At 44.0% G+C, this 142995-nt stretch overlaps 6 protein-coding genes, 1 long non-coding RNA gene and 1 pseudogene across 22 annotated transcripts in view; 5 read left to right on the top strand and 3 right to left on the bottom strand.

Moving 5' to 3' along the window:
• The window catches only part of LOC121550911 (zinc finger CCCH domain-containing protein 7B), a 14793-nt gene extending 61 nt beyond the window's left edge, over window positions 1-14732 (bottom strand). The window contains exons 1-23 of one of the 3 annotated variants that reach the window (XM_041863358.2): window positions 14613-14732; window positions 14230-14297; window positions 14035-14071; window positions 13543-13740; window positions 12928-13086; window positions 10486-10566; window positions 10194-10250; window positions 8022-8064; window positions 7646-7872; window positions 7134-7554; window positions 6935-6996; window positions 6636-6744; window positions 5830-5988; window positions 5458-5666; window positions 5065-5165; window positions 4798-4979; window positions 4413-4489; window positions 4112-4293; window positions 3686-3791; window positions 3337-3445; window positions 3053-3186; window positions 2663-2832; window positions 1-2462 (exon numbers count right to left, since the gene is read on the bottom strand). The exon at window positions 1-2462 is cut by the window's left edge and continues 61 nt beyond it. In XM_041863358.2, coding sequence (XP_041719292.1) covers window positions 2282-2462; window positions 2663-2832; window positions 3053-3186; window positions 3337-3445; window positions 3686-3791; window positions 4112-4293; window positions 4413-4489; window positions 4798-4979; window positions 5065-5165; window positions 5458-5666; window positions 5830-5988; window positions 6636-6744; window positions 6935-6996; window positions 7134-7554; window positions 7646-7872; window positions 8022-8064; window positions 10194-10250; window positions 10486-10566; window positions 12928-13086; window positions 13543-13740; window positions 14035-14071; window positions 14230-14297; window positions 14613-14633 — 3093 coding nt within the window. In that variant the 5' untranslated portion in view covers window positions 14634-14732 and the 3' untranslated portion in view covers window positions 1-2281. Of the gene's footprint in view, window positions 2463-2662; window positions 2833-3052; window positions 3187-3336; window positions 3446-3685; window positions 3792-4111; window positions 4294-4412; window positions 4490-4797; window positions 4980-5064; window positions 5166-5457; window positions 5667-5829; window positions 5989-6635; window positions 6745-6934; window positions 6997-7133; window positions 7555-7645; window positions 7873-8021; window positions 8065-10193; window positions 10251-10485; window positions 10567-12927; window positions 13087-13542; window positions 13741-14034; window positions 14072-14229; window positions 14298-14542 lie in introns of all 3 variants that reach the window. The other 2 variants (XM_041863359.2, XM_041863360.2) reach the window with 2 other exon arrangements.
• Window positions 14733-40581: 25849 nt separating this feature from the next.
• LOC121550908 (ran GTPase-activating protein 1-like) lies at window positions 40582-48001 on the top strand. Of its 3 annotated transcripts, none has more exons than XM_041863347.2 (15): window positions 40582-40698; window positions 41347-41466; window positions 41631-41758; window positions 42046-42105; window positions 42202-42381; window positions 42674-42808; window positions 43213-43371; window positions 43622-43735; window positions 43883-43982; window positions 44115-44199; window positions 44312-44531; window positions 44635-44740; window positions 44884-44972; window positions 45083-45204; window positions 47481-48001. In XM_041863347.2, the coding sequence occupies exons 2-15, from the start codon at window positions 41355-41357 to the stop codon at window positions 47560-47562; spliced, it is 1692 nt and encodes a 563-aa protein (XP_041719281.1). In that variant the 5' UTR covers window positions 40582-40698; window positions 41347-41354; the 3' UTR covers window positions 47563-48001. The 3 variants fall into 3 exon arrangements, with proteins under 3 accessions (XP_041719281.1, XP_041719283.1, XP_041719282.1); XM_041863349.1 differs by having other exon boundaries at window positions 40583-40698; window positions 45083-45242; window positions 47481-47564; XM_041863348.2 differs by lacking the exon at window positions 40582-40698 and adding an exon at window positions 40775-40854.
• A 9370-nt stretch (window positions 48002-57371) lies between these two features.
• LOC121550972 (RING-box protein 1) lies at window positions 57372-63671 on the top strand. The gene is made up of 5 exons (XM_041863445.2): window positions 57372-57511; window positions 58213-58291; window positions 58376-58446; window positions 63140-63225; window positions 63471-63671. The coding sequence occupies exons 1-5, from the start codon at window positions 57434-57436 to the stop codon at window positions 63481-63483; spliced, it is 327 nt and encodes a 108-aa protein (XP_041719379.1). The 5' UTR covers window positions 57372-57433; the 3' UTR covers window positions 63484-63671.
• A 4103-nt stretch (window positions 63672-67774) lies between these two features.
• Window positions 67775-74471, bottom strand: LOC121550904 (hsc70-interacting protein). The gene is made up of 13 exons (XM_041863343.2): window positions 74366-74471; window positions 73893-74027; window positions 73212-73260; window positions 73036-73120; window positions 72620-72693; window positions 72365-72431; window positions 72163-72247; window positions 71953-72063; window positions 69496-69598; window positions 69277-69393; window positions 69137-69188; window positions 68754-68920; window positions 67775-68661 (listed from the first exon to the last, which is right to left on the bottom strand). Exons 2-13 carry the CDS (start codon window positions 74000-74002, stop codon window positions 68530-68532), a joined length of 1152 nt encoding a protein of 383 aa, XP_041719277.1. The 5' UTR covers window positions 74003-74027; window positions 74366-74471; the 3' UTR covers window positions 67775-68529.
• A 151-nt stretch (window positions 74472-74622) lies between these two features.
• Window positions 74623-76245, top strand: LOC121550906. Its single transcript, XR_005997000.1, has 4 exons — window positions 74623-74747; window positions 74836-74956; window positions 75642-75758; window positions 75968-76245. It is a non-coding gene; the product is annotated as an uncharacterized LOC121550906 (long non-coding RNA).
• A 564-nt stretch (window positions 76246-76809) lies between these two features.
• Window positions 76810-87612, top strand: LOC121550905 (annotated as a pseudogene).
• Window positions 87613-89167: 1555 nt separating this feature from the next.
• On the top strand, window positions 89168-120187 carry LOC121550901 (histone acetyltransferase p300). 11 transcript variants are annotated; one of them, XM_041863332.2, is made up of 29 exons: window positions 89168-91414; window positions 94996-95573; window positions 96894-97070; window positions 97608-97905; window positions 98212-98325; window positions 98499-98723; window positions 98924-99026; window positions 99205-99339; window positions 99555-99672; window positions 99826-100009; window positions 102476-102553; window positions 102684-102769; window positions 102942-103094; window positions 103201-103695; window positions 103990-104214; window positions 104378-104570; window positions 104910-105061; window positions 108805-109044; window positions 109253-109341; window positions 110921-111031; window positions 111583-111639; window positions 111945-112022; window positions 112331-112407; window positions 113968-114118; window positions 114355-114615; window positions 114834-114999; window positions 115115-115288; window positions 115546-115710; window positions 115799-120187. In XM_041863332.2, exons 1-29 carry the CDS (start codon window positions 91321-91323, stop codon window positions 118988-118990), a joined length of 8169 nt encoding a protein of 2722 aa, XP_041719266.2. In that variant the 5' UTR covers window positions 89168-91320; the 3' UTR covers window positions 118991-120187. The 11 variants fall into 11 exon arrangements, with proteins under 11 accessions (XP_041719266.2, XP_041719264.2, XP_041719265.2 ...); XM_041863330.2 differs by having other exon boundaries at window positions 99546-99672; XM_041863331.2 differs by having other exon boundaries at window positions 98212-98334.
• A 281-nt stretch (window positions 120188-120468) lies between these two features.
• On the bottom strand, window positions 120469-131283 carry LOC121550902 (E3 SUMO-protein ligase CBX4). 2 transcript variants are annotated; one of them, XM_041863339.2, is made up of 6 exons: window positions 130967-131283; window positions 129823-129866; window positions 127370-127435; window positions 127211-127277; window positions 122513-122825; window positions 120469-122368 (listed from the first exon to the last, which is right to left on the bottom strand). In XM_041863339.2, the coding sequence occupies exons 1-6, from the start codon at window positions 131033-131035 to the stop codon at window positions 121647-121649; spliced, it is 1281 nt and encodes a 426-aa protein (XP_041719273.2). In that variant the 5' UTR covers window positions 131036-131283; the 3' UTR covers window positions 120469-121646. The 2 variants fall into 2 exon arrangements, with proteins under 2 accessions (XP_041719273.2, XP_041719274.2); XM_041863340.2 differs by having other exon boundaries at window positions 122513-122807.
• Window positions 131284-142995: the final 11712 nt, after the last annotated feature.

Raw genomic sequence — 142995 nt, 5'->3', positions numbered from 1 at the left:
AACAGTCGTTTTTGTTTTCTCAGGTCTAGTATACAACTCATTCTTACCATAAACCCATGATGTTGGAAATTAAATGCACAAACACTGCTGTCTCTAACCATCTGGTCAATCAGTATGGCAGTTACAGTAAAATAGTGTGGTCACTAGAGCAGTGTGAATACTGTTTGCCAAGGGTGCACTTTTATAAAGGGTCATTTTGATGGCTTTTAGAGGGGGCCCTTCAGTTTCAAGAACTGTTTCCAGCCAGCTAGGATTAAACTGCCTGTCCTTGTCAAACAACATAGGCTGATATATTGTGGTGCAGTCTGTTAAATTACATAGATGGATGTGATGAAGGTCAATGTGATTCACTCAACTATAATAATTTAATCCAGGACAAAACCTATGGCAGGGTTTCCCAAACTTGGTCCTCGGTACCCCAGGGGGTGCACATTTTGTTTTTTGCCCTAGCACTACACAGCTGATTCAAATAATCAACTAATCATCCAACTTTGATAATTTGAATCAGCTGTGTAGTGTCAGGGCAAAACCCAAAACGTTCACTGAGTTTGGAAAATGCTGACCTATGGCATATCACCAGGATCCAGCCCACTGACTTTGTTTGCATAGTAGGAAACATACCACTTCCATTGATTATTTTTGTACATAGAACATGTACAGAGAATGTTGTAAATCAAAATAGTTATAGCCATAATAATTGTCATTGAAATAATAGTAGTGTTTAGTAACAAACTTAAACCTTCAATTTGGTTCATTCCGAGAGTACCCATTACCTCTCTATACTGGCTAAAGCTGGTATTCAACACACTTCCATTGTGCAAAGCTTATGAACTAACATAATTACCAGTGATGTATACATAACTTTTCACTATGTCAAGAGAATTCCCCCCAAAAAAGTGATCCTGTTATTTAGAATTACAGTCTTAGCTTTTAGGCCACCGCCCTTGCAAAACAGGAATGACCCACCCAGAAGCATACTCTGAATCTAAGGTATAGAAATCAATAAAGTTATTTTACTAGGTTTAACTACCATGTCATTACTTATTGTTTGCCAATAGTGATATAATGTATTAAATGTGCAGGAGTACATATGTGGAGATACATTTATTCACATCTTCAAATTTACTGGGCAAATAATAATGTCGTCTTCAGCATACCGTGAGTGATCCATACGCTAGATAGGAAGTACTACTACAGGCACATGAGGAACTTCCAACCTCCCTTGTATTGGATATTAATTATGGGTCAACTATATCCCCACAGGTAAGGCCTTAGTTAGCATCCTCAATCTATTTAACCAGTAGTACTGGTAGGTGTGGTAGAGTCCGACCGCAAATTGTAGAGCTCCTCCTCTTGGCCGCAGAGACAAAATGTATTTTCTTTTGCCATGTGGCGGGGAGAAAATTGTACTGTTTTAAAGCTAGTTTCCTGCAATTCCACACATTTTATCATGGGGCTGAGAGAAAATGATCAGTTTAAGTCATTTATTTTTTACTTTTGAAGGAGTGTGGCAGTCCCATTCCTTTAGTAATTTTTTGCTTTATTGAAGAGATAGTACAATGTGAAAGATGGGGAAGATAGGGGGAGGGTGAGTCAAAGGGCAGTGGGCCGGTTTCAAACCCATGCCGACTCTGGAATATACGTGTGCCGCTGGACCACACAGAAAATGTGCAGAATTCTACATATTTTGCCATGGCTTTATGTTATTGGAGTGACTCAAAATCTAAAATTGGTGGCTCCATGCCATGACATTTTTGAATTTTCCCTGACTATCTAGTTTTTATTTTTGTGGTTGTTCTTAAATGATCTTATAAAAAAAATATATATATATAGCTCCATTATATATTTTCTACATACTTTATCTGGTTTTAGTTGTTTATGTTTACACCGAAAACGTTTTACCTCCCCGAAAATGTTGAATCATATTTTTTGGCGTGGCTGCAACGATTTCAGAACCAAGCCCTTTTGAAAATGAAATAACAGGTTTGGCTAAAGGTCAAAGTAGTTAATCCCTTATGAGTTGTGACAAGTTGTGAGTGAGTTAAAAGTTCAGTCTGTCTTTGAATTAGTGGGTCTAGGAGTAACTTCTTTAATTACTGCTTTTTATGGCAAGTGAACAAATAAGGCACTTGCAGTCCTAACCAGCTCAAACAGGTATAAACTGTATTAACCGTTAACTAATACAGAACTAATGAAGAAAATACCCCCCCAGGATTTTCAACAAAACAGAGGACTGCTGTCTGTTTACAGGTGCAAGTGTCTCACATAGGGGACAGGGGCTTCAGTCCTGCAGGAGAAAGTTGTACTTCCCAAAGTCAAACTCGTCTGGCATGATGAGCATGTCTTCACGGGCCTTGGCCAGCTTCCGCCGCAGGAATTCCCGCCTCTCCTGCCATTCCACCAGCTCCTCATCACTGTGGGCGTAGTCACAACTCACCCCCTCGGGACAGCCACTCTCCAGCCTGTCAATCACATTGATCTATATTTTACATACGTCAATCACTGTGCACCGATAAAATTTGATAGGAACAAATAGGATAAGGATGTGGTAAGTGAACCTTGCCAAATCCCAGTTGTTTTCTGTGTGCATATACAGAGCATCTCATGACGGGTAATGAGAAAGGCACTACACTATTGAGACCCTCCCCTGGGTGAGTGTTACCTGGGGCAAAGGGCGAGACGGAGTCCAGGGAAGCGGTATGTCCAGGTCAGGCTCTCGTCCTCTCCCTCGCAGCTGAATACACGGTCCTTGTGTTTCTCTGCGGAGATGTGCTGCTGCCACTGGCGCTTGCTGTTACTATGCTTCCCACACAGACGACAGTGGAAGCCGCTCTAGAACACACACGCACAGTGAAACTTATCTCATGGTACGTTAAGCATTCATAAACACTGACATACGCACACATTGCATTGCACGAACATGCATGCACACACTATCAAAATGTAGTCCATCTTGATAGTGTTAGATAGCTTTTACAAATGAGAAAGGGGAATGTATTGTTTGCGTTCTACATCCAACAAACAGGTTTTGTGAGTAAGTGCCTTTACTCACCATTGGCTCGGCATAGTCGGTTGGCATGGCGATTTGCTTCTCCTCTATGGGTTGGGTGATCAGGGGGTCATCCGGCTGACGGTTTTGATTCGTCATTGTAAGCCACATGTCGTACATCTGCTGCATATCCTTCACTTTAGGAACAGGTTCAAAGAGGAATGTAAAGTAACAATAGTAATGTGTACAGGTGGGGATAATAAGCATCTGAACCAATCCTGCTCATAGATCAAAGTAAACGTGGAGCAAAAGGTTGAATGGATAACGAAAATATAGCATAAACGTACAGCCATTGTTCTTCATATAGGTCCACACTTGCTTCTCCTCTTCACTGTGGGCGAAGGCACAGTTCCCAATGTAGTGGCACTTCTTCTGCTTCACCACGTGGGCACATATCTGAGGGGGACACGTTATGCCGTTACACACAGACTACAAGGATGTTTGTGGAAACAAGTTTGCACAGTGCCAATTATTAAGTATTACATTCAACTGACCAATATATACCGTTACCCATGAGCACACACTAACATAATAGTTAATTATAAGTTAAATAGAAACATTGATAATATGCTTGGTTGAGTCTATCAAAAATAATTTCTAGCAAGTAGTGTTTGAGTAGCAGGGGGCAGCACACACATCATACTGCTGGGGGTAGGTCTTGGCAAAAGGCAACGTCCGCACCATCACCCACTTCTTTCCTTCAAAGGACTTCACCAACAGCACCCGACGCTCCTTCGTCCAACTACAGGGAGAGAGAGAAAGAGAGATGTGAACGTTATGGTGGACTTGGCAGAAAGATACTATCCTAAATGACATAGGGCTTCGCTGTAAATGTTCCATACACTTTGGTTTTTGTCCCCAAGATGAACATTCTCTATTGATATTCAAAACACCAACACAGATATCTCAGACTACACATCTAACATACATTGGCCATTTGATACACAATAGTGAATAACAGTGGTCAGTCACATGGAACTGTTGCATACTACAGTGGAGCACTACCTCACCCATTTTCTGGCCTCCATCTGGCTAGGGATGCTAGGTAGGGTGCAGCCTCACCTGTGCCTGGCCTTGGCTGTACAGTACTTAAGCGCTTTGTCCGGCTCGCTGACCAGCCCGTCCCTCCAGCACTGACCACATACAAACTTCCTCTTCAGGTTCAAGCTATAGCCTCCTCCCCCACCTCTACAGGTGTCCCCACCACCACTTGGGGATGAAGATGGTGGTGGCATGTACACAGGCTTATAGTCAACGAGTCACAGGGACAAAAACAGAGAGGCAAAGGTAGAGAATCAGACAAACTACACAGGAGCTGTTGCCTCACCATATTATGAGATGTAGCATAGCAGGGATTTTATACCTTGGGTTTGTGTGTGTTCTGCTCCTGTTTATGCCAGTGTCGCTTGGATTCCTGCACAATTTCTTCATGAGTGATGCCTATAGAACAGGCACATACACAGAAAGTGATGCCTAGTCGAGCCTTGGCATCACTTTTTACAGACAGTGTTTATCAACTGTGACAAGTTGAACCGCAGTGTCTACTGACACCTACTGGACTTTGTTGAAATTTTCCTGACTTTTAGTATAGAAACTAACATTTAAAAATAAATATGTTTTATTGTAGATTGGCCTCTACATTTAAAAATGTTTTCACATTTATTAGACAGGAATAAGTATGTGTCTCTCTGTGTCTGAGACCAAGTACATTAATGTGCATGAGTGTGTGTGCTTCAATCTGACTGTACCGGAGACTTGCTGCAGCATCCAGCACTTGAGCTCTATGACAGAGTGGGCAAAGGAGCAGCTGTCCTCTCGCTGGCAGCCGTAGCGCCGGGCATGGCGGCACACGTCCAACTGGCACTGGGTGTACAGTGGGCGGATCTTAGTGTAGTGCACGCTGCTAGACCTCACCGCATGCACCAGGCACCTGCAGGGCACAGAGGGGGGAATAGTGAGGTGTGTGCGAGTGTGTGTGTGTGTGTGTGTGAGGGAGGGAGGCAAACGTGACTCACTTCTTTTTGTCGAATGGGTGTCGGGCCGAGAGGTTGGAGCAGATGGACGGCACCTCCTTACTGCGCTTACTGATGATCCTGGGCTTACTGTCATAGCACTCCTGAGTAGAGAGAGAGAGAGAGGGAGGGAGAGAATGAGAGGGGGAATGTGGAGGTAAACAGAGACAAGAAGTAGGGGGGAGCATGAGTAAGGTTGAACGGCATGTTTTAGAGGTCTGCAGGGACTGATTTCTTATATATTCATCCCAAAGTCGTCTGTCTGACCACCCGCAGCATGAAAAATGACGACCGCGCCGCAATGATCTCTGTTGGGACCCGCAGCCCTCTACCATGTTTCACTGGTCAAGCTTGGACATATGGAGATGTGTATGCAACTGTGTGTGTGTCCCCTACCTCACAGAGGTACATGAAAATGCCGTTGTGGAGCTGCAGCAGGCATGTGATGCCGAGTGTGGGCCTGTCATTGTTGGGACTCTGCGGGTCAAACAGCAGCTCTCTGTTCAGGGCTCCCTTCCTCTCCAGGGTCCACACATCTACCTCCTCCTGGCAGTAGGCAAACGTACATCCCTCCCCGTACTTACACTTCTGAGTCTCCAGCACCTCTGCACAGAGGGAAGGAACTTAGATTACAACATATACAAACGCCTTTAGGACCCTTTTTCCAGATTAAAACTACTAGGTAATTTGACCTATGACACACACACACATTATCTTAATCTAAACAGAACCTCTTTCCCACACCAGTGACTCTGTTGTTTTCCGTACCCTTGCAGAGCATAAACGACCCAGTAAAGTTGTTGGTGGGGCGGGGTCGCACCCTGTTCCAGACAGGGTGCTCTGAAGCCCTGATCCTGCACAGAAGAATGTCCCGCTTACAACGGTGGGCCAATTCTGCCTGGTGCAGGTAGTCCAGGACCCCTGGACCTGAGAGACAGAGAAAGGGAAGGAGGAGAGAGGGGGATACGGGTAAAGAGGGGGAGAGAGACAGAGAGAGAAAGGGGCATTAAGGGGGACATAGAATTAGATAAATAAAAGAGAGGTGAACCTCGGTGCTATGGTGGCCTTGAAAATGTCAGTCTAATTAGTTGGAAGTAGGGGGCCTCCCGAGTGGCGCAGCGGTCTAAAGCGTCACTACAGACCCGGGTTCGATCCCAGGCTGCGACCGGGAGACCCATAAGGCGGCGCACAATTGGTCCAGCGTCATCTGGGTTATGAGAGGGTTTAGCCGGCCGGGATGTCCTTGTCCCATTGTGCTCTAGCGACTCCTTGTGGCGGGCCGGGGACATGCACGCTGACTTCGGTCACCAGCTGTACGGCGTTTCCTCCGACACATTGGTGCAGCTGGCTTCCGGGTTAAGCGAGCAGTGTCAAGAAGCAGGGGTCGTGTTTCGGAGGACGCATGACTCTCGACCTTCGCCTCTCCCGAGTCCGTACGGGAGTTGCAGTGATGGGACAAGACTGTAACTACCAATTGGATATCACAAAAAAATTGGTAAAAAGCACACAAAAAAAAAACAACAAAGAAATTAACATAAACTGTGAGAGAGAGTTTTTCATGTCCACTACTGTACCTATCCAGCTGTAGCACGTGGCACAGGCCTGCTTGAAGTCATGGGTGGCTGCTACGGGGTTCTTGGTCAGCAGAGAGAGCTTGAAGGAGACCTGGCCATTCTTTACCACCTACATCGCCATGGTAATATAAATTAATTTAGGTTAATATGTCAAGGCAAAACTAGCATGATGCTGTAAAAGTGAACTCTACTGATAAAGTTCTATGTGACCGAAACATTGCATAATAAATGTTTAATAAAAAAATGTACACAGTGTGCGGGAGTCAAACAAATTCTGCTGACAGAAATAAATGGCTTACTGTGTGGTTGGACTTCTTGGGCGAACGTGTGGCAGAGAGAAAATTGTGTGAGATTCTTGCACCTTAAGATAGTGCGAGAACAAAAAAGAGAGAACAATCTATTATAACACCTACATTAGGTTCACAACCTTAAAAGTAAAATGAACCATGTATACATTGCTATAAGCTAACAAGACACTACAACCCTCAATCCACTCACCAGGCAGGTTGAACTCAGAGAGGGAGTCCAGCCCCACTCCCCCCACCACCACTGGTTTGGCTGCTATTGCGCCCCCAAGTGGGGAGAAACTGTCCAGGGCATCTAAGGCATCAAGTGAATCGAGTGCTGTTGTGGGAGCCGGGGCATCTCCACCACCAAGGCCTGAAAGGGTGTCCAGGTTGTTTAAGGCATCTAGGGAGTCTAGTGCATCCAGGCCATCTAAAGAGTCCAGCGCACCCAGGGCATCCCGCCCACCAATGCCTGGGAAGGTGTCCAGAGAGTTGAGCTGGCTGATGGCTGAGTTGAAGAAGGCAGGAGGGAGCCGGGGTGAGGGGGCAGGCAGGCCTGAGGGAAACGGGAGCTGGATGGGGACACAGGCTGAGCTGGGGAGGAAGGTGGGAAAGGCACGTTGAGGGGGAATCTGAATGAGAAGGGAAAGAATGAAAAGTTGCATTGACAGATTCAGGGAAGCTATATCAGAATACTATATCGACCAGTAGACACAAACTCACATCACTAACCTCTGGTTCGTCATCGAGACAGTCCAGCAGGCTGTCTAGATCATCTCCCATCAGCTCACTGTCACCCAGGTGCTCTGACTCAGGCACCGAGAAGGGCAACCCCCGGGGTCCTTGGACAGGTCTACCCAGAAGTTTGGAGTAGACCAGAGGACCAGAGGGAGAGGATTCATCTGGGATAACTGGGATAGCGGTGGATACAGGCTTGCAGGAGAAGCCAACTGAAAGACAGGGAGAGGAGAGGGAACAGGTGGGTTTTATTTTCTATAAGTTATTCAATTGTTATTGCTACATCTGACATCTTCTTTGATAGTCTTTACATTACAATTTGATAGGTAATTCAAAATTTCTGGGTCAGGAGAATTACTACCTGATGAGATGTCACTTAAGGAATCCAGACCACTGCCATACATCTTGACATGAAAAGAGAAAAAGAAAACAGCTTCTGTTTAATTGACAATAAATCAACAGGTAAACCAAAGTACATTCCAAATCTCAACCAGTTTAAGTGGCAATATGTAACTTTTTGGGTGGCCCGACTAAATTCACATAGAAATTTGGTAATAGATCAATCATTCTACTTGAAAGGAAGTCTAAGAAGCAATAGGTCTGTTCTAAACTCAGCAAAAAAAGAAACGTCCTCTCACTGTCAACTGCGTTTATTTTCAGCAAACTTAACATGTGTAAATATTTGTATGAACATAAGATTAAACAACTGAGACATAAACTGAACAACTTCCACACATGTGTCTAACAGAAATTGAATAAAGTGTCCCTGAACAAAGGGGGGGGGGTCAAAATAAAAAGTAACAGTCAGTATATGGTGTGGCCACCAGCTGCATTAAGTACTGCAGTGCATCTTCTCCTCATGGACTGCACCAGATTTGCCAGTTCTTGCTGTGAGATGTTACCCCACTCTTCCACCAAGGCACCTGCAAGTTCCCGGACATTTCTGGGAGGAATGGCCCTAGCCCTCACTCTCCGATCCAACAGGTCCCAGACGTGCTCAATGGGATTGAGATCCGGGGTCTTCGCTGGCCATGGCAGAACACTGACATTCCTGTCTTGCAGGAAATCACGCACAGAACGAGCAGTATGGCTGGTGGCATTGTAAAGCTGGAGGGTCATGTCAGGATGAGCCTGCAGGAAGGGTACCACATGAGGGAGGAGGATGTCTTCCCTGTAACGCACAGCATTGAGATTGCAGGCAATGACAACAAGCTCAGTCCGATGATGCTGTGACACACCGCCCCAGACCATGATGGACCCTCCACCTCCAAATCAATCCCGCTCCAGAGTACAGGCCTCGGTGTAACCCTCATTCCTTCGACGATAAACGTGATTCCGACCGTCACCCCTGGTGAGACAAAACTGCGACTCGTCAGTGAAGAGCACTTTTTGCCAGTCCTGTCTGGTCCAGCGACGGTGGGTTTGTGCCCATAGGCGACGTTGTTGCCGGTGATGTCTGGTGAGGACCTGCCTTACAACAGGCCTACAAGCCCTCAGTCCAGCCTCTCAGCCTTTTGCGGACAGTCTGAGCACTGATGGAGGGATTGTGCGTTCCTGGTGTTACTCGGGCAGTTGTTGTTGCCATTATGTACCTGTCCCGCAGGTGAGATGTTCGGATGTACCGATCCTGTGCAGGTGTTGTTACACGTGGTCTGCCACTGCGAGGACGATCAGCTGTCCGTCCTGTCTCCCTGTAGCGCTGTCTTAGGTGTCTCACAGTATGGACATTGCAATGTATTGCCCTCCTTGCAGCATGCCTAAGGCACGTTCACGCAGATGATCAGGGGACCCTGGGCATCTTTCTTTTGGTGTTTTTCAGAGTCAATAGAAAGGCCTCTTTAGTGTCCTAAGTTTTCACAACTGTGACCTTAATTGCCTACCTTCTGTAAGCTGTTAGTGTCTTAACACTAACAGCGGCAGGTAGCTTAGTGGTTAAGAGCGTTGTGCCAGTAACGAAAGGTCGCTGGTTCTAATCCCCGAGCCGACTAGGTGAAAAATCTGTCGATGTGCCCTTGAGCAAGGCACTTAACCCTAATTACTCCTGTAAGTCGCTCTGGATAAGAGCGTCTGCTAAATGACTAAAATGTAAATGTAAATGTTAACGACCGTTCCACAGGTGCATGTTCATTAATTGTTTATGGTTCATTGAACAAGCATGGGAAACAGTGTTTAAACCATTTACAATGAAGATCTGTGAAGTTATTTTTACGAATTATCTTTGAAAGACAGGGTCCCGAAAAAGGGACGTTTCTTTTTTTGCTGAGTTTATGTGCGCTATTTTTATGCTTCCTTTTCTTAAGTTTTGTTTTTGCGTCTTTTACTTTTGGTTTTGTACACCAGCTTCAAACAGCTGAAACAACAATATTTTGGGTTATGGAAAATATGTTTCAGAGCAGTTTAGATGGTACAATGACTCTCTACACTATACTAGCTTATAATTAGGCAAACTATTCGTTTTAGCAACCAGAAAATGGCGGAGCGATTTCTGCATAGTGCAACTTTAATGGGTAATGGTGAAAGTTGTTGTACTTGCCTCTCCTGCAAAAGGAACGGTGTTCCCATTACTTTGCTCAGATGGGGCCGACTCCTTCTGCAAAGGAAGCAAATATTAACTCCATAAAGTGGCAACCTAAAGAAAATGTCAAACTTAATGACTTCAATTGTTATGACCTCAAATTGAGATTTAAACCCAGGCATAAACAGCTCATGGCAGATTTGATCAGAGAATGGCAGATTGAGAACAATTGAATCCAAGCCACTTATCCTGGAACGTAATTTCCATGCTATTTGAATCTAGACCTTCCGCTTTGGAAACGGATTCTCACTTGGGTGCTAATGTAGGCTTTGCGTATCTTCAGGCCCAGTTTGTTAGCTAACTCCTGTGCCAACTCGTACACATGTTTGTCCTATGAAGAGTACAACGGAAGAAAAAAATATACATTAATTATTTTCAACACAAGCTTTTTATTAAAATCATTTCAAAAACTCTTATTCTAAGCTACATGATACAGCAAAAGTATGGTGTGAGGTCTCTCCCCCCTCCTCGCATTTTTTCTCACCTCCTTTTGAAAAACATCAAAAGTAATCGAAGAGCGGAGGAGGAAATGGGGAAACAAATACGCTTGTATGAAATGAGACTCTCCTTCTCCACTAGCGCATCATCATGCAAAGGATGTTTACAGATGAGGAATCCCAAAATACATAAAGTTGAAGTCAGAAGTTTACATACACTTAGGTTGGAGTCATTAAAACTAGTTTTGGCAAGTCGGTGCATGACAAGTAATTTTTCCAACAATTGTTTACAGACAGATTATTTCACTGTATCACAATTCCAGTGGGTCAGAAGTTTACATACACTAAGTTGACTGTGCCTTTAAACAACTTGGAAAATTCCAGAAAATGATGTTATGGCTTTAGAAGCTTCTGATAGGCTAATTGACATCATTTGAGTCAATTGGAGGTGTACCTGTGGATGTATTTCAAGGCCTACCTTCAAACTCAGTGCCACTTTGCTTGACATCATGGGAAAATCAAAAGAAATCAGCCAAGACCTCAGAAAAAAAATGGTAGACCTCCACAAGTCTGGTTCATCCTTGGGAGCAATTTCCAAATGCCTGAAGGTACCACGTTCATCTGTACAAACAATAGTACGCAAGTATAAACACCATGGGACCACGCAGCCTTCATACCGCTCAGGAAGGAGACGCGTTCTGTCTCCTAGAGATCAACATACTTTGGTGTGAAAAGTGCAAATCAATCCCAGAACAACAGCAAAGGACCTTGTGAAGATGCTGGAGGAAACAGGTACAAAAGTATCAATATCCACAGTAAAACAAGTCCTATATCTACATAACCTGAAAGGCTGCTCAGCAAGGAAGAAGCCACTGCTCCAAAACCGCCATAAAAAAGCCAGACTACGGTTTGCAACTGCACATGGGGACAAAGATCGTACTTTTTGGAGAAATGTCCTCTGGTCTGATGAAACAAAAATAGAACTGTTTGGCCATAATGACCATCGTTATGTTTGGAGGAAAAGGGGGGATGCTTGCAAGCCGAAGAACATCATCCCAACCGTGAAGCACGAGGGTGGCAGCATCATGCTGTGGGGGTGCTTTGCTGCAGGAGGGACTGGTGCACTTCACAAAATAGATGGCATCATGAGGAAGGAAAATTATGTGGATATATTGAAGCAACATCTCAAGACATCAGTCAGGAAGTTAAAGCTTGGTCGCAAATGGGTCTTCCAAATGGACAATGACCCCAAGCATACTTCCAAAGTTGTGGCAAAATGGATTAAGGACAACAAAGTCAAGGTATTGGAGTGGCCATCACAAAGCCCTGACCTCAATCATATAGAAGATTTGTGGGCAGAACTGAAAAAGCGTGTGCGAGCAAGGAGGCCTATAAACCTGACTCAGTTACACCAGCTCTGTCAGGAGGAATGGGCCAAAATTCACCCAACTTATTGTGGGAAGCTTGTGGAAGGCTACCCGAAACGTTTGACCCAAGTTAAACAATTTAAAGGCAATGCTACCAAATACTAATTGAGTGTATGTAAACTTCTGACCCACTGGGAATGTGATGAAAGAAAAAAGCTGAAATAAATAATTCTCTACTATTATTCTGACATTTCACATTCTTAAAATAAAGTGGTGATCCTAACTGACCTAAGACAGGGAATTTTTACTAGGATTAAATGTCAGGAATTGTGAAAAACTGAGTTTAAATGTATTTGGCTAAGGTGTATGTAAACTTCCGACTTCAACTGTATGTCAAGTGGTAAAAATAAATGTTGCTAGTTGTGCTAGACATTTTATAGATAAAATGTTCGGGAGGCGACGGTCAAGTCATGCGTCCTCCGAAACCTGACCCCGCCAAACCGCGCTTCTTAACACCCGCTCGCTTAACCCGGAAGCCAGCCGCACCAATGTGTCGGAGGAAACACTGTTCAACTGATGACCAAGGTCAGCCACAATGAGTCACTAGAGCGCGATGAGCCAAGTAAAGCCCCCCCAGCCAAACCCTCCCCTAACCCGGATGATGCTGGGCCAATTGTGCGCCGCACTATGGGACTCCCGGTCACGGCCGGTTGTGATATAGCCTGGGATCAAACCTGGGTCTGTAGTGACGACTCTAGCACTACGATGCAGTGCCTTAGACCACTGCGTCACTCGGGAGGCCAAGCATATTGTTTTTAAATGTGTGCATGCTTTTCTACTCCAAGAAAACAACCGCTGATTTGAAGGGTAATTCGTAACGTTGCTCACGTTCGGTGTAGTGAGCAGGCAGCCCGTGCTGCAGTTGTAGGCCTCTCTGAAACGGCCCAGCTCCCTCAGGCAGAGCGCCTTCCTGTGGAGTGCCCTGCAACTGTCTTTGCACAGCGCCAGCGCACCGTCACAGTCCTGCACACCCTGCTCATACTCCCCCTGAGAGAGAGATGGAGAGAAAGAGATGACAGGTAAGGTGTGGGTTCTGCCACAGAGTGAGAGACTAAGGCCATACAGTGGTTAATACAGGCTAATGAGAATGGGGGTAATGATAGGTGAACTGTATCTTCAAGGGGATGCTGAGGAAGTGTCTGACATCACTTTTGGCATGATGGCAACAGTTCAATGATGAAGCTGAAACACATTGCACATGATGGAATAGAACAATGTGATGCAACAACACGAAATACTGAAGTAGAGAGAGTGCAATGGGTGTTCACCATTGGTTCAATATTTGCCCACTACAGCACATTTGCCTACAACACAATTGCTCTTAAATATTAGATTTAAGAGATGACTTCATACCTTTTGTATACAGAATTGTGAACCTCATTCAATCATCCATATTGTGGATCAAAGATGCATAATCCTGTTGACACACCACTCTTGACTCACCATGCTGTGGTAGGCTGCAGCCCTGTTGACATACAGACTCTCCATCAGGGCTGAGGGGATTTCCAGAGACTCAGCCTGGGCATAGTGGGCCACGTTAACACCCTCACTGAAGTCCTTTATGGCCTGCTGACACTCACCCTCCCTGAACATTGCATTCCCCTCATCCAGCAGGTTACACACCAACTGGGTCAGAAACACCTGGAGGGAAGAGGAGGAGAGGAATATGGCATGGGAATGAGATAAAGACAGTACACAGGAAAAGCCATAAAGGACCTGGACGTGTCTAATCAGTATTATGGCTGGTTTTGGTACTTTTTTCCAATGGCAATAATGGATCAAATGTGAAATTGAGAAAATCTCTGCAAAGGGCAAGCTGCATGACTGTGAGCACACAACATGTTCCTTCCCTGAAATTCTTTGGAACATTATAGGGTGTGTGTAGACATGCCTAGACTAAGGTCAAGAGAGAAGACAGTCATCATTAATCCCTACCTTATAGCCTTCAGGCTCTGGATAAGGCAAGGAAGACCTAGGACAGAGAGGGAAAATATATCAACTTATCAATACAAGTGAACTAGTGCTGTATGGTCGTTTGTGGGTGTAGGATGAATGTCAAGTAAGAGAGAGCAACTAGCTACAATTTAGTTGAGAACTTGTGGGAATTGCAGGGAAATGTTTATTTCTCACCGTATGAATCCCAGGGCGTTCTGTATGCCCTCCCGGCACTTCTGACGGTGCAAATCCATCTCGGCACACTGTAAAAAAAAAGAAAGGCCCATCTCAACATCATTTTGATGTCTACTATCGAACTACCTAGCTAGAAGAAATAAACTAGGTTCAAGAGCTCGTGCGAAGTACACAGCAACGACAAAATAGAACTTAGCCAGTTTAGCCAAATATTTGTTTTGTTTAGCTAGCGAGATAGATAGTTAATAATGCCTCAAGTTTTCAAGCTAGTTAGCTAACTAGCTGGGCATGATTCGACGAAGTTACAACCCACCTGGTGATAAAAACCATAAGTCGACGTTTACTGCTGTGGGCAGAGCTAAATCTTGACACAGAGAACTTACAGCTGTATAGCTACCATCCATCCAGTGCAATTATTTGCAAGGGTATTTTTTGCATGGACAGTTTACATGTAAGTTTCACTTCCAATTCCTCAGCTGCACAGTGAACACCCACTCCCTCCCTTGCTTGCTTGTTTTTGAGTTGCTTGGCTGCAACAAGGTCCTAGTGAGAGTCCTTTCTAGGGTAGGGTGAGGTGTGCTGTGAATAAAATGTTTCCTGTTTAGACATGTCATAAGGTAGCAATCAATTATGTGCGAAATTAAAAAGTTTGCATTTGTATTTTTATTTGAGAAATTAATCTACCTAGGATAGCTTTCACTTTTTTGTTGGTTGTCTCTGGAGTTCAGAGATACGTCTTAAAGCGAGACATTTTCATTATTTCCAACACAATACCAGTGTCTACCTACATATGTGAAAACGGCGCATTTCTACGTTTTATAGAAGACAAAAAATTGTTTAAAAGTTATACCCGATGACATCATCAAAAGTTTAAAACATTTACATTTTCAAACACTATAGCTATGTTTCCATCCAATTGGCGACACATTTTCATGCGAATATTTTAAAATATGCATAAAGAAAATATGCGCATTTTCCCACAGGTGGTGTTTCCACCAAACTGACTTTTTGCGGATAAAAAAAAAAAATCACTTAAGTTTTCATGTACGAAATAAAAATCTAAAGTTCAATGTGTTTCTATCGCATTCTCAACTCCACCAATAGTTTTATCGATAAATAGCAAATGTGTCTCCACACATGCGCTTTAAACAACAGCTCACAGATACAGTGTGGGTAGGCTCGTTTACATGATCAGACTTGTATGGATAAGCACACAAATATTTGTATTTGTCAATTGGCAGTCAAGCATCGATCATCATGTCACCAGAAATAAGACCCTCGATATTTCTTGAAAAGTAGCATCAAGCTCATTACATTTACATTTTTGTCATTTAGCAGACGCTCTTACCCAGAGCGACTTACAGTTAGTGAATACAGATATATATATATATTATTTTTATTTTTTTATACTGGCCCCCGTGGGAAACGAACCCACAACCCTGGCGTTGCAAACGCCATGCTCTATCAACTGAGCTACATCCCCTGCCGGCCATTCCCTCCCCTACCCTGGACGACGCTGGGCCAATTGTGCGCCGCCCATGAGTCTCCCGGTCGCGGCCAGCTGCGACAGAGCCTGGATTCGAACCAGGATCTCTAGTGGCACAGTTAGCACTGCGATGCAGTGCCTTAGACCACTGCGCCACTCAGGAGTACATCACCGTGCACGTTCCCCTCCCTGTGAAGTAAATAATTTATCTGTAGCCTATCAAACTGCATGGTCGTATTCTGGTCGTAGTGGGAGGATCACACCATATAATCGCGTGACTCCAAATGTACTTGGATATGATGATGATGGTTATTATATTGTTGTGGTTTGATATCTTCACTGAGTGTTAGCTAACGTTAGCTAATGCTCAATCACCTCAGTAGCTAACCTTAACCTGGCTAGCACTGTGAATCTAGCTAACTAATAACTCACTGTACAGCTGATGTGGAGGACGTGGGTAGAAGGACCACAACAAACCTTCTTTACGTGATGTTTATTGTACATAAACAACAAACACTTTTAAGGACAACTACTGACTAGCTCCAGCACAGAACAATCTTGGTTCTATGCCGGGGCCATGCGTCAAGTCAACGGCCCCAAACTGACAGTTGCCTGGATCTTGAATGGGGTGCTGACTGGTGATTGGCTAACAATATTGCCAATCACTCCACACGGTAGGTGGGACATGAAAGGGGTATACAAACATTCACAACGCTACCTCCCTCCAACAGTGCAGAGTCCACCTATACTAAAGGCAGTAGGCAGGAACAATCAAACGTTTTCTAAAAACACTTTGCAGAGTAAACAGTTACATCACATAACAGGTTAGTAATTGTAAAACAGATAACTTGTACCGTACTCAACTTAACAACAATGCAACAGTCCTAATTTCTTCTAAACAGACTGTCTCAGCCTGGCTGAGCTGAAAAGAACATAACATGAACTTGGTGGGTGGGGTGTGTAGTGGAAGTCTTTGTTAGAAGGTAGCTTGTTGCTGTTGGTCTGCGCTTTTCTGCCAAAATGGACTGGGGCAGCACCACTGTAGTACCCGAGATGTCCAGACACACAGAATGTTCAGTGGGGGCACACTGATCTTCACCCTGGGGCCCCAGGGTTACTCCATGGGCTGGCTGAAGTACAGGTCTGGTGATGCCTGTATTAACACCGTCGGTAGAGGCAGAGGGGTGGCTCTGCCTGGTGTTGAGGTGGAGACCTTGGTGCCAGCAGCGAGGTGGGGGCCTTGCCCGGTGTCGAGGGCAGTGACCTCAGAGCGGGCCGCAGGGTGGGGGCCAGGCCTGGAATTTTGTGATTTTATGGGCAAGGCCATTAGGCCTTCAAGAGGTGCCCAATCTGCCAGGGCACCAAGGCCATCAGATCCAAGATGGCGAAGTAGTGCAGTTCTGTTTTTGTCGTGTGTGTGTGTAAATAGCCTGTAAATACCCAGTTTTTTTGTATTTTTCGTACATATTTCCCTATCAGACTTTTCATCCTACTTTCCTGCAACCCGCCTCACTCAATGTGGAACGGATTCTATTATTGACTTACCTTTTATATAGAATCTCCAGTTGAAACTAGCTAGCCAGCTAACTAGCTACTTGCTATTAGCCACAGTTAGCGGTATTACACCCAGAACATTGGATTTTTTTTTCTGCGGGATTAATTTAATCACTGGATATTAATCACCGGATATTCGGCCAGTCTGCACAGCGCGTTATCGACCCAGAACATATCAGTTTTTCTGCCGGAATCACTGAATCACTGGACCTTTAACTCCGGATTCATCGCTACCAGCTAGCTTCAACTAAATGGACGCTGTGGTCTGGCTAATCATCCTGAGCTAGGCCCATCTCCCGGCTATCTACCTCTCTGTCAACCGGACGGGACCACCTAGTGTTGACACGGAGGCCCGCCGATCCTACACGACTGGTCTGCCGACGAAATCGTCTGATGTGGTTACGGACGACGTCGACCACGAAGATTCCATCTGCTAGCCCCGGCCCGCTAGCACACGCTAGCCGTGGCCTCTTACCTGCTAGTGCTTTAGCAGCCTCCGAACTATCCTATTGCTGTTCACCGGACCTTATGATAACTCAGCTATACAGCTGATGTCTGCTGGACTGTTTCTTTTTTACGGTACTACATCCTGTTTATGTTTAGCCTCAGCCCAAACATGGTTAGCTTATTGTTGTTTCGGTTATTTCTAATTGTACTATTTCACTGTAGATCCCCCAGCCCAGCTAAACCTGCCTTAGATAGCTCCTTTGTCCCACCCCCCATACACGCAGAGACCGACTCAATTGATGCCTCTAGTGATACTATCTCTTTCATTGTTACCCAACGCTTAGGTTTACCCCCACTTTACTCATATCCTTCCATATCCTTGTCTGTACATCAATCAATTTCAATCAATTTTATTTTATATAGCCCTTCTTACATCAGCTAATATCTCGAAGTGCTGTACAGAAACCCAGCCTAAAACCTCAAATATAATGCCCTGAATCTTTTCTACAACACCCGGAAATCTGCCCCCTTTATTCTATGTACCCAACGCACTAGAAGACCAGTTCTTAAAGCCTTTAGCCGTATCCTTATTCTAGTCCTCCTCTGTTCCTCTGGTGATGTAGAGGCTAACCCAGGCCCTGCAGCCCTCAGTATCACTCCTACTCCCCAGGCGCTATCATTTGCTGACTTCTGTAATCGCAAAAGTCTTGGTTTCTTGCACGTAAACATCAGAAGTCTACTTCCTAAGTTTGAGTTATTCACTGCGTTAACACACTCCGCCAACCCTGATGTTCTAGCAGTGTCTGAATCCTGGCTCAGGAAGGCCACCAAAAATTCTGAAATTTCCATCCCCAACTATAACATTTTCCGTCTAGATAGAACTGCCAAAGGGGGTGGAGTTGCAATCTACTGTAGAGATAGCCTGCAGAGCTCTATCATACTATCCAGGTCTGTGCCCAAACAGTTTGAGCTTCTACTTCTAAAAATCCACCTTTCCAGAAATAAGTCTCTCACTGTTGCCGCTTGCTACAGCCCCCCTCAGCCCCCAGATGTGCCCTGGACACCATATGTGAATTGATTGCCCCCATTTATCCTCAGAGTTCGTACTGCTTGGTGACCTAAATTGGGATATGCTTAATACCCCGGCCATCCTACAATCCAAACTAGATGCCCTCAACCTCACGCAAATTATCAACGAACCTACCAGGTACAACCCTAAATCCGTAAACATGGGTACCCTCATAGATATCATCCTGACTAACATACCCTCTAAATACACCTCAGCTGTCTTCAACCAGGATCTCAGCGATCACTGCCTTATTGCCTGCGTCCGTAACGGGTCCGCGGTCAAACGACCACCCCTCATCACTGTCAAACGCTCCCTAAAACACTTTAGCGAGCAGGCCTTCCTAATTGACCTGGCCCAGGTATCCTGGATGGATATAGATCTCATTCCGTCAGTAGAGGATGCCTGGTTGTTCCTTAAAAGTAATTTCCTCTCAATCTTAAATAAACATGCCCCATTCAAAAAAATACAGAACTAAGAACCGATATAGCCCCTGGTTCTCCTCAGACTTGACTGCCCTTGACCAGCACAAAAACATCCTGTGGCGTACTGCATTAGCATCAAATAGCCCCCGCGATATGCAACTTTTCAGGGAAGTTAGGAACCAATATACACAAGCAGTCAGGAAAGCAAAGGCAAACTTTTACAAACAGAAATTTGCATCCTGTAGCACTAACTCCAAAAAGTTTTGGGACACTGTAAAGTCCATGGAGAATAAGAGCACTTCCTCCCAGTTGCCCACTGCACTGAGGCTAGGAAACACTATCACCACTGATAAATCTACAATAATCGAGAATTTCAACAAGCATTTTGCTACAGCTGGCCATGCTTTCCATCTGGCTACCACTACCCCGGCCACCAACTCTGCACCCTCCGCTGAAACTTGCCCATGCCCCCCCGCTTCTCCTTCACACAAATTCAGACAGCTGACGTTTTGAAAGAGCTGCAAAATCTGGACCCCTACAAATCAGCTGGGCTACACAATCTGGACCCTTTCTTTCTAAAACTAGCCGCCAAATTGTCGCAACCCCTATTACTAGTCTGTTCAACCTCTCTTTCATAACGTCTGAGATCCCCAGAGATTGGAAAGCTGCCGCGGTCATCCCCTTCTTCAAAGGGGGTGACACTCTAGATCCAAACTGCTACAGACCTATATCCATCCTGCCCTGCCTTTCGAAAGTATTTGAAAGCCAAGTTAACAAACAGATCACCGACCATTTCGAATACCACCGTACCTTCTCCGCTATGCAATCCGGTTTCCGAGATGGTCATGGGTGCACTTCAGCCACGCTCAAGGTCCTAAACGATATTATAACCGCGATTGATAATAGACAGTACTGTGCAGCCGTCTTCATCGACCTGGCCAAGGCTTTCGACTCTGTCAACCACCGCATTCTTATTGGCAGACTAAATAGCCTTGGTTTTTCAAATGACTGCCTCGCCTGGTTCACCAACTACTTCTCAGATAGAGTTCAGTGTGTCAAATCGGAGGGCCTGTTGTCTGGACCTATGGCAGTCTCTATGGGGGTGCCACAGGGTTCAATTCTTGGGCCGACACTTTTCTCCGTGTATATCAATGATGTCGCTCTTGCTGCTGGTGACTCTCAGATCCACCTCTACGCAGACGACACCATTTTGTATACATCTGGCCCTTCATTGGACACTGTGTTAACAAACCTCCAAACGAGCTTCAATGCCATACAACACTCCTTCAGTAGCCTCCAACTGCTCTTAAACACTAGTAAAACTAAATGCATGCTTTTCAATCGAACGCTGCTGGCACCCGCCCACCCGACTAGAATCACCACTCTTGACGGGTCTGACCTAGAGTATGTGGACAACTACAAATACCTAGGTGTCTGGTTAGACTGTAAACTCTCCTTCCAGACTCACATAAAGAATCTCCAATCCAAAGTTAAATCTAGAATCGGCTTCCTATTTCGCAACAAAGCCTCCTTCACTCATGCTGCCAAACATGCCCTCGTAAAACTGACTATCCTACCGATCCTTGACTTCGGCGATGTCATTTACAAAATAGCCTCCAACACTCTACTCAGCAAATTGGATGTAGTCTATCACAGTGCCATCCGTTTTGTCTCCAAAGCCCCATACGCTACCCACCACTGTGACCTGTACGCTCTTGTTGGCTGGTCCTCACTACATGTTCGTCGTCAAACCCACTGGCTCCAGGCCATCTATAAATCACTGCTAGGCAAATCCCCGCCTTATCTTAGCTCATTGGTCACCATAGCAGCACCCACCCGTAGTCTGCGCTCCAGCAGGTACAGTGGGGAAAAAAATTATTTAGTCAGCCACCAATTGTGCAAGTTATCCCACTTAAAAAGATGAGAGAGGCCTGTAATTTTCATCATAGGTACACGTCAACTATGACAAACAAAATGAGAAAAAAAAATCCAGAAAATCACATTGTAGGATTTTTAATGAATTTATTTGCAAATTATGGTGGAAAATAAGTATTTGGTCACCTACAAACAAGCAAGATTTCTGGCTCTCACAGACCTGTAACTTCTTCTTTAAGAGGCTCCTCTGTCCTCCACTCGTTACCTGTATTAATGGCACCTATTTGAACTTGTTATCAGTATAAAAGACACCTGTCCACAACCTCAAACAGTCACACTCCAAACTCCACTATGGCCAAGACCAAAGAGCTGTCAAAGGACACCAGAAACAAAATTGTAGACCTGCACCAGGCTGGGAAGACTGAATCTGCAATAGGTAAGCAGCTTGGTTTGAAGAAATCAACTGTGGGAGCAATTATTAGGAAATGGAAGACATACAAGACCACTGATAATCTCCCTCGATCTGGGGCTCCACGCAAGATCTCACCCTGTGGGGTCAAAATGATCACAAGAACGGTGAGCAAAAATCCCAGAACCACACGGGGGGACCTAGTGAATGACCTGCAGAGAGCTGGGACCAAAGTAACAAAGCCTACCATCAGTAACACACTACGCTGCCAGGGACTCAAATCCTGCAGTACAAGACGTGTCCCCCTGCTTAAGCCAGTACATGTCCAGGCCCGTCTGAAGTTTGCTAGAGTGCATTTGGATGATCCAGAAGAGGATTGGGAGAATGTCAGATGAAACCAAAATAGAACTTTTGGTAAAAACTCACCTCGTCGTGTTTGGAGGACAAAGAATGCTGAGTTGCATCCAAAGAACACCATACCTACTGTGAAGCATGGGGGTGGAAACATCATGCTTTGGGGCTGTTTTTCTGCAAAGGGACCAGGACGACTGATCCGTAAAGGAAAGAATGAATGGGGCCATGTATCATGAGATTTTGAGTGAAAACCTCCTTCCATCAGCAATGGCATTGAAGATGAAACGTGGCTGGGTCTTTCAGCATGACAATGATCCCAAACACACCACCCGGGCAACGAAGGAGTGGCTTCGTAAGAAGCATTTCAAGGTCCTGGAGTGGCCTAGCCAGTCTCCAGATCTCAACCCCATAGAAAATCTTTGGCGGGAGTTGAAAGTCCGTATTGCCCAGCGACAGCCCCAAAACATCACTGCTCTAGAGGAGATCTGCATGGAGGAATAGGCCAAAATACCAGCAACAGTGTGTGAAAACCTTGTGAAGACTTACAGAAAACGTTTGACCTGTGTCATTACCAACAAAGGGTATATAACAAAGTATTGAGAAACTTTTGTTATTGACCAAATACTTATTTTCCACCATAATTTGTAAATAAATTCATTAAAAAATCCTACAATGTGATTCTCTGGATTTTTTTCCTCATTTTCTCTGTCATAGTTGACGTGTACCTATGATGAAAATTACAGGCCTCTCTCATATTTTTAAGTGGGAGAACTTGCACAATTGGTGGCTGACTAAATACTTTTTTCCCCCACTGTATATCTCACTGGTCATTCCCAAAGCCAACACCTCCTTTGGCCGCCATTCCTTCCAGTTCTCTGCTGCCAATGACTGGAACGAATTGCAAAAATCTCTGAAGCTGGAGACTCTTATCTCCCTCACTAACTTTAAGCATCAGTTGTCAGAGCACCTTACCGATCACTGCACCTGTACACAGCCCATCTGAAATTAGCCCACCCAACTACCTCATCCCCATATTGTTATTTATTTTGCTCTTTTGCACCCCAGTATCTCTATTTGCACATAATCTCTTGCACATCTAGCATTCCAGTGTTAATACTATTGTAATTATTTTGCACTATAGCCTATTTATTGCCTTACCTCCATAACTTGCTACATTTGCACACACTGTATATATATTTTCTGTTGTATTTTTGACTTTATGTTTTTTACCACATATGTAACTCTGTGTTGTTTTTATCGCACTGCTTTGCTTTATCTTGGCCAGGTCGCAGTTGTAAATAAGAACTTGTTCTCAACTGGCTTACCTGGTTAAATAAAGGTGAAAAAAAAAATCTGCTAGGGCACCAAGGCCATTAACCAATTTAACCAATTAAATTGATTTGAAAACCGAAAAAAACTAGCTATTCTATTAAGAAAAACACAAGTGTATATAAATGTACATAAATAATTAGCATACATGTCAAAGTGTAGGTGATAGCCTATGCATCAGCCTCATTGCTTTTAAACGTTTTTGTTGATGTACAGTGGTTGTATCAGGGACGGCCTGTTCAATAGGGCGATATGGGCGACGCACTGCCAAACGGGAAAAGGAAGGGATTTTTTTTCTAATCAATTATATCACGGCAACAGTAGTTATCAGTGTTGTAATCTGATCTGACTGCCACTAAATGTCAAATCAGGCTAAAGTCGTGCTTCAAATGGCCCCGCCCGTTTTTGGGTCGATTTCAGTCAGGTTGAAAATCGCCCAGAAGTCTCTCATAGCCTGTCATGTAAAATCTATTTTTTTCAAATTTCAAAGCTTTCAATACATTCTCTATGGGTGTCTGTGGGCTTGCACTTACGCGCTTTCGTCATACACGTGACGTAACCATGAACGTAACTAAGAAAATAGCGGCTAGCAGCGTCTCTGTTGCGACCTGCAGTGTGGCGTTATCTTATGTTTTTAATTTGTACACTTAGTGGCGTTATTTTATGTTTTTAATTTGTAGACTTAGTTTACAAACATTCTGCCAACCATGGATTTCCAGTGGTGGGTTTTGGACTGATCTTGTTGATCGTGTACATACCCGCTACGAACGGACTAAATAATGAAAACGCTGCTGGCAGCGGAATCCAATACAGCTGGGAGACTTGGCTGGATGACAGAGTCCCGGACAGAGAAGTGGAGCCGGCCGGCTTCACCCTGGTCAGAGCGGACCGCGATCCTGGTAAGAGAGCGACTCTGTACCCCCGACATTGAACTGCTTTCTGTGTCACTGCGACCTTACTATCTGCCCCGTGAGTTCCCCCAATTGTTTGTTACCGTTGTGTACTGTTGATAATCACAAGTTTACTGGAGAACTGAGACCAAGTAGAGACTTTGGACAGGGTGGATATGGTATAATAAAGGCAGTTTATTCAGAGGTAAAGATATCTGGAATCGCGTGCACGGACTCGTTCGTCAAACTCTTAGGGGAGCTATCTGAAGAGAGCCCCGAAAACATTGTGTGCAGACATTTTATACAATAAATGATGTAGGTTGAATCTAGTAGTTCTGATCTTCTGATTGGTCCTGATGAGTTGGGCGAGGTCCCCTCCACTGTTGCATTGGCTCTGAGTCGGGTTCTCTGTCTTCAAATGTTCAGCCTAAAGAGAGGGGATTTTTGTGTGTGTGTGTGTGTGTGTTTAACAGTGATGATGTGTGTGTGTGTGTGTGTTATCAGTGATGATGTGTGTGTGTGTGTGTGTGTGTGTGTGTGTCCTCAGAGCAAGAACTCGTGAGTTGGAAGAACTGAGAGACCTATGGCGTGGTGTTGTCCTTGGCCACCTGCTGACAAGGCTGACAAGATAGGACTCTTTTTGTCCATTGTTATAGGATAGGAACATCATTGATTGAAAACAAACGCCCAACACAAAATGGGTCATGCACAAGATTTTAGTCAGACCAAGCTATAACATTATATATTTACTACGACAGTACATTCAACCAAAAGCTAATATAACAAAGGCATCAGAGATTATTTATAATCTGTCACAGAAACTGGAATCCATCTCCCCAGATCAGTCAATAAATGCTTCTGGTATTGACTTATATGCTGCCCCTGTCTTCATGTTGTTGCTGGACATATCTTTTTTAAAATGTGTGTAGGTCACCTAAATCATCAGAAAAATTGCCCCTCCTGAGAATTTTTTCAGGAGCCGCCACTGGGTTGTATTAATTTGGGATCTATCGTCCCACAACTGTCCCAGAGTTTGTTTGGAATATTTATTTCTCACGCAGGATGACAAGCTGACCAATAGAATAGGTCAACTTTTGTACTATGGGGGATAGTAGATTGACATAGGCTAGTGCTTTTGCTGTTCGTTACTCATCTTGTTGGTTGACGAAAAGTAAATGTGGACAGTTGTTCTAACATCTTCAATATGCGCCTCGGAATTCGATAAGAAGGACTCGTGCCGTTGCATCCCCGATGTGTCTGTTTCAGAGGTGGGACCAAGTAACTATTATTAGAGTCACAAGCAATCTCAAGTCACAAGGTCCTGGTCTCAAGTCGAGTCCCAAGTAGAATGGGTCGAGTCAAGTCCAAGTCGTACATTCTAAGAGCAAGTCAAGTCGAGTTCAGTCACATTATTTTTCAAGTCAAGTCTCAAGTCAAGTAAAAAAACAATTATACATGCAATGACTTGTTCAACAACAAATCGAGACCTTGGTTCTATTTGACATTTTTGTCAAAAATGAATTAGTCACATATAATAATAGAGCTTTACATGGTTATTCATATGTCTGTGAAGTTAGATTAAAAAAAAAAGTAAATTTTATGTCAAAAAAATGAGAAACTAGAAAGTTCTATCTGCATAAACCGATTTGAACTTGGCACTATAAGGTTATATCTGCAATCCAATCACAAGCCTTGAACAAATACAGATGGACCAATCACAACATGTCTTTGCCATCTCCCTCTAAGTATGTTTTAGGCCAGTGGTTCCCAACCTTTTTCGGTTACTGTACCACCATCTGAAGGTTGCTCTGCCCGGAGTACCTCTGAAGTACCCCCTCATGTGCATTTTACACAGGGTCGCAACATTCACTGGGGACGGGGGACGGGGGACCCCCCCACCATCTGAAATTGCATTTTTGTCCCCCCCAGTTTTATCATTACACTGTAATACAAAACACAGCAGCGGTGTGCTTTAGGCCAATGTGGACGCCTCAGACCGGTTGGGTAGGCTGTTTTATGGTTTCAGACAGCTGGATTTAGGATCACACAGACACCACAGAGTGTGCAGACAGGCTGTGTGAAGGCAAAACTGCTGAAAGGCTGGTGTATAGACCCTTTTCCAGTACACAACACACTGACGTCACGCTCAGATGCGTGCAACTCTTGGCGGCAGTAAGAAAGCCATCGCATCTGCGCCCATTCATTTATGTTTTTATTACTTCTAAACAAAATAACTTTTTGGGGTTTTCATACACTTACAATGATGTTTTGATTCTTGCTTGAACAGTTGCTAAGATTACATAGGCAAAATAACTATCAATCATACTAGACCTGAATCAAACAAAGAAACCACCGGCCAAACGATTGAAGACCGATTTTCTGATGTTTTTTCAGCAGAATGTGAGTTTTTATTAGTCAGTATAGCAATGTAACGTTATTGATCTGTCTGTTTCCCTAGCTAATTCCCTACTTTTTACACTGACATGGTATAAACAGCTCTACAGGCTTCACTGTCATGGTGCACAATCAGTACACAACACTATGCTCATCATGTCTTAGCAGGATCAGATGGTGACAGGTTTCCCTGCAGGGTCAGACAGCCAGGGAAGACCAGTCTACAGAGCTCAGGTGAATTTTGCAGTATATTAGCTATAACAATCAGTGAATGGATACAAAGTTCCATATTGAGTTGATGGATAGGCTACAGTCTGGGATCTGGGAATAATGGTCATTTCAATTATTGAACCATTGATTCTATTCTTGGATAATATAATGTATAAATGTACACCAAGGTAATTCTTGGTCATGCCTTATCTGAGCAGGATCAGATGGTGAGCTGGGTCTCATCAGGGTCAGGCAGCCAGGGAAGGCCAGTCTGTGACTGCGCAGAGGTGGACTTTTGCAGATACAACACTTTATTCTCTCTGTGCAGCAAACACTGGACAAGCAATAAGCATCAAAGATTGAAACTCTTTTAAGGCAGTCTGACAAACCTCTAAAGTTGATTTCCAAATTGTATCAAGGGTTGATAGAGGCTTTTCCCGATGACACAAAATATGTAAAACAGAAATGTGAGGAAGAACTAGGAGACGCTATTGATGATGATGATTAGAATGCCCAGTCATGTTCATATAATCGCAGACATAAATTACTGCAGTTTAAGACCATCCATAGAACATACTATATGCCAGTGAAACTGAATATCATGCACTCAGAAATGTTATTATTCTGCTGGAGGTGTAAAACACAAAAGGGGACATATTTGCATATGTTATTGTCTTGTGAAGGCTGTCTGAATTCTGGAAAAGGGTATGTTCTTTTATCTCAGCATGTCTGCAGATTCTCCCTTCTCCCTGTTTTTGTTTGCCTTGAAATGTTGATACTGGAGACTGTTATCATAAGAAACTGTGTCACCTAGCATTTATAGCGGCTAAGAAATACATTGCCATTAATTGAAAGGTCGGTTATCCTCCCACAATGGATGGAAGAAATGTCAAGTTATGCATCACTAGATTTGATTTATTACAAGACTAAGGGTATACTTTGCAACTTTCATAAGGTCTAGATGCCTTATATGGAATACCGCCGTGCCACCTTCCTGTATAAGTGAGCACAGCACAGCACAACAAGGTGAGTCAAAAATGTATTGTTTGCTGCTGCATAAATGATGTAATATGCCAGGGAGATATGTATACTGTAGCTAAGAAAGTAATACTACATGTATGTTGTGTGGTAAGCTGTTAGTAGCCCATGTGCCTCACCCTAATAATTTGGTCCCTTTCCCCCTCATAACTTAGCCTACTGTTCTGACTTGGTGGTGCACATGTAGCCTATAGCCTGTTTTAGAGAAATATCATCATCGAATATTGTAAGAGCTTTCATTGTCTGCTTATACAGTGCATTCGGAAAGTATTCAGACGCCTTGACTTTTTCCACATTTTGTTACGTTACAGCCTTGTTCTAAAATTGATTAAATTATTATTTTTCCTCATCAATATACAAACAATACCCAATAATGACAAAGCGAAAACAAATTTTTAGAAATGTTTGCAAATTTATAAAAAATTAAAACAGAAATACCTTATTTACATAAGTATTCAGAGCCTTTGCTATGAGACTCGAAATTGAGCTCAGGTGCATCCTGTTTCCATTGATCATCCTTGAGATGTTTCTACAACTGGATTGGAGTCCACCTGTGGTAAATTGAATTGATTGGATATGATTTGGAAAGGCACACACCTGTCTATATAAGGTCCCACAGTTGACAGTGCATGTCAGAGCAAAAACCAAGCCATGAGGTCAAAGGAATTGTCCGTAGAGCTCAGAGACAGGATTGGGGAAGGGTACCAAAAAAATTCTGCAGCATTGAAGGTCCCCAAGAACACAGTGGCCTCCATAATTCTTAAATGGAAGAAGTTTGGAACCACCAAGACTCTTCCTAGAGCTGGCTGCCCTGCCAAACTGAGCAATCGGGGGAGAAGGGCCTTGTTCAGGTAGTTGACCAAGAACCCGATGGTCACTCTGATAGAGCTCCAGAGTTCCTCTGTGGAGATAGGAGAACCTTCCAGAAGGACAACCATCTCTGCAGCACTCCACCAATCAGGCCTTTATGGTAGAGTGGCCAGATGGAAGCCACTCCTCAGTAAAAGGCACATGACAGCCCACTTGGAGTTTGCCAAAAGGCACCTAAAGGACTGAGAATGACAATGAGAAACAAGATTCTCTGCTCTGATGAAATCAAGATTGAACTCTTTGGCCTGAATGCCAAGTGCCATGTCTGGAGGAAACCTGGTACCGTACCTACGGTGGTGGCAGCATCATGCTGTGGCAATGTTTTTCAGAGGCAGGGACTGGGTGACTAGTCAGGATCGAGGGAAAGATGAACAGAGCAAAGTACAGAGAGATCCTTGATGAAAACCTGTTCCAGAATGCTCAGGACCTCAGACTGGGGCGAAGGTTCACCTTCCAACAGGACAACTACCCTAAGCACACAGCCAAGACAACGCAGGAGTGGCTTCGGGACCAGTGTTGCCAACTAATTTTCAGGGGAAGTTGCTAGAGGCAGGTCGATTTGTTGCTAAAAGTTGTTAAATGACGTTGTGATGTCATTGCGTGATGATGTCATTACGTAATAACGTTGACTGGCCATCTTGGCGAAAAATATGATTTGACATTTGTTAGTTTAGATTTGTTTGGTTATTATCACATATTTTTAATTGTAAAAGTAATATAAACACAACACATTTGATATGATCTGATATTTTTATTTTTAAACACAACACATTGAATTATTGAACAATTACATTTTATGTATTTTCTTTTTAACTAGTAAACCTACACATTCTGAACAATTTGGAAGTTTGTTGCTGCCACAGAATCTGAAAAGGCAGCTTTGCAAGCCATACCTAAATGGTTGCATGCTAGCAGCGAACAATGCTCCGCAATGGCCATTGCCATAGTAGCTTGTGCACTTTTGCAGTTATCCATTTTCTTAACCAACTGTGGTAATGTAGACTGCGTTGCGGGGTTGTACGGTTTTGATTTATTTATATGCTTTGCTGTAGCACAATGTTTTTTGATGTCATACATTTTTGCAAGCATATCTGATTTGCAGTACGCACAGTGTGCCTGACAATCATCCCCAATTACTGGCTTCAGTCACCCTTTAAATTCAGGTACAGAATGTGATGTTAAACCATGGTACCATAGAGTATTTGTTCTACCGGCAAGGTCCGTAACTGCGGGGGTACGGCTAGGTTCGGGGAAAATACTGAAATCTATCGGCAAGGTCCGTAACTACGAGGGTGCGGCTAGGTTCGAAGATACAGGGAATAATTGAATTAGTAATTGCTATCGGCAAGGTCCGTAACTACGGGGGTACGGCTAGGTTCGAAGAATTACACCGGCAAGGTCCGTAACTTCGAGGGTACGGCTAGGTTCAGGAAATTTTAGATAATACTAGCGACTGGCAAGGTCCGTAACTGCGAGGGTACGGCTAGGTTCAGCTGAGTATTTTTTAGATAGGGAGGAGGATAGTAGGCGAGGTTGAGATTGAAAATAGAGGTAAAAATAATGAATAGTCAATATAAATAAATTGAAATGTATTGAACTGATATAATTAAACTGTAACGTTGGTGTTTGAAATAACATAATACTGGTTTTAAATAATTAAGTTGAAGCAATTTGGTTTATTATTTAATTTAACGTTTGATGTTTGACCCTGCAAAATACTGATTAAATAATTAGACTGAAATAATTAGGTTTATCGTTGAAATATAAATATGCACCGACTTTAACTAATTAGGTGGGAATAATTTGATTAAAATAAATAGATAGACGTACTTTAAATAATTAAATAACAGACGAATATTACAAATTAAAACGAAAAACAGACTAAACCTGTTCTGACTGGACACAGGAGGGAGAAACGCGAGGGGAGAGGCTGGAGACAGCAAGAGTGTGGCTTTTGAAGAGTCAGGAGAGACTGGGGGGTGATTTGTGTCGATTGGGAGTTGGCTGGGAACACCACGGGCGATTGTTTGAGAGGTGCCTGTGGGTTTCTGACGATATATACGTATGGGCTTGCTCGCCCGAACGTAGACGTACGTAATGGGTGAGAAAGTAGAGAATATGAGTTTAAGGTTATACCGTTGTTTGATCATGTGATGGGGTTTGATGGGTGATCGGACCATGACTGGTGTGGTTATGGAAGTAATGTATTAATAGTGGAGAGCCAATAGGGGGCTCCATTGAACTATTATGTTTTATTTGGCATTTCAATGGCATAAGGTGAAATCTGTGTGGATGAGTGAATTCGGCGGCTGGTATGGGTGAAGGGAGAGAGTTTTTGCTGAGGTGAAAGCTAGTGCGATTTTCATTTGGTGACGTCACTTGCTCTATGAACTGGAAGTATTTACTTTGAAAGAATCGCGGAATGTGTGGGGTGACTGGCAATGTATGTAGAGGGTCCCGGGTTCGAACACAGGTAGGGACAGTGGGTAAAGCTTTCGCATTGGGGCTATAGACCTAGATTACTACGTGGATTGAGAAATGTGAAAGGTTGAATTAGATAGCTTAAGTAGAAGTATTCTAGAAAGGTCTATGAAAATATGTTAAAAGGTCCCGCGCCTTCCCCGTTGTGTAGGAAGGAGCAAGGGGAGGGGTGAGAGACAATACATAGTTAAAAAATGATAGGGATATGAATTAAATGTGTGCTGGTAAATTATAGCCAGTATTTGTTTTATTAATTAGGGCCTAATCAGAGAGAACAGTTAAAGAAATTGAATAGCGAACTGAAATGGCGATAGAGCTGTGAAAATTGAGTTGAGGACAAAGGAGAATAATTTATGGCTCTGGTTAGAAAAAAAAATAGAGACAGTCAAGCCAGTTAGATTGAACTGTGGGATTTCAAGTATAGGTCTAGATACTTGACTGAAAGGCAGTGCTTTGATAAATTCTAATTGCTATTACTTTATTCGATAGGTTGCTTGACGCCAGTGGTGTATGCAAATAGTTGGTGAATTCTAGAACGATAATTTATTTTCGTTACGGGGACCAGGGGATGCAAGTGGCTTTGGCTGTTGTGCTGGGGGAATAGTGCCAGCCTGTGGTGGGTTCTGGATTTGTTAAATAAACAAACTTATATTTTAAACTAAAGTAATGCAATAGGCTACAATTCTAACATTATCAGAAAAAGGGCACAATATAATGTGTAATAGTTATTACAATTATTATGAATAGTTATTACAGTTATTATCATTGATCCAGTAATGATAGAAGGATAGTAGAGGAAAGGCAAGGGATTAAATCTCATTTAGGGAAAGAGGAAGAGTATGAAAATATATTAGGGAGAAAATACCATTAACTGAGGGATATAAAACGTTTAGCTGAAAAAGAAAACAGGAATAATTTACCTTACACCCTAATATAGACATTGCATTACAGGGACAGGAACAATAGAACAGGAACAATAGAAGGGGAGACAGATTTTCCTAGGGGGTTGATCAAATAATTGATAATGGATCATTTGAGATGAGATCACATGTAGCAGAGTTAGGGTAATCAATTAAATAATCATTGTATACTCGAGGAATTTTGAGTGGTTGTATGGATTAGTTATGAGGAATTAGATTGATACAAACAATTATTGATGGGTTAGGAATGGGGATATCTGTATCATGTTTTGTGTGTACTACCATCTTTAGATTATAACCAGGAGAAAGAGATTAGTTTATCTCATTAGAATGTTGCCCAGGGCTAGGGGGAGCAGTAGTGAAGTTAGGCAGTATTTATGTGGGGCCTGGCTATTTGTGGTTGTTGTTTTTCAAATTGGGTTTTTCAAACAAAAAACAACTCACCTAGTATGATGTTTATAAAACCTTGATTGTTTCAATTTTTGGGGGTTTTCAGCAGGTCAAAGGTGATAGGTCTTGGAGGAGCACGCACAGTGAATTTTATGGAGTTTTTCGGTTTTGGCTGAGTTTGGGGTATATATGATTTCTTATGAGAATGAATGTCATGAGGACTTAATGAACACTTGGGATAAGTAACATTTATGAAATATTTAGAATAATGGTAATGTTTGGTATACTATGGGATGGAACAGTTTGTTGAATAATTTCAATTGCCTCTGAACTCTGTTTTAACCTTCTGGTGTTAATTAATCATCCACACTAGTAAATTCTAAAGGCATGAGAGGAGGACTTTAAGATAGTTTATTTTACTAAGTTGAGGGTAATTTATAATACTGTGAAAAGTGTGAAGAAGATTATAATTTGGTAATAATATATATGATTTGAACCATAAAATAACAGAAGAGAGAGTGAGAGCTTTCCCTGAATGAGGGATACCTGTTGCTAGTCAATTGTACTAATCTTGGATTACTTTTATGGGATAGAAGTAAATTGAGGTATTATCAAATGTTGTCATTTAAATTTCATTTTTAGTATGCTTTAATAAACAACAAGTTGGTATTTGAAACTAAATTAATGCAATGAGCTGAAGTAATCAGAGGAAGGCACAATCTAATGCGAAACAGCTACTACCTAGATAATTTATTTAGTAATGAGATCAGGAAGATAGGAGCAATAAAGAAGCAAGGGACAGTCTCAAAAATAAATAAGGGATGGCAATTGGATGACAAATTACCAATATTAACTAAGTGATTGTTTAGGTAGGTGGTAATATTGACACATGGGCAATACATGTGTCAAAAGGGGGATGGTAGGAGATGATAAGGAGATGGTAGGATTAAATAATAAATATATACGAAGGAGGGGACAAAATACTTTAAAAAAATTGAGAGCTGAACATGTGTGAAGATAATTTATTAACCACACCCGTATGTCAGAGGTTTTGTTCCCCACAGGTGAACTAAAGAAGAAGGTAACCCACTCCATCCAACCAGGTGACTGGGTGTGGATCCAGTCCCTAAAGAAGAAAAACTGGAAGCAGGCCTGTTGGGAAGGGCCCTATCAGGTTATATTGGTCACTGCCTTTGCCATTAGAATAGCTGAGAGAGCCACTTGGGTCAACGTTACCCACTGCAAAAAGGTAGGCCCACATGCCAACACCGTTGAACACACACAGAGTTAAAGAGAACAACTGGAACCAATAGGGTCTGCGGGTAAACTCTGTTAACGAAGATCCCCTACCCCGACCTTTCATCACTGTGGGGTGTTTATAGAGGTGTGAGTATGGGGTAGTACCAAGCAGAAAGACTGAGGACAGGAGAGGGTTGGCGGTTTTTGGGAATATGGATAACTTGGGTTGCATCATAGTCTCGGCAATGGTCTTGATATGTCAATATCCACCACCAATTATGCTATGCCCTTACCATTGTTAAGAAGTAAAAGAGAAGAGAAGCGACCCGACATACTGACCGTCAAGGATGAGTGGCCTACAAAATAGGAGTCAGAGAAGGGCAGACTGTCAGATTCAAAATAAGGGTTAGGGACGTAGCCAATGGGTGGGGTACATGTCAATAAGCAAATTGGGATTATAAAATCCTATTATATTCGTGTTCGGCCCCCACGGCGGATTGTTCTTAGACTCAAGTGTTTAAATACACTTGGGGATGGGGATATGAGACCGAGGGGGACTGAACATCCAGATGGGGGGTAAAGAGAAATAAAGGCATCACCAATTATCAATTGGAGACTTAAGTTCGGAAGCACAGGAGAGAATTCTGAACCTTACAGCCCCTGTAACCGATGTGTGGTGAGCGTGTGCCAGTAAAGGCAGTGTAAGGCAGAGAATTCCAAAGGGGTGGCTAGATACATGCGCCCTGGTTATACTGGTTCAACTAGTTAGAATTAGTCAACAGGAACCAAGGATTAAACAGATGTAGGAGGAGTTTTAACAAGAAGGAGAATAGCCCTATTTAGATGGATGCGATTGGGATACAAAGGGGGGTATCGGATGGATACCGAGCTATGAAACAATTAGGGGAAGGGTTTACTACCACGTTCGTTTGGTGGGTGACAATAAACAAAATTGTGAATTGGATTAATTATATCTATTACGACCAACAACGATTTATTGGCTGGACTAGGGATGCAACAGAAGGGATCTTTTGAACAATTATCCCCCATCTCACTCTTATGACTTAGTAAAAAGAGGTTCGCTCTAGATCAGGCAGAAAGGGGTGGTGTCTATAGAATGTTAAGCCATTGTTGTACATTTATCCCTAACAATACCAGTCCTGACTAGTTGGTTTAGATAAACTATCAGCTGAAATGAAGAGCATGGCTGGAATGGAGGGAAACGGACTGTTCTCCTGGTTGGGTGATTGGTTTGGCAAGTATTCAACTATGGTGGTTACTGGATTTCTGACCCTAGTAGTTGTGTTTCTAATATTAATGTGCTGTACTGCCTGTGTAATTCCTTGTCTGAGAAAGTCTGTTACAGATGTCGTGCATACGGCTAGTATGATGCCCCTCCTAGGGGCTCAAGAAGGAGATGCAGACACTGAGATGAAGTTGACTGAGGATGACCCTTGGTTTGCTATTGGTGAGGTGGTGGAGTGACACCCTAGAGGGTGTCTAAAGGGGGCCAACATTTACTTCCCTGTTTGTGTTTTATGTTTTAATCTTGTTTTGTGTGTTCTATTAATCCTGTGTTTTATGCTTTATTAATCAAGTTAACCATTGTGAATGTTTGTCTTTCCTCATGTGAAGGTTTGAAGTTCCTGGGTGGCTGGTAGCCAACCTAGTACAAGTTGGGTGTAGATGAAAGGACTGAAGGCTTTTTTATTATCATTATTGCCTATTAATAAAAGTGTGATTATTTTTGTTTGTATTGTATTTTAATGAGTGACACCCTAGAGGGTGTCAATAGGGGGATTCCTGAATTTCCCTGAAATGTCTTATTTTGGGTTCTCTTATTTTGGGTTCACACCCAGTGGGTGTGAAAAGGGGGATTGTGGGGTTCTATTTTCTTATAACTAGATGTGATGCCTAGCTTAGAAAGAATACATTAATGGTTAAACATAATAGGTTTGTGCTGTACTGATATAGACTGTTTAACATAACAAGCTGTGATTCATGTGAGGAGCTGTTAGGGAGTAGGGGGAGATAAGAACTTGTGTCTCACATACATGAACACTGCCTCTTTGTGAACCGTCCAAGGACGTAGGTACAAAGAGTATAGTTAGGGTGGGAAAGTACAGGGGAACTGTGTCTATGGGTGCTGACTCTCTGGACCAGCTGCAGATAACAACTTATGCCAGGCAACAGTGAAGCGCCACGGGGCTGGGACCAGCATGTGCGCCAACGATAGGCTGAGTAAGTCTAAACCACGCTCAGTCTCTACTCTGATAGGCCAGCAGGGAGCGGGAACTATCTCTGTCAGAGTATTTAAAGAAGAACTTATGACAATGGCTCAGTTCTCTGTCTGTCCTGCGTGGTATTTCAGTGGATATTTACCATTGAAGTGTTTTGCATTAATTAAAATACTAGTCTATTTTAGAAGACGTGTATTGACCTCTTTTGTTCCTAATACCAGATTTGAATTGACGCAACTTAACAAGGGAAAATGCGTGCATTTTAGCGTTTGAGTCACTTTTCAAAAGTTGCTAAAAGTTCCAAATCAATTTTTTAAATGTAGCTAAATTTGTTGCTAGGTGCTGTTTGAAAAAATAGTTGCCAGGGTAGTCTGAAAAGTTGCTAAATCTAGCAAAAAAAATGCTAAATTGGCATCACTGTTCGGGACAAGTCTCTGAACGCCCTTGAGTGGCCTAGCCAGAGCCCAGACTTGAACCCGATCTAACATCTCTGGAGAGACCTGAAAATAGCTGTGCAGCGACACTCTCCATCCAACCTGACAGAGCTTGAGAGGATCTGCAGAGGAGAATGAGAGAAACTCCCCAAATACAGGTGTGCTAAGCTTGTAGCATAATACACAAGAAGACTTGAGGCTGTAATTGCTGCCAAAGGTGCTTCAACAAAGTACTGAGTAAAGGGTCTGAAAACTTATGTAAATGTCATTATTTTTTTATACATTTGCAGAAATGTCAAAAAAACTGTTTTTGCTTTGTCATTATGGGGTATTGTGTGTAGATTGATGAGGGGAAAAAACTATTTAATGAATTTTAGAATAAGGCTGTAACATACCAAAATGTGGAAATGCACTGTATGCCCCCTTTATTTATCCTATGGTTCTGACTTGGTGTACAGGGAGAATCCTGTAAGAACGGCCCATGTCTTGAATTCTGTCGCTATACATTTCAAAAGTGCTGAACAAATAGTTATATTGACTACGTCCGTCCTAGCTCGCTCATTAATGTCTTAATCGAAATTACGGATTACCTCTTATCCGCTCGTCGTCCCCTTATGCCATAGTTTGTACATCTCAATTGTCAGTAGAAACCACATTTGTTTAAGCAAGTCAGCTATATCAGCTATGTTTTTTTTAAAGGCAGTAAATGAGGCTGAATTAACTGTTTCGCTGCCAGACAAGGCTCCACTGGTAGCCAGGTGTAGCAGGGGTACGGATTCACTCCATGGTGCTGAATAGAAAGTTCTGCTGTTGGGACAGCTTTATGTATGCCAGGGGTGTCAAACTAATTTTAGCTCAGGGGCCACATGGAGGAAAATCTATTCCCAAGTGGGCCGGACCGGAAAAATCATGGTATATATAACTTAAAAACAACAACTTCAGATTGTTTTCTTTGTTTTAATACGATCAACATACAACATAAAGCTGGAGCCTGAGGACAGTGTGTCCAAAATAGTACAAGCACAACATCACTATTAATCATAAAACACGTCAAGTTTATTTGAAAATTCTAAAGAAAAAGAACACACAAACACACAATGCCTCAGTGATTAACAGAACTGTTTCACAGATCACAGAACTATATCAGGGTGTCATTTCTCAGGCAGAAATGTAGATAAAAATAATGAAATCCTGTTCCCCAAACAAGTGCAAGAACCACAGAGTCAAGAATAGGTTAAATATACAAATAAAATAAAATCAATTAAAAACAATAGCACATCAACATAAAAACATATAAACATAAAGCTGGAGCCTGAGGACAGTGTCCAAAAGCACAACATCACTATTAATCATAAAACACCTCAAGTTATTTGAAAGTTCTGAGGACAAAGAACACACAAACACACAATGCCTCAGTGATTCACAGAAGTATATCACAGATCACAGAACTATATCAGGGTGTCATTTCTCAGGCAGAAATGTAGATAAAAATAATGAAATCCTGTTCCCCAAACAAGTGCAAGAACCACAGAGTCAAGAATAGGTTAAATATACAAATAAAATAAAATCAATTAAAAATAATAGCACATCAACATAAAAACATATAAACATAAATCTGAAAGCGTTGCTCAAACTCCGTAACAGTCCCGTTATTTTATCTTTGAACCGCTTCATGTCTGCCACATGTTGGGTCGCGCACACATTTTTTCAGACAGGGGAAGTGAGCTGCATCACCACCGGCAAGTTCGTCTCCCACAATGACAGCTTCAACTTGAAAGAACGTATGCTGTCATAATACTGCGTGACAACTTTGTTGCGCCCTTGCAGCTGTTTGTTCAAGTTATTCAGGTGCTCTGTAACATCCACCATAAATGCAAGGTCCTGCATCCATTCTGCGGAATGAAATTCTAACACTGGTTTGCCCTTTTCTTCCATGAACTGTTCAATTTCTTCTCGTAAATCAAAGAAAACGCCTCAGCACAGCACCTCGGCTTAACCATCTTACCTCAGTGTGGTATGGCAGGCCATAGATGTGGTCTTTCTCTCTGAGAAGGCTGTCAAACTGACGGTGATTCAGGCTTCTGGATCGGATGAAATTAACAGTTTGGATGACCACCTTCATGACGTTATCCATCTTTAATGACTTGCAACACAAAGCCTCCTGGTGCAAAAATACAGTGAAAAGTCAAAAATCACGTCCTCCATTTGCAGATTGCACTTTCTCTCTGAACTTTGTCACAACGCCTGCTTTTTTCCCGATCATTGAGGACGCACCATCTGTAGCCAGGCTGACAGCGCGGGACCAGTCCACTCCGACCCTGTCCAGCGCACCCGACCGAGTGCGGTAAAAATATCAGCTGCTGTCGTTGTATCTGTCATCGGCACCAACTCCACGAACTCCTCGGTGACGGTCAATGTGTCATCAACTCCGCGGATGAAAATGGCCAGTTGTGCAACATCTGTAATGTCCGTGCTTTCATCAATTGCAACCAAAACGCAATAAATGACTTTACTTTTGCTTCAACTGGCTGTCCAAATCCACTGAAAGATCGGAAATCCTGTCTGCAACTGTGTTTCTTGTCAGGCTGACATTTGCAAAAAGCCTGCCGCTTTTCAGGGCACACAATCTCCGCTGCCTTCATCATGCATGTTTTTACAAATTCACCCTCACTAAATGGTTTTGAAGCCACTGCGATTTCATTAGCAATGAGGTAGCTAGCTTTCACTGCAGCGTCACTGATGTCTCGGCTGTGAGTAAACACAGACTGCTGTTTCTTCAGACCCGCCAACAGTTCATTCACCTTCTCTCATCTCCGCTGTCCTTGAAAGTTGTCATATTTGTCGGCATGAAGACTCACATAGTGGCGACGAAGGTTATATTCTTTCAGCACTGCAACATGCTCTGAACACACCAAACATACAGCTTTCCCATTCAATTCCGTGAATAAATAGGATGACAATTTTTCTTGGAACACTCTGCACTCTGCGTCCACTCTGCGGCAATGAGGGTGCCAAAGCACATAATGTTAAAAGTAGAAGCCGTAATAAATATCGCGGGCAAAACAAAGTAGCTCATTGGCTGCACGTGCTTGACCTACTTGCTCTGCCCCGGTATAAACAGTTTGCTTGCTTAACACAATTGCTATTGCGCCATCCAGTGGACGCAATTGGAACAGCAGTTTATTTTATTGAAAAATTGCAGCGCATTTTTATACTTTACAAAAAAAATAATCTTTTTTTTATTTTTATTTTTTTTAAATCATCTCGCGGGCCGGATTAAACCCGTTTGCGGGCCTGATCCGGCCCGCGGGCCGGACGTTTGACAACCCCTGATGTAGGCCATAACAGTTTGTGGGCACCGTCTGTCACCATTATAGCGCAATTAATGTATGGTTTAGTGTTGTGTTGTGTTGTGTAGTGGCTTTGCTCGCATGCATCCCTCAGTTTTTTTTTTGTTTGCCCCACCAAGATTTACATGCTAAAATCGCCACTGGGTAAGCCGTAATCCTGTTTGCTCTGGATTCCAGAGAAGTGACAATGTGACATGATATCCCTAGTTGATATTGACTGCTAACATGAATGACTCAGCTCAAAATACAAGTCTAAAACAAAGTTTATTTCTGTATCTTGCGTTTTGAAAATGTATCACTGTTTATGGCTGGAATGACAGGCTAGTGGCTACATTTGCGCAGCGATTGTGCATGCGTATTCGCCCTGTGCCTGCGTGCATGCAAGCTTTGAACCACTCCTTTTTGGGGGTCGTGGGTCAAAAAGTTTGAGAACTACGGAACTAGCGAACAGATTACTCATGTGCAATACAGCTAGCTATAGGATTGGGTGCAGCGCAAACATCAAATTGTAGAGAAAGAGGATTGCCATAAATAAATATTCAGCTCCAAAAATTGTTTGGTGTTCAAGAATATTAACTGTTTACTTTGCAAGCTCACCAGCAATAGGGCATCAAGCAACAATTACTAGGCATAGGCCTACTGGTCTTTTGGTATGTCAGAATTGCTTCAAATTGATAATTTACTTATGAAGCTTGCATTTGGAATTTGTTGTTAAAATTAATTATTACATAATAAAAATGTGTTGTGGACAAAATAATGAAAAGGGTTGTCTGGTAGCCTCAATAAAAAATATTTTCATGGTAGTACAGAATTGGGCAGATCATGATTGATCGTACATTCCAGCACAATAGGTGGCAGCATGCACTTAAACGTTTGTTTGCGGACCGCCATGATCTCATAGAAGAAGATGAGCAACCGAAACTACTTGGAACTACAAGTCCCGTGTGTCTCGCGTCATGGTCCTCGAAGTGTTTAAACGTCAGAACCGAGCGGGAGATAGCTTGTGGGACAGATAGCACTGTTCTGAAAACAACTAGCTACAGGCCTCTACGCAGAAATTTGCATTTGGTAAGCATTGAAACATTTTCGCTTGCAAATGTATTCAGGGAAACGTTAGTAAGGCCACACGCGAGGGGAGTTGCCATATTTATCAGATCAAGTTGGTCGAAGGCCGTACCAGCGCATGCACAACTTTAGCTTGCGAAGCTAGCTAGCTAACTATAGGTATGTTATGACTTTGCCAAGTCAGAACAATGTTAAGTAAATTGTTTTGTTGGCTGTATTATTGGGGAACATGTCATAGCTTTGTCACACCACATTGGAAATGATCGACCATATTCAGCTTTTTCCAACAGTTCATTACCTAGCTAGTTAGCCAGCTGGTTATAACTCGTTAAGAAATATGTTTATACTGTCGTAACTATCATGCTAGTTGGTTAACATTAGTTAACAAGGGTTTCCACTTCTTCCAGAGAGTAGCACAACGATAGCAAGCTTGCAACGTTTACAGATATAGCAACTTTCCATCCCCTGTGTATATTAGCTAAAGTTAACTATCTAACAATGAATGTTTATAAAATCACTTCAAACTTCATGTGTGTCTTTGGTAACGCTAGGTCTTAGGCAGGTACTCTACTAGGTGGTAATTGATAATATATTATGTTTTGCTTAAGTAAGTAGTGCATATTCTTGTTCATACGTGTGTATGTTCCTCAGGTGTCCTGATGGCGACGGATGTTGTTGCACAGTTGGCCGATTCTCTGGCCAAAACTCAGGTGACTGAGGGAGAGTTGAGCTATAAGGGCCAAGGTCGCAAATTCGACAATGCACAATCTGGTAAGAATTTCAACCACTGACCATTGACTCATTATGCTTATGCTCCTCCAGTTGTCATACAATAGGTTGTTCAAGGACAAGGTGGTGTCCAATGTTAAATGTATTTTTCATCACACAATCATGGTCTTTGTCTTCAATCTCTCCCTCTGTCTCCTTCTTTCCAGTGGAAGAGATGGTGAAAGAGATCCAGGAGTTCAAGGGGTTGCAAGCGCTCAGGCTGGAGGGGAACACTTATGGGGTGGAGGCAGCACAGGCCATCGCTAAAGCCCTGGAGACAAAGAGTGAATTTAAGGTACCAGTCACAGTGGTTATGAGATGAGGTGTGTTTTGATTGTATTGTTCGTGGTACAGAGGACAGGTATTCCACTGACTGCCACACGGAGAAGGGTTGATGATCTCATATGTTGATACCTGTTGTTGGCTCTGTTCCATCTTGCTTTCATATCTGTCATGTATTCTGCTGTCAATCACTCAATCTTGCTTATTTGACCTCTATTGGTGAGAGCAATGTGTCTGTGATATATAGGGCTAGCTAGACAATACTTTAGCTAACCCTTTATCACCATCTCTCTCCCTCAGTACTGTTACTGGAGTGACATGTTTACTGGGCGACTGCGTTCTGAGATCCCTCCAGCCCTGGTGAGACAGTTTAAAAAAAAAAAGTTTTATACCAGCTCCCTTTGATAGATGAAAGATGGTCTGGGATTGTTCTCATCCTTCATCTCCCCTATTCAGAACTCCCTGGGTGCGGCCCTGATGACAGCAGGCGCCAGACTGACCTTGCTGGACCTCAGTGACAACGCCTTTGGACCAGACGGGGTGAAGGGCATCGAGAAGTTGCTCAAGAGCACTGCCTGTCACACGCTGCAGGAACTGCGGCTCAACAACTGCGGCATGGGCATTGGTGGAGGCAAGGTGGGTAGAATGTCTCCAGTTCGATAGGAGCTATATTGTGTTATTGAGCAGACTCAACAACATAAAGTTGCCCCCTGCTAGTTGTAATATAGTCAGTAAAATAATTTAAGCAAAGATCTAAAGCTAATTTAACTTCTCATATGAAATATAGCTTGTGTTAAGGTTGAATAGTGCTATCATTTGAGAAGTGATATCATGATAATCTTATGAAATGATTTAATATCTATCCTGATAATCATAACCTTTTCCAAAATAGTTTTTTCACTGTGCTCTGTATGTGTGGTCTCCTCAGATCTTAGCTGCAGCGTTGACGGAGTGCTATAAGCAGTCCAGTGCACAGGGCACCCCCCTTGGGCTGAAGGTGTTCATCGCAGGCAGGAACCGTCTGGAGAACGATGGGGCCACTGCCCTCGCCCAGGCCTTCCAGGTACAGACACTGGCTCCTGAGCTGAACATATCAGAATTTCTGACCATCTGGACGTTACATTTTTATCCAGAGCGATTTACAGGAGCAATTAGGGTTAAGTGCCTTGCTTAAGGGCACATCGACAGATTTTTCACCTAGTCTGCTCGGGGATTAGAACCAGCGACCTTTCGGTTACTGGCACGACGCTCTTACCCACTAAGCTACCTGTGCAGTTAGTCACCACAGTAGTTCACAAGGGGCTCTTTAGCATTAGTACTGGCAGCTGCATGGATAAAAGCTCCTCGAACACACCAACATAATGCCACTGAGTCTATGATTAAACTGTACTGACAGTGACAAGCCATATACAGTCTATATAGCTATCTCTGTCTGATGCTACTGTATGACCTCCTGTGTGCCCTCAGCTGATGGGTAGTCTGGAGGAGGTGCACGTGCCTCAGAATGGGATCAATCACCCTGGGGTGACTGCTCTGGCCACTGCCATGCAACACAACCCCCAGCTCCGGGTCCTCAACCTCAACGACAACACCTTCACCAAGAAAGGAGCTATCGCCATGGCACAGGTACAGTAGTGGTTTGCCTTGTGTACGAAGGCTGTATGACAATGAAACCCGGATGAAGTTGATTTACATTTACATTTAAGTCATTTAGCAGACGCTCTTATCCAGAGCGACTTACAAATTGGTGCATTCAACTTAGGATAGCCAGTGGGACAACCACCTTTTTTTTTATGGGGGGGTAGAAGGATTACTGTTATAGATGAGTGCTCAAATGCATTTGCTATACAATGACTGTGTTTTGTGCCCCCTTCAGGCTCTGAAACATTTGCGCAGTGTCCAGGTGATAAACTTTGGAGACTGTCTGGTGCGTTCCGAGGGGGCTATAGCCATCGCAGAGGCAGTCACTGAGGGGCTTCCCATCCTCAAGGTACAGGGTAGCACTGGTCCCACCCTCGGCTGCAGGAACATCTGCTGTACTTGATTGTTACTTCATGGGTGTTCATACATTTCCCTCTGCTGTGGCAGCACCTGACTCATACACACCTATATATATATATTTTTTTACCTCTGTCAGGAGCTGAATCTGTCATTCGGGGAGATTACAGGAGAAGCTGCACTGCTGGTGGCACAATCAGTCGAGGGCAAAGCCACACTGGAGAAATTGGACCTAAATGGTATATGATGGATAAACACTTGACTTACAACACATGAAAACTGGATTGAAAATGTTCCATCGGCTGATAATGTTTTCTTAGGATTTGTAGAGTTCATGTGTGACTTTGTGCTGTGTTTGTTGGTACTGTCAGGTAACTGCCTGGGGGAGGAGTGCTGTGATGCCCTCAGAGAGGTAATGGATGGCCTGAACATGGGAGACCTGCTGGGATCACTCAGGTACTGGATTGAAATAGGAAATTAGTTTATACTTTTAGACTTAACCATCCTGTCTTTTATCACAAGCTGCCATGAGAAAATCTCTTTGTGTAATCTTTGTCTCTACCTGCAGCGACGATGAAGGGGAGCCTGATGAGGATGAGGAAGAGGATGACTATGAGGAGGATGATGAAGATGAGGACGAGGACGAGGAGGAGGACAGCAGTGTGAATCAGGTGTCCTCCCCTCCGTCAGTGCCCCAACCCCCAGATGCCGCCTCCTTCCTCTGCTTCCCCTCTCCAGAGAAGCTGCTCAAACTGGGCACCAAGAGGGCCCTGCTCTTCGAACAGCAGGTAAACACACCCTGTCATGAATAGCTTACACAGCAAACTTGGCAGTAGGCTGAAACAGGTTGCTGGTGATGTTGAACCTGTTGTCCTCGCTCTTCTCTTCCAGGTAGATGTGGCTGATGCTGGTAAGACAGCGGAGGCTTTCCTGAAGATCTCCTCTGTGTACAAGGAGGAAGATGAAGAGGTTAAGAGTGCTGTCCTGGACAGTATTGGTGAGTGCCACTTATCTAATTTGTGAGTACTTACTGAGTACTTGGTGAAGACATGGGGCCAGACTGAGTCCATGGATATGAGACTGTTTTTGTTGCTCATCTGTATGACTGCATGTTAAGTGTATATCCTCTTTGTTCTACAGATGCAATTCTCAGGAAAGCCTTCGCCAGCCCCTCCTTCCAAGGTTACAACTTTGTATCATCGCTGTTAGTAATGCTGGGACTCCTCAAGGTATGCACACACATTCGTAGAGTAATACGAATTTGTAGAATAACTCCTGGTTTTCTTCCACCTTGTATTATTGTAGCCCTCGTGTCTCCCCCTCTCTCTGTCTCATTCAGAGTGAGGACAAGGTGAAGCCGGTGCGTGTGGTGCCTGGTCATTTGCAGGCGCTGGAGTACGCCGTGCGTCAGGACTATTTCCCCCAGGAGCACATCGCTGTGCTGGAGGCCTTCATGTCCCGGTAAGGGCGTGAGTGATGGGCGGCAGCGTAGCTCTCAGGTACCCTCTCCGACTGCAGATTAACACACCATATTGGCACAAAGTTCCCCAAGAATATTGCCAACATGCTCCAAATTGCACAATATACCCCGTTTCCTATGTTGTCAGGCTGCTGCGTTTAAGAAAACAGTAAAGATGAAAGGTGAAACTGTCCATCATTCAAATCAAATGTTATTGGTCACATACGTGTTTAGCAGATGTTATTGCGAGTGAAATGCTTGTGCTTCTAGCTCCGACAGTGCAGTAATATCTAACAAGTAATATGTAACAATTTCACAACATATACCCAATGCACACAAATCTAAGTAAGGAATGAATTAAGAATATATGCATATGGACGAGCGATGTCAGAGCGGCATGGACTAAGATATTGTAGAATAGTATAGAATACAGTGTATACAGTGGGGAGAACAAGTATTTGATACACTGCAGGTTTTCCTACTTACAAAGCATGTAGAGGTTATCATAGGTACACTTCAACTGTGAGAGACGGAATGTAAAACAAATCCAGAAAATCACATTGTATGATTTTTAAGTAATTAATTTGCGTTTTATTGCATGACATAAGTATTTGATACATCAGAAAAGCAGAACTTAATATTTGGTACAGAAACCTTTGTTTGCAATTACAGAGATCATACGTTTCCTGTAGGTCTTGACCAGGTTTGCACACACTGCAGCAGGGATTTGGGCCCACTCCTCCATACAGACCTTCTCCAGATCCTTCAGGTTTCGGGGGCTGTCGCTGGGCAATACGGACTTTCAGCTCCCCTCCAAAGATTTTCTATTGGGTTCAGGTCTGGAGACTGGCTAGGCCACTCCAGGACCTTGAGATGCTTCTTACGGAGCCACTCCTTAGTTGCCCTGGCTGTGTGTTTCGGGTCATTGTCATGCTGGAAGACCCAGCCACGACCCATCTTCAATGCTCTTACTGAGGGAAGGAGGTTGTTGGCCAAGATCTCGCAATACATGGCCCCATCCATCCTCCCCTCAATACGGTGCAGTCGTCCTGTCCCCTTTGCAGAAAAGCATCCCCAAAGAATGATGTTCCCACCTCCACGCTTCACGGTTGGGATGGAGAAAAGCATCCCCAAAGAATGATGTTCCCACCTCCATGCTTCACGGTTGGGATGGTGTTCTTGGGGTTGTACTCATCCTTCTTCCTCCAAACACGGCGAGTGGAGTTTAGACCAAAAAGCTCTATTTTTGTCTCATCAGACCACATGACCTTCTCCCATTCCTCCTCTGGATCATCCAGATGGTCATTGGCAAACTTCAGACGGGCCTGGACATGCGCTGGCTTGAGCAGGGGGACCTTGCGTGCGCTGCAGGATTTTAATCTGTGACGGCGTAGTGTGTTACTAATGGTTTTCTTTGAGACTGTGGTCCCAGCTCTCTTCAGGTCATTGACCAGGTCCTGCCGTGTATTTCTGGGCTGATCCCTCACCTTCCTCATGATCATTGATGCCCCACGGGGTGAGATCTTGCATGGAGCCCCAGACCGAGGGTGATTGACCGTCATCTTGAACTTCTTCCATTTTCTAATAATTGCACCAACAGTTGTTGCCTTCTCACCAAGCTGCTTGCCTATTGTCCTGTAGGCCATCCCAGCCTTGTGCAGGTCTACAATTTTATCCCTGATGTCCTTACACAGCTCTCTGGTCTTGGCCATTGTGGAGAGGTTGGAGTCTGTTTGATTGAGTGTGTGGACAGGTGTCTTTTATACAGGTAACGAGTTCAAACCGGTGCAGTTAATACAGGTAATGAGTGAAGAACAGGAGGGCTTCTTAAAGAAAAACGAACAGGTATGTGAGAGCTGGAATTCTTACTGGTTGGTAGGTGATCAAATTCTTATGTCATGCAATAAATGCAAATTAATTACTTAAAAATCATACATTGTGATTTTCTGGATTTTTGTTTTAGATTCCATCTCTCACAGTTGAAGTGTACCTATGATAAAAATTACAGACCTCTACATGCTTTGTAAGTAGGAAAACCTGCAAAATGGGCAGTGTATCAAATACTTGTCTTCCCCACTGTACATATGAGATGAGTAATGCAAGATATGTAAACATTATTAAAGTGGCTAGTGTTCCATTTCTTAAAGTGGCCAGTGATTTATAGTCTGTCTAGAGGCAGCAGAGATAGAAGCTGTTTTTCAGTCTCTTGGTCCCAGCTTTGATGCACCTGTACTGACCTCGCCTTGCAGGTGTGTGACTGTATGTTTGTGACCCTCAGACACATCCAGGCCCTGGAGTTGTGCAGCAGCGCCAGGAACATCCTCAAGTCCACGCTGGAGCAGGTCAGGCCTGAGAGCTGAGTCACACCGGACCACACAGACACTCTCACGGACTTATGAACAGAACAATTCCCCACCCCCAGACATAAAGGGGGCCCTAAATAGGATTACACTGTGGATGGACGGACTGAATATTACACACACACACACACAAACACTTGGGAGATTAAGTGTGAATGGCGCATCCTGCCTCACCCACAGTGAAAGGACTGAATTACAATCTTCAACACAGGTTCTCTCTATATTTACCCTCTTACCATCAATAAGTAATGGTTTTATGTAAAAAAAAATAAAAGGGGGTAAAATGGATATAAAAATACAAATATAAAATGTGTGATATGGGCTGCTGTGGAAATGTGATTATACAATAACAATCGAAAGGGAAGAACTGAATAAATATGTAGATTTCTTTGTTGCAGCTATTAAACAGACACTTTGGGGGTGTCTGTTATTGAGTGGACCGGCCTCAGCATATACTGAATGGCCTGTGAACATTTCAATTTGACAATTTAGTAAGCACTACCTTGAATACGGATCTAGTCCTTCAACCATATTTAACACTTTTTACGGAGGGAAGAAACTATTCATCTGGGTGCAGGTTCTTTCTCCTCCCAAATTTTGAAACCTACACTGAACAAAAATATAAATGCAACATGCAACAATTTCAAAGATTTAGCTGAGTTACAGTTCATATAAGGAAATCAGTCACTTGAAATACATTCATTAGGCCTCAATCTATGGATTTCACATGACTGGGAAGCAAAGCCCAGCCAGTTTTCCCCACAATAGTGCTTTATTACAGACAGAAATACTCCTCAGCACCCCCCTCCCCCCTTTCTGACGATCCTGCAGGTGAATAAGCAAGATGTGGAGGTCCTGGGCTGGTGTTGTTACATGCAGTCTGCGGTTGTGAGGCCGGTTGGACGTACTGCCAAATTCTCTAAAACAACTTATGGTAGAGAAATTAACATTCAATTCTCTGTGGACATTCCTACAGTCAGCGTGCCAATTGCAGGCTCCTTCAAAACTTGAGACATCGGTGGCATTGTGTTGTGACAAAACGGCACATTTTAAAGTGGCCTTTTATTGTCCCTAGCACAAGGTGCACGTGTGTAATGATGCTGTTTAATCAGCTTCTTGATATGCCACACCTTTTGGGTGGATGGGATTATCTTGACCAAAGGATAAAATGCTCACTCACAGGGATGTAAACAAATTTGTGCACAACATTTTAGAGAAATACGCTTTTTGTGAGTATGGAACATTTCTGGGATCTTTTATTTCAGCTCATGAAACATGGGACCAACACTTTACATGTTGTGTTTATAATTTTGTTCAGTGTATAATGCTTCTGTGGCTAATACTGAGCAAGGCGCACACGACGCCTACTGTTTGACCTACATTTTTACTGGAAATACTCTCAGTTTTCCAAGTTTTTGCAGTACATAAAGGGGACTATTCAAGGAAGCAGCAGACCGTTGTACTTGATCCACTTGTATGGGGACTTGCCACTTCATCTGAGAAAGAGATTAGGCCTGGGATGTGCTTTTGAATGAATACACTGTTTGTTGGACATTAACTCAGTTGTATGCGCTGAAAAGGTCATAGATATACTACATATCCATAACCAATTCAGACAGTATTTCTAATATTATGAAATTAGTACACCACATCAGACTTTGATCATTGTTAATTGCATTAGCCAATTCAATGGCAAGCTGCTCGACACTTTTTAAGCTTGTGAACGTTAGAGCAATGCTTTCACCAGACCCATTCTTTGGGACAGGGGGCTGCCTCTTCTTGAGCATAGAAAAACAACCCTTCTATGTGAGAGCCTTTCAGAACTATTTTTTCTGGCTTTTTAGGTGCCGTGGGATACAGCCACTTTTATAGTTGAACCACAGGGAAATACGTATTCACTTACATTTTATTGATTTGTTTTTCCATTAGATTAAAATGTTTTTTTTTTTTTTCAAAAACAGCATTCAGTGAGTTTGCAATCTTTTGAGAGGCGTTAGTGCGTAATACGCATAACTGTCATTACATTAGGCCTACAGTCAAATCCCGTTTGTGTTTGATGTCTTTTTCCCAAAACCCCCACAGATGTGTTCCTTTGCGGATTGCCTCTCTAAGTGGCTAGTTGCATTTTTTTATGCTCTTGGTCATACTTTTACAAGCTCAAGCGGGAAAGTGCCCAAGGTTCTGCATCTGCGACAACTCCAAACTCACCATGGCCTGTATCTATCGATCGGCAGTATTTCTAATATTATGAAATTAGTACACCACCACAGACTATCATTGTTAATTACATTAACCAATTCAATGGCAATCTGCTCTACACTTTTTAAGCTTGTGAACGTTAGAGCAATGCTTTCACCAGACCCATTCTTGGGGACAGTGGGCTGCCTCTTCTCGAGCATAGAAAAACAACCCTTCTATGTGAGAGCCTTTCAGAACTTTTTTTTCTGGCTTTTTAGGTGCCGTGGGATACAGCCACTTTTATAGTTGAACCACAGGGAAATACATATTCACTTACATTTTGTTGATTTGTTTTTCCATTAGATTAAAATGTTTTTCAAAAACAGCATTCAGTGAGTTTGCAATCCAGTGGGTAGTTTACTGGAAGTGAGATTGGTAGCCAGCCTGGTCTCATAGACTAGACGTAACATAGTAAATGTAAATCCAGGACACAAACATTAGTATGATATGTTAACGTTTGGTATGGGTACATAAGACAGATGGTTACTTAAGGCAAAAACGAAAGTAGGGTATTTGGTCTGGGTGTGGGTGGGCGTATATTGCGAATGTCTAGCAACCCAAAGGTTTTGATTTCATCACGGACAACTTCAGCATTTTAGCTAATTAGCAACTTTTCAACTACTCTTTAGCTTCTTTGTAACTACTTAGCATGTTAGCTAACCCTTCCCTTAACCTTAACCCCTTTAGCTAACATTTCCCCTAAACCCTAGCCTAGCTATTGTTAGCTAGCTAATGTTAGCCACCTAGCTAGAATTCGTAACATATCATACGTTTGCCAAATTCGTAACATCTTGTACGTTTTGCAAATTCTTAACATATAATACAAATTGTAATTCGTAACATATACGAAATTGGTGATGACATCCACAAATGAATACATACCACACGAAATGTGTCTTGGATTTACATACAGAATAATAAGAAATGCTCAGAGACTAGGTTGTGGTAGCAGACTACTGTTAATTGAACTGGTTTTAAAAGCTACACACAAAAAAGTTGTCCTTTTTATACCTGTCAATGTCAATTTATAGAGTAACTACAATACTTAGGAATAACTCAGGCAGGTTTGGCATTAAATTCATTTTCTAATTTCATATTACCTAGGGCACACACACTGGTTGAATCAACGTTGTTTAACCAACGTGGAATATACATTGAATTGACGTCTATGCCCAGTGGGACTGTTGGCTACCTTCGACCTCTAATCTGTCAGAAAATGTATTGCCAAGGTGTTCATTTGAGGTTAGGTTTCACAGGGACGGGGAGTCACGACTAAAGAATTTATCAAAGCAGTGTTTGTGAGATCCCTCACTGTTGCAAGTGGTCAGTCATTCTAGCAATGTAGAAGTCTAGTATGTACGTGAAGACCCTTGGCGCTCATGTTCTCCGTTGCGCGCAGCTCCTCCACAGTGGAAAAATGATATACAGACCTACACTTTTCCTCGAGTAGAAAACTTTATAAAGCTATTTGGGAAGGCTACATACTCAAATTCAACCATAAAGGTATGTTTACAATCTTAAATGTACAATAGGAACGTTCTAAAAAGTTACAATATTTATCAAATAGTAAATGTTATGGAATGCTGCTGAATAACAACCAGACACTTCTTTTTAGATTCAATAACTAAACTTTTAAGTCTTAACATATGCTTAAAATAAATACATGCAATCCTCCTGCATTGGAAAACAGATTTTATGAGTCCAGAGGGAAAGCCTATCGGTGCGTAAAGGTTTCCAAGTTGGAGATGGGATTCTCCATATCTTTGAATATGTTTGTTCCATTGTTGCTATAAGAAGTAGTCTATTGTACTATTTTCACTGTATTTACAGTATTTATTCAAAGTTTTGAGACTAACAAATTGGGAGAGAATTAGTATTTTGAGAGGCTTTCGTGCGTAATACGCATTACTGTCATTACATTAGGCAGTTATGCGTTTGTGTTTGATGTATTTTTCCCAAAACCCCCACAGAATTGTGTTCCTTTGCGGATTGCCTTTCTAAATGGCTAGTTGCAGTTTTGATGCTCTGTCATACTTTTACCAGTTCAAGCGGGAATAGCTGCTGCTACTCTTAATTATTTATGCATAGTCACTTTAACTCTACCCACATGTACATATTACTTCAACTAGCCGGTGCCCCCGAACATTGACTCTGCACTGGTACCCCCCTGTATATATAGCCTCCCTACTGTTATTTTATTTGACTTCTGCTCTTTTTTTCTCCACTTTTTTGTTGTTTTATTCTACTTTTTTTATTAAAAATAAATGCACTGTTGGTTAAGGGCTGTAAGTAAGCATTTCACTGTAATGTCTGCACCTGTTGTATTCGGCGCATGTGGCCAATACAATTTGATTTGATTTGTTGCATTTTACATTTAGACTGTAAAACATAATCTGCCGCTATCTCTATTTGCACTGGCACTATCTCTGTTTGCAGAGCCCATCAACTGCCACCAGGAACCAGAACAGTTCTATGGTGTAATGGTTAGCACTCTGGACTCTAGCGCTCTGAATCAAATCTCGGTAGAACCTGACTTCTCTGCTCTGTTGCTGATACTAATCTTCTCTGAGAGTGGGCCTGCATGGACAGAACCTTGGCCACTGTTAAGAGATACTTTTGAGGAGATGGGAAACTCCATTGAAATTGTATGCTGCGTTCAAAACAACGGGGAACTCGGAAATCTCCTACTTCAGGGTTCCGAGTTCCCAGTTGTTTTGAACGCGACATCGTACCCTGATTTTGAGAAGGGATTGCGTGACGATTAGCTTAGCAACCGTGTGACGCAGCATGACAATGTGAACACGATTGGTCAACAGTCTGCTGGGTGGGGCGTTATACATTCTTCCATTCATTGCCCAATGGGATTTCTATCTCCTCCTTTCTCTAATATCTCTGTTCAGTGAACAGTGTTGGCAACTTAGCGACTTTGTTGCTATATTTAGCGAGTATTCAGACCCCTCTAGCGACACATTTTTAAAAAATCGACTAGCGACAAATCTAGTGACCTTTTCTGGTGTTATTGGATACTTTTAGAGACTGACGTGAAAGCACGTATCGTTCTTACTCTTCTCAACGAGCAGCGGGTGCTGCCGTGGGCCCCGGGCCCCACCCCCGTCCCAAAGCACTCACAGGCGGCCCAGTCCTCGCGCAGCAGTCAGAGCAGGAGATGTTCACCCCTCCGCGTCCAGACTGCAAATGAATCGCGCATGCAGGAAGCCGCCGCTGGCTGATCCCGCCCTGGCTTACATTCAGGGCGGGATGTAAATGTAAAATGTTCTTCGTCTAAAATAAATCACTTGACAAAAATAAATCACTGCATTTGACTCACACAGCCTCAGTCACTTACTCACCTCGTCCACTGTGTGTGTGCCTCTCTGTGACATAAGCTAAACATCTAGCTGGCTAGCTCATCATGTCTCAGTCTAAACTGTACACTCAAAAATACAGAAAGGAGTGGGAATCAAACCCTGAATTCAAAGGCTGGTTGAAGCCGTTTATTGGAGATGATACACAGGCATACTGCCTGTATTGTAAGGCTGATTTCTACGCCAAACTTAGTGATGTAAAAAAACACATGACAACTCAAAAACACTCAAAAGGCAAAGCCTTATAACAGTTCCACTCAAAACAAGCTGCCATTTATGGTTTAAAAAATTGACTCTGCAAAAAAGGCTGAGGCCACCATGGCATTAGCTATCGCTGAACACTGTTCCATGCTGGCATGTGATCACATTGGAGAAGCATGTAGAGCTGCTTTCTCAAACTCCACTGCTGCTACCCACTTCAAAATGTACAGGACAAAGTGCACAGAAATGATTAATGGTGTTCTAGCACCATACTTTCTGAAAAAGTTGGTCGCAGATGTGGGTGACCAGCGTTTCAGCCTCCTCCTCGATGAGTCCACGGATGTACAGTGGGGAAAAAAAGTATTTAGTCAGCCACCAATTGTGCAAGTTCTCCCACTTAAAAAGATGAGAGAGGCCTGTAATTTTCATCATAGGTACACGTCAACTATGACAGACAAAATGAGAAAAAAAATTCCAGAAAATCACATTGTAGGATTTTTAAAGAATTTATTTGCAAATTATGGTGGAAAATAAGTATTTGGTCAATAACAAAAGTTTCTCAATACTTTGTTATATACCCTTTCTTGGCAATGACAGAGGTCAAACGTTTTCTGTAAGTCTTCACAAGGTTTTCACACACTGTTGCTGGTATTTTGGCCCATTCCTCCATGCAGATCTCCTCTAGAGCAGTGATGTTTTGGGGCTGTCACTGGGCAACACGGACTTTCAACTCCCTCCAAAGATTTTCTATGGGGTTGAGATCTGGAGACTGGCTAGGCCACTCCAGGACCTTGAAATGCTTCTTACGAAGTCACTCCTTCGTTGCCCGGGCGGTGTGTTTGGGATCATTGTCATGCTGAAAGACCCAGCCACGTTTAATCTTCAATGCCCTTGCTGATGGAAGGAGGTTTTCACTCAAAATCTCACGATACATGGCCCCATTCATTCTTTCCTTTACACGGATCAGTCGTCCTGGTCCCTTTGCAGAAAAAACAGCCCCAAAGCATGATGTTTCCACCCCCATGCTTCACAGTAGGTATGGTGTTCTTTGGATGCAACTCAGCATTCTTTGTCCTCCAAACACGATCGAGTTGAGTTTTTACCAAAAAGTTATATTTTGGTTTCATCTGACCATATGACATTCTCCCAATCCTCTTCTGGATCATCCAAATGCACTCTAGCAAACTTCAGACGGGCCTGGACATGTACTGGCTTAAGCAGGGGGACACGTCTGGCACTGCAGGATTTGAGTCCCTGGCGGCGTAGTGTGTTACTGATGGTAGGCTTTGTTACTTTGGTCCCAGCTCTCTGCAGGTCATTCACTAGGTCCCCCGTGTGGTTCTGGGATTTTTTGCTCACCGTTCTTTTGATCATTTTGACCCCATGGGGTGAGATCTTGCGTGGAGCCCCAGATCGAGGGAGATTATCAATGGTCTTGTATGTCTTCCATTTCCTAATAATTGCTCCCACAGTTGATTTCTTCAAACCAAGCTGCTTACCTATTGCAGATTCAGTCTTCCCAGCCTGGTGCAGATCTACAATTTTGTTTCTGGTGTCCTTTGACAGCTCTTTGGTCTTGGCCATAGTGGAGTTTGGAGTGTGACTGTTTGAGGTTGTGGACAGGTGTATTTTATACTGATAACGAGTTCAAACAGGTGCCATTAATACAGGTAACGAGTGGAGGACAGAGGAGCCTCTTAAAGAAGAAGTTACAGGTCTGTGAGAGCCAGAAATCTTGCTTGTTTGTAGGTGACCAAATACTTATTTTCCACCATAATTTGCAAATAAATTCATTAAAAATCCTACAATGTGATTTTCAGGAAAAAAAATTCTCAATTTGTCTGTCATAGTTGACGTATACCTATGATGAAAATTACAGGCCTCTCTCATCTTTTTAAGTGGGAGAACATGCACAATTGGTGGCTGACTAAATACTTTTTTTCCCCACTGTAAGTGTTTCTAAGTACCTGGGGGTTGTGATAAGGTACTTTAGTGACACCAAGCAGACAATTGTATCAACATTTCTGGGGCTTGTTGAGTTGGAGGGAGGAGATGCCAAATCTATAGGCCATGCTGTTGTGGCTTTCCTCGAAGTGTTGTCTTAAAAAAGATAAACTCCTGGGGATATGGACTGACAATGCCTCTGTTATGACGGGGATTAACAATGGGGTCCATAAAGTGCTGAAGGAGGAGTATGGCCTCAAAGATCTGGTTCTTATTCACTGTGTGTGCCACTCTCTGCAGCTTGCTGTAAGTCAAGCTTCCAATGACACCATCCCCCGTAGTGTGGAGTACTTGGTACGAGAGACTTATAACTGGTTTTCAGTGTCTCCAAAGCGCAGGGAGGCCTACAAGCCATATATGAGACCATCAACTGTGGGGAGAAACATTTACAGATAACCAAGGTGTGTGCCACATGTTGGCTCTCCATTGAACCTGCGGTTTCACGCATTTTGGACCAGTGGGAGGAGCTTAGGCTGCATTTCGCAGTCACCAAGTCCAGTGAACACTGCTACATGGCTGAGGTTGTATACTCCATGTACAGTGATCCTCAAAATATATTGTATCTGACTTTTTTGAAGTCAGTGCCGGATGAGGTACAGTTGGCCATCAAGGCTTTTGAGGGAGAGCAAGTAGATCCTCTTAAGCTACTTGACAGCTTGGTTAGCCTGATCAAGTCTGTGAGCAGCAGGGTGCTGAATCCACTGGCAAATCTTGATGTACTCAAAGGGCCAATAGATGGATACATCAGTCCCAAACCGTACCTTGGTTACCTTTTTGAGTCAAAGGCAGCTGAGCTCCACCTTGCGCCTGAGGATGAAAACAATGTCCGAAAGCGGTGTGTGGCCTTCACCATCTCCCTCACTAATGAGTTGAGGGTGAGACTGCTGGACAACATCGAAGCATTGCAGTACATGTCAGTTTTCAATGTGGAGGAAACTCTACAGCACAATAAGAGCCCTGGAGAAATAGAAAAAATAGCCAAGCTCCTTGGCTACTCCCCTGCAGAGATAGACTAGATTGTCCAGCAATGGCGTGCCATCCATCTTAGTAAATGGAATGAGACAAAAAACACACTGGGCTTCTGGAGTGAGATTTGGAAGTTCAGGGATGCAGCTGATATCAACCCGTTTCAAGAACTTGCCATGGCTGCTGTGTCTGTGTTGTCCTTGCCACACTCAAATGCTGAAGTCGAGAGAGTATTCAGCCAGATGAGTGTGGTAAAAAGCAAACTTAGAAATCGGATGTCCTTGCAAACCCTTAACTCCATCCTGTACATTTGACATGGACTGAAGCTGTCTGGTGAGGCTTGCTATGAGCACCAGCTGCCTGATAATAATAATATGCCATTTAGCAGATAAGCTGTTTTTCAGCTTTTTGGCACATCAGCTGCTTACTCACTTAAGTCCGCTCGCTCAGTTGCTGAACCTGCCATAGAGAGCCTTGACCAAAATGACGATGACCCACTCTTTCTGTGAGCCAGCACAGCCTGTGTGTGTGTGGAGGGGGGTCTGGGAGAAAAAAAATGTTTTGACCTGAATTAGGGCCAGACTAGTTACCATCATTTTCTCACATTGCCATTGACAGTTTTTTCTATTGTCTCTTTTTGGTCCATTTAGATTGTTAGTTAAATTGTATACCAAATTTTTTTTTAAATGTTATGGTTAAAAATGTTCATGTTTTACTGTGACTTGTTGTAGATACCTAAGTGGACCATAAGGTTAAAAACCAAACCAAACTTTTTTTAAAGAAGTAACTCCACCACAGTGTCTCTTTTGGGTCACTTTTGCCGGTCCCAAGCCCGGATAAAGGAGGAGGGTTGGAATTGTGACATTAAAAAAAACAAGAATTGACAGAAGAAAGTTCATTTGTAGTTCTAAACATATTTAGGGTGTTTTTTACTTACTTATTGTCTCTCCCACGACTTTATTCCTCTCTCCTACAGCCTCCATCACAATTACATGCACATGGCCAATTATGCAAATTCAGCGACTTTTAGGACAGCCAATAGCTACTTTCCTTACTGAGGAGTTGCTACAGTGGCACACGAAAGTTCGTCAGTCAACATGGCGGCAGCGATGGATGTTGATACCCCAAGCGCCACGAATAGTGGCGCAAGCAAGAAACGTTTTGAAGTGAAGAAGGTATTTATTTTTCAAATAAACCATAGCTACATTTTAGACATACTGTAAGGTTGGATATTACCATAGGCTTAATACGCGTTTGGGTACAATCTTCGCGGGATTAGTTAGCATAACTTGCTAGTTCGCGAGCTAGCTGTAACTAGACGAAGCCCCTTGTTTGGCTGTATCTAATTTTGGGGAGTGAGTTTGCATTTCACTTGTAGGGCTGATAGCTACCTAATTAGTTAACTAATCTCACTGTTTGTGCTAATGGTAGCTAACGTTAGCTAGCCAACCACTACTAGGTTCGGTTTTAGATGCATTGACATTGTTAGAAATCAATGACTAGCTAATTTGCTCAACTGGCTAACGTTAGCTTCCTAGCTAGCTTGCTAAAATGACAGGCCCAGTTGCACTTGTGAGGTTGTCTATTTATTGATGCTGAATGATTAAAAATTATATATCAAACACTATCATTTTCTCCCTTGCCTTGTTTGTTATCAATGTGGATACTGAAATAGGCCTAACTTGTCTGAAGTCTGATTAAATGCTAAATGCAATAGTGATTTTAATGACCAAATGTCTCCTGACACCAGATTAACATTAATAAATTGTGAATAACAATATGCTCCTTTTTAATACATATTCGAAACAACAGCAATATCAAGCACACACTAACTGCCAGTGATATGATTGTAATTTCATGTGACTCTTCCTTACAGTGGAATGCAGTGGCACTTTGGGCCTGGGACATTGTGGTGGACAACTGTGCCATCTGTAGGAATCACATTATGGATCTCTGTGAGTATGCTGTTAACATTATTTGACTACTGCGCTAATAAAGGTGAGTGTTACATTCTGACACATTACTCTTTTTCTCTATAGGCATAGAGTGCCAGGCTAACCAGGCCTCTGCCACATCAGAGGAGTGCACTGTAGCCTGGGGAGTCTGCAATGTGAGTCAGACTTGTTTGCTTTTGTATATGTTGCATACATCCTGATCAGTTAGATTGTCAAGTTCAGTGTGAGAGTATTGAAAGAACAACAGCATGATCTAAACTAATCTGCATTATATTGAACTACCCTAAAAGTATAGAATTTTGAATACAGTGAGGGAAAAATGTATTTGATCCCCTGCTGATTTAGTACGTTTGCCCACTGACAAAGACATGATCAGTCTATAATTTTAATGGTAGGTTTATTTGAACAGTGAGAGACAGAATAACAACAACAAAATCCAGAAAAATGCAAGTCAAAAATGTTATAAATTGATTTGCATTTTAATGAGGGAAATAAGTATTTGACTCCTCTGCAAAACATGACTTAGTACTTGGTGGCAAAACCCTTGTTGGCAATCACAGAGGTCAGACGTTTCTTGTAGTTGGCCACCAGGTTTGCACACATCTCTGGAGGGATTTTGTCCCACTCCTCTCTGCAGATATTCTCCAAGTCATTAAGGTTTCGAGGCTGACGTTTGGCAACTTGAACCTTCAGCTCCCTCCACAGATTTTCTATGGGATTAAGGTCTGGAGACTGGCTAGGCCACTCCAGGACCTTAATGTGCTTCTTCTTGAGCCACTCCTTTGTTGCCTTGGCCGTGTGTTTTGGGTCATTGTCATGCTGGAATACCCATCCACGACCCATTTTCAATGCCCTGGCTGAGGGAAGGAGGTTCTCACCCAAGATTTGACGGTACATGGCCCCATCCATCGTCCCTTTGATGCGGTGAAGTTGTCCTGTCCCCTTAGCAGAAAAACACCCCCAAAGCATAATGTTTCCACCTCCATGTTTGACAGTGGGGATGGTGTTCTTGGGGTCATAGGCAGCTTTCCTCCTCCAAACACGTTGAGTTGATGCCAAAGAGCTCCATTTTGGTCTCATCTGACCACAACACTTTCACCCAGTTCTCCTCTGAATCATTCAGATGTTCATTGGCAAACTTCAGACGGGCCTGTATACAGTGGGGAAAGAAAGTATTGAGTCAGCCACCAATTGTGCAAGTTCTCCCACTTAAAAAGATGAGAGAGGCCTGTAATTTTCATCATAGGTACACGTCAACTATGACAGACAAATTGAGAATTTTTTTTCCAGAAAATCACATTGTAGGATTTTTAATGAATTTATTTGCAAATTATGGTGGAAAATAAGTATTTGGTCACCTACAAACAAGCAAGATTTCTGGCTCTCACAGACCTGTAACTTCTTGTTTAAGAGGCTCCTCTGTCCCCCACACGTTACCTGTATTAATGGCACCTGTTTGAACTTGTTATCAGTATAAAAGACACCTGTCCACAACCTCAAACAGTCACACTCCAAACTCCACTATGGCCAAGACCAAAGAACTGTCAAAGGACACCAGAAACAAAATTGTAGACCTGCACCAGGCTGGGAAGACTGAATCTGCAATAGGTAAGCAGCTTGGTTTGAAGAAATCAACTGTGGGAGCAATTATTAGGAAATGGAAGACATACAAGACCACTGATAATCTCCCTCGATCTGGGGCTCCACGCAAGATCTCACCCTGTGGGGTCAAAATGATCACAAGAACGGTGAGCAAAAATCCCAGAACAACACGGGGGGACCTAGTGAATGTCCTGCAGAGAGCTGGGACCAAAGTAACAAAGCCTACCATCAGTAACACACTATGCCGCCAGGGACTCAAATCCTGCAGTGCAAGACGTGTCCCCCTGCTTAAGCCAGTACATGTCCAGGCCCTTCTGAAGTTTGCTAGAGTGCATTTGGATTATCCAGAAGAGGATTGGGAGAATGTCATATGGTCAGATGAAACCAAAATAGAACTTTTTGGTAAAAACTCAACTTGTCGTGTTTGGAGGACAAAGAATGCTGAGTTGCATCCAAAGAACACCATACCTACTGTTGAGCATGGGGTGGAAACATCATGCTTTGGGGCTGTTTTTCTGCAAAGGGACCAGGACGACTGATCCGTGTAAAGGAAAGAATGAATGGGGCCATGTATCGTGAGATTTTGAGTGAAAACCTCCTTCCATCAGCAAGGGCATTGAAGATGAAACGTGGCTGGGTCTTTCAGCATGACAATGATCTCAAACACACCGCCCGGGAAACGAAGGAGTGGCTTCGTAAGAAGCATTTCAAGGTCCTGGAGTGGCCTAGCCAGTCTCCAGATCTCAACCCCATAGAAAATCTTTGGAGGGAGTTGAAAGTCTGTGTTGCCCAGCGACAGCCCCAAAACATCACTGCTCTAGAGGAGATCTGCATGGAGGAATGGGCCAAAATACCAGCAACAGTGTGTGAAAACCTTGTGAAGACTTACAGAAAACGTTTGACCTGTGTCATTGCCAACAAAGGGTATATAACAAAGTATTGAGAAACTTTTGTTATTGACCAAATACTTATTTTCCACCATCATTTGCAAATAAATTCATTAAAAATCCTACAATGTGATTTTCTGGATTTTTTTTCCTCATTTTGTCTGTCATAGTTGACGTGTACCTATGATGAAAATTACAGGCCTCTCTCATCTTTTTAAGTGGGAGAACTTGCACAATTGGTGGCTGACTAAATACTTTTTTTCCCCACTGTATGTGCTTTCTTGAGCAGATGGACCTTGTGGGCGCTGCAGGATTTCAGTCCTTCACGGCGTAGTGTGTTACCAATTGTTTTCTTGGTGACTATGGTCCCAGCTGCCTTGAGATCATTGACAAGATCCTGCCGTGTAGTTCTGGCCTGATTCCTCGCCGTTCTCATGATCATTGCAACTCCATGAGGTGAGAACTTGCATGGAGCCCCAGGCCGAGGGAGAGTGACAGTTCTTTTGTGTTTCTTCCATTTGCGAATAATCGCACCAACTGTTGTCACCTTCTCACCAAGCTGCTTGGCGATGGTCTTGTAGCCCATTCCAGCCTTGTGTAGGTCTACAATCTTGTCCCTGACATCCTTGGAGAGCTCTTTGGTCTTGGCCATGGTGGAGAGTTTGGAATCTGATTGATTGATTGCTTTTATGGACAGGTGTCTTTTATACAGGTAACAAACTGAGATTAGGAGCATTCCATTTAAGAGTTTGCTCCTAATCTCAGCTCGTTACCTGTATAAAAGACACCTGGAATCAGAAATCTTTCTGATTGAGAGGGGGTCAAATACTTATTTTCCTCATTAAAATGCAAATCAATTTATAACATTTTTGACTTGCATTTTTCTGGATTTTTTTGTTGTTATTGTGTCTCTCACTGTTCAAATAAACCTACCATTAAAATTATAGACTGATCATTTCTTCGTCAGTGGGCAAACGTACAAAATCAGCAGGGGATCAAATACTTTTTTCCCTCACTGTATATGTTTTGAGCTGTGTTCGAATACTCATACTAACCATACTATTTGTGACATAAATTGAGTATGTAATATGCTTATTGATCATAGTACGGATATAGTTAGTATGCCAAAATTTCCCGGATGTCGTACTAAATTCACCAAAATACGAAGTATACAAGCAGTGGACACTATTTCTGTGCTTTTAGGCCCATAATGCAATTCTTCCGAAAATGGGCGTGGCTTCACAATGTTTTCAGATTTGAAGAAAATGGCAGTAAATATGCAGCCGAAGTCCGAGAGCGGATACAAATTCATTGCTTTAACTAATTATGACAAATGTTAAAATGTTCAGCAATGTAATAAAGTAATGACAATTCAAATAAGTTATGTTGGCTGACAATTTGTTAGCTACACTATCCTTACGAACCGCATAGCATTACAGCAGTATGTACCGGTAGTATGTTAGCTAGTTACCTAATGTAAGTTGGCTACTAATACATCCAACTTGCCAGGCAGTATATTAACTGTAATCAAACTAACTATCCAATGTTTATTGACTTGATTATTCATATTCTTAGCTAAGTGGTATAGTCGTTGTGCGTTCTCAATGGACATTGTTCATTCTGGCTATCTACTCCGATTTCAGAGCACACTCGTCTGAGTGTGCCAGAGTGCAGAATAACTGATGAATTTACGAATGCTCAACACCCGTTGAATATCTGGCTGGTGTCAGTAAACGTCTGCAAAAAAATCGTTATGAAATTGTTGCCAGCAGCACAGTTACTTACAGTCGCCAACGCTCTGGATAACATGAAAACAGCCTAAACAGCTCTGCTAGGGCAAGTAAAATGGTCAGAGTGAGGTGTTCTCTCATTTGTGTCTGGAAATAGCTAGCAAGCTAGCCAGCGTTAGCTTGGGTGCTTGACTAACGTTAGCTTGGGTGCTTGACTGCCGTTGTGAGGTCAGAACGCTCGGATCAACCCTACTCCAGAGACGCGCTCCGAGAGCGAAACGCTCTGAATTTATGAACGGACAATCTGACAAAGCTCTGGATTTACGAACACTCAGAGCGCACTCTGGAACTCCAGATTGAATTTACGAACACACCCGAAATCGTAAAATGTCTAGCTAGTCATTTGCTATGCTAGCAAGAGGTTGCATAGCAACAGCATCAAAATCCTGTAGACAGGCAAAGCGCTAGTATGCTCAACTGAAAGGAGACCGTTTGTTTACAGTATACTAAATTGAACTAATAGTGTATATACTCATTAAGTATGTAGTATACAGTATGTTAGTATGTGTATTCGAACACAGCTATTGTCTTGGTTTGCTGTTATGTCAATCTATCTTCTCCTCTCCCAGCATGCATTCCATTTCCACTGTATCTCCCGTTGGTTGAAGACCAGGCAGGTGTGCCCCCTAGACAACAGGGAGTGGGAGTTTCAGAAGTGAGTGTCATAATTTTATTCATAACACTTATTCAAAACACTACTCCGTGGTCTTAGCTAAACTGTAGTCAATCAGAGCTGCAGTATGCGTGCCTTTTGGGGAAGTAGATGGCTGAAAAAAAACAAAAGCCATGTGTCCGTGTTACTGGTGCTAATGCATTATTCCACCGCCTCAAATTGTAGATGAGAAGATAGGTTGTGTATGTCAAACATTTAATAACTAACACTCCCTTTCCCTCTTACAGATATGGACACTAGGTGCAAGACTCTGGACCATTACTTGGGCTTCTGCAAGTTTCATGCTTACTGTTGCTTTCTCCTTCTTCGTATGATTGACTCCACTTTGAGGACATTGCAAATACTGTTTTAGGCTAGCTGGAAAACATTTTTTTTAGTTGAATTTGCAATGTTGTAAATTTATAAATAAACAACAATGTTCTGTGTAACTGCCTCGATTTGAATTGAGGACTAGACATAGAATCGCTCCGCCATTTCCTGGTTGCTAAAACTCTAATAGTTTGCCTAATTAAAGTTTATGTGAAAAAAATAAGCTAGGATAGTGTAGAGAAATATTGTATCATCAACTTCCTGTAGACAGGCGAAGTGCTAGTACGCTCAACTGAAAGGATACTGTTTGTTTACAGTATACTAAAATGAACTAATAGTATGTAGTATATACTCATTAAGTATGTAGTATACAGTATGTTAGTATGGGTATTCGAACACAGCTAACGTCTGTGCCTCGCATACTCCCTTCAACTGTGTAGTGCTAGGGCAAAAACCAAAACGTGCACCCGAGGACCGAGTTTGGGAAACCCTGTGCTCTCTATCCAATAGTATAGACATCACCGCAGCTGTTCACGCCATGTTAGTGGCCAAATGGACATCTTCAAATCAAAACCCAACCTTCATTTATCCGTTGTGACGCACAGATCAAACTCAGTTTTAGACGAGACTGACTTTATTACCAAAATTATCTTATTTACACTTTGTAGTCAATTTTGACACTAGAATAACTGGTTATGACTCGACTTGATGCCACGTAGGCCGTTTTCAAAGGGATTCGTTTCTTTTTAAAAGGCAGTCCTTTTAAAAGTGGCAATATTACTGGTTGTCTCTCTTGCGATGCCATAGCAACAACATAGCTTCCTCAAAATAATCAGAATTAATCTAAACTAATCTGTAATTCGTTTAGATGTTTTTGCCGAGGAGGTCTTAGACGCGCAATTTTACATCTAACAAAGATGTTTGGTGCAGTATTTCTCACATGAAAAAATGTGCACGAAAACTAGTAATCTCGTTGAATGACAACAAACACTTCATTAAAGAATCCTGTCATAGTTCCCACTGAGGGAGTTCTATTACTCTGGCCCAGGATGAACCGGGCAATGGCATTTGGGCGAAAGCAGGGAGGGAGGAGCGCCCTTTTCAAATCAAACAGTAGTCTGCACCCGCTTGGTCATATTGTCAACAAGGCAGCATGGTCCATCTTCTCTTTTACAATAAATGTTTGAATTTTCAAACTAGTTTTCATTGGGATGGCAGAAAGCGTTTTTTAAAATATAAAAACACAGAATCCTACTCATCACTCCATGTGCTTAATTATGTAACTTTTGTTTTGAGCCGACTTCACTGTCAGCCAGAGCGGGCACCTGGCTAACGCCCAGGAGGCAAACCCGTTCCAAAACGAATGCAATCACTTTTCACCCGGTTTAAACCACTCCTACTCGTAGTAGTACTGTTGACCAATCGCCGGGGCGTAGACTCCCGACTACCGAATTTAGATTTGCCTCAATAAAGAAAAAAGTGTGTGCACGAACAGCCGAAAAAAAACCTGCCTAACAGCAAAACGAACAAAAACGGCACAAAATGTTGTTTTAATATATTTGCGAACTGTTTCGACTGGGAACAGGCTTTAGACACTGGTCCCACGTGACACAAGGTGGTAATCCACAGCAGGAAGACAAATAGCAAGGGAAGATTAGCAGGCCAGCCCTGGCCTGACCACAGCATTGAGAGCACCTGCGGTACAGGTTGAGGGCCACAAGGCCCAATTAGTCAGTAGCTAGGTTTCCATCCAATTGGCGACAGATTTTCATGTTTATATTCTAAAATCTGCATAAAGAAAATATGCGCATTTTCCCACCAGTAACCAGGTTTCCATCCAACCTTTTTATGCGAGTAAAGTACATGTCTGATAAAGAAATGTAATGACAGGCCTGATGGAAACTGAACATTTTATTGTAAACTTTTCCAAATGTCGACAAAACAAAATACGCTAGACAAGGTGTTTGGTAAAATTAATTGTGAGAAATGTCGGTGGAAACGCTTTTATGTGCAAATATTCATGACGTAAACTTGGAATCACTTGATGACGTGTGGTTCTCCCACTGACTCGTCGGGAAAGCATGCAGTTTATTAGGCTACAGATGAAATTAATTATGATGAACACCTATAGCCTACATAATGAGATTATTATGGATAAGAGCGAGAATATTTGTATTTGTCAAACAGCAGTCAAGCATCGATCATGATGTCACCAGGATCAGACCCTCAATATTTATTGGAAAAGAGCATCAAGATCACCGTGCACTTTCACCACCCTTTGAAGTTAATAAATTATTTCATTTTAGCCTATTAAACTGCATTGTTTCCGGAGTCGGGACCACACACCATATCATTGGATTTCCAAGTTTACTTTGATATTATTTTTTTTATCAATATTTGCGCATAAAGGTGTTTCCATCGCCATTTTCACAAAAAGATCCACCATGTCCAACTAACAAATTATCTTCATTTTTCCATCGCAACTCCTCAGTAAGGAAAGTATCTATTGTCTGTCCTAAAAGTCACTAAATGACGTCATAACCTAATTTGTATAATTGGCCATGTAATTGTGATGGACGCTGTAGGAGAGAAATACCGTTGTGGGAGAGACAAAAAGTGAGTAAAAAACACCCCACATTTACATCCCGGCCCTGAATGTAAGCATGCGCGATTCATTTGCAGTCTGGACGTGGAGGGGTGAACATCTCCTGCTCTTACTGCAGCGCGAGGACTGGGCCGCCTGTGAGTGCTTTGGGACGGGGTGGGGCCGACAGGGGTGGGGCCGACGAGGGTGGGGCCCACGGCAGCACCCGACTGCTCGTTGAGAAGAGTAAGAACCATACGTGCTTTCACGTCAGTCTCCAATAACACCAGAAAAAGTCGCTAGATTTGTCACTAGTTGCTTTTTTGAAAATGTGTCGCTAGAGGGGTCTGAAAAACTCACTAAATATAGCGACAAAGTTGCTACGTTGGCAACACTGTTTCTATCAGAGCTGTCATGATTTTTTAAAAACATAAAACTGTGGATGGAAACGTGGTTATAGGTTGTGTTCTAGAGCATCAAAACTGTGATCTATCATGGGGAAATTGTGACCGACTGACTGATCTACAAATAATATTAAGTAGTTATTTATGATGCAAGGTGATTTGTAAATTAGTCAAGTCACGCCTTGCTTTTAAAATCGTCTGCAATGACGAACGCACCCAGTGATGGTCACTGCCTTTCGAAGCATTATGGGGATAAAATATTGTCCGATTTGCACCTGCCTACATGTCGAATCAAATCAAATTGTCAAATTGTCCGACTTGCGCCTGTCTACATGTCGACTGCATGAACTTTACAAAAATAATGTGATCAAAGGTTATAAAGTTTTGACTGCAGTTAAGAGAGGAAGAGGCGAAGCGAGAGGGTCCACTCCCGTCAAAATCTGTCCACACCGGAATACAGCGATAAGCAGACCGCCTGCCATCCTACCTTTGGGACAACGACTCCCATTGTTAGGGCGGAGACAAGCCATCTCGTCATTATATACAGTATCTCTTCAAGTTTCTGCATTGCTCTTCAACAACTTCGTCCTGCATTGTGGGAGGCTATTGTCAACCAGTATTTAGTTGTTTTTGTTTGACCCACATGACCAAATGCATGACTGAAACAGGAACCAACTTTGCCCCCATTCATACAGTGGATATCAGGTGAGACTGGTGAGGGGAGGATGGTTCATAGTAATGGCTGGAATGAAACACTCCATCCACGTTACATTTCATCTACACCATTCCAGCTACTACTATGAGCCGTCCTCCCCTCACCAGCCTTCACTGGTGGATATATATAAATGTGATAGTAGGCATTCTGATTGTAGCCAAAAATGTACACGCCCTGTGCCTCTTGACAGGTAGTTGAATGAGAAATTGGGAATTAATTGACAAATGCACCAAGGGCATTCAGAACTGGTGAAATGAAGCAACGTTTTCCTAATGCCATGATCTGTATTCACCATGGGGAATAATGGGAACATTTTAATAATAAGCCATTTAGCAGACGCTTTTATCCAAAGCGACTTAGTCATGTGTGCATACATTTTTACGTATGGGTGGTCCCGGGGATCAAACCCACTACCCTGGCGTTACAAGCGCCATGCTCTACCAATTGAGCTACAGAGGACCACCCATACGAATAACCAGAATAACCAACTCATCTGATTAAAAGAACCATGACAAAATATTTGCAACAACCAAATATTTATTGATTTGAATTGATATTTCCATCACAGTTTCAAAATCAAACAAAATAGTAATATTACTTTTTTTTTTAACTTGCATTTGGAAGGAGAGTCAGACATGAAAAAATGTACGTTACAGTGAAGGTGAGTAAAACAGAAAACCTGAGGGAAATAGCTTTACCACATCCACTCCTGATAGAAGACAAACAGCCATTGTTTTGGTTGGCTCAGTAGAGAACACAGAAGATGACAACTCCATATAATAATGTCTCAAATGTTATTCTGTGCTGGTGTCTAATGTGTGAGTCCTGTTTGACTATTCCAGATTCAGGTAAAAAAACAACAAGGGATGGGGTGGGTGGGAGGGAATTCTGAATGAGAAGGCTCTGACAGGCTGTTTTGATTCCATCATTAACCAGTAGTGCTCCCATCAGTGTCCATGAGTTGGCTTGAGTAACCACTAAATGCTAACAGCCCCGAATAGGTGGGCTCCATTTAAGAACATACAGTATAACAGTTGCTGTTGACCCCCCCCCCACAAACCCTTGTCTAGTGTAAAACTTGCTGCATGCCTCTAGTCTCCTCTTTATCCATCTGCCCATCAACATTACCCATTTGATCCATACACAGTGGAATCATCTCAAATAAGCTTTTAAGCTCTCCCGACACCTGACTACATCCATTTGCTACTCTCCCGCCACTCGTTCTTCTTCCCGCTCCCCTCTTTATCGCCCCTCATTTCTTCACCTCCTCTCCTCTAGGGCGAAGGGCTCCCGAACTTGGAGCTCAGCTTGGTGATGAGAGCCATGACCTTGGGGTTACCCTGGTACTTGGCGATGTTAGCTGGGTTCTGAGCCACGTCCTGGAAAGCTGCCATCACCTCAGGGTCCTGGAGACAACACACAAGAGAGATGGGATTAGATATGGATACTGACATGGAATCCAAGGGCTAACTGTAAGACTTCAGGAGGAGTGTCGTACCTTCATGGCGTTGAGCACCTCCGGGTCGTTAAAGAGCTCTCCCAGACCAGGCATGCCGAAAGGAGAGCCTCCAGCCCCACCTGGGAAACCACCACCAGCACCACCTGGGAAACCACCACCAGCACCACCTGGGAAACCGCCAGCACCACCTGGGAAACCGCCAGCACCTACAGCATGAGACAAGGAACACACATTTATTGCGAATACAGGGCTCCAATGGACCCTTGAGTGATAGTCAGATAATGTAGAGCAGTGGTCACCAGCCCAGGTACTGGAGAATTACAGGGATGACAGGCCTTTGTTCAAGCTCTGCACTAACAAACCTGATTGAGCTAATCAACTTATCGTCAAGACATTTCATGAACCCATATTCTCTCTCTTACCTGGGAAACCTGGGAAGCCACCTCCTCCTGCTGCTTGTCTAGCCTCCTCCTCCTGTGCAGAGTTTTTATTTATTTAATTGAGACACTTTATTTTGAAAACCTTAGTCATTCTCCTCTCTGTTCTTGCACCAAACACTCACCCTCTGAGCCTTCTCATGCTCTTCCCTTGCTTTCTTTACCCTCTCCTTCCTGTCCTTGATCTCTCGCTCCTCCCGCTTGCGCTCATACTTGCGCCGGTGCTCAATGATTTTGTTAGCCTGAGGAGAGAAAGAGAATGAGTTGAAAGTCAGACCAGAACACACTGATTGACCAGACAACCTTGAAACTGCTCAGGTATCAAAAAGTCAGTGGCTGGGTACCTTGGGCTGGACCTCTTTCAGCATGGCGCTGGCATCCTCGTCGTAGTCCAGTTTGCAGGCAGTGGCCAGGTCCTTCGCTGCCTCCTCCCAGTGCCCCAGCAACCTGACGCAAAAAGAGGAAGGAGACTCAAAATGTGATTATCAAAGTATTGAATTAGGGGTGTGCCAAAATGGCCATGCTCTTATTCGTAAATTGACAGTTGATAGTCAGATCGGAGGATAATCGTGACCGGAAAAAGCGGAAGTGTTTTAATATGCCTTAGTAGATGTTGGCAAAATACCTCCCTGCACATTCACTGCAAAAAAATCTGCAGATTAGGAGCAGCGCGTGGAGGTGTGTGTCTGTGTCCTCAACTTGCAGCGGGCAGCCAAGTTTGCTGACACTCAGTCAGAATGCGCATCAGCGTTTCATATTTTTCCCCCCTAACCATGCTGCATGTTAGATAATATGCACATTGATAGCTTGATAGCAAATGTCCTCGCCATGTGATTTATCATAGTAGCAGGCAGCAATCTAAATGATCAGACCCAAAACATGCAAGGAAAACTGATAGGTGAAATTATGACGTGAGTGGACAGAGATATACAGCTTCACTCTATCCAATCAGAGCAGTATGATCAACGTACAGCCCGCCCTTTTCTTTACAGACAGCCAGTTGAGTTATTTAGACCATGTAGAACCTCGCACATGACTGACTGACTTGAGAAAGATGTGTGCTGACACTCGAAAATTTATTTTTTCCCGATCACGGATAATGAAAAATAAAAAATAAATACTTTTGTCCGACCACTCAGCACACCTCTATATTGTATTACTTATAAATCATACAGTGAGGGAAAAAAGTATTTGATCCCCTGCTGATTTTGTACGGTTGCCCACAGACAAAGACATGATCAGTCTATACTTTTAATGGTAGGTTTATTTGAACAGTGAGAGACAGAATAACAACAAAAAAATCCAGAAAAACGCATGTCAAAAATGTTATAAATAGATTAGCATTTTTTTATGAGGGAAATAAGTATTTGACCCCTCTGCAAAACATGACTTAGTACTTGGTGGCAAAACCCTTGTTGGCAATCACAGAGGTCAGACGGTTTGCACACATCTCAAGAGGGATTTTGTCCCACTCCTCTTTGCAGATCTTCTCCAAGTCATTAAGGTTTCGAGCCTGACGTTTGTCAACTCGAACCTTCAGCTCTCTCCACAGATTTTCTATGGGATTAAGGTCTGGAGACTGGCTAGGCCACTCCAGGACCTTAATGTGCTTCTTCTTGAGCCACTCCTTTGTTGCCTTGGCCGTGTGTTTTGGGTCATTGTCATGCTGGAATACCCATCCACGATGGCTGAGGGAAGGAGGTTCTCACCCAAGATTTGACGGTACATGGCCCCATCCATCGTCCCTTTGATGCGGTGAAGTTGTCCTGTGCCCTTAGCAGAAAAACACCCCCAAAGCATAATGTTTCCACCTCCATGTTTGACGTGGGGATGGTGTTATTGGGGTCATAGGCAGCATTCCTCCTCCTCCAAACACGGCGAGTTGAGTTGATGCCAAAGAGCTCCATTTTGGTCTCATCTGACCACAACACTTTCACCCAGTTCTCCTCTGAATCATTCAGATGTTCATTGGCAAACTTCAGACAGGCATGTATCTATGCTTTCTTGAGCAGGGGGACCTTGCAGGCGCTGCAGGATTTAAGTCCTTCATGGCGTAGTGTGTTACCAATTGTTTTCTTGGTGACTATGGTCCCAGCTGCCTTGAGATCATTGACAAGATCCTCCCGTGTAGTTCTGGGCTGATTCCTCACCGTTGTCATGATCATTGCAACTCCACAAGGTGAGATCTTGCATGGAGCCCCAGGCCGAGGGAGATTGACAGTTATTTTGTGTTTCTTCCATTTGCGAATAATCGCACCAACTGTTGTCACCTTCTCACCAAGCTGCTTGGCGATGGTCTTGTAGCCCATTCCAGCCTTGTGTAGGTCTAGAATCTTGTCCCTGACATCCTTGGAGAGCTCTTTGGTCTTGGCCATGGTGGAGAGTTTGGAATCTGATTGATTGATTGCTTTTATGGACAGGTGTCTTTTATACAGGTAACAAACTGAGATTAGGAGCACTCCCTTTAAGAGTGTGCTCCTAATCTCAGCTCGTTACCTGTATAAAAGACACCTGGGAGCCAGAAATCTTTCTGATTGAGAGGGGGTCAAATACTTATTTCCCTCATTAAAATGCAAATCAATTTATAACATTTTTGACATGCGTTTTTCTGGATTTTGTTGTTGTTATTCTGTCTCTCACTGTTCAAATAAACCTACCATTAAAATTATAGACTGATAATTTCTTTGTCAGTGGGCAAACATACAAAATCAGCAGGGGATCAAATACTTTTTTCCCCTCACTGTATACAACTGCATTGTGTCTGTGATGAACTTGAATATGCAGCCTATCTAGCAGCATACTTGTGAGCTTTCCCCCTCCACTTGTAGGGCTGTGCAGAATCTGGGTTGATGTCAATGGCTCTGTCGCAGTCCCGCTTAGCTGCATTGGGTTTCTGCATCCGGATGTAGACGCTGGCAAAGAACATACGTCAGTCTGTATGAATACTAAGTGATCATGTACTAGAGCACATCATGTGGTATGGCATTGTTAAGTCTAGCAGTGGGACTCACCTTGCCCTCTTGGCATACATGATAGCTACCCGTGGATTTAGTTTGATGGCTTCAGTGAAGAGGTCCAGGGCTTTCTGCAAGTCACCTGTATTTGAGAGCACCAAAAAGTGATACTTATAACCATTTGTCATTAAAATGTCTTCCCGATTTAATACAAGGTCAGTGCAATGTCAATGCAAGAACCTCAGAACAACCAACTCACCTTCTCCTAACGCTTCGATAGCTTCCATCTTCTTCTCGTTGGCCTGGTCCATCATTTCCTCTGTCACCTAAAGGAACAAGAGATGCCATGTGGTCTTCTGCTTTGGGTGGGACATTTCAAGCAGTCTTCTTCAGGGCTTGCATGCTCACTGGATGCATTTCTCATTAGTTCTCATCTGCAGAAACTCCCCAAATGAAAAGCACTTCATGCACTCTCCCATCCTTATGTTATATAAATAACAACAAATATTCTCACCTCAAGATTTTCAAAGTCTCCCATCTCCTGAGGTTCGTCTGTGTCTGGCTCAATCACCCCATCTTGGTCGATCTCTGAAGAAGCAAGGGGATCCATCAAGGAATTCAGAATTTTAGCCTAATTCCGTTGTTGTATAAGCATTGCTCAAGAGCTTGGCAATCAGTTTATAAGGCAGCATTACAGACTGTGTGGTCATGCAACATATTGTTTGTTGATCTGCGGTCTTCACTGCATCACTGAATGTATGAGATGGAATCGAACTGTAAATGTCTGGGTGATGATTTATTGATATGGTGTGCGAGTCCATTTTCAGAGGACGATAAACCTTTGGCCTGTGTACCCATTTCCTTACGAACTCAATGGGTGACTGTGGGAAAATGTGTGGGCCAGGTGTGAGAATGCTGCCATGGACGTACCTAGTTCACTCTCCTCACTCTCAGAGGGGGCATGGGGCTCAGGAGCAGAGGCAGGGGGAGGAGCTCCAGCACATGGACACCCACCCTGAAATTAAGAAGTTTTATTGTCTGAACTGTACTGGTAGGCTGTCAAATATAGCAACTGAATGGATATATGAAACAAGTCATACTTATACCTTGCATGAAGAGTCATTTTGGGGGGCTTGTGGAATTGTAGCTCCCAATCTGAAAAAAAAAGAGAACCTTCTTTCAATTTGGCATTCTCTCCAATATGAGCCTTTCAATTTTGCCAACTGCAGCCAGTACATTTTGGTGTATTACTTAGTACAGTAGGAATTCCTGTTTTTTCTTCAAGAGAGAAATATGTCTGATATTTAGCAGCAGTGAGTGGGTGTGACCGCTGCATTCCCGTTCTGGGTAGTTGGGGAAGCAGATAATAATTAATAATAATTGGTCATTTAGCAGACGCTCTTATCCAGAGCGACTTACAGGAGCAATTAGGGTTAAGTGCCTTGCTCAAGGGCACATGGACAGATTTATCACCTAGTCGGCTCCGGGATTAGAACCAGCGACCTTTCGGTTACTGGCACAACGCTCTTAACCACTAAACTACCTGCCGCCCCATGTTGAAAGTACTCTGAACAGTAGGCTATTGGCAACAACAACAAAAATCACATGAGAATGCATTAACAATGACCTCAATCATTTAACGCTAATACTATTGATATCCGGAGAATAAACCGGGTTTTGAACATGGGTTGATCCGACTCTTAACAGATTGTGGCCCTCTACTTTTGACGATGAAGAGCAAGTGCACGCTTGACGCTGTGCGATAAACAGAAGGATTATCAACTGACCCTTGCAACCAGGCCCGGAGGAAGCCGAGCTCGGGAAGGTGCAATATGGAGGGATTTTCGTCGCACAACTTCACGAAGGCCTTCAACTCATGCACTTTCCGCGGGTCCATTCTCACTTCACAGGCCCAGCACACGCTACACAACAAGAAAGTGCGAGGAAGTAAAAATTAAAATGTTAGCTAGGTAGCTTGCACGCTAGCTAGTTAAATATTAGCATTGATAGCATACACATGTGCTGCATAGCCTCACGTAGTATTATTAGTAAACTAGCTAACTCCTTTATCTGAAAACATAGTTTGTCCCAGGGCACGTGCAGAAATGTAGCATGGATTGTGAGGATATAATATTCTCGAATTCTGTCGAGTTAGCCATGCCGTGGGGATTATTTGAATGCATGATAAAATCAGAGAAAACAAACCAGAACGGCTCATTATTTCCAATAAAACACAGTATATGAGGGTTAGATTAGCTACCTGTATGACCAAACAGATCTTCAACGACGGGTAGCTCCGAGTAGAGGGGTGCAACCAAGCCTCCACAACAATCGCTTTAAATTACTAGTCGATGGTGAATGTTGGTCCGTTTATTTTTTAACGCAGGCATTAATTAGATAGAAACATATGACAAACAAAACAAGCGAGGAGGTCCTGCGTGAATGGATCAAGTCGCAAACAAAATAAGTCATATAATTGCTAACCAATCAAAAACCTCACATTGTACTTCCACCAATGGTAATGATTGTCTTACAGGGGAGGCTGAAACCTGTCACCTCACAAGCACGGCGGACAGGCGCATTTATCGACATGATACAGTCACACATTCTCACATGTTGGTCGTTGGCTGTCGTATGAAAAGGTAGTTATTTTATATAGTTTATGTAAGATTTTTAGTCTGCTAAAGTATTTATATTTGATGTAATTGTGTATACCTCAATACAATTTAGCGCCACCACTTGTGGACATCATAATGGTGGGAGTTAACTGTCGCTGATAGTCTGACCGATTTGCAACAATGTTGCCCTCACCTATCATTTTGACCAGATCGGCTATCCAATTGGTGTCAAGGTGAGCAGTGAAATATTTGGTTATTTGTATTTAATTTATTACAATGGTAGCAGGTCATTTTCATATCTGGTTACTGTCCATACAAATGAGTTTATCTAACTACTGTAGTCAGGGGGAAGATCTCAATTGTGTACTCCTGGCGTCCTCTTCTCAAAACCTATTGGAGGAGAAGGTCTGAGGGGAGGGACCTCTTGCTTTCTCATCCAATGGGTTTTAAGGAGACGAGGAGCGAGGACGTGAGGAGTATGCAACTGAGATCTTCCCTATGATTTATGTAAGCCAATTTCACATTGTATGTTTGTATGACACAAATGCTTGCCTCGGCAAGATGGAAAGCATAATGCATGTTATTCATTTACATTTTAGTCATTTAGCAGACGCTTTTATCCAGAGCGACTTACAGTTAGTGAATGCATACATTTTTTCATACTGGCCCCCCGTGGGAATCGAACCCACAACCCTGGCTTTGCAAGCGCCATGCTCTACCAACTGAGCTACACGGGGCCATTATTCCCCAATGATATGTCTTACTTTTATTATAGAATCAACTTATAATGTCATGTATAAGTCTTAAAAAATGTAGAATTGTATGGCCAGCTGATTGTGCAAGATTCTGTAAGAGCTAGGTGAAAAAGAACTGTGAGTTTATTAGCAAACTTTCCCCTCACTGGAAACCTCTCTGCAGGTCATCTGTGGTGCCCTTGCCGGAATGTCTCCGTTGGAGGGTGGAAACCGCGGAAGGTTCCACCAAGATACCTCGGCCAGCTAAGCCCCTTCACTCATCCACACCTCATCAAAAATGGTGAATGTACTCATGGGCATACAGCTATGTCCCATTTCTGCCAATCAGTTACTCTACAGCATTTACCCAAAATCAAAGCTCATTGTTATCTTATTCACAACCACCACCTATGGGTACGAATACTGTTGTGTAGTACAGTGCAGTCGCTTCAGGGAGTTTTGAATGGTGGGTTTATAGCTTCTTCTTCCCCTTCCTGCTCTCTGTCACAGATGAGGTGACCCCTGGCTTAACCCAAACAGAGTTTGATCTCCGTCGGCAAAGACTGGCCTCTCTCATCGAGGTTCAGGCAGATCGGCTGGGACCCACTGCTTCCTCCAACAAACACCTCGTCATTGTCCTCTCCCACTCAATCCGCTACATGACCAATGACATCCCCTACCCCTTCCACCAGAACCAGGACTTCCTCTACCTTTACATGTACATTTACATCATTTAGCAGACGCTCTTATCCAGAGCGACTTACAAATTGGTGCATTCAACTTATGATAGCAAGTGGGACAACCACTTTTTTTCTTCATTTTTATGGGGGGTGGGGGAGGGGGGGGGGTAGAAGGATTACTTTATACTATTCCAGGTATTCCTTATAGAGGTAGGGTTTCAAGTGTCTCCGGAAGGTGGTCAGTGACTCCGCTGTCCTGGCGTCGTGGGGGAGCTTGTTCCACCATTGGGGTGCCAGAGCAGCAAATAGCTTTGACTGGGCTGAGTGGGAACTGTGCTTCCGTAGAGGTAGGGGGGCTAGCAGGCCAGAGGTGGATGAACGTAGTGCCCTCGTTTGGGTGTAGGGTCTGATCAGAGCCTGAAGGTAAGGAGGTGCTGTTCCCCTCACAGCTCCGTAGGCAAGCACCATGGTCTTGTAGTAGATGCGAGCCTCAACTGGAAGCCGGTGGAATGTGCGGAGGAGCGGGGTGACATGAGAGAACTTGGGAAGGTCGAACACCAGACGGGCTGCGGCATTCTGGATAAATTGTAGGGGTTTAATGGCACAGGCAGGGAGCCCAGCCAACAGCGAGTTGCAGTAATCCAGACGGGAGATGACAAGTGCCTGGATTAGGACCTGTGCCGCTTTCTACCTCACAGGCATCCTCGAGCCAGACTGCTCCCTGGTTCTGTGTGGTACCGGCCGCCCGGACCAAGCCATCCTCTTCGTACCCCGCAGGGACCCGGCCAGGGAGCTGTGGGACGGGCCCAGGTCAGGGAAGGACGGGGCGGCAGCGTTGACGGGGGTGGAGAGGGTCCACTGCACAAAAGCCTTAAAGGTAGGGGGTAACTAGGGGAAAGTCATTTGAACATACAGTGAGGGAAAAAAGTATTTGATCCCCTGCTGATTTTGTACGTTTGCCCACTGACAAAGACATGATCAGTCTATAATTTTAATGGTAGGTTTATTTGAACAGTGAGAGACAGAATAACAACAAAATAATCCAGAAAAACGCATGTCAAAAATGTTATAAATTGATTTGCATTTTAATGAGGGAAATAAGTATTTGACCCCTCTGCAAAACATGACTTAGTACTTGGTGGCAAAACCCTTGTTGGCAATCACAGAGGTCAGACGTTTCTTGTAGTTGGCCACCAGGTTTGCACACATCTCAGGAGGGATTTTGTCCCACTCCTCTTTGCAGATCTTCTCCAAGTCATTAAGGTTTTGAGGCTGACGTTTGGCAACTCAACCTTCAGCTCCCTCCACAGATTTTCTATGGGATTAAGGTCTGGAGACTGGCTAGGCCACTCCAGGACCTTAATGTGCTTCTTCTTGAGCCACTCCTTTGTTGCCTTGGCCGTGTGTTTTGGGTCATTGTCATGCTGGAATACCCATCCACGATCCATTTTCAATGCCCTGGCTGAGGGAAGGAGGTTCTCACCCAAGATTTGACGGTCCCTTTAAGTGTGTGCTCCTAATCTCTGTCACGGCCGTCTACGGAAGGAGTGGACCAAAGCGCAGCGTTTGTAGCGAACATGACTTTATTAAAGTTAAAGTGCACGAACGAGAAAACAATAAACAATATAATAATAATAATAATAATAATAATTAGTCATTTAGCAGACGCTCTTATCCAGAGCGACTTACAGGAGCAATTAGGGTTAAGTGCCTTGCTCAAGGGCACATCGACAGATTTTTCACCTAGTCGGCTCGGGGATTAGAACCAGCGACCTTTCGGTTACTGGCACAACGCTCTTAACCACTAAGCTACCTGCCGCCCTTCACGGATAGTGAAGTCCTCAGTACACAGACTGAAACATGGAACAAAAACCCACAACCCTAAGGTGAACACTGACAGTTTAAATATGGCTCCCAATCAGAGATAACGAGCCGACAGCTGACACTCGTTACCTCCGATTGGGAGTCACATGACGAGACAAGACACTACAACCAAAACCAAACACAACCAAATGAACACACCCTATACCCAACACAACCAAATGAGTACACCCTGGCTCAAACTACACAGTCCCGGAGCCAGAGCGTGACAGTACCCCCCCCTAAAGGCGCGGACTCCGACCGCGCCTACACCCCAAAAATAGGGAGGGCTGGGTGGGTGTTGCTCCTCGGAGGCGGCTCCGGCTCCGGGCTTGACCACCACCCCACTTCACTCCCTCCGTAGTGCCCCCGGTCCGATCTGACCCCGCTTGCTGGATCAGGACCTCCGACGCGCACCCCTGGCTTGGCGCGTGAGGTAGGAATGGACCGGACCTGGCAGACGATACGCACCCTTTGCCTGGTGCGTGGAGCCGGAACAGGCCTCACCAGGCTGAAGACTCGCATCCCTGGCTTGGTGCGAGTAGCAGGAATGGGCTGGATCAGGCTGGCGGCTCGCACCCCTTGGCTTGGTGCGAGTAGCAGGACGAGCTGAACCAGGCTGACGACTCGCACCCTTGGCTTGGTGCGAGTAGCAGGAACGGGCTGGACCAGGCCGACGACTCGTACCCCTGGCTTGGTGCGAGTAGCAGGAACGGGCTGGACCAGGCTGACGACTCGCACCCTTGGCTTGGTGCGAGTGGCAGGAACAGGCCGGGTCGGGCTGGCGACGCACACCGTAGGTTCTGTGCGTGGAGCAGGAACAGGCCGGGCTGGGCTGGCGACGCACACCGTAGGCTTTGTGCGTAGAGCAGGGACAGGCCGGGCTGGGCTGGCAACGCACCCCGTAGGCTTGGTGCGTGGAGCAGGGATAGGCCGGGCTGGGCTGGCGACGCACACCGTAGGCTTTGTGCGTAGAGCAGGGACAGGCCGGGCTGGGCTGGCGACGCACACCGTAGGCTTTGTGCGTAGAGCAGGGACAGGCCGGGCTGGGCTGGCAACGCACCCCGTAGGCTTGGTGCGTGGAGCAGGGATAGGCCGGGCTGGGCTGGCGACGCACACCGTAGGCTTTGTGCGTAGAGCAGGGACAGGCCGGGCTGGGCTGGCGACGCACACCGTAGGCTTTGTGCGTAGAGCAGGGACAGGCCGGGCTGGGCTGGCAACGCACCCCGTAGGCTTGGTGCGTGGAGCAGGGATAGGCCGGGCTGGGCTGGCGACGCACACCGTAGGCTTTGTGCGTAGAGCAGGAACAGGCCGGACCGGGCTGGCGACGCACACCGTAGACTTGGTGCGTAGAGCAGGAACAGGCCGGGCAGGGCTGTCGACGCACACCGTAGGCTTGGTGCGTAGAGCAGGAACAGGCCGGACCGGGCTGGCGACGCACACCGTAGACTTGGTGCGTAGAGCAGGAACAGGCCGGGCAGGGCTGTCGACGCACACCGTAGGCTTGGTGCGTAGAGCAGGAACAGGCCGGGCTGGACTGGCGACGCACACCGTGGGCTTGGTGCGTGGAGTAGGAACAGGCCGGTCCGTACCGGGAACACACACCACTGGCCTTAACTGGGGATCAGGAACGGGCCGGACCGGACTGGTAACACACATCAGTCTCTCACGCCGTGCCACAACAACTTCCCTCCCTCTACTCGCCAATGGCTCCCGTAATCCGATAGCCTTCTCTCCACATCTCCCTGTGGCAGCCTCCTGCTGCCCAGTCGCCCATGCCGTGTGCCCCCCCCTAAAAAATTATTGGGGGTGCCTCTCGTCCTTCCGACGATGGCCCTGCTGACGCCGTTGCTCCTCTCCTGCCAGGTTCTCCCCCTTCATCGCCCTCCGGTACCGACGGCCTCCTCCTGCGTAATATGTCCCCAGCCGAGGAGGACATCCACCAGCGTTCTCTCCTGCGGGTGTTCCTGTATACGCTGCTTGGTCCTTTTGTGGTGGGTTTTTCTGTCACGGCCGTCTACGGAAGGAGTGGACCAAAGCGCAGCGTTTGTAGCGAACATGACTTTATTAAAGTTAAAGTGCACGAACGAGAAAACAATAAACAATGACGGATAGTGAAGTCCTCAGTACACAGACTGAAACATGTAACAAAAACCCACAACCCTAAGGTGAACACTGACAGTTTAAATATGGCTCCCAATCAGAGATAACGAGCCGACAGCTGACACTCGTTACCTCCGATTGGGAGTCACATGACGAGACAAGACACTACAACCAAAACCAAACACAACCAAATGAACACACCCTATACCCAACACAACCAAATGAATACACCCTGGCTCAAACTACACAGTCCCGGAGCCAGAGCGTGACAATCTCAGCATGTTACCTGTATAAAATACACCTGGGAGCCAGAAATCTTTCTGATTGAGAGGGGATCAAATACTTATTTCCCTCATTAAAATGCAAATCAATTTATAACATTTTTTACATGCGTTTTTCTGGATTTTTTTGTTGTTATTCTGTCTCTCACTGTTCAAATAAACCTACCATTAAAATTATAGACTGATCATTTCTTTGTCAGTGGACAAACGTACAAAATCAGCAGGGGATCAAATACTTTTTTCCCTCACTGTATATATTTTAGAGTAAATGTTACTCTTGGGATGAAAGATTAGGGATTAGGAACGTAGCTCTAAATTGTGGATCTAATTTTCATTCCGAACAAATGCAGCCGTTTCAACCATTTCAAAGTGATGTAAAGAAATTAGACATCACTAACAATTTTACTCTGATTATGTCCTCTCTCTCAGGTAGCACTGTGTGGTTTGATGGCTCCAAGCCCTCCCACCCTGGGCTCCACCAGACCCATGTTCGGCCCCTTCTGGAAGGGTTGCCCATGGTGCGCTCTCTCAGACCCCTTACACACTCCCTCAAGAGCCCAGCCGAGGTGGCTCTCATGAAGGAGGCTGGTCGCATCACAGCACAGGTGAGTCACCTCACACACACGCCATGAGTGAAGCACTCTCAACTGTTCACGTAAACCCTCTGCATCCCCTCTTTCAGGCATTCAAGAAGACTATGGGTATGTCTCAAGGGGACATTGATGAAGCTCTACTGTATGCTAAGGTGAGTTACAGGTCTCTCTATTTATAAATATGGTGTGTTGTCATTGAAAATATGGTTTAACACCTGTGGTAGCAACGATAATGATGAAATGCTGATGTGAATCTCTTTCTCAATCCCAGTTTGATTTTGAGTGCCGTCCCATGGAGCCAATTTCTTGGCCTATCCTCCCGTGGTTGCTGGTGAAAATCGAGCCAATACATTTCATTACATAAACAACAACCAGATTGTCAAGGTGAAGGGACATATGTAATGTTGCTGCTAAATGTGGGCCCACAATTCTGAGGTCAGAAGAGTTTTAGAATTATGAACACCCCGGTTTTGCCAAGATGAAATCATAATAATTTCAAACGATGGTACATAGTACATCTATACCAGTAACTCTGTTTGTGTCCAGACAAACAAGACTTTGCCCAATTCCTTGCCTTTTCTTTCTCTCAGAATGGGGAGATGGGGCTACTTGATGGAGGGTGTGAATACTTTTGTTATGTCAGTGATATTACTCGCACCTGGCCAGTGAACGGGAAGTAAGTTGCATCAACAAAGATAACATTTTGGATGTTCACTCCTCTCCTCGATCCCTCCTTTTAATGAAGTCTCCTTTTCTACCCCTCTCTTGCATGGTGAGCCCAGGTTCAGCCCTGCCCAGGCAGAGTTGTATGAGGGGGTGTTGGAGGTGCAGAAGGCCTGTCTGTCTCTGTGCTCCCCAGGAGTCAGTCTGGACCACATCTACAGCACCATGTTGGCCCTGCTGGGACGCCTACTCAAACAGCTGGGCATCGTGAAGAGCTCCACCAGTGATGCTGATGCACTTAAGGTACGCTCAGTGTCACTGTGTCCTTCTGCTCAAAGTAGTTCCATGGTTAACTGATAATGGTATCAAATGCATGCATAGATAACTGAAGGGTGTTTATCATCAACTTAAATGATAATATCACTTATTAACTCAAATGTTTTAATAGTAATATTTAATTGAAAGTAATAGGTTATATTTTGTGGCTTAAGGGGACTTAACCACGGAGACTCAATGGCTAGGAAAGGGTATTAGAGGCTAATGCTGTTTATCAAAAACCCTATTGGATAACAAACACTTTAATACTAATAACGGTCAGTAATAAACCATTTAGGTCCTTTATAATCCTTAATTCTTACATTTATGTGCAGAAACTTCAGACCATTGACCTTTTTAGTTCAGATGGGGAAGAAATGTCAGGACCTGGGTTAGATTGCACATTTCCTGACAGTAAAAGCAGCAAAATAATAGCAAGTCTAGATGGGATTTTACATTTAGATTCAGACAGTACTACAACCAGTCTTTAACACCACCGATTTCAAAAGGTGTGTACAGTCCAGAGACATGGTTAATTACCGAAATAACAATCCAGACATGCAAACGCAAGCGTGCGGTTTTTGCCGTGTCGAATGGGAAAAACATGCAGAGTTCTCTGGTGCAATAGCCGGGCAAGCGTATGGTTCCTCCCAGGACGCAACATGGTAAAAACCCTAAAATCTCTCTGCGTTTATGGGGCATCGGGCCCTAAATTCATCATCCTCAGTGTAAGAGTCAAGGGTAGACAATAGCAACATGTTAGTTTGTAGCCTAACGATCAACGTGAGAAATAATCATCCGTTTTCTAAGACTCCGATCTAAAATATTAGGCCTATGAGGTTGCACAATAATCACAAATAGGCCTAAGCTACAATAAAGGCCAAGTAATGCAAATCTAAATGCATACTAGTTCCAGAGTAAAAGTCCACAGGCTAAAGATAACATTTGGATCAGAGACCGCAGTGTGTGTGCTGGAGCGGTGAGCGAAGCTCGGGGGAGAAGGGGGCAAGTGGCGTGGGTACCTGTACCAGACAGGTGGTAGTCGGGAGCAGACCAAAAGGTGGGGGCCAAGGATTGCAGCACGCCACAGGAGTAGCCTAGGTATCACACCCGCTTGGGAGAGGCTTGTGTTGGGAGGCTGGGTAGGCCGTCATTGTAAATAAGAATTTGTTCATAACTGACTTGCCTTTTTAAATAAAGGTTAAATAGAAAGGAGAGGAGGCGTTCAGCCAGACAGGTGCATGGTGGAGGAGCTTTCAGCAATGTTTTCTCGATTTATAGTTCTTTATAAATGTTTTGAGTGACCAGTGTAATTTCTCACCAAAAGATGGACATACCATTGCCATGTTAGACATTCCAGCAGTACTGATGGTCTCAAAATGGCCTAGAATAGGGGTTCTCAAACTTTTTTGGCCTGTGACCATTTTGATTTAAAAACAATTGTGACCCCATGTAAAAAAAAAAGTTTAGTAATCAACGGCTAATGTAAACTTTTTAAATTTGTGCTATGACAGTCTATTACAAATCAGTCTGACACTATTACTGACAGTATTTCAATCTGAAGACGGTATGGTTTGAAGTGACTGAAATGCATCAGAAAGGTATTGGGAAATTCAAAAGATTATCAGGCAATAATGATGCTGTTCTTTTCCCCCAAGTCTGATTTAGTGCCTAGTCTTGTCCACTCGGTTCTAACGGCTTGTGGGCATTCACTGTTCAACAGTATGTATGTGTTCCTGAGAGCCGTATCTTTCAGTGATGGGGACATAATATTTTGTAGCTTAAACCATTCAAAAGATAGCCACATTTGTAGGAAGAAAACAGAAACCGCTCTGTTCATTACAACGACATCTAGCGGCTACCGGAGGTTACTGATGTAACCCCGGTTCTATGAACTAAATGTGAATTCTCTCGCGACCCCACTTCAAATCAGGCGACCCCACATGGGGTCGCGACACCTAGTTTGGGAAAACCTGGCCTAGAACATGTCAATGTTAAAAGAATAAGAACACAACACAGGATGTTTAAGGAAATATATTGAACATTTTTATTCCAAAACAATCACACTGTTGGAGTAGTGTGATGTACTAACTTTGAAGTAATGATTAATAAATGGTGAGAACTGTTTGTAAATGCCTTATAAATGGTTTATTACTGACCGTTATTATAAAGTTAGGCCTACCCATGATTGCAGGGCGACAAGGTGAAAAATCTGTTTGTGCCCTTGAGCAAGGCACTTAACCCTAATTTTCTCCAGGGGCACTGTACTACTATGGCTGACCCTGTAAAACAACATATTTCACTGCACCTATCCGGTGTATGTGACAATAATAAATATACAGTGGGGGAAAAAAAGTATTTAGTCAGCCACCAATTGTGCAAGTTCTCCCCACTTAAAAAAGATGAGAGGGCCTGTAATTTTCATCATAGGTACACGTCAACTATGACAGACAAAATGAGGAAAAAAAATCCAGAAAATCACATTGTAGGATTTTTTATGAATTTATTTGCAAATTATGGTGGAAAATAAGTATTTGGTCAATAACAAAAGTTTCTCAATACTTTGTTATATACTCTTTGTTGGCAATGACACAGGTCAAATGTTTTCTGTAAGTCTTCACAAGGTTTTCACACACTGTTGCTGGTATTTTGGCCCATTCCTCCATGCAGATCTCCTCTAGAGCAGTGATATTTTGGGGCTGTCGCTGGGCAACACGGATTTCAACTCCCTCCAAAGATTTTCTATGGGGTTGAGATCTGGAGACTGGCTAGGCCACTCCAGGACCTTGAAATGCTTCTTACGAAGCCACTCCTTCGTTGCCCGGGCGGTGTGTTTGGGATCATTGTCATGCTGAAAGACCGAGCCACGTTTCATCTTCAATGCCCTTGCAGATGGAAGGAGGTTTTCACTTAAAATCTCACGATACATGGCACCATTCATTCTTTCCTTTACACGGATCAGTCGTCCTGGTCCCTTTGCAGAAAAACAGCCCCAAAGCATGATGTTTCCACCCCCATGCTTCACAGTAGGTATGGTGTTCTTTGGATGCAACTCAGCATTCTTTGTCCTCCAAACACGACGAGTTGAGTTTCTACCAAAAAGTTATATTTTGGTTTCATCTGACCATATGACATTCTCCCAATCCTCTTCTGGATCATCCAAATGCACTCTAGCAAACTTCAGACGGGCCTGGACATGTACTGGCTTAAGCAGGGGGACACGTCTGGCACTGCAGGATTTGAGTCCCTGGCGCGTAGTGTGTTACTGATGGTAGGCTTTGTTACTTTGGTCCCAGCTCTCTGCAGGTCATTCACTAGGTCCCCCCGTATGGTTCTGGGATTTTTTGCTCACCGTTCTTGTGATCATTTTGACCCCACGGGGTGAGATCTTGCGTGGAGCCCCAGATCGAGGGAGATTATCAGTGGTCTTGTATGTCTTCCATTTCCAAATAATTGCTCCCACAGTTGATTTCTTCAAACCAAGCTGCTTACCTATTGCAGATTCAGTCTTCCCAGCCTGGTGCAGGTCTACAATTTTGTTTCTGCTGTCCTTTGACAGCTCTTTGGTCTTGGCCATAGTGGAGTTTGGAGTGTGACTGTTTGAGGTTGTGGACAGGTGTCTTTTATACTGATAACAAGTTCAAACAGGTGCCATTAATACAGGTAACGAGTGGAGGACAGAAAAACCTCTTAAAGAAGAAGTTACAGGTCTGTGAGAGCCAAAAATCTTGCTTGTTTGTAGGTGAAAAAATACTTATTTTCCGCCATAATTTGCAAATAAATTCATAAAAAATCCTACAATGTGATTTTCTGGATTTTTTTTCCTCAATTTGTCTGTCATAATTGATGTGTACCTATGATGAAAATTACAGGCCTCTTTCATCTTTTTAAGTGGGAGAACTTGCACAATTGGTGGCTGACTAAATACTTTTTATCCCCACTGTATATGTCAAAATAAAAGGCAGACACAGAACTGAAAGAAGGGACCCTATCAGTCACAGTTAAAATATTTTCTGGGCAATGAACCCAGGAACTTTTGATATTTTGTGTTTACTTTGCTCTCTCCGATGGTCTGTGGTCAGGAAATGACCATAACATCTTCTGGCCATTTAAACTGTAAAGTAGTGACCTAATTACACGCTTCGTAAAGCACAATATCCCTGTGTACTACCTATAATCGAGGTACCACTTTCCTGTAGCAGTTCAACTCGGGGGAAAAGGGAAGAAAGCAAGCCAAACCAAAGTTGAATGTACATTTGATTGAGCAGCTGTGCTCTTTCAAAAGTCTTGCATTGCGAATTGAAGTGTAATAACACAAGGAATTTATGCTAAACAATTAATGAAATATTTGCTAACAATCCTGACTAGCAAATTCCTCAAAATGAAGATTACCAGTGAACTCCAACCAAATGTTGTCCAGTTGAGCAGGTTTATTTAGCATATTTGCAGTTATGCTCATTGAATAATGTATTATTTATTTACGTCATTTAGCAGACGCTCTTATCCAGAGCGACTTACAAAATAAGAAAGCAATAGAATTCTAGCTGTGGTAATTTTAGTAGATACATTTTTATTTGCACTTATGGGACCAACACTCATCCTTCCCTCCTGAAAAGCAAATATGATATGGCATTGATAGATAACCAAGTAGATGAATACCAGCAGTAATAAATGAACTTACATTTCTCAAACTGAACCTTGACCATAGATAAACCTAGATTTGTAATGGAAGGTAACTTTACCAGCACATGGAATGATGAGTTTTTACATGAGATATTGGAACATTGAGTGCAGAGCTTGAGCATGCAGTGTTGTTTGTTGGTTCGGTGACCCGTATTGCTGCTTCCAGGTAGAGGCAACCGCTTTATTACTGAACCACTCACCGCACGGTGGGCTCCACATAGTTTGCATGGTAGAATTTGTAACTTCACACAAGCATCATTATGTTTTGCTAAGGAGAATGCTTTGTGGAGTGTAAACCCAGCCTCCCAGTGAAACAGCCAGAGATTCCTACACAAACACTGAAGCACTACTGTTCCAGTGTTTAATGCATGTGTGTGCATGAATGCATCAAGTGACTACACTCCAGTCCATCTCTCTCTTTCAGGGCTGTACATATGTGAGGACGATGACCAGGTTCCAGAGCGATTCCGTGGACTTGGGGTGAGAATAGAGGACGACGTTGTGATTCAAGACGAGATAAACCCCTTGATCCTGTCCTCTGACACACCCAAAACCATTGCTGATGTTGAAAGAGCCTGTGCACAGAGTTAGGGCTGAGAGAGACTAGACATGGGGAGGGTGACCGTACACACACCTCAAAATGCTGAGTGTGAGCAAGAGTGAGTGTTCATTCCTCTCAAGATGAGTGAAGGGTCACATTTCAGAGGGTTCTTCTTCTTCTTCGGTATATTGGCGATTGCACAATTTAATGTGCATCCCACCACCTACTGTGCGGGATGGAAACAGGGTTCCCACAAAAAACGGAACAAACTACCTAAATAACTACCTAAAATCAACTTTACTGTTAAAAAAATGAACTGATCTGATCCCTACACAGGCTCAAGGGGAGCCTGGGAGTACGGGCTGTCTTCCGGCGCCAATACCCCTTGCATGTCTTCAGATGTATACTAAACAAAAATATAAACGCAACATATAAAGTGTTGGTCCTTTGTTTCATGAGCTGAAATAAAAGATCCCTGAAATGTTCCATACACACAAAAAGCTTATTGCTCTCAAATTTTGTGCACAAATTTGTTTATATCTCTGTTAGTGAGCATTTCTCCTTTGCCAAGATAATCAATTCACCTGAAGGTGTGAAATATCAAGAAGCTGATTAAACAGCGTGATCATTACACAGGTGCACCTTGTGTTGGGGACAATAAAAGGCCACTCTAAAATGTGTAGTTTTGTCACACAACCCAATGCCACAGATGTCTCAAGTTTTGAGGGAGCGTGCAATTGGCATGCTAACTGCAGGAATGTCCAAACAGAGCTGTTGCCAGAGAATTGACTGTTAATTTCTCTACCATAAGCTGCCTCCAACATCGTTTTAGAGAATTTGGCAGTACATCCGACCGGCCTCACAACCGCAGACCACGTTTAACAACGCCAGCCCAGGACCTCCACATCTGGCTTCTTCACCTGCGGGATCGCCTGAGGAGGGGTGGGGTGTATTTCTGTCTGTAATAAAGCCCTTTTGTGGGGAAAACTCATTCTGATTGGCTGGGCCTGGCTCCTAAGTGGGTGGACCTATGCCCTCCCAGGCCCACCCATGGCTGCGCCCCTGCCCAGTCATGTGAAAACCATAGATTAGGGCCTAATGAATTTATTTTAATTGACTGATTTCCTTCTATGAACTGTAACTCAGTAAAATCTTTGAAATAGTTGCGTTTATATTTTTGTTCAGTATAAAATCCTTAAGTCCCAAAAACGTTTCTGCCACAGCCATAATAATGTCCAGTTTCTTAGACTTCTTTGAGACTTGAGCCGTACAGTTTATAACTGTGGTAATGAACGCCACAAAATCCATCTTTTTAACACACAGGGTATCTTTTGACTGGCAGCAAACATTTAATACAGGCTGTGGTACATCCACTTCCATATCTTCACTAGCATCACTTGTTTTCCCAATTATTTCTATGGGTTTCTGGAGGACTACTTGATTATTCCTCATGGATCTGAATGTGGTAATGTTTTCATTGTCTTTTTGTCTATTATAAAAATAGAAAACGTCTGTTCTCACAAAAAACTAATACATTTCACAGGTTCCTTGCAGGATAGGAGAGCATTAGAGAATGGCTTTATTGTGCAAGAATTGTTTCATTTATTAGGAATATTGGGATTTGAGATTTAAGAGTTTATTGTTGAAGACAAAATGTATATTTGTGTGTGTGTTATAGTCATGTCTATTTGAAAATGCTGTTATAACAGAATTCAGTTTTATTATTTGTAACAATTGGTCATAAATCAACCTAAATGAGACACCTGATATAGCCTATATGAGCATCGTTTGCCGCAATGATAATGTTATTTGTATCGCTAGAGAAGAAGCGAAGCGCCCTCTAAAATGTATTCTGATATGTTGGTGGAACACGACTGCCCCCTACAGATGATAGCACTAGTATTGCAACTCCGAAAAAATACGAAAGGATTTTCCGGGTAAACCCGAGCACCAACCCCCCTTCACGCCTAATGTTGCTGTACCTCAACCCTCCCCCGTATCAGAGGAGTAGAAACAACAAGCCGCCATTTTGTTTGTGCGGACAGACCGAGAGGCAGGAGATACCGAGAAAGAAAGCGACTTCAGCGCGGATAACAGCGACTCCGAGACCCGCGGGTGAAAGAGTGGCGGTGCGAAAAGAGGGAAGAAAGGAAAAACAAAAGACAAGACAAGAAGAATGAGGGAGTGAAAAAAGGAAATTCTCTGAAAATCCAAGGAATGGGTGTTTTTACGGAGCGGAGAGGCGGAAGAAGGCAATATATTTAACGAAGAAAAAAACCTGCGAGCGAAAAAAAAATAGAACATGAAAAAAATCATAATTTACCCATCGCCACCGATGAAAAAATGCCCGCATAGACAAATATACCGATAAATGTATATTGGGTATTTGAGGGGGGATAACAGGCAGGTTTAAAGGAAAAAATAAATTAGGATAAACGTGAAGGGGGGCATTTACCATCACAAAGACTCAATGAAAGGATTTTGTGGATCCCAAATATGTTTGGGGGTGTTGCTATCATTATCTTATGGACGAAGCTTGCCACTTTTCTAAAATAGCCATAATATTGTAGCGACCCCCCTCGCTTCATCAGATTTTCGCTCATCGCTGTATTCTCTTGTTCGGGATTTTTTTATTCACTTGCATTGCACCCTAAATCAGCGTACGCAGTGACCGATAATTTCTTGCAATATTTATCAACCAATTTCATCTTTCTAATCAATGGTGATCTTATTGCAGTAGGCTATATGATTACCTTTGAAGACCTGTCTTTGGTAAGCTTTAAATCTCAAACACTTGGGCAAGTAAACCAAACGTCCTCTGCAAAATAAAACTAGGACTAATTGGATCAATCTGGTAGGACATTAATTGGCACATTCTGGGCTATAACTCAAGAAACGATTTTTGCAACATCAAATCTCAGAATTTAGCCAAAATTATTTTTCAGGACACAAACTAATTGATACATTGTATTGCATGTAATTGACATAATCGCGCAAAGGGGTGCAACATCCAAATGTGCATTCAGTGTCCGTTATTTTCTTTCCAATTCAGTGCCTTGCATTGACAAACTAACAAAAGAATGACACGATGTAGACTACAAGTAGATGCTAAGGGAAATGTATTAAATGCATGGAATTAATTTAGCCCATAAGTGTAGTACAGCCTATTGGAGAACAGAACTTGATCAGTCAGCTTCACGGTATTCTTTTTTCAGAGCTGAATTGCACTCCTATACTATATTTATCTAAAATACAATGCGAATTGTTTGTGTTGAATTGGAGGGTTTTAACCCATTCTTTAAATGCATCTTAAACCACTATCACTCATTGGGACTGGGTATCCCGGTTTTATAGCCCCGAATATTGATAAACCTATCAAGTTCTTGTTTCTTGACGATCCCAATTTACGTATGGGGATGATTTTTATATTCTGTCACTGTCGGACACATTCATCGGTGTATTTTTATTAGATTAAGGACCTACCGCCATCATTTTCTTATTTGTCCACTCATTACTTTGTGGTAATGTTGGGATCAAATTGCATTGACTGCAATGGCAATTCAGACCAAGTGGAAGATTTATCCGTTTTCGGGTCTCTCGTAACTGTTGCATGAGACGAGGCCCCCAACGGTAGCCTACCACTGGGGTACGTTTTGCTTGCGTTCTTTATCGCGTTTCCCATCTTGCTTCCCTGGACACGACCCTTCAGCAGAGTGCTCTAGAATTAAACACTCGATTTCGCCGCCGACTATGGCGGAAAAGACTGACGCTGCCATGGAGGACAGGTCTTGGGACAATTTATCCGACGCCGAAGAGGCTAAATGAGGTTGTCGAAGGCCTACTTGCTTGTCTTTTTCATCGACTCCACCTTCCCTCCTCCTTCTAAACTGAGAAATCTATAAAGGAACAACATCTCCGACAGGGGAGGGGGATTGATAGCTACCGCTAAGCATAGATCGAGAGTGGGTACCCTGAAAGGAAGAGTGTATCGCAATTGCCTCCTTTCCCCCTACCGTCCCCAAACGGTGGGGGAAGAATCAAAAACATTTACAGAAGGGAAGTTTGAAAGGAGTCGAAGGACGCAAACAAGGGAATAAGCCAATCCTTTGTGGATATATAGTTATTTTTTAATTCGTGAAAAAATATGGCCGATAATGTTCTAGAGTCTGGCCCGCCTTCAGCCAAGAGGCCTAAACTATCATCCCCTGCTCTCTCAGTCTCCGCCAGTGATGGAAACGGTAAACATTTGAAATACTATAACAGTCCTGCCTAGCTGTTCAGGGATGTTATATTACCTAGCAAGTTAACCAGCTTGTTTTACCAAGTTACCATGAATGATCCACCTCCATCATCAGCCAGGTTGTGTGATACCAACGTTAGCTACCAACTAGGTGGTAGTAGTAAAGGTTTGCTTGTTACCCAACTGGTCAAAGTAAAGTTGACTGGCTAATTGCCCTCCCAGTGTTATGGTCTGAAGTGAAAGTTTTGAAGTTAGCCAGTTATCTGCCCGCTTCAAACAATGGGATAGTCCAAGTATAGCAAGTTGTGAACTCACTATTGGAATTTAGGTAACTACAGTTAGCCAACTTAGCAAGCTAATGTTACTTCTCCTATTTAACTAGCTGCAGCTTGCCACCATTTATGGATAGCCGGCTAGTTAGCTAACGTTAGATATTCAACTTGAGCGCTGCAAGCAATAAAGATGCATGCTTTTGATGTTTGGGTAGCCACTGTAGCTAGCTAGCTAGCTAAAAACGTTAGTTATTAGCTATCTTAGGTAAATTGGCATAGCTAGCTAATCAGAAAGGTGACACATGTACATTTTTAGTATTGGATTGGTGTAGGGGTTCATTTATTTTAACCTGTTTCGACAACTTTGCTATAACATGGTGTCTGGAGTGTTGTTATACTTACGGCAGTTAGCTAACTAGTTAGCGTTGTGACCGAGCCATCACCACTTCTGTGTGTTGTGTACTGCTGCATTGTCTAGAAGCTAGGTGGCTACACTAGCTAGAGTGAGTCAAGTAGCTCGTAAGCATACTTAAGTTGTAGTGCCTTTTGTCGCTACAATGTAGCAGCGTGACGTTATGTTAGGCGTTTGTATGTATGTGTCTAGCTTTTTCATACCCTTTTGTTTTAAAGTCTGAATTAATTGGACTGTAGTATAAGGTGTTGTTGACTACCATTGAGTCCTGTCGGCGCTTTTTTGCCCCTCATTTGCAGGACTGCCCCGTTCAATTCTAGCTACAATGTTAACTCATTTTAATACTTTGATAACACGGTAAAAGTTAAATGTCAAGCTTAAACCATTATAGGCCAGATTGAAAAACACAACATATTTCCTAAATGTGCAGACCCCACTCCCTGACGCATGCAATTCATATTTATTAAATGGGTAGGCTAAGTTAGCTGCCTTGGCTGGTAGTTGGCACCCATAATTCCCCATTTTGTTTGTTTCTCCATGTCATGTCTGTCATCAGGATGCATTTATTCACAAATTAAACAATTCAGGATTGCCCAAATAGGTCCCTCCATAAGTTTTAGCTTTCGTTTCAATGCCATTTCTCACATGACACGAAGTCTAGATGGAACTTTTTTGGAGCACTATGGCTACAATTCGGCAAAAGATCAGAATTGGGCTGCCTGTGTAAACTCAGCCTATCTCTACTGTACCAGCCCAACCAAGTTGCCATTTCACTTGAAGCATGCCTTGTACAAGCATGTTCTCTCTTAACATACAGCTCTGATTTATGTGTCATCCAAGTTCTGTTGTACCAACCAAGTCATTACTGGAATTCAAAGAAAGGCTCTGCACAGGTCTAACAAACCACTCTGTGGTGAAAAGCTGATTCTGTTTGGAAGGGAAGAGCAAATGCAACATGCAACTCCCCTCCTTTCCTCAATAATAAAAAAGCACATCAGTCGGCCGGGGTGTGAAAATGGTGGATGTTAGAACAGGCTGTCAGTCCAGTAAATGGCTGCTGTCTGTTGCCTCCCATTGTGATGGGAATCTGGGGCATCGGTGCTTGACTGAGTCTTGTGGACCAGGAGTCGCTCACAGTAGCATTTGCACAAGCAAGCATTTGCAAAATCACTGCTTCAGAGGTAGTTCCTGTTGCACCCCCCCCATCCCCACCCAATGCAGACACAAGTGTACACAACTTACCATGTGTTTCATTGGTCATGGTGGGGGGGTAGTAGCCTACATCTTCATTTTAGTAAGAGTCAGGGGATATAGGCGGTAAAGTAAGTAAATTGAGAAGGCTTTCTCGTTTATGACATTAGTGCAGAGACTGTGACGGTGTTCAGCATCTGTATGTAGTTGAAAACTACAGGTACGGATGTTGTATCCATGCCGTGCAGAAGAACAATTTGATTGTTCCCTGTACTACAGTCACTGCAACTTGGGGGATAGTGTAGAAATGTTAACACAGACTCAAGCTTGACTGAGGATGCATGCTTGCATATTTGAGGCTAGCTTGCTTATTTGAGTGGATCAGCTCTTGTGTGTTTAATGGAATATTTCCCCCCCCTCTAAGATGGCTGCAGTCCTGCTTCTGCTCTAAGCTAGAGATGGCAAGAGGTGAGACTGATTGCTTCTGGTGCCGTAGGCGTTTCAAGTCTCTGCCAAGCACACCCTCAACCTGGTGTCATAAATAGACCACTTGCCCCTGGTTTCTGAAGTTTTATATCCAGAGGTTTGTTTGCCAAATGATAGTCATAAAGGACGCAAAGGTTTGCCTTTGTTTGGTATCCACCGTGCACTGTAAGTGAATTCACGTCTCAGCCAAGGGCAATTCAAGTAGATCTTGGAACTTAGCAGACATGCCTGCTATTTCCCTTTCTCTATGTAGAGGCAGAGAAATCTCTTCTATACACACATATCCACCTGCTGCTCAGTCAGTGTTTACTTCTGTGGCTTCGCACTCTGACCCTACCCTGTCCACTCTATGTTTGGCACCCCATCAAACCACAAACTGGCCCAGGAGAGGAAGCTCTTTGGTGGGAGGCTGTAGCCAGCCACTGCACTGACTTAGGATCCAGAAAGGGGGGCGATTCATTTAGTTGGTTGGAGCCAGCCGCTGCACTGACTTAAGGCGTCCGCATTCTTCCCGTCTGAAACAGTTTGTGCATATATTATGATTACATTTTGTGAAGTTTTTGTCTTCGGCAAGGGTTTTTTCGGCTGTTTGTGCACACCACATTTTTTCTGAGGCAAGCCGAAGTTCGGTAACCGAAGTCTACGCCCCTTTGTCGGTGATTGGTCAACAGTAGGGATTCTTCAATAAAGTTTTTGTAATTCAATAAGAGACGACTTGTTTTCATGCACATTTTTTCACTTGAGACTACTGCACCAAACATCTTAGTTAGATGTACAATTGCATGACTAAGACCTCCTTGGCAAAAACATAAAAGTGAATTACAGATTTCTTGAGCTATCTTAAATTAATTCAGACTATTTTGAGGACGTGTATACTGGCTAAGGTATTTTAAGCGACGGTCTTTTAAGGGAGTATGCGAGGCACAGACGTTCACTTCGCCTAGCCGAGTTCTGCTATGAGCAAACCAAACCTAGTATGCAGACGCTGTTAGTGTCCAGAAATAGGAGGGATTCATTTAGTTGGTTCTTTAGATGTAGTGATTTCTCTTTCCAGAATGAATATTATTGCTGCACATACATTTGAAGGAGGTTAGAGCTTTGTTACTGAGCTTGCAACGTCAAGGGGCACAAGTGCATTTATTTGCTACTGCTCTCAATGTACACCTCAGGATATCCCACTAACCCTGCCCTCTCTTTCCTCCTCTTACCCCCTCCCAGATTTTGGTTCACTCTTTGATCTGGAGCACGACCTCCCTGATGAGCTCATCAACTCGTCGGAGCTGGGCCTTGTCAATGGAGGGGACCTCAGCCAGCTCCACACCAGCCTGGGAGGAGGCCAGGACGCTGCTGCCAAACACAAACAGCTCTCGGAGCTCCTCCGGGCTGGAGCGCCGCCCCCCTCGGGCCAGCAGGGAGCCACCAACATCCCTGGTGGCTCCATGGGCCTCCTGGGCAGCATGAACGCCTCCCCTGGGCCCCAGAGCATGGGCCCCCAGGGGCAGCACCCCTCACCCCAGCAGGCTGGCATGATGCAGCAGGCGGGCATGGTGGGTGGACTGAACAGGGCCATGATGGGGGCCCAGAAGGGCAACGGCCAGCAGCAGGGGCCCACGCCCCAGGGCATGATGGGGGGCCAGGTGATGAACGGCTCGCCCCGAATGGGTTACCCGGTCAACCCGGGCATGGGAAGTAACAGTAACCTGCTGGCAGAAACCCTGCAGCAGCAGGGGGGGCAGCAAATGGGGGCAGGGGGACAGGCTGGGATGAGGCCACAGCAACCTGGAGCACTGAACAAGGTAAGACCTAATTGTTTTGTAGATGGACTTGTGTTCATAAGTGTCTACAGGAGCAGGATCCTCTTTTACACATCTTGATATTATGCAGTTTTGCTCTGTGCTGGTCTTGGTGTTCAGTACATCTGGCTATGCTAGCTGTCTTGACACCAGACAACAGTGAGATGCTATGTTTAATATGTCATTAGCTGGTTTCAAGATTGCTCTGAATGAACATTAATTGACCAGAATCGAGAAGAGTATTTAGTGTGTGTGAACCGTGAAGTGCCTCTTCCGGAACTGATCAAGTATGTCTATGACGGCAGTAGAGCAGATTCATCAACCTTTACCTGTTATTGTGTATCCCAGCTATGATGTTGCCATAGGCACATTTTAAATAGGCACTTCACATTGCTATCAACAAAATTGGATCAGTATGTGGGTGCTGTTTAAATGCTTGTTTGTTGGTGCTGTAAATATGACAATCCAGTTGTCAGAGCTGTCGTCACGAGGGCTGGGGATCGCTGGGTGCAGTGGATGCTGTCATGTTCAGGCTGATGTTGCCTTGCCTAAGACCTCCAGAGCTGTAGTCTGGCTGAGGTGAAAAGCAGAAACCATCAGTGTAGGTTCTCTTTTAGTGTTTGGCCAGCTAAGAGCATAGATGTTCATTGTCAGTTGGGCAGTGTCTACATGCATTTCCATAAGGTGTCCAAAACAGTGGGGAGTAAGAAGGGTGCAGACTTGCAGCAGTAGAGTTGCATCCTAAACGATCCTCATGGGACCCAGCTGAGCAGTGACCAGCTTATTAGCTGTTGGCCGTATCTGTCTGTTTTGGAAGTAGTTGATTACATTCCCTTATATTTTGTAAGGATAAGGGTTCACAGATGATGGAAAGCTGCTGGTGTAAGAGCTGATTTGGTCTTACTCCCCCTTAGCAAGCAGCTGTTCTCTCATTGTCACCCCTAGATCACTATTATCTTCAGCAGAGCATGGTCTTGGTGTTTGTGTGAAAATGCTAGGAAAATTCAAGCTATTTGTTGAATTATGTTTTCGTAAATATGTCAGCGTTAATGCTTTCTTAACAAACTCTGTGAATAAGACCAGACTGACTACTGCTCAAAGCAGTGTCATGCTTAATGGTCCTGAGATTGAACTCTAATATGAATCTGTCAACAACAACTTATCTCAGGTTGTGATTTAAAGTTAATGAAGCTTCATTAGTGTCGTTTAATCTGCTCTAAATGTATGTATTTTTGTACAATACAGAACCAGGAACATGAGTGTAAACTAGATCTCACTCACCTGACATTCCCTCCATTTCTCCCCCACCCCCCTCTCTCTCAGATGAATATGATGGCTAATGCGGGCCCCTATGGTGGTCCGTACGGTCAGTCAGCAGGCCAAGGTCTGGGTGGTGCTGGGCTGGGCCCACAGCACCAGAACAAGGCTGGTCTGCCCAATAGCCTGGCCCAGTTCAACCTGGACAAGAAGACACCGCCTGTACAGGGCATGGCTGGGATGGTGAGGGCATCTTTTTCTGTTCGTCTTATTTTAGTGAAAGATATAGGGCCGGGACGATACCAGTATCGCGATACTTGTTAGTGTCGTGGCAAGGAAACAAAACATGAAGCGGATATAACTTCTTTATGAAAACAGCCCTAATGTTGCAAACAAACGTCATTATGTTGTCATCCAGAGTCCTATTTATTTGTTTTCCAAGCTATAGCAGACAATATTTTACATACAGCAGGTTTTTAAAGAACCAAAGAGTTTGGACTGCTTTGTGTTTTCATTTTTGCCATGGAAAAAATATTGCGATACTGGTATTGTCAGTCCTACTAAAATACTAGATTAATGACCCTCTGGACTTCGGTGGTAATCAACTCACAACCCACTGCACTAAGTTCGGCCCATCCCACCATGTCAACTTTGATCTCCCTTTTAAAGCCCCTCCCTTGTCTTTAATCCTCCATACAGCCCCTCTATCCCAGCCATCTTCCTTCTACATCCCCCTATCCACTCTGGTTAACTCCCTCTCTTTTCGCTCTGTGTCCTCAGGCCTCCCAGCAGGCCTCGGCGGTAGGGCCGGTGTCTGTGGGTGGAGCGGCGGTTGGAGCCGGGGCCCAGGCTGGCCTTGGTACCGTGGCAACAGGTCCGGGGGCAGCGCCCCCCACGGCCGACCCGGAGAAGCGCAAGCTGATCCAACAGCAGCTGGTGCTCCTGCTCCACGCCCACAAGTGCCAGCGGCGGGAGCAGGCCAACGGGGAGGTGCGCCAGTGCAGCCTGCCCCACTGCCGCACCATGAAGAACGTCCTCAACCACATGACCCACTGCCAGGCTGGCAAGTCCTGCCAGGGTGAGTTGGTGGTCCTTTTTAATACTGTTATTTTTGGTTTGTTAATATTCTGAAGTGGCTTCCACTCTCCAAGAGGAAGTAGAGGAAGCCACTTTAGACTATTGAGATGCACCCTTCCTCTTGGTTTGAGCTTTATTTCATCCATGTTTCTGTATGTTGCTTTTCCCCAATCTGGCCTACTCTGGGGCTTCCCTTGTTTTTACAGTTAGATTTCCCGCTTAACTGCTAACATTAGGTCTCTACTAGGACACTGTTATTGTGTTGCGCTGTCAGTTGTCTCACTTTCTCTCCTTCTTTTCCCCTCAGTGGCACACTGTGCCTCGTCGCGACAGATCATCTCTCACTGGAAGAACTGCACTCGGCACGACTGTCCTGTCTGCCTGCCGCTCAAGAACGCCGGAGACAAAAGGAACCAGCAGTGTGAGTGTGGTGTGTATTGAGCTATGTGTCTGTCCTCTGCATTGTGATGTACTACGTGTCTGAACCAATATGGCTACCTGTTCAACATCAGTTCCAGTCATTGTTCATGGCAAGTTGATTTTCTCTCTCTCCCTCTCACTTCTTTTCGCTCTCCTCTACCTCCATCTCCACAGCTCTACTAAGCAGTGCCGGGGTTGGCCTGGGCAGCTCGTTAGGGGCAGTGCCAGGGGGTCAGCCCAGCAACCCTAACCTCAACCCGCCCAGCCAGATTGACCCCAGCTCCATTGAGAGGGCCTACGCCGCCCTGGGCCTCACCTACCAGGGCAACCAGATGCCCCAGCAACCGCCCCAGTCCAACCTGCCCAACCAGTCTGGCATGAGGTCGCTAAATGCCATGGGTGAGTGGGCATGGGCTCGTCAACAACCGTGTTGGTGAAGAGGAGGATGAATCTAGAAAAATGAACTACGACCAGGGGCAGTGTAGCAGACTTCTTAGTTTAGTCATTGATTGAACAGGATAACATTTTTAAAGTGAATGGTTTTGATTCCGAGGAAAGGAACTGCTTTGAACCTGTCCTCTCTTTATCTGCCCCTGTAGGAGGGAACCCCATGGGGATGAATGGAGGGGTGGGGGTGCAGCCCCCCAATCAGTCCAACCTGCTACCAGACGCCATGCTGCACAACAATATGAATGTACAAAGGTACAACACACTCATACCCTCCTCCTGAAATCACTATCCTGTCCATGGAATTCAATACTGATTTTATGGTCCTGCCATCTCTAAAGACTCAAAACATTATTCTACACAGCAACACACTCACAAGTTCACAAAGTTACTTCAATGATGTCGTCTCCATCCCTCTCTCTTCATCTCTCAGTTTGATGAACGACGGCAGCGGGGCGGGCAGCCTGGGCTCCATGCCCATGGCGACCCCTCCCTCATCCGCCGGCATGAGGAAGAACTGGCACGAGGACATCACCCAGGACCTGCGCAACCACCTCGTCCACAAGCTGTGAGTCTGCCCTGACTGCACCAGAGTCACAGAAGGGGACACGTAGGCCATTGCAGTTTTAAAGAAAAAGTGTTCTTCTGCTATTGCTGTTAGATGAGTACTCTGTATATGTGACTCTGGACTGCACCCTCACCACACAGTCTGGTGCAAGGCAGGCTGTCAGTGTCTTTTGGCTTATCTCTCTGTATCTCTTTATCCGTCTGCTGGGTGAGCAGTGTGCAGGCCATCTTCCCCACCCCGGACCCGGCTGCGCTGAAGGACCGGCGGATGGAGAACCTGGTGGCCTACGCTCGTAAAGTAGAGGGGGACATGTACGAGTCGGCCAACAGCAGGGTGAGAACTGACTCCTCAATGTTGTGGGTGAAGGCTGGTATTACAGTAGTATACCAGAAATGGAATACAATGATTTAAACTAACTGACCACAACTAATAATGGCGGACTAGAGGGTGTATTTGAATTTATTGAATTTCCTGTATCGCTACCAGGCGGAGTACTACCACCTCCTGGCTGAGAAGATCTATAAGATCCAGAAGGAACTGGAGGAGAAGAGGCGGACGCGGTTACAGAAGCAGGGCATGATGCCCACACAACCCGGCATGCCCCCCTCAGGCCTGCCACAGGGACCCCTTGGCATGGGCCAGTCGCCTCTGGCCCCCGGACAGCCGCCCAGTGAGTAGACACTTTAAACACACATATTTGACAACATTGCTACTCTCTTTCAACATAAACTTAGCAGATCTTCATTGTAAAGGGTTTAAACACTGTTTCCCATGCTTGTTCAATGAACCATAAATAATTAATGAACATGCACCTGTGGAACGGTCGTTAAGACACTAACAGCTTACAGACGGTAGGCAATTAAGGTCACAGTTATGAAAACTTAGGACACTAAAGAGGCCTTTCTACTGACTCTGAAAAACACCAAAAGAAAGATGCCCAGGGTCCCTGCTCATCTGCGTGAACGTGCCTTAGGCATGCTGCAAGGAGGCATGAGGACTGCAGATGTGGCCAGGGCAATAAATTGCAATGTCCGTACTGTGAGATGCCTAAGACAGCGCTACAGGCAGACAGGACGGACAGCTGATCGTCCTCGCAGTGGCAGACCACGTGTAACAACACCTGCACAGGATCGGTACATCCGAACATCTGACCTGCGGGACAGGTACAGGATGGCAACAACTGCCCAAGTTACACCAGGAACGCACAATCCCTCCATCAGTGCTCAGACTGTCCGCAATAGGCTGAGAGAGGCTGGACTGAGGGCTTGTAGGCCTGTTGTAAGGCAGGTCCTCACCAGACATCACCGGCAACAACGTCACCTATGGGCACAAACCCACCGTCGCTGGACCAGACAGGACTGGCAAAAAGTGCTCTTCACTGACGTGTCGCGGTTTTGTCTCACCAGGGGTGATGGTCGGATTTGCGTTTATCGTCGAAGGAATGAGCGTTACACCGAGGCCTGTACTGTGCAGCGGGATCGATTTGGAGGTGGATGGTACGTCATGGTCTGGGGCGGTGTGTCACAGCATCATCGGACTGAGCTTGTTGTCATTGCAGGCAATCTCTACGCTGTGCGTTACAGGGAAGACATCCTCCTCCCTCATGTGGTACCCTTCCTGCAGGCTCATCCTGACATGACCCTCCAGCATGACAATGCCACCAGCCATACTGCTCGTTCTGTGCGTGATTTCCTGCAAGACAGGAATGTCAGTGTTCTGCCATGGCCAGCGAAGAGCCCGGATCTCAATCCCATTGAGCACGTCTGGGACCTGTTGGATCGGAGGGTGAGGGCTAGGGCCATTCCCCCCAGAAATGTCCGGGTACTTGCAGGTGCCTTGGTGGAAGAGTGAGGTAACCTCTCACAGCAAGAACTGGCAAATCTGGTGCAGTCCATGAGGAGGAGATGCACTGCAGTACCTAATGCAGCTGGTGGCAACACCAGATACTGACTGTTACTTTTGATTTTGACCCCCCCCTTTGTTCAGGGACACATTATTCCATTTCTGTTAGTCACAAGTCTGTGGAACTTGTTCAGTTTATGTCTCAGTTGTTGAATCTTGTTATGTTCATACAAGTATTTACACATGTTAAGTTTGCTGAAAATAAACGCAGTTTATGTGTGATTACCACTGCTTGATTCCAATTGCGTGGCTCTATTTACTTCAATAGCTAGATTTCCATCCAATTGGGAACAGATTTTCAAGACTATTCAAAAATCTGCATAAAAACTAAATTAGCATTCTCTAACCAGAGGTGTGTTTCCATCAAACTTATTTTATTCCTCTTGTGTTAGTTTTTTAAACTCTGCATCATTGGGAAGGGCTCATAAGCAAGCATTTCACTGTAAAGTCTACACCCGTTGTATTTGGCGCATGTGACAAATAAAAGTTGATTCGATTTTAAACGGACTTGTTGCGGATAAAAAGCTCTGTGTAATGACAGAGTGCATATAAAAATGACTTTTGCGGTTAATTCTCATGTACTGTATTTAATAACAGAAGTTCAATGTGTTTCAATCACATTTTCAACTCTACTGATGTTTTTGTCACAAAAACTGTTAATTAGCAAACTTGCCCACTCTGGTTTTGTCGCATGCTCTCTAGACAAGAGTGTGCTGATAAAGTGGACAGGGTGGATTATATGAAGAAGAACAAGATCCTTTTATTTGATAATTGGCAGCCAAGCACCAATCATCATGTCACCAACATTCAAATAATGGCCTATTGTCAATATTTATCGGAAATGTGCATGATCACCGTGCATTTAACCACCATGTGAAGTTCATCATAGCTTATTTAATCTGCCTATAAACTCGTCATGCTTTTCCACGTCGTGGTGGTAGGCCTACAATGTAACATATAATTGCGTGACTCCAAGTTTACTTCGATATGATGGTTATTGTATCAATATTTCCACTGCAATTGTCGCATAATCAGTTATACACCCATGTCTAGCGTATTTGGTTTGGGGACATTATGACATTTTACTGACAAATGTCCTGTTTCCATCAGGCCTGTTGTGACTTTTTTTATACGTCAGCCGTCAGGTAATTCATCTGCATGAAATGGTTGGATGAAACCTGGTTACTGTAGCCATAGATGCAAAGCTAATTAATGTGTTTCTCTTCACTCTCAGATGGTTCTCATGCTGACCCCTCCATGGTTCGACCCACCGGACCCAATCAGATGGTGAACAGGATGCAGAACCCTGCAGGTAAGCTCTTCCTACAGTCATACATGCTCAGCTCAGTTTGCTGCTTGGCACAAACCGAACCAGTCTGAATGGTGGACCTATAATGGTGGCTAATGGGTGTTACTGCTTTGCTCTCTCTCGTCTCTCTCAGGGATGAATCAGTTTGGTCAAATGGGGATGCAGTCATTAGGTCAGAGGTCAACGCCTCCCCTCCCACTTGGCGGACCTCTAAATCAGGTTAGTAGCCCTCTCTCATTCCCAATGTCCAAATGAAGTTGGAAAATAACTGCGTTCAATATTGATATAAATTGATTATATTTCAACATTCCAATCACAGCGATTTATAGAAAATAACCATGGTCTCATTAGAACAAAAAGTTAATAATTTATCTTGCTCGATCTCACTCAGATGGGTATGGGGCAAACGCGGATGGGGCAATCCAACGTGGCCCAGCTCCAGAACCAGTACCTCCCTCCTGGTCAGTTCCCTGGGTCCAGTCCTGGCCTCGGGGCTGGCCCAGTTGGCATGAACCATCCAGGACCACAAGGAGGCGTGGCACAGGTAAATAAATACTGGAACCAATGATATAAGTAAAGGGTGACACTAAAATAGTTGTCATATTTGAAGTTGGGTATAGACTAACCATCTCCTCCATGGTGTTCTCCAGCAGGCCCAGATGCCCACGCCGCCCTCGCTCCCGGTCAGCAGCCCTACAGCCCAGCCAGGCTCAGCGGCAGGATCAGGGCCCTCCCAGTGCTCCATGGGGCCAGGCAGCGTAGGTGGAGGCCCTCCTTCCAACCTGCAACTGCCCAACTCCAACTCGTCCCAGCCCAACTCACACCCGCACTGCCCCCCCATTCGACAGAACTCCCCCTCCCCGGCACGCAGCCTCACGCCAACCCCTCATCAGACGCCGTCTGGTCTGCCAGGCTCGCAAACCCCCCAGCCTCACACGCCCAACCCGCCCCAGGTCGTCCCTCCGCTCCCACAGCAGCAGCTAGCGTCGTCACAGCCAATGGGGCAAGGAATGAACTCGGAGAAGCCCAGTCAGCTCCAGCAGCAGACAATCGGTGGTGGAGCTTCTGGAGGCCTCCAGATGGGGAAGGCTCAGTCTGTGCCTACCCAGAATGCCCATGTGCCAACCCAGCTTCCGCGAACTCCAGTGAGTAGTTTTCCCCCTACTGTTCCCCATAGTCTCACTAACTCAACTCCTCATGGTTGTCAGAAGTGCTGTTCTTTGGATTCCTAAGCTTGTCCCTGGTCTCTGGCTATACCTCATGTCTCTGAGATTTCCCTCATTGCCTCGACAGACACCTTAGTCAAATTCTCTTGTCCCCCTGCCCTCCGTTCCTTGTTGGTCTACGTCCTTGGCTGTTCACTCTTTTCACTAGCTTTTTTGGCTGTTCCTCTGTTGTTCATTTCCTTTCCATTAACTGTTCTCTCTCTGTCCTCCCAGCTGTCTCAGAAGTCTTCTCTGACTGCAGACGGCCAGGCCTCCACTCCAGCCTCGGTGAGCAGCGTGGACCCTAGCTCCCAGCTGACCTCGTCTGACGCCCCAGCTGAGCCCAAGATGGAGGTGAAACAGCAGGACGATGAGGATGCTGAGGACCAGGGAGAGGGGAAGGCCTCTGGGAAGATGGGCAAGGGACAGGCAGACATCAAGTCAGAGGAGAAACCTGAGGTGAGGCTTCCAGTTTTTCAAATGCAGGGTTATAAAAGCAAAAGACACAGTGCTAACTAGCCAGCGAGGTGAAGATTATTTAGTACACAGCTAACAGAGTTGTTACATTCAGGATGATGTCTGGAAATGTGTATAGGATATTGAACATCATGTCCCCGCTCAGATTAAGAAGGAGAAGCCTTCAGGCGACGGATGCAAGGGTGAGCCTATGGACACATCGTCATCGGCAGCAACGCCGAAGATGGAGGACAGAGACAGGAAGCCAGAGGTGAAGACTGAGCCCAAAGACGAAGAGGAGAGGTCGGGGGCATCGGGCACGCACAGCTCCCCCGCCAGCGCTCAGAACAAGAGGAAAAGTAAGCCCCCCCCCCCCCACACTACTCTTTCCTCTCTTATCTTCATAGGAGTAATGTACCTGTCCTTATCCTCATCTTCACATGCAAGCATTCCTCAACGTTGGTTTCGGACCTAAGTCGGCCATGGTGTATAGATCTAGGCTATGACTTTTTGAAGCTAAGTGTATATTCACCTGTAAACAGCCTAATCAAAAAAAATGTTCTCATCTTTCTTGCTCCTCCTTTTCCACTACTTGCACTGCCTATATCCCCACTTCCTCTCCTCCGTCACTCCCTCTCTCCTCCGTCACTCCCTCTCTCCTCCGTCACTCCCTCTCTCCTCCGTCACTCCCTCTCCAGTCTTTAAGCCTGAGGAGCTGCGGCAGGCTTTGATGCCCACCCTGGAGGCCTTGTACCGCCAAGACCCTGAGTCTCTGCCCTTCCGCCAACCAGTGGACCCCCAGTTACTGGGAATACCCGTACGTATTCGAACTAGTAACAAAACTAACCTGGTAAGGGACTGCGCTGGCTTCCATTTTGCGTCCTTCTAAAACGTTCTTACCGTTATTTTTAGTTCATTTTTCTCTCATTCCTTCTTCCTTTTCCTTTTTCTTTCATCCTTCTCTTCATCCTTACCACCACCACATGTGTGAGGGAGTGACTGTTGGCTAGGGGAGTTGTAGCGATACTTGGAAGGTGTGTGTGTGAGTGAGAGTTTTCTCGATACTGAATTTATGAGTGTTATATCTCTGCTCAGGTAGAGTATACTATACATCAAACGTAGGTCAGTTGGTTTTTACTGTAGGTTCTTGGGTAGGTGTGTGTGTGTGTGCCTGTGTTTGCGTGTCAGCTCATGCTTGCTTCTCTCTAATTCTCTTACACCACCAAAAAAAAGAAAATGCTATGTAGAAAAAGTTAACTTGTTTTGCTTGTAAACCAAGTCAACAGAAATCAATGAGTCTGTCAGTAACATTTAGGAGAAATGCAAATGTAAACCTTTTCTGTCTGTTAGAATTTAAAATAAATATTTTTTGATTGGTTTCTACCCGTCAGTTTTGATTAAGATCAACACTTAATGAATGTTAGACCCCTGGGCCTTGTTAATGGCGGCTTTTGTTTTTGCATTTCATCAGACTTCAAAAGGCCTAAAATAAGCAGCCATTTTATCAGTGGTACATCACTGTTCTGCATTTCAAGTAACATGCCCTAAAGGGGAAATTTACTAGCCAAAAATGTTCATAGCCCATTACCTTATTTTATTATTTAAACTGCTTTCTTTTAATCTTTTTATGCTTCCAGACTTTTTATGCTTTTACAATTCTAATTTGGATATGATTTAGCAAATTTTTTCTCACACATACAGTGGGGGGAAAAAAGTATTTAGTCAGCCACCAATTGTGCAAGTTCTCCCACTTAAAAAGATGAGAGAGGCCTGTAATTTTCATCATAGGTACACGTCAACTATGACAGACAAATTGAGGAAAATAAATCCAGAAAATCACATAGTAGGATTTTTTATGAATTTATTTGCAAATTATGGTGGAAAATAAGTATTTGGTCACCTACAAACAAGCAAGATTTCTGGCTCTCACAGACCTGTAACTTCTTCTTTAAGAGGCTCCTCTGTCCTCCACTTGTTACCTGTATTAATGGCACCTGTTTGAACTTGTTATCAGTATAAAAGACACCTGTCCACAACCTCAAACAGTCACACTCCAAACTCCACTATGGCCAAGACCAAAGAGCTGTCAAAGGACACCAGAAACAAAATTGTAGACCTGCACTAGGCTGGGAAGACTGAATCTGCAATAGGTAAGCAGCTTGGTTTGAAGAAATCAACTGTGGGAGCAATTATTAGGAAATGGAAGACATACAAGACCACTGATAATCTCACTCAATCTGGGGCTCCACGCAAGATCTCACCCCGTGGGGTCAAAATGATCACAAGAACGGTGAGCAAAAATCCCAGAACCACACGGGGGGACCTAGTGAATGACCTGCAGAGAGCTGGGACCAAAGTAACAAAGCCTACCATCAGTAACACACTACGCCGCCAGGGACTCAAATCCTGCAGTGCCAGACGTGTCCCCCCTGCTTAAGCCAGTACATGTCCAGGCCCGTCTGAAGTTTGCTAGAGTGCATTTGGATGATCCAGAAGAGGATTGGGAGAATGTCATATGGTCAGATGAAACCAAAATAGAACTTTTTGGTAAAAACTCAACTCGTCGTGTTTGGAGGACAAAGAATGCTGAGATGCATCCAAAGAACACCATACCTACTGTGAAGCATGTGGGTGGAAACATCATGCTTTGGGGCTGTTTTTCTGCAAAGGGACCAGGACGACTGATCCGTGTAAAGGAAAGAATGAATGGGGCCATGTATCGTGAGATTTTGAGTGAAAACCTCCTTCCATCAGCAAGGGCATTGAAGATGAAACGTGGCTGGGTCTTTCAGCATGACAATGATCCCAAACACACCGCCCGGGCAACGAAGGAGTGGCTTCGTAAGAAGCATTTCAAGGTCCTGGAGTGGCCTAGCCAGTCTCCAGATCTCAACCCCATAGAAAATCTTTGGAGGGAGTTGAAAGTCCGTGTTGCCCAGCGACAGCCCCAAAACATCACTGCTCTAGAGGAGATCTGCATGGAGGAATGGGCCAAAATACCAGCAACAGTGTGTGAAAACCTTGTGAAGACTTACAGAAAACGTTTGACCTGTGTCATTGCCAAGAAAGGGTATATAACAAAGTATTGAGAAACTTTTGTTATTGACCAAATACTTATTTTCCACCATAATTTGCAAATAAATGCATTAAAAATCCTACAATGAGATTTTCTGGATTTATTTTTCTCATTTTGTCTGTCATAGTTGACGTGTACCTATGATGAAAATTACAGGCCTCTCTCATCTTTTTAAGTGGGAGAACTTGCACAATTGGTGGCTGACTAAATACTTTTTTTCCCCACTGTATGCCTATTCATGGTAGATGCTTTCTAGACAGTTCCTCGCCAGTAATCCGTATTGTGTTGAAGTTGATTGTGAGTTATGTGAAGAGTTGTGCCAATGCATGTATGCAGTAGTAGAGTGTGTCTCAGATAATGCTAATAGCTATCAAATCAAATATCTCGGACCTCTTATTGAACACCGTGAAGAGATACCCAGGCAATGATGTCTGGCACTAATTACAATAATTGTTTGTAGACCATTGAGGCTGCATGTACACAGGCAGCCCAATTCTGAACTTTTTGCCCAATTATCGGCAAAGGAGCTGATCTGATCTGTCAAAAGACCAATTAGTGGAAAAATATCTATCCACAATGGGATTATCACACCTCAATTTCCAATACACTCATAGAAACAACACTCATAGTTGTTGTAATTGAACTCAGATGAATGGAATGCAACATACTATGTGCCATGTGTTCATGCATCACCAGGCCGTTGTGTCCTCTGTTTGTCAAAGTGAAGGGTCTCATTTCCTGTTCGTGTTTCCCTGGAGACGGAGAGAGATCCTTAGCTTTGACGACCCCGTCTCTGCTTTGCCCCTTTGTCTCAGTGCTCTTGGCTTTGACTGTGCTGTGTTGCCAATGTCCATGCTGCCAGTTTACCAGCGTGTGTTGTTTCTGCCTGACTGTTGTTACTGCTCTGTTCACCTCAGCTTTGTACCCTGACTCATGCCCTGAAAATGCTCTCCTCCAGGCAGTCTGTAGAGGAGAAAGCGGTTGCACTGGAACCGTCTGACTGCTTGAAAAACAAACACAAATGTACAGTGCACAACAGGTGCTTTATCCTGTAATTTCTGATAACTGTTGGATGTAAAAGTTGGTCTTCCTTCAGAGTACTAATTTAGCCCTGATTGAGGAGAAGTTTGAATTTTTGTGCAGAATTGGAGGGGACGAGCCTGGCCACCCCAGTGTCGTTCCTTGTCCTGTTCCCAATTCACGTAGAAAGGGTGCAAAGTTTGAGTGATGAAGGGGAGAAGCTGTCATGTCTCTGTTTGCACATGAACCTCTCTGCAGCCATCAACATTGTCCCCTGCACCCTCTTCTCTCCCCTGCTCTGGTTCCACCTGGATGTCCACCACAACTTCTGCTACTTCAACAACTATGATGACTATGATGATGACGAACATGGTCTTCTCTACATTCCCTCCTCCTGCATCGATGACCACACCAATCCCTTTCCACCCCTTTTCTCCCCACCCTCCTTTACGGGCTGAACCCTACCCTCGCTGACACCTGGACTTGGTCCCCTTCAGGACTACTTTGACATTGTAAAGAACCCCATAGACCTGTCGACCATAAAGCGTAAGCTGGACACGGGACAGTACCAGGAGCCCTGGCAATACGTGGATGACATCTGGCTCATGTTTAACAACGCCTGGCTGTACAACCGCAAGACATCCCGCGTCTACAAGTACTGCTCCAAGCTGGCCGAGGTGTTCGAAGCCGAGATCGACCCCGTCATGCAGAGCCTGGGCTACTGCTGCGGGAGGAAGGTGAGCGGAAGTGTGTGTGTGTGTGTGTGTGTGTGTGTGTGTGTGAATGGATGTGTATAACATCAGTCATTGAAGACAGCACAGCTTTCACTGCGTTTGAAACATACAGTCATACAAACATTATAATTTGGTTCCTGGATAAGTATTTTTCAGTACATAGACTGTATCTATCTATCTCTTACTATGGCCTCTCTTATTCTGTTTGCAGCTTGAGTTTTCCCCCCAAACTCTATGCTGCTATGGGAAACAGTTATGCACCATCCCGCGCGATGCTACTTATTTTAGCTACCAGAACAGGTAAGGGGCGTACAGAGGCACAAACAAACTCACATACTCAAGACACTGAAAGGAGCAGGGTCATTCATACCCTCAAGGGTTCTCTCTCTCTCACACACACACACACACACACACACACACTTGAACAAGTCATGTTTTCTGCATATTTTCTATAAATCCACAAATCTACTTGAGTGATTGTCTTATTGTGATGTTATTGTGCATGCTGATATTATCTGCAATATAGCATTGTTCAATCACAGATGAGTGAAGTTTTAATTTGGCTTTAAATGGTTACACCCTGCCAGCATTTTCATCTTCATCGTTCACCAATTTAATTTTTGACATTTACAAAGTGGGTTCCCTGTTTTAAGAGATTATTTAGAAATCTACACTTTTCCACTAGTCTACTTAAAATGCATAGAGAAATGTATTTATCAATTACAGGTAAGTAATTGAATCAAACTGATAATTGGCAAATGGATAGATCATTCCTTTTGGACACAAGACTTCAAATAAGACTCAGGACGATATCGCTGCAGTGAACACTTTGATCTGCAGAATATTTTATTGAACAAAGCTGTGGAGATGATTGGCTCAACACATTCCATCAGATACATTTGACCATCAAGACAGCATCACCATAGTGTAGTAGGTTAGGGCAACACAGTATTCACAACCTCACTACATGTATGATAATTCCTCTCTCCAACACAAGAAAGGGACCCTCTTTATAAATGGAGCAAAAGGATGATGGGTTGATGTTGCACTACCACTTGCTTTTCCTCATCCACACTGTGTTTGAGCCCCCCCCTCCCCCGTTACAGTGTTACCTCATAGGTATTCTTTGGGATTTTTGCAATGAGGCCCCTTATGTACTTCCCCAGAGGCAGATGCACTTGTGGATACCATTTGTATGTCTCCTGTGTCCAGTATGAAGGAAGTTAGAGGTAGTTTCATGTGCCAATGCTGACTAGCATTAGCACAATTACTTTGCGCTAACGCTAGTTAGCAATTGTGCTAGCGCTAGTTAACAACTTCCTTAAAACTGCACGCAGTGACATAAAATTTTTATCCACGAGTTCATCGTACTCTGGGGAAGTAAATAAAGGTCCTCATTGACAAAATCTCGGAGTATCCCTTTAATGATGTTTTTGTCCACTGACTGTCTGACACTAATCTGTGCTTTGCATTGTATCTCTGTCCTCGTTGGATGTTATGTTCTCCCCATCCTTCACTCTTCCCATCCTATTCATCCCTCCATTGTCCTCATCTGACCTGTAACGATTTATTTCACGCTTTTTTAATATTCATTTTGCCCTCCCTTCCCCCATCTACCCCTTTCTTCCCTTCTCTCCCTCCTTTTTTAACGCTTGTGATGTCTGCATTGGCCTGCTTTGGTGTGACCAATCATCCACTCCAAAATATAACTGCAAAATCAAAATACCTGCCCACACAAAAACCCTGCATCATGATTGGCTACTACCTGGCGACGACCTTGCCCTCTGCTCTTCTCCTGGCCTGTCCTGCCCTGCCCTGATTGGTGACTGCTTCCTCGTGCCTTCTCTGTGATTGGCTGTGCGGTTGGCGAACGGTGTAGTTCACCACAATTTGGGCTTCTTGCTGACAGGTACCACTTCTGTGAGAAGTGTTTCAACGAAATCCAGGGCGAGTGCGTGTCCCTGGGGGATGATCCCTCTCAGCCTCAGACGTGAGTACCAACCTCCCCACCCCGTCCTAAACCCCCCACCATTTTAATACTGACATGGTTCTTCTATTGCTCATTTTGATGACATGTAAATATTGTTTGGTTTCTTTGATTTATAAATGCTCTCTATCAATGGGATTGAGAAATGTTAAATCTCTTCAATGGGACTTCTCTTTCTCCCCATCATGGAATACCTTCTCAGTCTCTCCCTTAGTGAAATAGTATACTTCTTTTTATAACATGTCTTTTCTCTCTCCTCTACCTCTTAAGGCAGCAGTTCACTTCAACTGCCGTCTCCATCCTTTTACTTGATTTCTGCCTCTTCTCTCTTCAGCTAAAACCCCAACATACTGAGGGCTCCTAATGTTCCAGATGTGTTAGATGATGTTTTAGACATGGCTGAATCCTAGCCTGTATGAAGCCTGAGCCTGCAGTTATTGCTTGTGACTTTTCTTTATGGCTGTAATATAGCACATTGCATTTCTGGCCCAGTGATTGGATTGAGTCTGTTCTTACCTCCCACACTCCTGGGCCTCTCTCCCACCTCTTCACAGGTCCATCAGCAAAGATCAGTTTCAGCGGAAGAAGAATGACACGCTCGACCCTGAATGGTACCTACTTTTCTTATTTTTCCTTTACATTTGATCTGTACTTTGTGTCAACCCATGTTTTCAATGTGGTACATTTGCATCAACTTGCATCAAATATTTGTTAACTGGCAATCTGTAATATTTCATCTTTAGTGTGTTTTTAGTCAGTTACTCTAGGACCTGTTTGGGTCGTCATCATGGCTTTTGTGTTTGAAATGTTCTGCTAGTTGAATCTCCTGTTGAGAAAATAATGACAATTTCCATGTGACACATGGTATCAATAACCTGTGACTCTCTGTCCACCTCTATTTTCTGTTTTTCTGCAGGCTTGTGGAATGTATCGACTGCGGGCGTAAAATGCACCAAATCTGTGTCCTGCATAATGACACCATATGGCCGGCAGGGTGAGCCAACTTGCATACACATTCTGTACATCTTACGTTAATGCGACTGTTAGAACTGTCACACTGCTGCTATTCCAAGGTGCAGTTCCAGGTTCAATCTTACTGTGGTTGTGTTGCCTGTTTACCATCATGATCCTCAGCAATACTTTACATCATTCATTGCTGCCAACATAACCTTAGTGTCTTATACAGTAGATGGAGGGCAAAGAAGTGAAGCTGAAGGCCTCTGAGCTATGATAAATAACAAATGCATGTATGATTTATTTGAAGTAATGAAATAAAGCATTTACATTTTCCCCTCTCCACAGCTTTGTATGTGACAGCTGCCTTAAGAAGGCCAATAAGACACGGAAAGAGAACAAATACGCGGCCAAAAGTAAGTGGAGTAAGTGAAAAACGGGGGGTGCTCATCTACCGTCATCTTCATTGGGGTGTCCGTCCATCTGTCTCCCCTCCCTCCCTTCTCCAGTCGCTCAGCCGTCTCTTTTCAGTGTTCTCTTTATCCTCTTCTCCTTTGGTGCTGTTACTGACACATACCGTACTCATTTCCTAAATCCACATCCCACAAGTATAACACAATACTTTCATGTGAAGAGCAAACACACCCAATTGACTTTTTCCCCCCTTCAAATCTTTGTTTTAATTTTCCTGTCAACGGTTATGATTTTGTGCGCTGTGTTTTCCAAATAATTGTCTTTCCTCTGAGGCAGTCTGGTTTAATTCCCTACACCCTGATACACTACTTTAGAGGACGAGTGTTCCAGTTAACACACATTCTACCTTTTTTCCTTTCTACTTTTTTCCATGACCCAACCCTTTCGTATCTCCCCCTCCCTCCCCAATGAAAATGTTACATGTAACCAACCCTATTTTTTTATTTCAGAAGCCAGTCCTCAGACAATAGTTGCCGCTGCCAGTCCGCTGCAGCTTTGTGGTTCGATTTCACTCTTATCCCAGGCCTGTACACACTGAAGGCTATGGCAAAAACATGGTCATTTTAGGGGTTCTCGGTTTACAGTCTGCTGTTTTAAGGTTTGTGGGTCACCCAGGCAGACATGGACTTCTTTTTTATCTTGTTGGATCCTTTTTTATTTATGTCATCCTCTCACAAATATTTTTTTCCTCAGTGGGTGTCCACAGTCCAGAAATCTACTTGAAATCATATTTTGGGTGAATTTTTTTCAGTTTGCAATGGCATCGATACTCACGTTTTTCCCCCAACTTTTTGACAGTTGTCCTGTTTTTGCGTGCCTACAATCCTTCCATGTGTGGACATTCTTACCTCCCCCATCCCATTCTCCACACCCTCAATGAAGGCAGAGTTTTTAGGGAGCCACAGGTAGGCGGGAGGGCATGCGCATAAAAGGGACCAACTGGCCTAGTCTCATACAAGGATCTCAATTAAATATGTCTTGAATGGAAGAGGGGTAAAAGTCCTTATATGGAGTCAGACCCAGTCTACACCTTGTAATCTCTTCTGATTTATTGAGTGTTCAGAGCAGAGTACTAATCCAAGTCTCAGATATGCTGTTAGTTGCCAAATTGACAACGCTATCAGGGCATTTTAGACATTGATTGAAGGATTGACAAAGTGCCTCAGACTGACTCCAGAGTATTCTGAAACACTCTAGAAACAGTCAGTGGTTGAATTTGTATGCTCCTGACTTGTCCTTTTTATAAAACAGTTTAAAAACACTGTCAGATTAGAGCCCAGTGGGTCTTCTGTCTTTAATGTCACCAGAGAAGTGAAGTCCTCTGCTCTGAGCTACTTAACAGACATAACCCCCATACACCCAACTACCCCCCCCAGACTGGGTTGGCTTTTACTGAAACCATGTGACCTTTCATCTAATCACTATCACCCATTTCCTCTCTTCCTTCCTTGTTCCTCCTCTATTTATCTCTCCCTCCCCCATTCTATTCTTTCCATACTTCATTTTCACAGGGCTCCCTCAAACTAAGTTGGGCAGCTTCCTAGAGGGGCGAGTGAATGACTACCTCAGGCGGCAGAACCATCCCGAGTCTGGTGATGTCACTATCCGTGTAGTCCATGTCTCCGACAAGGTGGTGGAGGTCAAGCCGGGCATGAAATCCAGGTGAGGGTCTTAGGGCACAGTGGGGTAGTGATTCTTTAATATGGGGTCAAATATAGACTACCAAGGAAGATGTCAAATTGATCCTAGCGTCAATGGACTCCAAAGGTTAATGTGGGCTTTAAATGAGTCCCATTGTAGACTGGAGAGTTGAGACTTATCCGTTCTCATGGGACAGCACCTATTCAGTGTTTGTCTGTGTGGTTGTGTCTACTTACGCTCTCCTTTAACTGATACAGGTTTGTGGACACTGGGGAAATGTCGGAGTCCTTTCCCTACAGGACGAAGGCGCTGTTTGCGTTCGAGGACATAGACGGAGCTGACGTCTGCTTCTTCGGCATGCACGTGCAGGAGTATGGCTCAGACAGCCCTCCGCCAAACCAGAGACGCGTGTATATCTCTTACTTGGACAGCGTGCACTTCTTCCAACCTCGACACCTCCGCACAGGCGTCTACCATGAGATACTCATAGGGTACCTGGAGTACGTCAAGAAGTTGGGGTAAGAGACGAGGCCCTTTTTACTAAGCTCAACCTATTTGTGGGCATAGATTCTTGAAAACATGACTTGACCTAGACCTCATCAATCTAAACATAGTGTAATGATATGCATGTTCTAAAGGGTCTGTTGCAAATTTCATGATATACTTTAACGTTCTAATAAGATTCACTATTTCCAGTTGCTGGTCTGATTCTTAAACCCTTCCTCTCCCATGGCAGGTTTACAACAGGGCACATCTGGGCTTGTCCCCCAAGTGAAGGGGACGACTACATCTTCCACTGTCATCCTGTGGACCAGAAGATCCCCAAGCCCAAGCGCCTACAGGAGTGGTACAAAAAGATGCTGGACAAGGCCGTAGCTGAGCGCATTGTGCACGACTACAAGGTGACTACAATTATTTTGGTGTTTTGTCAGACATTGCACAGGCTGTGCCAGGCAGAAATCCAACTTCTTTATTCTATGAAATAATTGTATGCATCTTATTCATGCTCTCTTTCAGGACGTCTTCAAGCAGGCCACGGAGGACCGTCTCACCAGTGCCAACGAGCTACCATACTTTGAGGGCGACTTCTGGCCCAACGTGCTGGAGGAGAGCATCAAGGAGCTGGAGCAGGAGGAGGAGGAGAGGAAGAGGGAGGAGAACAGCACCTCCAGCGAGAGCGTAGATGTGAGTGTAAGGACTTCAATACAACAGGAGAGAAAGGAGTGTGTTTGTGAATATGTTATAGGATCTGGGGTGTGGGATATTGGTTGTTTGTCCTCAATAGTAACATGATAGGAGTAGCTGTTTGTTGTTAAAAAGTATTGCTCAGGAGGAGAGATATTGAACCATTGCGAATTGGGTCAATTTCGAGGCTGCGTCAGATTCAGTGCTTTAATAGGGATGGAATGTATTGGAGTCGATTTTAATCTGGTGTTCTCCACACACAGGCCCCGAAAAGTGACAGCAAGAATGCCAAAAAGAAGAACAGTAAGAAGACAAGCAAGAACAAGAACAGCAGCCTGATCCGAGCCAATAAGAAGAAACCAGGGATGCCCAATGTGTCCAATGACCTCTCCCAGAAGCTCTACGCTTCTATGGAGAAACACAAGGAGGTAGTTGATCCTGTCACAACCTTCTAAATAAAGCCACAACACAAACTGTCAGTCCCAGTGCTCATCCTTTCTTCTCTGCACCCTACAGGTGTTCTTTGTGATCCGTCTCATCGCCGGCCCCACTGCCAACTCCCTGCCCCCCATAACGGACCCAGACCCCCTAATGGCCTGTGACCTGATGGACGGGCGTGATGCCTTCCTGACTCTGGCCAGGGACAAGCACCTGGAGTTCTCCTCCCTGAGGAGGGCCAAGTGGAGCTCCATGTGCATGCTGGTGGAGCTACACAATCAGAGCCAGGACCGCTTCGTCTACACCTGCAACGAGTGCAAGGCAAGCGTGGAGACACGCTTCCACTGCACCGTCTGCGAGGACTATGACCTGTGTATCACCTGCTATAACACTAAGGGCCATGAACACAAGATGGAGAAGCTGGGCCTGGGCCTGGATGACGAGAGCAACAACGCAGCGGCCGCTGCCAGTCAGAGCCCCGGGGACTCCCGCCGCCTCAGCATCCAGCGCTGTATCCAGTCCCTGGTCCACGCCTGCCAATGCCGCAATGCCAACTGCTCCCTGCCGTCCTGCCAGAAGATGAAGCGTGTGGTGCAGCACACCAAGGGATGCAAGCGCAAGACCAACGGTGGCTGCCCCATCTGCAAGCAACTCATCGCCCTGTGCTGCTACCACGCCAAGCACTGCCAGGAGAACAAGTGTCCCGTTCCCTTTTGCCTCAACATCAAGCACAAGCTCCGCCAGCAGCAACTCCAGCACCGCCTCCAGCAGGCTCAGATGCTGCGGAGAAGAATGGCCAGCATGCAGAGGGTGGGCCAGCCTGCCTGCGGTGGAGGAGGACCCCCGGGGGGGCTGCCATCACCGGGTAACAACGGCACCACAGCCCCCAGTACACCCACGTCAGGAGGCACCCAGCCCCCAACACCACAGACACCCACCCAGCCCAACATGCCTCCTGGGCCCCAGCCAGGGATGGGTGGTGGAGGAACTTTGCAGCAACAGCAACAACTCCAGCAGCAGAGTGGGATGCCTCAGCAGCACCACCAGCTCCACCACCAGTTCCAGCAGATGCCTGGAGGAGGGGGGATGATGAACTCCCCCCAGCAGCAGCAGATGGTTCCTCAGGTCCAGCAGCAGTCCCAGGCTTCAAACCCCCAACAGCTCCAGCAACACCCCAACAGCCTGCCCCCTTACACCAACAGGCCTCCAGGCTCCTCGCCGCACCCCCAGTCCCAAGGCAAACCAGGCCTGGGACCAGCCACACCACCTCAGCAGCAGCCACCCCAACAGCAGCCCAACCCTGGCCAGCCTTCCATGCCCCAGCAGCAGCAACCTCCTTCGGGGCCGCCTCCAGCGGCTGTGGAGATCGCCTTAAAGATTCAACAAGTGGCAGACGCCCAAAGGAAGATGGCCCTGCAGAGGCAGGCGGCGCAGGCAGCTGGTATGATGCCTCCGCACCCTCACCACCAACAGCCCCAGGGCCAGATGGGCATGGTGGGGGCCCAGGGGCTGCCTCCCCAGGCTCAGGCTGCTGCCGCCAGGGCTCACATGGAGCAGCAGCAGGGTCCTCCAGGTATGATGGTGGGCCCTGGCCCCATGCAGCAGCAGCCCCAGCAGCCTAACCCCCAGGGCCAGCTGCCTCCACAGGTGCAGCAGAGGGTTGGTCCCCCGCTTCAGAATCCCCAGCAACAGTGGGCCGGCCAGGGAATGCCACCCCAGCAGAGGCAAGTCATGATGGGACATTCAGGCATGGTGGCGCCTCAGCAGCAACAACCGCAGCAAATGCAACAACCGCAGCAAATGCAACAACCGCAGCAAATGCAACAGCGGCAGCAGGCTCCGGGACCTGGTGGGTTGATTGGTATGGTGCAGCAAGGTGGTGCGGCCGGGGGTGGGAACCTCCCGCAGGCTGCCCTTCAGGAACTGCTGCGTACCCTTCGCTCCCCCAGCTCACCTGAGCAGCAACAGCAGGTGCTCAATATCCTCCGCTCAAACCCTCAGCTAATGGCTGCCTTTATCAAGCAGAGAGCCTCCAAGTACAAGGGGGGCCCAGGACCCCTGGGAGCCCCTGGCGGGCCAGGTCCAGCCAGAGTTCCAGGAGGTATGGGCGGCCAACAGGTCAATGTGAATGCTGTGGCTGGTCAGCCAGGTATGCACATGGGTCAGGGAGTCAACATGCCTACCATGGCCCAGCTACAGCAAGTACAGCAGCTACAACAGCAGCAGCAGCAACAACAGCAGCAGCGTCCTATGCTTAGTAGTTTGCAGCAGCAACAGGTGGCAGCACTTCAGCAGCAGCATCAACAGCAGCAGCATCAGCAAGGAGGGATGCCAGGCCAGCAGGCACCCAACATGGCCAACATAAACCCCCAGTTCAGAGAGCTCCTTATGAGGAGGCATCTCCAACAGCAGCAGCAACAGATTGGGAACCATGCCCAGTTCCAGCAGCAGGGCTACATGGGCCAGCCGGGCATTGCCCCCCAGCAGCCTGGTCAGGGCCAGTCTGGATTGCAGCAGCAGCCTGGAGCCCAGCCAGGGCAGCAGGGTTACCCTGGCACGGTGGCCCAGCAGCAGGCTGCTGCAGTGCTCCAGCAGAGACTCCAGCATCAGCACCAACTCCAGATGCAGCAGCAACAACACCAGAACGCCATGGCGGGCCACCAGGGGGCTGAGGGGGGTCCGGGCAGTGGAGTAGGAGGCCAACCTCAGCAGCCCCAGCCCCCGCAGGGTGCCCCCCAGCCGCTGTCCTCCCAAGCTCTGCTCCAGCAGGCCCTGCACCAGAGGCTGCTTCAACAGCAGCAGCAGCATCTGGGTGGAGGCTCTCCGGCCCAGCACAGCAGCCCCATGAGCCCCCAGCAGCAGATGGCCCAGTCCCCTCACCTGCAGGGCCAGACGCTGTCCACGTCCCTCAGCAACCAAGTGCGCTCGCCCCAGCCCTCCCCGCGACCCCAGTCCCAGCCACCACACTCTAGCCCCTCCCCGCGCATGCAGCCCCAGCCTTCCCCTCACCATATCTCCCCACAAACCCAGACGGGCTCACCGCACCCGGGCCAGCTACCCCAGCACCACCCCGGCATGGTGGTCCCCAATCAACAGCCACCTCAGCAGCAGCAGAACTCAATGGACCAGTTTGGGTCTGACCAGAATGCCATGCTGTCTCAGCTCAGTGGGATGGGTGGTCTCCATGGGCCTGGAGGACCTGACATGCTGTCTGGGAACAGCCAGGACCTTGTGCAGAACATTAATCACAACACCTTAGACATCATGTAGCCTCACCATGCTTTCAGGACTGCACCTGGGACAGTGTTAGCCTTTTTTTTTACTATTCATATTATTTAAAATGTTTTCAATAAAAAATACATTGAAGTGAACTTCCTATGGGAGATGCAACTATAAATCAACACGTCGATGAATTACTAAATGAATGGTAAGTTATTGCTGTTAATATATATTTTTTGCCAATTGTGTACAAATAGGGGGATGGTATCTCCCTTAGAGAGTACAACACAGGTAATATTTTTTGGGGTTGGGGCTATGGGAGTATTTGCCTTTTTAAGAAATGTTTTTAAGATTTTAAAAATTGTGAAAAATGTAAGAGAAAATGATTTAATGCAATGGACTTATTGTGATTTCTCCATAAATCAGTCTGTCTTATCAGATTTACAGAGTGATGTGGATTCATATTATTATAAATCCAAACATCATGCATATCTTTTAAAAGTTGGGTTTACTTTATTTATTTTAGTTTTTTGGCGGTTTGTTGGCATATACCCTAAGACTGCTACAATTCACATAGAATATATTTTTGTTATTGGCTATTGAAATGGGGGTGGGGTTATTTCATTTCAATGATGTCTGGGTTGGGCTTTCAATCTGGAATAAAATGAGTGTTGGTGGTTGAGGGCCTGCTGCAAGTTTCAGTGGCCAATGTATACTACATTTGAAATGCCTAACCATTGGACATCAATACTGGAAGGGCCATCCCTCTCACTGAACACACATGCCCTCCCTCACCCTCGAATGTGTGAGCACTCCTGTAAGACACTTAGTATTGGAGGTGGGGGGCACATACCTATGTGCCTGTAAAGTTTAGAGTACATGAGGTATGGAGGAGGGGGTGTCCGCCAGTGCATAGGACATTACGGTTCTTGTAAAGCAGAGGGAATGGATCCAAATGAACTGTGCTGCACAGAACTGAGGAAGGGGAGAGATGTGACCAGTCTCTCTCTGCCTCACCCTTACTTTTCCCTCTGGACTTAACCCCAGCAGCTCGAGCCCAATGCACTGGGCCCCTTCAACCCACCCTTCTCCTGCCCCAGAATAATTGTTGTCCCTCCTCCCAACTCCAATTTATCTTTCTGCTCAGAACTTTGAGAGTTTAATTTAATATTTTTTACTGTACAAAGTACTGTGGACTCAAATACTGTTTTTTTATAATAAAATGAAAACGACATGTGCTGAATATTATCACTTGTAGCTAGTCAAATTAAAGATTTCTTTTTTTTGGGGGGTTGACCTAAATACATGCTTCCCTGAGGAGACTGACACCTAGTGGTGATAAAAGGAGGCACAAGTTGCTGCAAATGCATTTCCAAAACGACTACTAAAATGTTTTATTCCATGCAAAAATTTTGGGAGGTGATATCCATCCTGTTATATGAATCTCAAACACGAGCAGATTTTACACTATGTATTTCTAAGCATAGGGTATAGAGACGACATTTGACAAGTCATCGTGACCAAAGAGACATTTTTCGACACGTGACATATAATTTAATTTAGCTTTTACATGTGACATGCGATAAATACAACCGAGAACATTTGCTTCAGTTTGCACATTTCCTACTGTAACAATGGTGTAAACCGATATCTCCTCTTTAGAAATGCACAAAGGCTTAGTGAGAGGGTTGGACTATCATTTGGTAATACAAAAATAGGCATTTTTTTAAATTGAATGAAAAAATAAAAACAATACTTCAACGCAGCCAGCCTTCATCTTGAAATGCTGAACTTCTATCCCTCCAGGCATTCCTTCTCTCCTTTCTATTTCTTTGTTATAGAAATAAACGTATTAAATGAAATTAAGGACAAGGGAGTGCATGATTGACAAGACATGCAGAACTTACTGTAAATATTGAGGAAGACAGTCGACTTTATACAAAAGCGTTTGAAAAAGGAGTAACCGAAATGAGACCCAAAACACATTTGGGAATGAGTGGTGTGAACTGATATCTCCTCTTTTGAAATGCACAAAGGCTTAGCGAGAGGGGTGGACTATCAAATGGTAATACAAAAATAGAATCAGGTAGGCTCTTTTAATTTGAGATGTAAAATAAAGAAAAACAATACTTTCAATGCAGCCAGCCTTCATCTTAAAATGCTGAACTTATATCCCTCCAGGCATTCCTTCTCTCCTTTCTAAATTATTTATTTGTTATAGAAATAAACATATTAAATGAAATGGAGGACAAGGGTGTGCATGACTGACAGGACATGCAGAACTTACTGTTAATACTGAGGAAGACAGACGACTTAATACAAAAGTGCAACCAAAATGAGGCCCAAAACACATTTGGGAATGAGTACATCTAGAATAAGAGACATTGGAGAAGTAGTAATGTTATAAATATGACATTCAGGAGTCAGCTGCTCTCTCTCATCCATCCATCCTCATCCTTCTCTCTTACTAATCATCTTTCCAGAACTAAACACAATGTGAAAATTACAACCCAATTTTCTAAAGGTACAATACCTCACCAAACCCACAGTAATTGGTATCAATTTACTCTCATAGGCTTTGTAAACATCTAATGACAAACTTATGGTTGTTTATCTAAACATGTTCCTAAGTGGTAAATTCAACATATGGGTTGCATTTCATGTATAACCTTACATGTTCTCTAATACTCTCTCAGAACTCTGTCCTTCAGCCCTTAAAAAACCCTTCAGCTGCCAAGGCCTCTTTGAAAGTTACGGTCAAAGAGTTGACAGTCACATCGGTCACAATCACTTTGCCAGGATTCACTTCTGTGCCACTACTGTCTGGACACTGTGTCACAACCTCTTCACCTTGCTGTTTTCTGTCATTCTCTACCACTTCCTCTGCAACCTCAACATCGGTACAGACCACTGAACCATCAGCCATGGTCTCATCTCCAACATCCACCACTGAAGTGCTATCCCTGTCAATCAGAATATGTGTCCCCATCTCCTCTACCCTGTCAATAAAATAATCTGTCCCCAACCCTTCTACCCTCTCAATAACAGCTGCGCCTAACCCTTCTACCCTGTCAATAACAGCTGCGCCTAACCCTTCTACCCTGTCAATCAAGGTATCTGTCCCCAATTCCACTTCTGTGGCGCTGTCCACTAACCTATTGCCAATGTTAAGGTATTTTGGTCCCTCTGCAGAAGCACAGCTCTCTGATTCGTCAGTCTCCTCCATTTGTTCCTGTCTAGTTTCAGAGGTCCCACCCTCTGGCCTGTCCATCACAATAACTTTCTCTGCCCCTGTCCCCCTCAACAAGGCCCCACCCCCCAATGTCTCATCTCCAGAGCCCAGTGCGGAACCACAGCTCTCCACTCTGTCAGTCGACTCCTCCACCTCCTGCTCCATCATGGGAGAGCTGCACTCTGACCGGCTATGCCCTTAAGAGAGAAAGAGACAGGAAATGAGATCAATATACATGACCACAAATAGGACCAATCCTGACCTTCAAACTTAGATAAAAAATAGATTATCAAATATTTAATTAAATGTTTGATGGAAAACAAACTGAAGACTGTTTTCACATGTCTCTGTTGTGAACTCTGATTCCGGTCTCTCCTCTGCGCCTTGCCATTCATGCTCCATGGGGTCCTGTATGCGGGTCAGTGGTTGGAGGGAATTGTTGTCAGACACAGGTTTGGACACCCTCTGCTTGTTCTTGCGTCTTGCCAGGCGGCGGTAGATGCTCCCTCCCTCCCCCGCCCTGTATGGCAGACTGCCCTGGTCCAGCTCGGAGCCCATGGAGCGGGTAAGGGAGAGGCGCAGACGAGGGGTATCTGGGAGTTTGTGTGCACTACGGAGGTCCATGGCATAGATCTTCTGTAGGAGAAGAGAAGACTAAAGCCGATGTCACACGTAGCAATCTGGACGTAATTTCTGTTGATTGCAACAAAGTGGCATCCCAAAAAATTGCCTGCAACTTAGTTGCATTGTATTGCAAGAGATAGAAATCAACCCTGTGTCACGCAACTGACTGTATGCAATGTCCAATCAGGGCGCAGAAAAAAAGTTTACGAGTGGTCATATCGTTCAGTTTGGAACTCCGACCCAGTAGGCTAGTGGCCAATCCTCAAAAAGGGCTTTAGTCTTTGAGATACCCGAGGTATAACATAGCACAACCATGTTTTTCCTCATCTCTAAGGTCTCCCATACAGTGCCTTCGGAAAGTATTCAGACCCCTTGATTTTTTCCACATTTTGTTACGTTACAGCCTTATTCTAAAATTGATTAAATTGTTTTTTCCCCTCATCGATCTACACACAATACCCCATAAGGACAAAGCGAAAACAGGTTTTTAATTTTTTTTGCAAATTTATTAAAAAATAAAAAACAAATACCTTATTTACATAAGTATTCAGACCATTCTCTATAAGACTCGAAATTGAGCTCAGGTGCATCCTGTTTCCATTGATCATTCTTGATGTTTCTACAACTTCATTGGAGTTCACCTGTGGTAAATTCAACTGATTTGGACATGATTTGGAAAGGCACACACCTGTCTATATAAGGTCCAACAGTTGACAGTGCATGTCAGAGCAAAAACCAAGCCATGAGGTCAAAGGAATTGTCCGTAGATCTCAGAGACAGGGTTGCGTTGAGGAACAGATCTGGGGAAGAGTACCAAAACATTTCTGCAGCATTGAAGGTCCCCTGTAGCTCAGTTGGGTTGTGGGTTCGTTTCCCACGGGGGACCAGTATGAAAATGTATACACTCACTAACTGTAAGTCGCTCTGGATAAGAGCGTCTGCTAAATGACTAAAATGTTAAATGTAACACAGTGGCCTCCATCATTCTTAAATGGAAGAAGTTTGGAACCACCAAGACTCTTCCTAGAGCTGGCCGCCTGGCCAAACTGAGCAATCGGGGGAGAAGGGCCTTGGTCAGGGAGGTGACCAAGAACCCGATGGCCACTCTGACAGAGCTCTAGAGTTCCTCTGTGGAGATGGGAGAACCTTCCGGAAGGACAACCATCTCTGCAGCACTCCACCAATCAGGCCTTTATGGTAGAGTGGCCAGACAGAAGCCACTCCTCAGTAAAAGGCACATGACAGCCCGCTTGGAGTTTGCCAAAAGGCACCTAAAAACTCTCAGACCATGGGAAACAAGATTCTCTGGTCTGATGAAACCAAGATTGAACTCTTTGGCCTGAATGCCAAGCGTCACGTCTGGAGGAAACCTGGCACCATCCCTATGGTGAAGCATGGTGGTGGCAGCATCATGCTGTGGGGATGTTTTTCAGCGGCAGGGACTGGGAGACTAGTCAGGATCGAGGGAAAGATGAACGGAGCAATGTACAGAGAGATCCTTGATGAAAACCTGCTCAGGACCTCAGACTGGGGCGAAGGTTAATCTTCCAACAGGACAACAACCCTAAGCACGCAGCCAAGACAATGCAGGAGTGGCTTCGGGACAGGTCTCTGAATGTCCTTGAGTGGCACAGCCAGAGCCCAGACTTGAAACTGATCGAACATCTCTGGAGAGACCTGAAAATAGCTGTGCAGCAACAATCCCCATCCAACCTGACAGAGTTTGAGAGGATCTGCAGAGAAGAATGGGAGAAACTCCCCAAATACATGAGTGCCAAGCTTCTAGCGTCATACCCAAGAAGACTCGAGGCTATAATCGTTGCCAAAGGTACTTCAACAAAGTACTGAGTAAAGGGTCTGAATACTTACTTAAATGTAATATCTAATTTTTCTTTTTTCATAAATTAGCAAACATTTCTCTGAACCTGTTTTTGCTTTGTCATTATGGGGTATTGTGTGTAGATTGAGGGAAAAAAACAATCAATTTTAGAATAAGGCTGTTTCGTAACAAAATGTGGAAAAAGTCAAGGGTATGAATACTTTCTGAATGCACTGTATACACCTGAAAGTCTGTGTGAATGTAAATCAAAGAATACTTTTTTTATATATATTTTTTTACGTAATGAACAGTCAGATACATTCAGTTCACATTCAAGTTTATTGCCTTTGTTGTAAAAGAAAGAAAAAAAGAGAACATGCAATATTGATGTTACTCATATTGATGTTACACAGGAAACAGAAACCACTTGTTACTTACCGACTTCATGTCCTTGATGTGCTGGTTAACAACATGCATAGTAAAGTTTGCTTAACTATATATCTTTGTCTGTCATGACTACAAGACAAAGCATATTGAAACAGCTTCCCTTGGCATCCATGAATACCGCCACTGGATTTGAGGCAAAATATAAAGATAATACATGATGGCCCCCTGACTTAAAGGAAAACTCCACCCAAAACCATATTTTGGTATTTGTTTCATTAGTCCATTGTTGATATAGTCCCAAAATGTTTTGCATGTCAGCAATCAAGTTGTCAAGTTACACTATATATACAAAAGTATGTGGACACCCCTTACAATTAGTGGATTCAGCTATTTCAGCCACACCCGTTGCTGACAGGTGTATAAAATCGATCACACCGCCATGCAATCTCCATAGACAAACATTGGCAGTAGAATGGACTTACTGAAGAGCTCAGTGACTTTCAACGTGGCACTGTCACAGGATGCCACCATTCCAACAAGTCAGTTCGTCAAATTTCTGCCCTGCTAGAGCTGCCCCGGCCAACTGCAAGTGCTGTTATTGTGAAGTGGAAACGTCTAGGAGCAACAACGGCTCAGCCACAAAGTGGTAGGCCACACAAGCTCACAGAACGGGACCGCCGAATGCTGAAGCGCGTAAAAATCGTCTGTCCTCGGTTGAAACACTCACTACCGAGTTTCAAACTGCCTCTGTTAGCAACGTCAGCACAATAACTGTTCGTCGGGAGCTTCATGAAATGGGTTTCCACAGCCGAGCAGCCGCACACAAGCCTAAGATCACCATGCGCAATGCCAAGCGTCGGCTGGAGTGGTGTAAAGCTTGCCGCCATTGGACTCTGGAGCAGTGGAAACGCGTTCTCTGGAGTGATGAATCACGCTTCACCATCTGGCAGTCTGACGGACGAATCTGGGTTTGGCGGATGTTAGGAGAACGCTACCTGCCCCAATGCATAGTGCCAACTGTAAAGTTTGGTGGAGGAGGAATAATGGTCTGGGGATGTTTTTCATGGTTCAGGCCCCTTAGTTCCAATGAAGGGAAATCTTAACGCAACTGCATACAATGACATTCTAGACGATTCTGTGCTTGCAACTTTGTGGCAACAGCTTGGGGAAGGCCCTTTCCTGTTTCAGCATTACAATGCCCCCGTGCCCAAAGCGAGGTCCATACAGAACTGATTTTTCAAGATCGGTGTGGAAGAACTTGACTGGCCTGCACAGAGCCCTGACCTCAACCCCATTGAACACGTTTGGGATTAACTGGAACGCCGACTGCGAGCCAGGCCTAATCGCCCAACATCAGTGCCAAACCTCACTAATGCTCGTGGCTGAATGGAAGCAAGTCCCTGCAGCAATGTTACAACATCTAGTGGAAAGCCTTCCCAGAAGAGTGGAAGCTGTTATAGCAGCAAAGGGGGGGACCAACTCCATATTAATGCCCATGATTTTGGAATGAGATGTTTGACAAGTAGGTGTCCACATACATTTGGTCATGCAGTGTATATAACTTTCAAAATAAAGAAATAGAGCTGGTATGATGCATTTTGCTGTATTTCTGTATTTTGAAAGTTATATATTTAGAAAACTTGATTGCTGACATGCAAAACATTTTGGGACTCCATTCATATTTCCAAGATGAATGAAGATATCCTAATGCTGTCTGTTTGTGTATGTAGGGCAGACAACTGACTACTTGTATTCCAAATTTGAGCAATATCAGAACTTTCAATATTGGGTTCCATGAACTAGCTAGCTAGCTTGGTAAAACATGGTCGGCAATTAGGCAATATTTTGGCTAGCTATCTAAATTGTACAGCCAGAATTGTTTATATCGATGCGGTTACAATTACCAAACGTTTGGATAAACAAATAATTTATTAAACCGTGATGTATGACAAGATTGGACGTTGCATGCCATTTCAATTGCGTTTGAATTGCTTCGTGTGTCAGCAGTTGCTTGAGATGACGACACATGCAACTTACATCTGCAACATAAACTGCTTCCAAATTGCTTCGTGTGACGCAGGCTTAAGATAACTTAATATACTATTACGTTTTGTCATTTGTGTAATTGCTATGTTAATGTAAGGGACATTAAAAATGGATTAAGACAGAAAGTGGATGTTCTGGACAAGGAGAAAGGTAAGCGCTGTACCCGCAAGACGAGTCTCCGTGGTCTGAGTCCTTTCCTGCGGTATGCCAGGGCTCGGTCCTTCTCCTCCCTGATAAGCGACAGAGAATATGAAATTGCAATGGCTGGAGCAGAAGTAGTATGCAGTATTCATACTAACAGCACTCTCACAGTACTACTCACTTCTCTTCATAAGCCAGGACAAGGCGTGGGTCCAGTATGTGGTCCTCTGGTTCCCAGGTGCTGTACCTGTCAAACAACCACACTCTATAAGCGCTGTTTATGCAGGATCATAATGGCATGATAACCTTGAATAAGGCAAGGAGGTACAATGACAGGAGTTGTTAAAGAACCATAAGGGAACTTTCAATGAATTTATGTATAGAGACTGCTAGCGGTTATACCTTACCTTTAAACACCTGGCAGATGATAAATTGTCAATAGATATCATTACAAATACACCAAATCAAATTACCAGACACTTTTAAATGTCAACCTCTATTGCGCAAGTGAGTCGTTCTGGAATTTGTTATGTTTTCCTCACTTGTCTTGACTCCTGAGGGGTATACTGCGAAGCGGGATAGAAGAGTTAACAAGCTAACTTTGGTCAATTATGAGTTGAACTCCGGATAACTGTTGACACGAAGGTGGCTCACCTTTTAGCCTTCACCTTTAGGTAAATTTATATGGCAACGAATGCTTTAGCTCTAACCTGCTCTTGGGCAGGCTAACTTCACTTCATCCTGAATGAAGTGCTTGAGCTGAGAGTTGAGGACCAATCAAATCAGATTCCCTCCCTATCGCAAAGAGCGCGTCATCGTCCCCTTCGTTCTCTGAAACCATTTAAGGAAGACTGATTAAATATTTTATTAATCAAATCTTATTTTGTGTTAATAATATTCAAATACATATAGTATCTCATTACACATTTAGTATTGACAGGATGCATTTGAAAGTCACACGCAGTATAATATCCGTATGACTTAATACAATCATTTTATCGATAGGTGTGGGGGGAAAAAAGGTGCTTGTGCACACCAAAGACAGCATTAATAATTGTGTAATAAAAGACACCACTTCTAATAGCCTGTTTCCCACCATAGCCTGCTGAATATGCACTATAAGTTATTTCATTTCAGCAAAAATCTAAATGTGGCACAGACTCGCTGATGGATTGCTGTTTCAGCATTTTATCGATGAAGATTTCTGTGTTCGACTAGCCACGTGGGACATGCAAGCACAGTTACAAACCTGGCTGGAGCTAGCGGCAGCTGCAGGATCAAAATGCATGGTCGTAACATGGATGAAGCCTGAGATGGAATGTGAAGCTAAGTGAAGCTGGCTAGCTTTAGAAAATCCTGAGTATATCTAGCTAGCGTCGTAGTATACTCCTCTATTTCCATTGAAAGTGTTGGTAAACAAGGGTACCCTTCAGTTTAAGATGCGTGCGGAATCGGATTAACGCCATTAGCTGGATCTGGACGGACTCTTCACATTCCGAAAATGCACCAATTGGCGTACGGTGGTTGCCAGTTCTCCTGTCAGTGTACTTCCTTGATTAAGGAAATGGGAATTAGGGGTGTTAAATATGAGATGCACTTTAACCAATGATATGAGGTTTTTACTAAGACATCAGAAGCAGAGGGAACATATAGTGCCTACAGAAAGTATTCACACCCCTTGACTTATTCCACATTTTATTGTGTTACAGCCTAAATTCAAAATGGATTAAATATATTTCTTTCTCATCATCTACACACAATGCCCTATAATGACAAAGCGAAAACATGTTGTTAGACATTCGTGCCAATTTTTGAAAATGAAATACAGAAATATCTCATTTGCATTAAGTATTCACACCCCTGAGTCAATACATGGTAGAATCCCCTTTTGCAGCGATTACAGCTGTCAGTCTTTCTGGGTAAGTCTCTAAGAGCTTTCCACACCTGGACTGTGCAGCATTGGACCATTATTCTTTTCAAAAGTCTTCAAGCAACTCCAGTGTAGATTTGGCCTTGTGTTTAATGTTATTGTCCTGCTGAAAGGTGAATTCATCTCCCAGTGTCTGGTGGAAAGTAGACTCAACCAGGTTTTCCTCTAGGATGTCGCCTGTGCTTAGCGCCATTCCTTTTTTTTTTATCCTGAAAAACTCCTCAATCCTTTACAATTACAAGCAGTATATGTGTAGGGTAAAAAGATGAGGTATTCAAACAAAAAATAATGTTCAACACTATTATTGCACACAGAATGAGTTCAAGCAACTTGATAAGCACATTTTTACTCCTGAACTTATTTAGGCATGCCATAACAAAAGGGCTGAATACTTATTGACACAAGATATTTCAGCTTTTCATTTTTAATTAATTTGTAAACATTTCTAAAAAATATATAATTCCACTTTGATATTATGGGGTATTGTGTGTAGGCATGTGACAAAAAGTCTCAATTTAATCCATTTTAAATTCTGGCTGTAACACAACAAAATGTGGAAAAAGTAAAGGGGTGTAAATACTTTCTGAAGGCACTATATATACCCAGATCAGTGAGAGGATGAAACATCAGTCTGCAATGTTTCACACATACATGACTCATACACATTGGTATTGCATTCACTAATGAATAATAAGAGTACTTACTTTGGTGGCCATCCCTGCCACTTCAATAAGTATTCCACATTACCCTAAGAAGCAAAAGAGAAAGGCACATTTAGCAAGAGAGCAAATAACACAATTATTAATATTTGTAAGGTAGTTCAAGGAGCATAAAAAGATGACTGTCGCGTTAAAGGGTTGGTGGAGAGATCTTGGGGTAATTTTCTTTTCAAATGGAGATTGTACTAGATGACGTCAATGTCTCGAACTCTACTATTGTGATGACGTGTTCGCACATGGATGGGTTATATGTAAAGGTTTTTATTTCTTGAACATCAAAGAGATGGAAATAGGTAGTACTATAACATGTAAACAACTCGTATTGCGCAACGTGCTGCACAGCAAAGGTCTCCGCTTTGGACCACCCATTGAAAAAAATACAATGATACGGCGTGCGTGTATATAATACTCAACACATAGAATAAAACATTATTGCATTATAATCTTACATTTTCAAATCAACTTTACCAAAATAAAGCATAAGTAAATGCATTGTAAGAATCACACCATACAAAGCTTTAATATAGGCTCATTATGATTATCATACTATAACAACATAATAGGACTATATTGAATGGATCAAGCGAGGTGTAACATTACGCAGCAGTTTTTTTCCCACGCAGATACCCCAATCCATCTTCCCGTCCTCTGTTCTCCTCTTGTTGGCGTAACTTGCAAATAAACTGCGTAGCTCCCACACATTGTCAGCGCCGACAATCCCACCAGTGATACCAACGATTGAGACCCGATTTTGGTAAACACACCCCCTTTACATTTTACTACTTGAGGTAGTAGTCTATATTCAGAACATACAACATACACAAACCACGGAAAACGAAAAGATTCCACAATCTCTTTATTCAATATTATGTAGCCTATAGGCAACATTATGTGCAGCAAAATCTATTTGAAACTTTTTGCGTGTTAGAATTAGCAGCTATATTCCTTTCACGCAGCAGCATGACAATTTTAATATATTGCGTAAACTACGGAAAGTGCGTAGCAATACTTTTGTGTAATGGCTGATAAAGACTGTAAGAGTACAGGTAGTAAATTGGCTGTTAAAACCATAACACACCAAGGCTAGGTAGCCTACATTTCTATTCGGAAACACGACTACATTACTTACCTTTCTGACTCTCTTCTTGGTTATTGATTCAACTGCAAACACTTGTTCACCTATAGATGACAGTTCCATCGCTCCTAGGCTGCTGGTCGCACGCTCAAAACAAGGAACGCGAAATGTTTCTCGTTCTTTCCAAGAAAAATCCCCCACAAATCCCCAAAATTCACTGCAGCGGCTAAAACAAGCTTTTTGCCTAATCTACAACCCTTTTCTATTCTCGGAGTCTTTATCACTTTCTCACATGCACGTATTACATAGTTGAGCGGTATTTTGGGTTCTCTTTCTGATATCTGCGACACATCACTGCCTGGCGCGTGCTTTTGTCAGGCGCGCTCCCACTGACTCTAGTACGATGCGCCGAGTCCCCAATAATGTACAGAGAAGAAGAGGCTAAGCGAGAGGGTTTACTTCGCCCAAGATCTGACCACGAAGTGAGTAATTTTTTTATGGATGTCAACGAGAGAGTGTCGAATGGTAAAAAAAAAATGCTAATTTGCTACGTGAGGATTATTTGATAGAATATAACTTTCGTAATGGTTAGGTTGTTACGAATGCACTGATATAAGTGCTGCTCTGCTGTTTGTTGCTACTTGGCTACCTGCCAAACTATTCACGTTTTACTTTTAATAAACGTTTAATCAATCTCTGTGTTCAACAAATTTACCAACTTTTTAGTTTTGTCCTCACTCATCTTTTTTCGTTAAACTTTTTCACCCCGGACGTTTATCCCGAGACAGAAGAGTCATTTTCCTGTGCGTTCTAGCTGCCAACTTTACGTTATTTTCCTTTTTTCCATCGCAACTTTTTTCCCTTATTCAACTTTTTCACTCCGGACGCTTTATCTGGACATGGTTCATCAACATCTTCAACAGCCGAAGCTAAGTAGTAACATTAACATGATGTCTTCTAATTGCAGTCGCTGTACTCATAATATACAGGAGAATTCTCGCCTTACGGCGAGAATAGCTGTGCTACAAGCCCAGCTTCAGACGCAATCGTTAGGCAAGGGTAATATCAGTGTAGGAAAGGAAGAAACAGCGTCTGTGCCACCAGTAAGTACAGACAGTAACGTTAGTATAAATCCCCCGCACAGTCCCCGCAGCCGGACAACTTTCTCATGGCTTCTGGAGGGAAATACTGTTGGAATGCTCAACCGGTGTCGCTCATTCAGCCGACAGAAACCTTCAACCGGGTTTTCCCCATTATGTAGCGAGTCGGAGTCTGAGTCTGAGTCTTCTCTAGTCTCTACTCCTCCCGTTACGGGGTCTGAGACTCCGAAGGCTCCCACCATTAGCTCTGACAAATTGAAAACCCTAGTCATTGGCGACTCCATTACCCGCAGTATTAGACTTAAAACGAATCACCCAGCGATCATACACTGTTTACCAGGGGGCAGGGCTACCGACGTTAAGGCTAATCTAAAGATGGTGCTGGCTAAAGCTAAAACTGGCGAGTGTAGAGAGTATAGAGATATTGTTATCCACGTCGGCACCAACGATGTTAGGATGAAACAGTCAGAGGTCACCAAGTGCAACATAGCTTCAGCGTGTAAATCAGCTAGAAAGATGTGTCGGCATCGAGTAATTGTCTCTGGCCCCCTCCCAGTTAGGGGAAGTGATGAGCTCTACAGCAGAGTCTCAGCACTCAATCGCTTGGTTGAAAACTGTTTTCTGCCCCTCCCAAAAGATAACATTTGTGGATAATTGGCCCTCTTTCTGGGACTCACCCACAAACAGGACCAAGCCTGACCTGCTGAGGAGTGACGGACTCCATCCTAGCCGGAGGGGTGCTCTCCTCTTATCTACCAACATAGATAGGGCTCTAACTCCTCTAGCCCCACAGTGAAATAGGGTGCAGGCCAGGCAGCAGGCTGTTAGCCAACCTGCCAGCTTAGTGGAGTCTGCCAATAGCATAGTCAGTGTAGTCAGCTCAGCCATACCCATTGAGACTGTGTCTGTGCCTCGACCTAGGTTGGGCAAAACTAAACATGGTGGTGTTCACCCTAGCAATCTTATTAGGATAAAGACCTCCTCCATTCCTGGGATCGGGAGAGACACTTAAGTGTTTTAGTACTATATCTCTTGACACAATGATGAAAATAATCATGGCCTCTAAACCTTCAAGCTGCATACTGGATCCTATTCCTACTAAACTGCTGAAGGAGCTGCTTCCTGTGCTTGGCCCTCCTATGTTGAACATAATAAACAGCTCTCTATCCACCGGATGTGTACCAAACTCACTAAAAGTGGCAGTGATAAAGCCTCTCTTGAAAAAGCCAAACCTTGACCCGGAAAATATAAAAAACTATCGGCCTATATCGAATCTTCCATTCCTCTCAAAAATTTTAGAAAAAGCTGTTGCGCAGCAACTCACTGCCTTTCTGAAGACAAACAATGTATACGAAATGCTTCAGTCTGGTTTTAGACCCCATCATAGCACTGAGACTGCACTTGTGAAGGTGGTAAATGACCTTTTAATGGCGTCAGACCGAGGCTCTGCATCTGTCCTCGTGCTACTAGACCTTAGTGCTGCCTTTGACACCATCGATCACCACATTCTTTTGGAGAGACTGGAAACCCAAATTGGTCTACACGGACAAGTTCTGGCCTGGTTTAGATCCTACCTGTCGGAAAGATATCAGTTTGTCTCTGTGAATGGTCTGTCCTCCGACAAATCAACTGTACATTTCGGTGTTCCTCAAGGTTCCGTTTTAGGACCACTATTGTTTTCACTATATATTTTACCTCTTGGGGATGTTATTCGAAAACATAATGTTAACTTTCACTGCTATGCGGATGACACACAGCTGTACATTTCAATGAAGCATGGTGAAGCCCCAAAATTGCCCTCGCTAGAAGCCTGTGTTTCAGACATAAGGAAGTGGATGGCTGAAAACTTTTTACTTTTAAACTCGGACAAAACAGAGATGCTTGTTCTAGGTCCCAAGAAACAAAGAGATCTTCTGTTAAATCTGACAATTCATCTTGATGGTTGTAAAGTCGTCTCAAATAAAACTGTGAAGGACCTAGGCGTTACTCTTGACCCTGATCTCTCTTTTGACGAACATATCAAGACTGTTTCAAGGACAGCTTTTTTCCATCTACGTAACATTGCAAAAATCAGAAATTTTCTGTCCAAAATGATGCAGAAAAATTAATCCATGCATTTGTTACTTCTAGGTTAGACTACTGCAATGCTCTATTTTCCGGCTACCGGATAAAGCACTAAATAAACTTCAGTTAGTGCTAAATACGGCTGCTAGAATCCTGACTAGAACCAAGAAATTTGATCATATTACTCCAGTGCTAGCTTCCTACACTGGCTTCCTGTTAAGGCAAGGGCTGATTTCAAGGTTTTACTGTTAACCTATAAAGCGTTACATGGGCTTGCTCCTACCTATCTTTCCGAGTTGGTCCTGCCGTACATACCAATACGTACGCTACGGTCACAAGACGAGGCCTCCTAATTGTCCCTAGAATTTCTAAGCAAACAGCGGGAGGCAGGGCTTTCTCCTATAGATCTCCATTTTTATGGAACAGTCTGCCTACCCATGTGAGAGACGCAGACTCGGTCTCAACCTTTAAGTCTTTACTGAAGACTTATCTCTTCAGTAGGTCATATGATTGAGTGTAGTCTGGCCCAGGAGTGTGAAGGTGAACGGAAAGGCTGGAGCAACGAACAGCCCTTGCTGTCTCTGCCGGGCGGTTCCCCTCTCCACTGGGGTTCTCTGCCTCTAACCCTGTTGCAGGGGCTGAGTCACTGGCCTGCTGGTGCTCTTTCATGCCGTCCCTGGGGGAGTGCGTCACTTGAGTGGGTTGAGTTACTGACGTGATCTTCCTGTCTGGGTTGGCGCCCTCCCCCCTTGGTTTGTGCTGTGGTGGAGACCTCTGTGGGCTATACTCGGCCTTGTCTCAGGATTGTAAGTTGGTGGTTGGGGATATCCCTCTAGTGGTGCGGGGGCTGTGCTTTGGCGGAGTGGGTGGGGTTATATCCTTCCTGTTTGGCCCTGTCCGGGGTTTCTTCGGATGGGGCCACAGTGTCTCCGGACCGCTCCTGTCTCAGCCTCCAGTATTTATGCTGCAGTAGTTTATGTGTCGGGGGGCTGGGGTTAGTTGGTTATACCTGGAGTACTTCTCCTGTCTTATCCAGTGTCCTGTGTGAATTTAAGTATGCTCTCTCTAATTCTCTCGTTCTCTCTTTCTCTCTGAGAACCTGAGCCCTAGGACCATACGTCAGGACTACCGGGCATGATGACACCTTGCTGTCCCCAGTCCGCCTGGCCTTGCTGCTATTCCAGTTTCAACTGTTCTGCCTGCGGCTCACGAAACCCCCTACCTGTCCCAGACCTGCTGTTTTCAACTCTAAATGATCGGCTATGAAAAGCCAACTGAGAGACCTGAGCCCTAGGACCATACGTCGGGACTACCGGCCGTGGTGACTCCTTGCTGTCCCCAGTCCGCCTGGCCTTGCTGCTATTCCAGTTTAAACTGTTCTGCCTGCGGTTATGGAACCCCTACCTGTCCCAGACCTGCTGTTTTAAACTCTAATGATCGGCTATGAAAAGCCAACTGAGATTTATTCCTGATTATTATTTGACCATGCTTGTCACTTATGAACATTTTTGAACATCTTGGCATGGTTCTGTTATAATCTCCACCCGGCACAGCCAGAAGAGGACTGGCCACCCCTCATAGCCTGGTTCCTCTCTAGGTTTCTTCCTAGGTTTTGCCTTTCTAGGGAGTTTTTCCTAGCCACCGTGCTTCTACACCTGCATTACTAGCTGTTTGGGGTTTTAGGCTGGGTTTCTGTACAGCACTTCGAGATATTAGCTGATGTAAGAAGGGCTATATAAAATAAAATTGATTGATTGATTGATTGAAGTGGACTTTCGGCAACTTTGAAAAAACCCGACTTTATATTGGAGTTGTGCCTCTTGTTCACACGCTAGAATGGTCCCACCTGATCTCGCCTCCTCCCGCTGCCTTCCATCTTTGAGGACATGTATTTCCATTGTTAGAGCAGTCACTCGACTATCTTGTCAATTTAATAGATAATCTTCGGCATGCCCAAGTCTTTCACTATTGCAAAACACAGTATTTCAAGAATATGAGTATTATTCTATAAACTCTTAAATGCGTTTTATGGGTTGTTTGCTTTAAATACTAGCGTGGAACATCTGTCCTATTATTGGCATATGACTGTTTTCCATATTGTTAAAAATAAGTATGGTATATAGGTTTTAAAGTGATTGTTCACTCTAAAATCAAAGTTTGGCTGATGTTTCCAGGATAATTATCTAATGTCAAAATAATTCCAGGTCCCATGTGATGCAAGGCTATCTGTTATCAAGCTGCATGCCTCTATCCCGATTTAATAGGAAAGATAGGCACCATCTGATTTAATAATTTTAGTACCTATTTTATATCTGTATTCCTATGGGATTGAGGCATAAACTGTAACTTGATCTACACAACAGATGGCATAAAACATAGGCTCATCTCGACATTGAACCAACAGCGAACTCGCTTTAATCTCTTAAAAAATTGAGGATCTGATATCCAGGAGGTGTCTGTGTACCTATTTGTGTGATGGTTAGGAAATATATAAATAGTTTATTGCAAGAGTCTGGGACTGGGACAGTGCAGTTTTATGTAACAGTTGAAAGGACAGGAAAGATCAGAATCTGAATTGGAAATTAAAGCCTTCTGCTGTTTAGTTGGGGAATGTCTACACCTCCAGCTGTGTGCAAAACTGGTTCCAAATATGGCAATCCGGCCATTAATTACACAGCAAGGGGCTTCTAAAATAGCTAAAAGAAGACATATTTCTTCTACAAAAACCAAACAAGATAAGTCCAACATTGGTAAAACGACAATGGTTTCTAAAGGAAATAGGATTATGTTTTTCAACCAAAATATGTAGAGCCTCATTAATTAATAACACAATTTGCTTACACAGACTTGCCCCAACCACACTCTTATCGTAGGGTAATTTGATAGAATGGTTATTTAATTTCTCCATGTATAACACACAGTGGCGAACCGTCATTCAGGGCAGGTGGGGCGTTTTGAGCCCCACCTGTTTTTTTGTGTGTGCCTGTTTTGCATGTTATTTTGGCATTAATACATGACACATATCAGTTTGCAAACAAAGTAAAAAAAATTGAGTTAATAAAGCTGCATACAAACATGGTCTCTTTTTTGCTTTCTTGAGTAAGGCAGCTCCAAAATGCAGGTGTTTCAGCCTAGGTCAGTGTTTTCTGTGGTGGTGGGGCAGCCAGCGGAAAATATGGTTGGTAATGTTCTCTAGTTGTGCCGTGATTGGCTCAGTGTTCTGTCACTCATGAGGACACTACGTCACCGCAAAATCTATGGGGAGAGCTCGACAATTCAAGCCCCTTGGGTGCTGCCATAGAGTTACATTAGAAGTGCCCATCCAAGAAGGCTCAAGGTCATTGGCCACAGACAAAATGACGTCAAATCACGTTATATCTACAGTAGCTTTAATTGGACTGATAATGTCTACATCATATTTCAAAATCTTAGCTAGCAAGCTAGCAGTCATCATCATGAATCAAGTCGACAATCTACTGGCAAATCCTTTTAAATCCTTGTCATATGAAGAGAAATTATAGATAAAACGTATCGGTGCTCATCGGCCATTGGACATAAACATTACACAACAAGTTGGAAATCGCAAATTCAACAATGAGTTGTTTGGATGGAATCAGTGGCTAACTGCAAGCATTGCAAAGCAATCACTAGCCTGCTATTCAGTGGAGTGGATGTGTGGTCCAAGTCTGGGTTTAAGGGTCTCTTTTCCAAGCTTAAAATAATAAACATTCAACATTGGCCATGCTGTCAATCCAGCATGACTTCTGCCTCTTCCAAAACAACTGGAAACTCGGAACTGGGAAATCTCAGACTTCATTGAGTTCAAGGCAACTGGGAACTCTGAAAAAAATGAGCTCCGATTGGGAAAATACATTTTGAACGGTCATCCAAATCGGAATTCCAAGTCGGGAACTCGGGCCTCTTTCTAGAGCTCCGCCCTAAAGATCACTAACGTCATGATTTGACCTTGTTTTTTTCAGAGTTCCCAATTGTCTTGAAAGCACCATACATCCAGAGAATGCCAGACTTTGATGACAAAGTTTGATGACAAAATTTGCCCACGAAGGACCGCCGCGCCACCTTCCTATTCAAGTGAGCACAGCACAACAAGGTGAGATTTTTTTAAATTGTATGCTGCTGCATAAATTATGTAATATGGCAGGGAGATATGTATACTGTAGCTAAGAAAGTAAAACTAAGTGTATGTTGTGCAGTAAGCTGTTAGTAGCCCATGTGACTCACCCTAATAATCTGGTCGCTTTTCCCCTCATAATTTAACCTACTGTTCTGACTTGGTGGTGCACGTGTAGCCTATAGCCTGTTTTAGAGAAATATCATCATCTAATATTGTAAGAGCTTTCATTGTCTGCTTATATGCCCCCTTTATATGCTTATACAGTGGCTTGCGAAAGTATTCACCCCCCTTGGCATTTTTACTATTTTGTTGCCATTTAAATGACAGGTTGTAATGCAAGGCACTGTACACTGACACCCCAACATACACACACTACATTCACCCACACACACAGAACATGCGCACACATGCATACTGACGCCACACACACACACACACACACACACACACTGCTACTACTGTCTTATCTATCCTTTTACCTAGTCACTTTACCTCTACCTATATCTACAGTATATACAGTGCCCTCCACTATTATTGGCACCCCTGTTTAAGATGTGGTCGAGGACTTCCAAAAATTATCCTTTTTTTTTAAACAACATAGAACCCAAATGCAAAAAAAGAGAAAAATCCAACCTTTTATTTAAGTACATTACTTTGGTGGTAAAAAAAAAAATCACACCTTTAGAAAAAAAAAAACTTGAAATCATGTGTCCCACAATTATTGGCACCCCTAACAATTCCGCTGAAAATTTTAATTGATTTTTTTAAAAATATATTTTTCTGTAGTTGCTAAAGTTGGTCAGGGTATCTAGGAACGTTTAATTAGTAATTCATGACTTCCTGTTTCCCTGGGGTATAAATATGACGTGACACATAGGCCTAATTCTCTTACCCATTTGTCAACATGGCAAAGACAAGAGAACACACCATTCAAGTAAGGCAGATTTGTGTCGACCTTCATAAGTCAGGCAATGGCTACAAGAAAATAGCCACTCGCCTTAACTTGCCCGTATCTACAGTCAGAGGAATCATTAAGAAGTTTAAAACAACTGGAACAGTGACAAACAAGGCTGGAAGAGGTCCCAAGTTTATCTTGCCACAACGCACAGTGAGGAGGATGGTAAGAGAAGTAAAAAAAAGTCCTAAGCTCACTGTCACAGAATTGCATCAAAGAGTGGCATCTTGGGGTCACAAAGTCTCCAAAACAACCATCAGACACTCTCTACATGCCAACAAGCTGTTTGGGAGGCATGCAAGGAAAAAGCCTTTTCTCACTAACACTCACAAACGTAAACGTCTGGAGTTTGCTAAGTGGCACTGGGACTTCAACTGGGATCGTGTGCTTTGGTCAGATGAGACTAAGATTTAGCTTTTTGGCAACAAACACTCTAAGTGGGTCTGGCGTAAAACAAAAGATGAGTATGCCGAAAAGCACCTCATGCCCACCGTGAAGTATGGTGGAGGATCTGTGATGCTGTGGGCCTGTTTCTCTTCCAAAGGCCCTGGGAACCTTGTTAGGGTGCATGGCATTATGAACGCTTTGAACTACCAGGACATTTTAAATAAAAACCTGATGGCCTCTGCCAGAAAGCTGAAGATGGGTCGTCATTGGGTCTTTCAGCAGGATAATGATCCAATACATGTGGCAAAATCTACACAAAAATGGTTCAGCAGTCACAAACTCAAGGTCCTCCCATGGCCATCTCAGTCCCCAGACCTCAACCCAATCGAAAACCTGTGGGGCGAGCTAAAGAGGAGAGTGCATAAGAGAGGACCCAGGACACTGGATGATCTAGAAAGATTGTGCAAAGAAGAATGGTCAAAGATCCCTCTCTCTGTGTTCTCCAATCTTGTGAAATGTTATAGGAGGAGATTAAGTGCTGTCTTGTTGGCAAAAGGGGGTTGTACAAAGTATTAACATCAGGGGTGCCAATAATTGTGGGACACATGATTTCAAGTTTTTTTTTTCTAAATGTGTGATTTTTTTTTTTTACACCAAAGTAATGTACTTAAATAAAAGGTTGGATTTTTCTCATTTTTTGCATTTGGATTCTATGTTGTTTAAAAAAAAAGGAGAATTTTTGGAAGTCCTCGACCACATCTTAAACAGGGGTGCCAATAATTGTGGAGGGCACTGTAGCTACCTCAATTACCTCGTACCCCTGCACATGAACTCGGTAGTGGTACTCCCTGTATATAGCCATGTTATTTTTTACTTGTTATTGTTATTCATTATTCACTGTATATTTATTCCTTGTGTCACTATTTCTATTTATTATTTAATTTTTTATCTTTAACTCTGCATTGTTGGAAAAGGACCCGTAAGTAAGCATTTCACTGTTAGTCTAAACCTGTTGTTTATGAAGCATGTGACAAATACAATTCCTTTTTTTTTTTTTTTTACTCTATTGGGGAAGCCCCAAGCTATATTCCACGTTTGTCCCAGGCTTTGCCCCATTGTTGAAACGCCTACATCCCCCTCCCACAGCCTCCTCTCTGCACCTGGGTCTCTTGCATAATCGACAATCTCCAGATGTCATGGTAACTGTTTCCAAGGTGACCAATGAAAAGCAAAAGGAGGTGTTGGTAGATCAACCTCTCTACTTTAACCTTTGACCTTTGCTAGAGCATAACAAACCTCCAGTTCGATACTGTGGCGATACTACTGTTTTTATCGTTCCAAAATTGATAATACATGATACATTGATTGTTGCGTTGATTGCTCTACTGGACTGAACATGTAAATGAAAACAGGCAGGACACACATATGCATGACTCATGCAAGCACAAGCGAATGTGTGCAAACACAGTGCTATATTCGCACCCCTATGAAAATAGTATCTTGTAAATTAAAATGTTCCTTTTGTGATATAGTATGACACTGATATACAGCATTGTTCAATCACAGGTTCCAATATGACTTATGGGCTGTGGGCAGTCTCTTTTCTAGAGTGAGTAAATTTACATCGCAAATCCTTAAGTGGTCTACACAGTCTACGCAAACAGAGCCGATGGAGGTCCGTTTGCGTCGCTCTCTAAGTAGTTCTACGTACATTTATGTGACATACATTTTGGAACGCGATGCAAACGGACCTCCGTCGGCTCCGTTTGCGTAGACTGTGTAGAGCCCTACAGTGGGTATCATAAGTATTCAACCTCCTTGTTTTTTCAGTTTGTTGCGTTACAAATTGTGATTGAAATATATTGAATTGTGTGATTTTTTTTTCATTGATCTACACAAAATACTTGATAATGTCAAAGTGAAAAGAAAATTTAAATGTATAAATTAGTTCAGGAGTAAAATGTACATGGACTCACTCTGTGTGAAATAATAGGGATTTACATTATTTTTCCTGACTACCCCTTCCCCTGTCCGCCATACATACAACATCTGTAAGGTCCCTCAGTCAAGTATTGAATTTCAAGTATAGATTCAACTACAAAGACCAGGGAGCTTTTCGAAAGCCACATAAAGAAGGGCAGTGATTGGTAGATGGGTAACAACAATAAATCAGACATTGAATGTCTCTTTAAGCATGGTCAAGTTAATAATTATGCTGTGGATTATATTTTAAACCACCCAGATACAGTCGTCCTTCTGAACTGAGCTGCAGGACAGTAAGGGAACTGCTCAGGGATGTCACCATTAGGCCATTGGTAATTTTAAAACAGCTACAGAGTTCAATGGCTGTGATGGGAGACAATTGTGGATGGATCAACAACATTGTAGTGACTCCACAATAATGACCTAAATGACAGATTGAAAAGAATAATACAAATATACAGAATACAAATATTCCAAAACATGCGTCCTGTAAGCATTGCTAAAGTAATACTGAAAAAAATGACGGCAAATGAATACACTTTTTGGCCTAAATGCAAAGCCTTATGTTCAAGGCAAATCCAACACATCACTGAGTAACTGCCTCTTTATTTCCAAGCATGGTGGTGGCTGCATCATGGTATAGGTATGCTTGACATAGGCAAATAATAGCTAGTTCGCTACAACAAGACTGGGGAGATTTTTCAGGATAAAAACAAACAGTGTGGAGCTAAGCACAGGCAAAATCCTAGAGGAAAACATGCTTCAGTCTCCTTTACACCAGACACTGGGAGAGGAATTCACCTTTCAACAGGACAATAACCTAAAACACAAGGCCAAATCTACACTAGAGTTGCTTACCAATATTCCTGAGTGGGCAAGTTACAGTTTTGACATAAATCTGTTTGAAAATCCATGGCAACACTTGAAAATTGTTGTCTAGCCATGACCCCCAACACCTTGACAGAGCTTGAAGAATTCTGAAAATAATGGGCAAATATTGCACAATTCAGGTGTGCAAAGCTCTTAGAGACTTACCTAATAAAACACAGCTGTAATCGCAGCCAAATGTGTTTCTAACATGTATTTACTCAGGGGGTGAATACTTATCTAATCAAGATACAGTATACTAGTGTTTTATTTTTCATTAATCTAAAAATAAAATTGATTTTTCTTCCACTTTGACATTACAGAGTATTTTGTGTAGATCGTTGACAAAAAATTACAATTAAATCCATTTTAATTCCATTTTGTAACACAATAAAATGTGAAGAAATCCAAGGGGGGTGAATACTTATGAAAGGCACTGTATGTGACAACAACCTTCAGAGACTTAGTTAGTGAGTAAACCTGTGGGTGAACAAAGTGGGAGTGAACTACAAGCTCCTGATGGATCCATATCCGAATATGTTGAGGGTTTTGTAATGCCAACCAAAAGTATACTAATGTAAAAAGGGTTGTA

The sequence above is a fragment of the Coregonus clupeaformis genome, chromosome 35 (assembly GCF_020615455.1).
Source record: "Coregonus clupeaformis isolate EN_2021a chromosome 35, ASM2061545v1, whole genome shotgun sequence".
NCBI classification, from domain to species: domain Eukaryota; kingdom Metazoa; phylum Chordata; class Actinopteri; order Salmoniformes; family Salmonidae; genus Coregonus; species Coregonus clupeaformis.
Note: the sequence above shows the minus strand (reverse complement) of the source record. Positions and strands in the feature narration are given on the sequence as shown.

Bases quoted from the DNA above. Each gene is read 5' to 3' on its own strand.
- LOC121550902 (XM_041863339.2), bottom strand. From the start codon at position 131,035: ATGGAACTGTCATCTATAGGTGAACAAGTGTTTGCAGTTGAATCAATA. The intron at 122,826-127,210 runs GTACAGCGCTTA...CATCGGCTTTAG, and splicing joins CACGGAGACTCGTCTTGCGG to TCTTCTCTTCTCCTACAGAA. The intron at 122,369-122,512 runs GTGAAAACAGTC...TTCTCTCTTAAG, and splicing joins AGAGTTCACAACAGAGACAT to GGCATAGCCGGTCAGAGTGC.
- LOC121550901 (XM_041863327.2), top strand. From the start codon at position 91,321: ATGGCCGATAATGTTCTAGAGTCTGGCCCGCCTTCAGCCAAGAGGCCT. The intron at 91,415-94,995 runs GTAAACATTTGA...ACCCCCTCCCAG, and splicing joins CTCCGCCAGTGATGGAAACG to ATTTTGGTTCACTCTTTGAT. The intron at 114,119-114,354 runs GTGAGGGTCTTA...TAACTGATACAG, and splicing joins AAGCCGGGCATGAAATCCAG to GTTTGTGGACACTGGGGAAA.
- LOC121550908 (XM_041863347.2), top strand. From the start codon at position 41,355: ATGGCGACGGATGTTGTTGCACAGTTGGCCGATTCTCTGGCCAAAACT. The intron at 41,467-41,630 runs GTAAGAATTTCA...CCTTCTTTCCAG, and splicing joins ATTCGACAATGCACAATCTG to TGGAAGAGATGGTGAAAGAG. The intron at 42,382-42,673 runs GTGGGTAGAATG...TGGTCTCCTCAG, and splicing joins TGGGCATTGGTGGAGGCAAG to ATCTTAGCTGCAGCGTTGAC.
- LOC121550972 (XM_041863445.2), top strand. From the start codon at position 57,434: ATGGCGGCAGCGATGGATGTTGATACCCCAAGCGCCACGAATAGTGGC. The intron at 58,292-58,375 runs GTGAGTATGCTG...TTTTCTCTATAG, and splicing joins GAATCACATTATGGATCTCT to GCATAGAGTGCCAGGCTAAC. The intron at 58,447-63,139 runs GTGAGTCAGACT...CTCCTCTCCCAG, and splicing joins TAGCCTGGGGAGTCTGCAAT to CATGCATTCCATTTCCACTG.
- LOC121550904 (XM_041863343.2), bottom strand. From the start codon at position 74,002: ATGGACCCGCGGAAAGTGCATGAGTTGAAGGCCTTCGTGAAGTTGTGC. The intron at 72,064-72,162 runs GTGAGTCCCACT...GTTCTTTGCCAG, and splicing joins ATGTATGCCAAGAGGGCAAG to CGTCTACATCCGGATGCAGA. The intron at 69,189-69,276 runs GTGAGTGTTTGG...AACTCTGCACAG, and splicing joins AGCATGAGAAGGCTCAGAGG to GAGGAGGAGGCTAGACAAGC.